This window comes from Anomalospiza imberbis, chromosome 1 (genome assembly GCF_031753505.1).
Source record: "Anomalospiza imberbis isolate Cuckoo-Finch-1a 21T00152 chromosome 1, ASM3175350v1, whole genome shotgun sequence".
NCBI classification, from domain to species: domain Eukaryota; kingdom Metazoa; phylum Chordata; class Aves; order Passeriformes; family Viduidae; genus Anomalospiza; species Anomalospiza imberbis.
In genome coordinates this window covers 110394135-110526475 of record NC_089681.1, presented here as the reverse complement: position 1 = coordinate 110526475, position 132341 = coordinate 110394135, and the positions used below count along the sequence as shown (strand labels likewise).

Here is a 132341-nt window from a genome sequence, read left to right as displayed (position 1 = left end):
CTTAACAAGGAAACTGGAGATCTGAGAAATTTTAAAACGTGGAACCGGCTTAGAGATTGGAAAGTCAAAAAAACAGGAAAAGGGATAAAAATGGGAAAATATAAAGATTAGGGAATGGAAGCATCGGTAAATAACCAAAATAAACTCAAAACTAATTACTGTTCAGTAATGATAATAAATTCTCAGAACCATCACATAACAGGAAAACTGGTTATTAAAATATATGTAGTTATGTTTCTCCTTTGTTTAGCCCTTAGATGTACAAACAACTAATGCTATTTAGGCCTTAGATGCACAAATAACACTAACTTAAATTGTCTACTTAAAAATGCCTTTTGTCTTCTGCTGGCAGATACTAAACACAGGTCAAGCCATGCCTGTGGAGATCTCAAAAAGCCCTTCAGAGAACTGAGAAACTCAGGAGTGCTAACACCCTTATGCAAGACCAAGCAATGGGAATTGTTGATGAAGTCCATGGGGCGAGACAGGTGCATTAAGTTGTAAACAAGCATGAATATTTTTTTATGCCCCTCGGTAGTATATTCTGCTAAGAACTTGCCGTATGTATCGCTAAAGGATTTGGCTCTGGGGCTGTGTTCTTTATATTACACAGCCATATGTTCACATTTGAGCATGCAGGTGAAATCCACCACAGCTTTGACTATCCAGAGGTTAAAAAATCATTGAGCCTTGCCTCAGCTCTGTTTATTTGTCCTGTGGTTGCTGCAGAGAGTTATGATCTTGCAGAGCTTGTCCTTTCCCCGATGAGTCAATTGTGAAGAGCAGGAATTCCCTGAACAACAAGCGCACAGTTGATCTGTTTGGGTTTCCCAGATAAGGCTTTGCACCAGTTCCCTCAATGAAAACTGTCATCTTTTGTGTTCAGAAATATTTTAATTGGGCAGAAATTCCCAGATGCGTGTCCCCAGGCATATCTGACACCCCTGCCTCCCTCAGTGACAGCTGTTTGCTTTCCAGCAAACCGGCTGAAGGGGGCAATTCTGCACATGGATGCTTCAAATGGTCCTTAACAGGCTCATGATGCACTGTGGAAGGTTCTTTTTGCTGACAGGATCCACTGTGTTTGTGCCAAGGCTCCTGAAGCTCGTTTACATCTTGCACCCTCCTTGAGCTTGTAAAAGGCTATAAGCAATTCACTGTCCCAGAACAGAGGATCCTTATTCTCCAGCTGTCACCCTCGTATTGGAGCACCTCTGTCTTGCTGAATCAGAGTCCTCCTTTTCTTCTCTCTCCACTTCCACCACTGAAGGAATGCAACATTTTGAGGCTTCCTCCAATTATGGATGGCTTTCTGTCTTCACTATGAAAAATGCTGAAATAAGGCTAAAGGGAACACACCGGTATTACAATCCTTCTGAAACACTGGCTGCTGGAGCACTCGTGCACTCAACTACACAGCAGATTGCACCGTGCATTTTTCTGCTTAATGCATTGACTCAATGGTTTTCAATTCATTTAAGTTGTTCTGCTATAAAAACACCCTCAGCTCTCCTCAGAGTGAGGCCTCAACATATTTCATTCGTTTTCTAAGCCGACAAACACCGTGAGTGAGTAACAGCGTGGGGGCGATAGGTGAAGTGCGGGAGGCTTCTTGTTCCTTGTTGGACAGCAGGATAAGAACTTATTTTTATGATTTTTCCCTGGGAAGCTAGTGCTTCGCATTTTCCCTTTTTGTTTTTTAAAAACAAAAGAACAATAGCTATCCTGGTTAACAGGGCTATTGTCCCTCTGTGCCAAATAAATGAAATCTCCCTGCTTACGTGAGCGTCTGAGACATTTCTCTGTATTCTGCTAGTTCTCCTTTGTGTCACTCTGCTGAGGTTTCTCACATTTTATCCCCCTTTTCCCAGTCTTCTTCAACCCATTTCTCTCATCTTTCTTTTGTCCATACACTGTTGCTGGTCTGAATTTGAAATGATGTGGTTTGTACTAAAGGCAAGCCCATATTTTAAACTGTGTTGAAATCATAACTGTGTCATGATCACATCAGAACTGTGTTAAAACATTAGCCATTAAAACATTCTAACAATGCTTAAATCTAGGCATGAATGGTCATATCTTCACAGACACTTAACAAAAATATAAATAGCTCTGAAGATCTGGGCCAGCTTCTACCTAGTTGAAAAAAAATCTCTATTTATTTGGCAACATTTGTCTGTTCTTGACTAACTGCCCAGCCACTGCAGCTAAAGGATGCATTAAAAATGCTTTTTTTTTTCATTTCCCCCTTATATTTTAGTGGAAAATAGGACATTAGGGCAGAAGACTGCACCTGAGTCATTCTCTGGCGTCTGCTTAGAATACCAGGATGTGCTTTCCACTTGGAAGCTCCGTTTTCTTGAAGGAAAGCATCTGCCTTCTGCCAGCAGCACTACAGGACAAACAGAATGGTGTTCCTGCCAAAAGCAATACAGCTGGAAAACCCAGGGGTCTGGAGGTTAAAAGCTTTGTTAAATAGAACCAGGTAGAGTAATCATGAGTTTGGGGATATTTTATTGTAATTTTAGAGGCGAACATTCACAGAAAGAGCTCTCCCCTATGCCACCTGTGTGAAGTGGTCCAGCAGCCTGATGTGGTTTGTCCTGAGCACCAAGGCAGTGTCGTGAGCACAGAGCTCAGCAGGTCTTGTGAGCAGGAGTAGCTGAGGAGCTGGTGCAAGTCCCCGAATGTGCACAGGTAATGGTAAACAGAGGGGTCTGAACTCCTGTTATCATTGTTGCAGTTTTGCACCTAAGGAGCCATAAAACATTTCCAACTCCAATATTGCTATACCACAGCCATAAAAAGCCAATACAGTGGTTCATAACTTCAAATTCTGTACAGCCTTTCCTAGGGATTACCAAGATCTAAAACTCTCCCTGTCCTGCTGCCCCTGAGAATCCCCTTCCTTGTTTATCTGTCAACAAAGAGACAAGAGACACAGCATTACAACCTGCTTGGATCTTTGCCTCTCCTGCTCAAGAATTAATCTAGTAAATCAATGTACAAAAACATCACTTACAACAGGTCTACTCACAAAGAAAGTCTTTAGCAAGATCTTTATGCTGGTGTAGCCTTTGGAGATTTCACATTTGTCAAATAGTGCCAGACAAATGAAAGAGGAAGGTTTTGTTCTTGATTTTTAGCTCACTGTTATTGATTTATTCATTACGCTCAGAGGAATATCCATCTTTTTTTAGGTTTTCACCACAACTGTGCTCCATGGACAACTGTGCCACTTAAGTTCAGCCACTTTAGCTCTGATTTGTGCTGGTTTTTTTTCTCCTTCCCTCATTTTTCCTCTTGCGAGCACAAACTTCTAAATTTGCCTCAGATTCCAAATTTGCCATGCCTGCTCCTGCACATTGACTCTTGCTCAACCATATATCTGTCATTGGATCCATTAGTAAGTACAGTAGTAGTAAGCTCAACTTTCTGCATGTGTTGCTGAGCTTCCTGAAGGGTATGCTGGATCTTGAGCAGGGTGGAAGGTTGGGGAGCAAAGAAGCAGTGTTGTCCCCATGGTATAAATCATTGGAAACTGGCTTGCTCAGCATATTAATTCAAGCTCTTGATACCCCCTCCTCCACTTATCCATCTCCCCTACAGCAGGGTTACCTTGAGTTTAAAGGTGTGCTTGTTAGGGTGTGATGGGATCCAGAAAGGAACAGAGCCTCCTCTGTGCACATGTGCAAGTGAAATCTATAGATCTTGTTGGTGTGCATCTTTGCATCTGTACAGTCTTCAAGGGCTGGCTTTGGGAAGCAGGGATCTTGCACTCAAGCAGCTATTATTTTTAACCCCAGAGACACTACCAGGTTTAGGCATCAATCCTCTGTTTCTAGAAAGAAGCCAGCACCTACTGCCTTGCTTTACAGCATTAAGCTCTGCAGGTAACTGATGGAAAGATGTTATTTTTCGATGTGCTATAGAAAGTTTTGGGTTTTTTCACTTCTATTATAATGTCTCCAAGCGCACCTTTATGCTTAGGCCTTGCTCCAGCTTTCCTACTGTACAGTATGCATATGAGACAAAACTAAATGATCTTTCTTTTCTTTTTTTTTTCCCTGTGCATTCTGATAAATTCTTTCATCTTTTCAGAAATTCTGGCTGAAAATAATCAATTTCTAACCATGTAGTGGGATTTAGCATCACAAGGACTTTTAGCACTTTTACCTCCCAATGACTGTATCTCTAAAGCCAGTTTCCACTTCCAGACTTCTCAAATCTCTCCCTATTCACCATCTGTTCAATCAGATTTCTTGTTAGGCTAAGTACCTGTGTTGGCTTTAATCTTTGATGATGACAGCTCAACTATTGCCCCCCAAGGATGGGCTCAAGGCCAGAAGATGCAAATGTCTGGTTCTTCTCACCCTGATTCTGTTCTAAAGAGCTTTCAAATGTGATGTGTACAATTAAGAATGGTATAAATCCATGTCTCAATCACAAGAGGTGACTTCACTGACTGGGAGTGAGAACTGATGCTGGAGTAGTCTTGAAGGTTCTCAAACTCACCTTCAACAAAAAGTCCCATCGGATCACTTTTCCCTTTCAGGAAAAGCTTGGCAAAATAGACATACCTTGTAAACAGGCTCTACAGGTCAAGAAATGCAAGCTCTGAGCAGCTGGAGGTAGAAAGCAGGTGCCAATATTATGGGCTAATAACTGCAAAAATTTTGTTATTAGCCTCCTGTTTCCTGACACTGCTTCTGCTCCCTCCACATTTATCCTCTCTGCACAGTTAACTCGGCTGTAACTCAGAAGTTCTCCTTACCTCTCTTGTTCACATGTGCAAGATCTTTTTACTCGGCTGGGGGAGTGCCCCTAGCAGCGAGAGGTGGTGCACGCTGATGCTTAAGGGAGAGTGGCTTGTCAGCTGCTAATGCTTCCCCACAGCTGTGTAAACTCTGGGCGCAGGCAGCTGTTCCCCTCCAGATCTGCCGGCGGGAGCTGGGAAGCCTGGCACCCTCAGCTATTCATGACCAGCCCCCAGACTGGGAGCTGTGAGTGTTCCCTAACAGGCTGCAGCACTGCTGTGGCTGACCTTGTGCTGGGAAGGGTGAAGTGCTTGTGCAGTGTGTTTGGAGGGACAGTAGTGTCTCCCACCTCTTTGAATGGTTGTGAAGGTCACCTACATTTTTCTATATCTTAAGACTGCCTGCATCCAAGTACTGCCTCTCCCCTTCTGCCTCCTCATCATTATTCCCTGGGGAGTGTGGACAGATCGCTTCTCCCTCAGGGCCATGCAGTGTAATTCCCTGAGCACTGGCAAACTGTGGCCCTCAGCCAGTGGCAGGATCCCTCAGATGATTTCGTGTAACATACAGCACTAATCCTCACCCACATTCAGGTGCTGATCTCTCCTGCAGCTGCTCTGATCAAGACAGATCTGTTCCAAAGGTATAAATTGAATGCTGAGAGGGAAAAGCAGTGCTATTTCTGCATTGTCCTTAGCAGGAAACATGCTTGGAACTGATTTGGACCTGAAATGTTTAGGGTTTTATACGTTAAAACCAACACTGGTCAGGGACAGTACATACAAAGGTAATGTGCTCCTTTACCAGAGTGAATGAACAAGCAAGCAGCCAGGCAGGGTGCTAATCAAACTTTCTGGTTCACGTGAGTATTTATTGTGGTTATAATTGTGTTTCCTGTAGGGAAAGCTGTAAGGTGGACTCAGAGGAAGCTTCTGCTACCTTTCAGCATGCTATTCCTCCAGGCTCAGGTTACAGGTTGAGGCTTTTGTGTACAGACATGCAAGAGGTTGGAGTCTCCTGTCTTGGCTGGAGTCTCCTATCTTCGCTTCTCTGCAAAGACTCTGGGAACAAGAAGTGACCTGTTAAGAGGCCTTTCCCCTCCTCACTGCTCCACCAGGGAGCCTAGAAGGAAGAAGTTCTTGGCCTGGCCAGCTCTCTCTGGCAGTGGGAGAAGGCAGCTGCCTCCTCTCCTACATGAGACCCCAATGGCATCCCTACAGTCCTTTGTAAAAGTGGACCTACAAAAAGAGCTGGTGAGTCATGTCGCAGCCCAAAGCCCCCTCACATGTCACTGGGAAAAAAGGCAGCTAAAACCCTTTGGGTGAGAGTCTCCTCCCAGAAAATGAGCCCCAGGGAGCCACAGGTTTCTTGGAGGCTTTTAAATGTCCCTTTGCACATGCCTCCTCGCTGAGCACGGAAAGGCCCTGTGCCTGCTGGTGTAAACCTTCCCAGCGTACCTCCACCGCAGCAGCTATAAATAGGCTGGGGGATAAGACAAAGGGAAGCTTTCTTAAAATGGAGGATACCACAGGTCATGTTTGCAGGAGCTTTATAGGGAAGTTTTAAAGCTGTTGATTTGGCTGACTCTGTAGGTCTTAGAGAGGGGAAATGCTGTCTCTCTGAGGATCTTTTCCCTTTTTTGCTGTACTAAAGCAGGGAGGGTGTTGTCACTCCTTTCAAATAAAACCCATGTGCATTTACAGTGATGGATGTCTGCTGGGAAGAGGAGTTTGTATATCTTCTGTTCTCTGCTAGCTGCAGAGCAGTGGAGCTGTGCTGAGCCTGAGAGCCCCTTTTGTGAACCACTGCCTGGCAGTACAGATGCTTCTTTATTTAAATAAAAGCAGCCAAGGGGCTTCTGTGGTCTCTGCATGCAGACCCTACCCTTCCAGGGTGTTTCACAACTACAGGCCTTTGGATGCTACTGCGAGCTGGAGAAGTAAAAATAAGGAAGGAGGGAGCGAGCCTCAGGAAGCCAAATCAAATGGCGGTAGCAGCATCTCAGGAAGCTCACCCAAGGTGGTGGGGTGCAGGGCAGGTGAAGAAGATCAGAAGAGTAGGAAATCAGGGAAACAGATGTGGCAATGCCAGGCTTTGGGGAGGGAGCTCCTGAGATGCAGGGCCGGCATTCCCATGCATTCCCATCTGGCGGTGAAGGAAATTATCTAAAGTGGAGGGGCCAGGGGCCCCCTTTCTTATTTTTTTTTTTTTTTTTCTTCCAATTCTTTTCTCCCTTTACTTCCCATGATGCAATTAAAGAGCCATTGCTGACATCATCATGTATGCATGCTGAATGCAGGCATTGTGTCTCGGCTGCAGTGCTGTACTATATATAGATTAGTTGCCAATCTCTGCTATGTATCAGCAGGGAAGACACCCAAGGAATTAAGAGAGCAGTTGCACTGTAGGACTCCTGGCTTTTGTCCCATGGCCTCAAGACATGGTGGACTATACAGTGGAACTAGAAATAATCAAACCTAAGTTATTTGGAGACCAAGCCAGGCAACTTTTGACTGATTGATTTGCAGCAGCAGTAGGGAACAGTCTTCTAGGTTGTGATGCACAAAGCAGAAAGACAATCTGACCCATGAATGTTGCTAGCTTCTTTTATGTAAAAATTAGTGGTTAGTCAGTAATCTCCTCTCATCAGACCCTATGCCAGGCAATATTAGATAGCCTGCTTCCTTGGCCTTGGGTAGATGAAGAAAAAGCATCCACCTGGAAACACACCCTGCAATCCCCAGTGCAGAGACCAAGCAGAGCAGCCAGTGCCTGTCCTGCCATTTCCAGTGGCACTCTGAGAGGACCACTGCATTATCTGCTGCCACTACATCCCAGGGAACCTCTTCAACAATGAACCTGTTCAAGTGACCTTGCCAGCACTAGGTTAGGGAAATTTGTTCTTGTGCATTTCCAGCGGTAGCATTTCCTTTTGAAGCTAGACAGCTCCATCAGCTCCTTCTTCCTCCCACCCAGCCCTTTGGCAGGAGGTGACAGGAGGTGGCTGAGCCAATCTAACAGCTCAACACATCAGAAAGGGGCAAGTCCTGCTCCTTCCCTCCAGCTCCTGCTCTTTGCTGCTCATCAGTGGACACCCCAGGCAGCTGACAGCAGGGTCTGATGAGTGCTCGAGCAGAGGAGGTGATGGGATGGGGAGCTGGAGCACGAGGAGGTCGGGGGTCCTTGGCAGTAAGTAAACCTTCCCTGCTCAGCAGTGAGCTGTTAGATTGACTCAGACAACAGACAATTTGAGGGTGTAAATTGACCCTGAAAGGAAAGCTTTGATGTTAGAGGCTTTTTTCTTTCTTGTTGACTTCACTCCAGGCCAAATTCCAATAAACTGTGGCCATAGCAGCTTTTTCAATCATTCCATGGAGTCCCATACCAAGGTGATGAGACCGAGTGTTGCTGCAGCCCCAGGCAGTCACCTTCCTGCCCTTACACTGCCCATGGGCCAGTCACAGCATCTCTGTTCCTAGAAGACATTCAAGTCTTCAACTGAGTAAATGGTACTTTTTGTCACTCTTCTGGTAGCAATTTGAAAATAAGTCAGGTAAAAATGTTTATTTCTTGTAGTCCCCATGAGAGTGACTGTTGCATTGGTAGCAGGCACAAAAAAATGCTACCAGGATGGTTTTGAAAATCTTTGGGGATGGAGGTTCCCCAGCCTCTCCTGCTCCTGTGTCTCACCTGCCCATCACAACAAGGGCTTTTCCTTTCATCCAGGTGGGATTTTCCTTGCTGCAATTCCTGACTGCTGCCTCTTGTCCTCCCAGCCTTCTCAAGATAAATTAACCCAGTTCTCTTAGCTTTTCTTTACAAATCACACCCCAGTCTTCCAACCATCTTAGTGCTCCTCTCCAGCACTTCCTTCATCATATTCATAACTCTCTTGCACTGGGAAGCCCAAACAGAACACAGTAGCACAGGTACAATTTCACTGCTGCTGAAAACAAGGAAAGGATCACTTTCCTTCACCTCCTGGTTATGCACTTGCTGAGCAAACCCAGTCTGGAATAAGCCTTCACTCTGCTGTCTCATGTTCAGGTCATTGCTCACAGGGACCCTCAGGCCCTTTTCTGCAGAGCTGCTGCCCAGGTCCCCAGTAGGTCCCCACTAATGCAGGGAGTTATTCTAGATGAGGTGCAGGACTTTCCATCTGCCTGTGCTGAACTTCATGAGGTCCACATTGCCCCATTTCTTCATCTTATCCAGGTCCTGAACTGCAGCCCTGCTCTGCAGAGTATTGATCTCCTCCTGTTTTGATATTGTCTCTCAGCTTGTTGGGGAGGTATTATCCTTCAGTGTGCAGGTTGTGTGTGACATTGGTGTAAACTAATTATAGCCTCAGTATTGACCCCAAAATTCACTTATGGATTGCCTGATGCACTCTGAATCTGTGACCACTCCCTCCAGAACCTAAGCATCCAGACAGTTTTTCACTTGCTTTCTAGTCCATCCATGCAGCCCATGTCACCTTAGTTTGGCTACAAGGATGCTATGGGAGACCATGGTGGAAACCTTGCTAAAGCCAAGGAAAGAGGCATCCACTGCCCTCCTCACCCCTGCAGATCAGGGCCCATATTCCATTAGCAGGGCAGGCAGGCTGGTCAGTCAGGCATACTTTCTCCCTATTCATAGTCACTCTCCTGTCCTTCATGAGGTGGACATAGAGTCCCTCAGGACTTGCTTCATAATTTTCCCAGGCAACTGAATTGTTGAGTCTGACCATCTGGTCCTTTTCCAGATTCTCCTTTCTGCCTTGGGGTGTTTTTTTTTTCCCTTGTTGTTTTTGGGGTTTTTTTTTTTTTTTTTTTTGAAGGAAGATCTCGCGTCGAGCATCGATCGCCAGATCAAACACAGACCTGGCTGAATCTGATGGATGTACAAAGCAGCCTTCAAGTATGATAAAAGCAGCAAGTGAAGATCTCTGTGCAGAGTGAGAGCTGCTGCAGAAGCCACCACGCTCAGCACCTCGGTGAGCATTGTGCAGCCTGGAAAATGCAGCCCAAATGCTCCTTTTGGGGGACAGCACAGTACAGTGAAAGTCAATAACTGCAATTAAAATTGCAGAACTTTTGCAGTATGACTAATAAATACTCCATGGTGTTACAGTCTATTTTCAAACAATTGAAGTTATAAGAAGAACTATATTGAGTTCCTCAGGTTGAAGAACTACTACTAGTTAGTCCTCTGAAGTGTTTCCATTTCTGCTGGTACTTGTTAATCCTTTCAATTGCATGTATGTTGCAGAGTTGAATGAGAGGCACAAATTTGGATATGAGAATCTGGTCCAGTTCAAGCCTTTCTGATGTGGCTATTTTAACAATGAAAACAAAGGCAGTATCAGAGCTGTTGGGGAATACTGTGTCTTTTCTGGAGGTATGAGGGAATTCTTTATATTTCCTGGATGCAAATTACCAAGTATTTCTACTTTGTAATGCTGGATCACTTTTAACTCATTTTCTTTTAAATCCCAGACATGAAAAAACTCTATTTTTTAAACTGATTTTATATTTTTCCGTGATGTAGCTATAGACAACACTCTAAAAGCTTTCAGCTAACTGGCTAATTATATTTTGTTTTCAAGAGAGAAATGTTTTAAACTTCCTGTAATATTAAACAGCTCCTAAAGATACTTTGAATATTGACCAAAGGCTTGACATGGAGATGATCGACTCCATCACTGGCAAAACAAAACTTCCAGAACACCAGTAAGAAACTGGGCATCTCAGGGTGCCTGACAGCAGGAGCTGAGGGCTGAGGCAGCATCTCCACTGCCTTGATTGCCCTTGGGCACCCCACCACGCTGGCCCTAGCAGGTAGCTGCTCTGAACTGAAAGAATAAATTTGTCTTTTAGGATGAAATTTTGAACTTTTATTCTCTGATTGTGCAGATCCCAAAATTACATGAAAAACTGCTAAAACTGTTGTTCCCCACTGGCAAAACAGCAAAGCTTTTACCTTTGTGCAAAGCCTGAAGTGCTGATTCTCTCAGACCTGAGGGTGTCTCCAAAAGCCAGTGAAGAGCTATCTGATCCTGCCAGCAGAGATCTGCAGATCTCTGCTATGAAGCCCTCTCTGCTTTTCAGGTTTCTGATGCAAGCGCCTTGTGTAACACCACGGGCTTCCAGGTACAGGGAGCGTGGCCAGCCCACAAAGTGAGTGCATATCTTAGCCACCTGGAGGCCAAAATAACCTGACCTCTAGATGATCTTAGGAGGATGATGAATAATGTATTGCATCTCCCAGAAGGCTGATTTCTGCCCGTTCAGTAACTGACAGTTTTCCTGACATCCACCAACTGTGTCAGCTTGTATATTTTTGAAAACAGTTCTGGGGTTATTGAGGGGGAAAACCTGTAAGGCAAAGGAAAGATTGCTTCAAAAAGAAGTCAAAAACTATTGCAGTCATCAAATGGGTGTGACTTTTGGGACACACGGTGGGTGCAATGTTGGGATTCCCCTGAGCACAATAAAATCTATCAAAGAAGAAATAGCAGGGCTGAAGAAAGTGGGAACTGAGGGCTAGGAGAGAACTTCCAAGGAGTTAATTAGTGCTGGGTTAGTGTTTGTGGGCAAGCAGACACAGTGAGTAAGGAGGTACATTTGTGAGGTCATTTAGAAATTCCCAAAGAAGCTCTCTTTGTTGGCAAATGCCAGTGCTGACACACATACTACCCTACCTGCTATGAGAGATCATTTACATGTCATTCATTATGGAAAAGGCATTAACAAGGTAAAGTCCAAGTCCTTTGGTTCAAAGAAATCACCAGGACTGCTTCAGATTAGCTGCCTGCCATCTACAGCTGTCTCCTGCTGGGCTGGGGCTGTTTCTAGGAGCCATTGGATCCCCAGGATCAGCTGGGTCAGGGCAGAATCATCTCCTGGTGAGGGAACTCCCTACAGTGGATAAGAACCCTCCCATGCAAGGAAAGGCTTGTCTCCCTCTGCTCTCCCTTATCCTGGAGTTGCCATTAAAAAAGTTCAGAAACTGCAGCCTCATGTCGTGAGTCACAAAAGTGACTTTTAATTCCCAGAGGGAATTTTTAAAGTGATTTAATGCTTATAAGTTTACACTTGTTTGGGGATGGGTAAAGCTCCTAAGCCCTGCTTTGCTGCTTTTAAAAATGTGCCATGCCAATTAGCTGCAGATGTGTTTTCAGGGTAAGAAGCGTGCTACTAGACATTCCCCTGCTTTTTTTCAGCTGGACCATTTCCTGTGAGCAAGCTCTGCAAAATGTCTGAGGTCTCACCCTCATGGATGGCAGGAATGGGCTGCACTTCCTTCTGGTATGGTTTTTGGGCAGTGCTGCCCTTTGATTCTCTGTCCTGCTCCTCTTGCCATTCTTCTCCCAGTGCTCCACTGGGTTGACTGCCTGTTTTGCTCTAGCTGGATGCTCACTGCAAAGCTGAGGTTGTCTTAAACACTTTTAATAGTGGGGTGGCCTGCTATTCTTAAATGCAAATATATACTTTGACACAGCAAATGCTTTAGCTTTTAGGGAACAGCTAATTTTCAGGGAACCACATTTTCTGTGAGCATAACTTCAATGGAGTTAATGCAACATCTTTTCCAATAAAGCCTGCATGCAGGGGATCACATCCATTATCAGGACTGGAACTGCTTGCAAATAAGAGCACAGACTTCTTTTGAAGCATAATAAAAAATAATTCTCCGTTATGATTTATTATATATTCACTATGCTGAGGCTGACACCACTTGTGTTCCTTATTGGCTTTTCTCAATTACATTCTTAAGCACTTTTATAATTTCAAGCACCTGGAGACCTTGGCTTGCTTTGCTGGATGCTACTTCTGTTTAGCCTGATGCCAGGGTTGTGCTGCAGTGGGTGCTACAGTCTAAACAGGTAAAACTACTGGCTTTGACTTAAGTGTGTTTTGTCTCTTATTTCTCTTGGGATTTTATCTTCTGAAGTGGTTCTCTGGACTAAGCACAGCCCCAAGGTCTTCTCCATGCTTTTGGAGGATAACATTCTCCTTGTTGGGACTTGCTGATTAAACTGTGTGGGAATGAAGGGCCATTTGACTCTCCAAGTGCCTCAGGCCTGCTGGGATCCTTTAACAGCCTGGGTGACACAGCAGGAGCTGCCACTTCCAGGGTCTGCTCTGTTGTGCAGAGAAGCTGGATCCTTAACTGGAAGAAAGCAGGGATACATGAGATGGGAACTGAGTGTCTCAGCACCAACGGCAGCGGGTAGGAAAACAGCTCCGCAAATACAACTCTGAGTATAGACAACCACTACAGGAGAGGATGTGTGACACCTCCTGTTCCTCTGACCAGCTGGTTGGTGCTCACCCCTCCCTGAGGTCAGGGTAGCCTCCCATTGCTCCCCTGCAGGCTGCACCCACCTGGCTGAGCTCAGGCAGGGGCAAAGCTCACTCCTGAGGAGGGCTGAGGTGGACACAAAACCTTGCTCAGCCTTTTTCCAGCCAGCATCTTCTATCACAAGGAAAGACGACAAATTTTTTGTTAAATTATTTAAGATATTACTGACTAGTCATGAATTATTAAAGTGTTTATTACTTACCATTTGGATGGCAACTCAGGGCAGAAAATCACAAGCCTTTCAGGAAACCTGAGGCCAGCCTTTGCGTGCCAGACATGCCGGGGACTCGGGGGTGAGCCGAGGTGGTGGGTGCAGCAGCATCTGGTGTGAGAAAAGGCTCGGCTGGAGCCTGGAGCGTGATGCAGCCTGGGCTGCTGCAGATGGCTTTGCCACTGGTGCTGCAGTCTCACAACCTCCTGCCACTCCTCCCATTGCTATTTTTATTTAATATTTGCATGATGGCTGTGCTAGAACCCCTTTATACCACGTGCCATAAAATCTACAACAGAGACAATTTTTATCCTGGTAGTTTGCTCCCCATTACTGCAATTTTCTTATAGATTAAACTATCTTGAGGTAGGAGAGGACACTATGAAGCAAGAGTGTGCTAATTCTCATCAGCAAATGTATGTTTATGGTCTTGCTCTGTTGAAGATATTTGAAATTTTTTATACTGGCCTTATTTCTACTTCCTTTTCAGCCTCCCTCATGTTTAGTGGGTTTGTTTGTTTGTTTGTTTGTTGTTTTTTTTTTTCCCATTCCTTGAAACTGTAACAATGTGCTGATCATTAGGACTTCTGTTCAATGCATACTTATCCTTTGTGGTCAACGTTCACCAGTTGGGGGTTAGTGATCAAAGAAAGAGCGTACCTTATCTTCCAGTGTTATTTTGAGGAAGACAAAGCAAGGAGATAAACATAGTTTGGACATGCAACTCTGCCTAACAATGTTAGACTGCCTCCACATCAGAGTCGAGACACTCTGGATTGGGCAGTGGTTAAAATACAACTACTTGGAGCAAAAATTCTGCTGGTGGGTTCTGACCAAATAACATAGTTAGCATGGCTAACCATGGCTGCTCAAAATTGAGAAGAAGCTCACAAATACCCTTTGGACTGCAAGATGAGTTTGGCTTGCAGGCATAGATATATCGCAGCATTCAGAATCCACATGGTGGCCAGTGATTGCTGGAAATCTCTGAAAGTATTTGTGAAAACAGTCAGCTGAATATGTTTGTCCTTGAAATGCACTGTTTCTTATTTAGTATCTTGTGCTCATTTTTCCTCCCTTGCAAACATTTCAGTCATTCAGCCCAGGAACTGATTAAACCACCCAGTAAACACAGTACAGATGTCAAAGTGAAAAATTCACAAGCTATTCATAACAAGCCATCTGCTGAAAATAATTTGTCTAAACTATTTGGGGAAAATTTACGAAGTAATGAAAATGCTCAGAGATATTTGGGAGGATTCTGACTACCAAAAATCATGAAAGGGCCTAATGATATGTTTTGGATACAATTGAAACCTTTACAGCTTGCTGCAGGATTTGGGATACTAAATTCTCTTTGGCCTGCCATGCTAAGTACTGGCTGCTCAGTTTTGAAGCATGTAAGTCTTTTTCACGTTCATGATTACCCTACAAGAACGTGCAGTTTGGGCATAGTCCATGGTCTGATTTATATTCCCAGGGTGATAAATGGCCAAACTACCACTCGGGCTGTATTTGGCCTATATTGGAAGCCCAGCATTTAGAAATTCAATCCATCCAAACAATACCACGTCATACTCAAGCTTTGCAGACCTTACTCAAGAAAAGACATACCTAACCTTCAACAATTTTTCATTCAGGTAAATCACTCTTTTTCCTTGACTGTTCAAATAGTTTCTGTCGTGCATTATTCTGGTTTTCAGAGCTCGTGCTGAGTTCTAAAGATGGGCTCTTTCGTGTGCCACGGCTCCAGGAGCATGTTTCTCCATTCTCTGCATCTTTTCTTTGCCTTGGTTTACACACTGGTGCTTTGACAGACACCTGAGCTAGCTAAAGTGGGTTTTGTGTGTGAAATGCAGATTCGGGCCCCTGGGAGATGTATTTGCTGGTACATCAGAGATCTCAATTTTAAACCACAAGCAATTTCCTGAAGAAGGCTTAAAGTGAAATAAGAAAGAAGGGGAAAAGATTAGTATCTCCAGGGGACATTTTCCAGCACATCACTTAAATCCTCCTCCCCAGCCTACAGGCTGAGTAAAGGTTAATCCTATAGCAACTAAAATCCCATACAATCCACACTCCCTCAATGTACACATTTCCAGGAGGAATTCCTCTGACTGAGCATAGCTGGCAGCCTCACAGAAAGGTATCTCAGCTTAATGGCCACAAGTCAGTGGATATCTAGATCCATCAATCTCCAATGGATATAAAAGTCACACAGGGACATTGCTGCTGTGCACGTGCAGGATAGGGGCTTCCTTTGTGAGGAAACCATGTGGACCAAGAAGAAAGACCTCTCTGAAAGCCCACACCCTCTTGGGTTGTCAGACCTTTCACTCTGGGATTAATGGGCCTGGGGTCAAGCAGATAGGTAGGTACTTAATGAATTTTTCAGTAGATGTTACATCTGAAGTCTGTGTTTACTGAGTTGTTCCCATGATCCGTTTCTTCTTTTCTTTGGAAACTGTCAGTATAAATATTCTAAATAGACTGAAAAGTCCATAAGTAAAGCTGGTTGCTGAACTTCACCAGTGATGAGCACAGGGGAATTTGTTTAATGTTTGTAGTCAGAATTTGCTTTCCATTTTTAAGTGACTTCTGATATTGAAGTCCTAATTAGGTACTTTTAAATAGAGATGAGCTAATGCATTGTCCAGCTGCTCTTGCCACTATCCTGTGCTTGTTGATAGTTGCCCATCTGCTCTTTGCCAGCTTAAAAATAAACATCCACTACTAAAATGAAAATATGTTAATTTGGAGTATTATCCTCATGTTACACAATCCAGTGTTTTCCATCTAAAAGTTCATTCTGTTCAATAAAAAACCACCACCAAAAAAAAAAATAAAAAAGAAAAAAGCAGTAGCTTGTGTTTCCAGAGGGACAAACTGAACTCACTTTATGAAAATATGCCATAAAATGTAGTTGCCAAACGAAAAGCTCCAAAACCCGCGTTAGCCTACTTCCCTTGATCTTTCGCATTCTAACACCCCGATCCACGAAGTTGTTTGAGTGTCAGACTCCCTTTGAGTACAGCGAGAGTGAAGCGCCTGGATGGTATCATAAAACTTTGGTCTGGGGTCTCCAGCCTTGCACAGCGCGCAACCCTGACACAGCTTCGGCACATACCGTAGCCTGCGCTTCCGATGGGAAACGATGGGAGAACGGGGATCCGCTGCGGCTCCTTGGGTAGAGCCCCCCGTCTGTTTCCCCGGCGGCAGATCGCGACCCCCGCCACGGAACAGGCGATTGCGGAGGTCTCGGGCTCGTTCCGGAGGCAGGAACCCGAGACGCCAACAGCGGGCACACGGCGTGTCCCGGCGATGCTCCCGGGCGGCGCCGCTCCCGCCGGGGCGCGTCCCCGCTCTGCCGGAGACCCTGGGCGCTCCGTGCCGAGGGGAGCGATGCCGAGGGGGAACGGGGCCGAGGGGCGCCAAGGCGGCGGGGCTGCCCGCGGAGGGGCGGCGGGGCGCGGGGTCCCGGCAGCGGCGGCGGCAGCGGCCACCCGGGCTCGGCGGGTTCGGCGGGGCGAGAGCGGCACCCAGCGGCACCCGGCGGCACCGGGACAGGAGACAGCGCCGCCGGCTGCGCGACACCGGGCATGCCGGGGGGACGGGGACACCGACTTAGCAGCGCCTGTCGCGATAACGCAGAGGGCGATGGGTGCAAACCGGAGAAGGGACGGCTCGGATCGGATGTAAGGAAGAAGTAAGGATTTTTACAGTGAGGCTGGTGAGATGCCGGCACAGGTGGCCCAGAGGGGCGATGGATGCGCCATCCCTGGAAACATTCATGGTCAGGGTTGCACAGGGCTCTGAAAAACCTGATCTAGTTGAAGATGTCCCTAATCATTTTAGGGGATTTGGAACTAGATGATGATAAAGGTCCCTTCCAACCCAGGCCATTCGATGAATTTATGATTCTATGTGAGTGAGACTGTGAGTCTGTGTTTCGGTGAGTCTGTTGTTCTATGACTCCTAGCCCTGGGAAGGCCTTGAAAGCTGGCATGGTTTTCTGCTTTTGTTTTTGTTTTAATAGAAATGACACAGACATGGAGGAGTGGCAGAAGCCTGAGGAAGCCAGAGGGAAGGTCTGGGCTTGCTGCTGCTGTGCTGGGGCAGAAAGGGAAAGGGAGCTACAGGCTTTGGGATCTTTCTCTTGCTGTTACAAATATCAGGGACCATGGTTTCTCTACCCAACAGCTTTATCCTGAGGGAATCCTACCAAGAGGGAGCCAGAGGTGCTTCAGGGTTGGATTGCATGAGATAAACATGACCTTTCTCTGTCAACAGGAGAAATGGAAGAGGAGATGAAATTCTGTCACTCTTAACTGTAATCCCAGCCAGTGACATTTCAGTGGAGCTGCTGTGGGCTGGGAATACTGCACTCAAGAACAGACTTTTTGTCAAAAAGAACTCAATCCGCTGCCTTAGAGTAACAAATACCACATTAATCATGTCTAGAATGGTCTGCATGCTTGTGTGAACCAGCCACAAAGCCCAAAGCCCACCCCTCACCTTCCTCCTCTGGGTCTGATCCAGAAACTGTGCAGGTTCTGCCACATTTTGCTCCAGCGGAACTCCTAAGGCAAGTGAATCTTAATCCTACCCCTGTTTAAGGTGTTGAACATTGTTGTCTTTGTAAGAAGTGACTGTTGGTAAGGATGATCCAGCTGTGGGTTTGGAAACATGATAGATAAATAAATAGTGCTCAAATGGCTGCATTTCAATAGAAGGGGTGTTTGGTGGAAAAAATATTTTAGGGAAAAGCCCTGTATTTATTATTGGTTTAAATCTTTTTAGCGTGATTACAGACTGGGCAGACAATCTATTTTTCATGTGGTGTAAAAGAATCCTCCTAAATGAATGAAATATGGGATATGTTAAGAGCTCAGCTTAAAACTGAGCAAAAAAGAGGAAAGAAAAAAAAAAGCAGAGAGAACACAGGCAAGTCCCTGTCTCAGCTCTCATTGCCATCTGAGAATTCGTGGTTGGGATCCTATGAAAGAACAACCCCTGGTGGGACAAGAATTAAAATTAGAAGATGAAGAAAAAAAACCCTAAAATAGAGAGTGACCCATGAAACCGAGCCTAGAGAGAAGGAGGGCCACCAGAGGAAATGAAGTTAAGGATATGTTTGGAAGGAGTTTGTTTTCTCAAAGCCTTCTGTTTCACTGAAACTGATTTAAAACCAGGGTTGTGTTTCAGCAGCAGCAGTTGTAGGAGTGCAAGAGGGGAGTCTGCCATCTCAGCCTCTGCCAGCATGCCTCTCACTGAGTTGTTTCTGGGTTTGGGCTCAGAAGCTGTTCATAGGACCAGACCTGGAGGAAAAGCTGCCCTTTCCTTCTGGTGGCCCAAGCGATGCTGCACAGGGGCACAAAAGGTGTCCCTTAGCCCAGCTGCAGACAAACCCAGGAGCTTGTTGCCCAGCAGTTTTCTTCACTTGCAGGAATGGTCAGCAGTGATGCAGGCCTGTGCCCACCAACACAGGGATTTGTGCAGTGCAGGAATTGAACCAGATTTTGCCGAGGAACCAGTGCGATGCTTTTGCTTCATAAATGCTTGTGGAGTCATCATTCCCCCATCCGCTCAGCTTCTTCCCTCTCACATCAATGGCTTCACAAGTATGCCTACTTACTCATTTTATTTACTTCTTGCCTTTGTTGTACAGACAGCAAATCACTAAATAATATATTTTTGTTTTTCTTTTTTTTTTTTTTAGGACAATTTGGCTATTCAGCTCACTTGCTGTCTTGAAAACTTCACTGGAGGAGACCTGAGCAAGCTGTCACAGAGCAGACCTGACCCTGAAATGCTGTGCCAGAAAGTTAGTCCCAAAACCATGTTCAGCACAGCAAATTCCCAAAAGGAGATTGGGAATGGATACAGTGAAGTGAAGGGGTTTATTCCAAAAGACATGGGCCCTCAGGGAAGAAAGCCAAGCATGTTGTGTGGTGCTGTTGAGACAGCCTTACTCCTGGTAGTGACTTCAGTGCAGTGAGATTTCCATGTTGTGGCTAGACATGGAAATTTCCTCATGGCCAAGTGCTGGTTAAAGCAATGCCTTGCTTGCCTGTTGCCTGCCTCTCCTAAACACAGTGGGCAGTGGGAGGGGCAGGATATCAAGCCAGGCTGAAAATTAATGTTTTAGCAACTTTGGTGAAAATGTCACTCCTCCTGCAACTGTACCTGGTTACACAACACACTTCATTCCCCCAGACCGGCTGTTTTCCAAAGGCTGGGCTGTCACAAACTGCTAACAGCAGCACTTTTCATCTCGGTGCTGCTCCAAGTGGGCTGTTCTCCACCTCTGGGCACAGACCTGTTCTCCTCAGTGCAATCTCACTACAGCCAGCATAGCCTTACTCCTCCACACACTCCCACTGTTACATTCTCCTTAACCACAGAATGCTTCTCTTCTCTCCCCACACTGGGAAACTCTGTGGGGACCATGGCAAAAACAGCTGACCCCTGGGGATTTTGTAGCTCCTTTCTGGGTCAGGATGGTCCTGCAGTGGCAGGTGGTGCCTGCTGTTGCATCTTTCCCAGTTGGTGGCAGGCACATTTCCCAGATGTGTTTTCCAGTGGCCCAGGTTCCAGCCCTCCTCAGGGGTGTGGTGGGTGTCTGTGATGTCCACTGATGTCACCTGGGGGTTGCTGACACCATTGAGCAAGCACATTTCAAGGGATAGTTCAAATATGAGATAAATTATGGGGAAGTTTCTGCTTAGCAAGGATCTTTACACCTGAAATCCTTGTACTGACCCTGTCTGAAAAGAGCGGTGTGGATGGGGAAATATAAATTACACAGTCAAAAGCTGAGCTGAGTAAACGCTGCAGCGGGGATCTTTCAAGTTCATTAGCTCTTTACAAAGCCATGCTTATACTGATTTGGATAGACAAGTATCTCCAGAGAAGGGGTGCAAATCTGCCATCATGGTCCAGGGACTGAAGAGCCTGATTGTCCCTTGCCACAGCACAGGTGGCTTGGTGCTGAGCCGCACTTGGGAACACAACATCTCACTGCATGTCATGGCTGAGGACACTTTATTGCTTTCTGTCAACACCCCAGCACTGAGCTAGGAAGTAATGTGCTTCTAGTGATGTGATCTCTCAGACAGCATTTTAAATCACGCTTCTGTCTGTGGGGAGGCATGAGAGATCCCGTGACACCATTTTTATTTCAGGAAGAATAAAGGCATTCATCTCTGCAACATTGGATAGATTCACTGCCTTATCCCAATAGGGCATCTTCACATAAACAGCTGAATTAAACTGCAGTCTGGAATAGCAGTCAGGGGTAGGAAACTCAGGCACTAATTTTACTTCTTCACTGAGACTATCTGTGTTTTATTGCTCTGAAGGAGGGTAGCCAGCAGTTTGTGCTGTGGCTTCCAAATAATGGCTCTATTTTTCCTCTGAGTCATTTTTGTTTGAATGCTGATAGCTGGTGTTTATATTTTCAAGCCCAGTTGTGGCCAGGTCTCTGAGAAGAAAATCAAAAGCAAGTTCCAACTTTTATTTTCAAGGAATCTGGCTGACCTGTGGAGGTCAAACTGCAGTTCAAATCTTTAAATGCAGTTTTAGTTCTAGGACAATTGCTCTAAGACAGCCAAAAGAGGAATGGTGATAACAATTTTAATACCAATGGGGACAGCTGATTTGAATTAAGCCTTTTCTCTCAAGTGAGAGACAGCAGCCCTTGTAAGGACCACAAGGCTGCCGTGGTGGAGCTTTTCATGACCATTCATAGTCACAGCCTTCCTGAATGCCATGTAAGCTTTGAAAACATTATCCCAATTTTACACATGTGAGACTGTGGCCCAAGACTTGGCCTGGGACCTCCCCTGAGAACACTCAGCAATCTTGCAGTTAAGCTGTAACTTTTGAGAATCACTCCCATGCCTTTCTCACTTTCCTTGCCCTACACCAGCATCCTCCACCCTGGATCTCACCGTCTGCCCCTTGGGCTGATGACAGCCCTGAGATGGATGTTCATGCACTGCCCAGCTGCTTTGAGGGAGGGCAGAAGAACCAGCAAGCTCCTCTGGTCCTTGGACTGATTTCCTTCTCCAAGCAGTGGAAAATAAAGATGAGGAGAAAAAAAAAAAATCAGTGTGCAGGGTAGAAGGTAAAGCTGATGAAGGATATAGATTTGTATGCTCAACATAGCCTATGGTGTACTTAAATAACATAGGAAGGATTTTAAAAATCCAATTCTTTTATTTTAAAAGTAAGCCCCACTTGTGAATGTGAGTTAATAATTTGGTGTGTGAGTTAATAATTTGGTGTTATTTTTAGATCTTTGATTAGTTTATGCATTTTGAAAGCTGCTTCAGCCTCAGTAGGTCTAACAACCCAAGAGGACATGATCTTGTATCTTGTCTTTGTATTTTTTCTCCTTTTTAGGTTTTGCATCAATCTGATTTTTTTCAGGTCAGTTTATATTACTGTTGGATCGGAGTGTGTCCATCACCACATTGTAAAGATGCAAAGCAGCAAAGACACAAATGCACAAAAGGTTGCTGTCTTATCTCACCTTCTCACAGACCCGGCAATTTTCTTTATCGTTGGCAGCAACTGGGGATAAAATCTGCATGTGAACTGCTTACAGCAGGACCTGCCCTATTCACCCCGTGGGACAGGACTTCCCTGCCTTCTCTCTGCCTGCCCTTTGCAGAATTTCCAACAGCGTCCAGGCTCCCAGCAGCTCAGACTACCGGGTAAGGGGAGAGCTCTGCTCCAGGCAGCCACTTCTCCCTCCTCCTATGCACTCCTACTGGAGACACAAAGAAGTTTAGCATCTCCCACCTGACACCTGGGTTCTTTATGCAACATATTCCCTCTCCTTTTGTCCAGAAAGCTGCATCCCTCTCTCCCCACGACTGGGGCGACTCCTGAGGAACAGAAATCCAAGCCCGGGGCTCCATCCTGCAGAAACTATACCTTGCTGGAGACAAGGACCGCAGATGGCTGCAGCTGCTGCAGCCAACTGGGACGGCAGCCGCCGGCCCCCACGCACCAGCCCCGCGGCTCAGGTGTCCTCAGGAAGGAGAGAATTAGTGAGGACTTTAATGCTGGATTAGGCTGCCCCAAGTTTTCCCTTTTTCTCCTACCACCAGCTCAGCACGTGGAAGCAGGCGATCTCCGGTGTGGGTTACAGCCTGGGACTGCCCCTCGGAGCGGCCGCATCCTCTCCTTGAGCCACAGCCCCTCTGCCTCTCAAACGCCTTGAGGTGGCCGATGCCTGGGGGTGTGCCCCAGGGCACCCCAAGGGCACAGGGATGGGAGATGCTTGAGGCTGCAGCTTACAACCCCACTCTGTCCTTTGCTGTGAGAAGTCTGCAGCTGAAATGGAGCATTTTGCAAAGAAAAAAGGCTTTTGCCTCTTCGCTCTGTCTTTTTCAAAACCCATCCTCCTGAACACGGGTAGAGCCCCCTGCACTGCACATTCAAAATGTTCTCCCCCGTGTTTTTAGGCATTCCCTTTTCCGATGAAATCCTTGGGATATCCCACCAATCTGCAGAGAAATCTGCAGCCATCCTGGCAGACTTTAATGGCCCTTAAGCCCAGGAGGACTGAGGAACCCAACGCTGTGGCCTCGCTCTTGCTGCACGGAGGGAGACACGCCATTCCCCCTGTGGTCAGACCTGCAACCGTGAATGTAACTGCTGGGAAACTGGAGCTGATGACTTCTGGAGTGGGAGCTGGTATAGGCTTCTTGGCTGGATTTAGACAGCCCAGCAGGCTGCCCTTCCACAGCAGTCACATGGAAAGCCACAGAAAAGATCAGGATTGTGCAATAATGCCATTTTTCAGAGTCTTTCTGAAAAGCCAGTTCAGTGGCTGAATGAACTCATGTGGATTCAGGACAAAAATCTCACAGTCATGCATCACAGAAATGAGAATTATAAAAGATTTAATGTATGATTTATCCCTGGGACTTAGAGATTTGCCAAAACCACAGTGTGCTGAAATCCAGGAGAACATACCAGGATATCACTTTTACCCCATTTCTCATCTTTCCTTGAACATCTGCTACTTGTTGTTGCTGGAGGGAGATTTGGGATGAGGAGACACACCAGATCTGACCTACTGCCATAATTCTTTTACTTTCTGCTTTGTGGTATTCACTTTTAAACCCCAGTTGACTTTGAACAACTCAGCAAGGCTTATCTGCCACCCTCCTTGGGAGCTGCTCCTCACCTTCTTAGAATTGCCCTTATGAGTTTCCTCCTGATAGTTCATCAGTATTTCTCAAAGAGTAATTAAAAAGCTTTTGTTAACATCTGTCAGGTCTGCCTGCCAAATTGAACACACCTTGGAGGGTGCTGTCCTCTCATAGAAGGATTAGCAGCCAGATTTACAAACCAGATGGAATCCAACTACTTTTTATGGAGACACAGCCCTGGAGAAACCTCTGACCCTGGGGATTTGATTTTCATTTTCTGCTCTACAAGTGCAAAGAGAGTAGAGAAGCTGCACACAGGCTGATGGTTCCTGAACCTCTTCTGTTCAAGATGTGAGGCAGCAGGAGCCTGAAAGTCATGGTTGTGACACATTAAGTAATTGAATTCCATCTGCCACAGCAAGAGCCATGCTATATGCAGCACCACTTGGCTGCTGGCATGTGAAGTTTCTCAAGGACAGCTGAAGCAAAATTTGCACTTTGGGAAGCTGGTGGAGCTTTAGAAGTTCATGCAAAAATGCTATGAGGAATCAGTGTTTTTCACAAGAAATGTTTTAAAGTAAGCCAAATTCTCCTTTAGTCATTGTGATTATCCCTCAGTATTTTCAAACTTGTCTAAACCAGGCTTCAGGAAGGTTTCACTTGCAACACATACTTTTCTTCATAGGATGAGTCAGGTACAGACCCCAAGCTGAGCTACAAAGTACAGAGACAATTCATAGCCCAGGCCACAGACCCTTCCTGCATGTAATTGTGCCAGTCAGAGCAGAACCCCAAAGGAGGTGATGCACAGGCATGTTTGGCTTCTGTTGAATGTGTCAGAGGCCTGATGTTTGCATCAGATTGTGCCGTGAGCATGTGCTTTGTATACCAGAGCCCAATTCATTGCACATTTCCCATGTTCTTGTTCTCCTGCCATGTGCTCTGCAGAGCTGCTGCTGAGGGTAAATGGCCAATGTCAACCAAAGCTTTGGGAAAAAACCCCAAAAAAACCATCCAGAATCCAGCTTACCAGCACAACTCTTGTCTGCTTGGAGAGGTCACACTGCACATCGCAAGGTTTGAGTCCAGCCTTCTCAGTTCAGCTTGGTTACCCTGTTCAAGATGCTGAAGGTGCTCAGTTTGGGTGGATATAGGAGCAAGTTTTCCTTGCACAAGCAAGTCAGTTTCTGGGAAAAGTTTTCATCAAATTTTAGGAGAAGTTGCTATCTGTGCTAATAAAAATTCACAGATATTTTTGACCTGACATGAGGTAATCCTGTGACTTTCAGCCCTAACACAGCCCTCTGCATTTAGCAGTCATGTGGCCGACAAGACACAATTTGGTGGACAACCCCTCACAACTCCAGTGGGAAGAGCGAGCCTTGAGAGCCCACACAGCTTGGTAACAGCAAGGTTTCAATCCCCAAAATAGCATTCCTTACTCACCAGCAGCGTGGGGCTGCTGTGCCGGGTTGTTCTAAGCCAGGACACGCAGTGCTCAAGTCCATAAAACCAGTTGTCAAAGCCTTTGGGGCACTGCTGTCTCTGGGGGGGTTCTGGGAGCCCCCAGGCGACTCGATGACAATGTCCCTGTCAGCTGAGGCACAGTCTGCGTCAGCCCCATGGAACAGCACCCCCTGAGCTCCCACATCCTTCCCTGGGGCTGCGTGTGGTCTGGCACTGAGTGCTTTTAGTTCTGATGCCCCAGAGATCCGGCAGAGTGAGGGGGAGGAGTGTTGGCATCTATAGTTGTAGCAAGAATTGGCCAGTATAAAGAATAAAAACAAAGATCAATGGATCCCATTTTACAAAATGCAAGTCAGAGGGGCACGAGTGCATTAAACCTGGGGCTCTCACAACACCGCCTCGCCTTTCCTCAAGTGGGTCACATAGGATGTTTTAGAGATGGTGGCCCACACACTTTTGGACTGTGAGCAGGGGTTCCTGCTGCCCGGGGACACCTTACAAGTGTGAAGATATCAATGGCCATGAACTTCCTTGTGCTCAACTGGGAGTGCCAAGGGCTTATTCAACACCTGATGTCTTCAGGTACCACTTGGCACCATAGGCCAGGCTGAGCCAGTCTCCTACAAAAACCTTTTCATCAGCTGGCATGAGTTCCCATCTGGGTCAAGATAACTTCCTACTGGAAGGGCTTGGTTTTAACTTTTTTTAAGCAGCTCTTTGATTTATATTCTGAGCTAAAGTTTTTAAGGATCTTGAAGCAAATCCCACCTCAGATGGCAGATCCTGGTATTGCAGATGAAGCAAACAGCCAGTAGTAAATAACATGGCATGCACCAGGTTTTCCACACATCATTATGGAGGAAGCCACGTGCCCAGAAAAGATCTACAACATACAGAAGCAGAAAACTGCAGAAGTAATGAACATTTTAAAGCAGAGAATATGTCTGTTTAATGGATAAATAGTAATAAAAGAAAATGGAGTATTGTTCTGAATATACCCTTTCAAAACGATTTTCTAGTATCAATATTTTGGATTTTAAAAAATATCTGCTATAGACCCCCTGCATCCATCCAGGATATTAGCTGATGGCAGGACAGCTTGTGCAAAGTGTGTGGACACAGATACTGGTGGCTCCTGGTAAACACTTGTTTTCTGTGTGACAGCCACTACCTCTCTGTGTGCCACAGTTATTTTGGGCAAGGTTGGGTGGACTGGTATAGAGAAAACCGGCTTTGAAATCCTCCGCTTTGTAAGGCAGGATCCCAGGGATGCAGGATGCGGGAGGAGGGCGGAGGCACAGGCAAGCCAGAAGGAAACACCAGGAACGCGGAGGTGGGAGATTTACAGGATAAAAGCAGGGGACAAGGACAAACTGAGGGGACAAATAAAATGCTAAAGACAGAGTGCTACATTGCTGAATATTTCAGGCAGTTATAATAACCATTCACACCTCAGAACTGCCATGGTTTATTTAACATGTAATTTTTTGACCTTTTCTCCCAGCCCTGAAGAGGAGGGAACATCTGCATGGCATCCCCAGAAAGCCAAATCCTGCCCCCTCTGCCTTCTGTAGAATAAATGTGTTATGGGAGCTTTTATTGCAGTATTTGTGCTTTGCCAGTTCCTGCATCTGCAGGTCAGGACCTGGTGCATATTTTGTCTGCCCCTAGGATGCCCTGAGCTGACAGTACCCAGGGATTGGTTTTGCTGCACTATTACATTTTCCTGCTGTAATAAAAATTAAACTATTGAGTAAAATACTCCCAGTACTCCCAGAACGAAAATCTGCAAATGGAAAGCACAAGAAAGGGCTTTGTTGCCATGCCAGCCCCATATGCACTGATGAACAATGAAATATAGTGACTTCTGCAACACTCATAGGTGCAGAGTGCCAGGGCAGACTTAGGGCTGGCAGAGGCAGAGAATACTCTCTGTGGCTGTTTGGTTGGATACAGAAGGTGGACTGTGTGCTCTTCACTGCACAAAAAGGAAAGAGAAGGCAGAATGTGAGTCCTGACTCAAACCTGCACTGAGCACACACGCACAAAAAAATTACCAAAGTTTTTCAGATGTTATTTGAGCAGGGAAAAAGCAAAGGACATTGGAGGGATTTCTCACCAGAAGATGTAATATCCTCTACCTTCCCTGCTCCAGGTCTAAGTTCCCAGCATGAAACGTGCTGCTTTATTCTGTTATGATGGGGACAAAATCAATGAGAGCAGTGCAGCCATGTGGGCCAGCCATGAAAAGCCAACACTTGTGGGTTCATGAAAGGAAAACTCTGGGTGCCTCCCTGCACCCACCTGGTACAGAGTGGGGCTCAAGCTCCCCAAAATCAATGTGGCTCTGGCAGGTGCCCCAGTGGAGGGGGTTGGCCCTGTGAGGGGACTGCAGCAAAGAGACGGGGATGGAGCCTTGGGGGCCCACTGGTGCTTTTTCCCAGGCAAGGAAGGAGCTGGTTGCAGGCGGCAGGAAGGCAGATGGGGAGGGATAAAAAGGAAGAACCCCCTGACCAGAGGCTACAGCTGATGGCCGTGCCCAGGGCGCGCGCCCGGCTGCTTCTGGTCCGGAAACGCCATCGGGGGGCCCAGCGAGGGCGAGCTACGGGAGGAAAAAAGCAGCCTCAGAGCATGTCTAAGGTCATGACATTTGACCTTTCCATTTCTTTTCCTTTTTGAAACCTGATTACATCTATTTTTAGGCCCGTGCTTGGGGAAGGAGGGGGAGCAGGGGTGGGCTGACCCTGCCCGATGGCGCAGCTCCGCTGTATTCCCTCCTTGTGCCTGCCCCTGTTTGCACATTGCAGTGATGGCCCCATGTGCCCATGCACACTCCAAGTCACTGAGTGAGCCAGGAATGGTACCAGGGTGCTCTCACCACCTCCAAAACCCCTGCAGACTGAGGTCTGCTGGGCATGTGTGAAGAGCAGGAGCACATGTTACAGCTGGTTTGGACAGGGAGTAAAGCTCCATAGTGAGCAGATTCCAAGGAGATTTGCTCTGGGTGCTGGGGAAGACACGGTTTGGTGCAAAGGAGTGAGGTCGCTGCAGATCTCTTCTGAATTGGGATAACCCCGTGGGTGCTTCTGGTGAGTGAGGGGCTGCTGGGAAGGTACTGGAGTGGAGGAGGGACTTGGGGATCTCAGAGTCAGAACACAGAAATCGCCAACTTTGAGACTGATTATTACAAACAAAGTTAGGCTCTGAGTTTTTAGCTTTGAGGCAGGCCAAATCACACTTGAAGCAACAAGGAAAAGGGTGTGAAATAATCATGGGTGGTGAGAGGAAAGCTGGCTCCCAAGACAACACTGTCTTAATCAAGTATAATGTCTATTTTATTTTACCATTTTATCTTGTCTGAGCAATAAGAAAATAACAAAAACTTGCCATAACCTTCTGGCAGACTGTTTTGCCAGTCAGACACAGTTGTTCTCCCACTTCAGCTGCCTACCAGGAGTACAAAGGGGGAAAGCCAGGAGCTGGAAAGCCTGCAGTGTAGTGGGTGTCCTCAGGTGAGGCTGGGCTTTCCCCCTTCTCTCCCCGGAACCTGGTGTTACTTCACCCAGTATGAGTTTTGCCTTTCCCACAGCTCTGACCCAAAGCAAGCTGGGAACAGCAGTGGTGAAAATAAGGGCTGGGACTCTCCAGTACTTTATTCTGTTTTATACATTGGCGTTTGGAAAAAAATAATGCTAAAGGCGACCTTGGTGATAATGGCTGGGAGAGGGTTGGACTTGGCTCACCAGGAATCAGTTCCTGTGATCATCAGCCTTCAGCTTTTCAGGGGGTTGTGAGATCATGCCCTAAAGGGACAGTTCCATGGGCAAGCACTAAGAAAGTGCTGCTTGGTCTTTCTGTATGGCAGAATCCATTTCTCTCTTTTTATTTTAACGCAAAGGTTATCCTGCCCACCCAAGGCCTGACTTGTTTTACATCACCTATGCAGCAGCATCTCACAAATATTCAACAACAAAAAACATTGTGTGTCTGTTTTCCAACATGATATTTACATGTTATTTCATATACCAAACACAGACACATACACACACACACACACACACACACAAAGCTTTCTGCTTTGTGTTTTTTCTTTAAATGGCCCAGGGTATGGTCAACCAATTCTCTTGGCTGCTTAGCAACAGGCAATTGAGCCTGCCTATCAATTCTCAGTTTATAATAACCTGAGGCAGACCTAGATTTTTGTTTTCCCTTGAGCTTTTGTCTTCCCTTCCCTCTATAATAAATACCAGAAATGTAGGGGCAGCATGTGTCAGAAATCCCGCAGTGGATTATCTTTCATCGCGCTGGCGCGGCTGCTCCTCTGGCAGGACAGAGCTCCAGGTCCCACACACCCTACTCTCCTTTGTTGAAACATTTGAGAGATTAATTCTGCATTAGACCACACCCCATCGTAGATTTATCATTTAAATAGCTAAGTTAAAATTAGAAATGTTCTTTTTTTTTGTGTGAAGAACAAGACCCAAAGAGTTCACCTGGACAGAGAGACTGAACGCAACCCTCAAGATACACAAATAACCTGGATATCCCTGTATTTGAAGGTGATATAAAGAAAAGACAGAATATAATTAATTTTACTGGCCAGTGGAGCCCTAAACAGCGTGTCCTTCACTGTGACTTAAGGGGCTGGAGCTGAGGGGCCTCACTGTGCCTCTGGGGGAAATGGCATTGGCAGAGCATGAATGGATTGGGAACAGTGTTGTGCCTTAGTGAGTGCTGAGGAACTGCTGCCTTGTGTTGGAGGAGGGCAGCACATGATGGTGGTGGAGACGTGGGTATTCAGCCCACCCTGAGAGGTGCCTGGTGGGCAGTGGGTGGGATGTGGCAGGGTCTCATGGCCAGCTTTGCTGTAACAGTGCACTTCCTCTAGAACACTCTTGTTCTCCACTGGCAGCATCTGAGGAGTGCTGCTTGCTGACTATCACTGCCGGTACTCAGGAAGGAAAAGCAACCTGTAAGGCCTGGAGATAAGGCAAACCTCTGGAGATAAAACGTGAGCAAATGGGAGAAGCCTGTTTGTCCACCTCTGTCCCATGAGCAGGCCCATTCATAGAGCTCGGGTGGGGATGGTGTGGTCTTTTTAGATGTGACCCCTCCATACCAGGATGACTACAGTTCTCACAGTTACCCTGTACCAAACCTAATTTCCATCATAATGAAGCATTTCCAGGAAGCTGACACATTTTTACAATCAGGTGAGCAGGAGTAGCCCAGACACCCCACATGTCCTGAATCACTCTGGAAAGAATCAACATCCCTGGTGCTGGTCCACAGTCCTGAGCCTCAGCACAGCTCTTGAGCTCACACAATGTGATGCAAAGCTGCAGCTTGCAGCACTCCTGCCCACAGCCATGCTCTCCCTGCCCATGGGATTCCTTGGTAGCCTCCAGCTCTCCTGGTTGGGCTCCCCACAGTGGATGAGCGTTTTCCCTCACATGGGGAGTCCTGGTTCTTGGTGAGAGGCTTTGCACCATCCAGCCCCCCACCTTACCAAGATATCGCTGCCCGGTGTGGGTCCCTGCACTCCCCAGGCATTGCTGGCCTGTGACCCACAGCAGCAGCAGATGCAAACTCAGATGTAGCACTGATTGCTGATGACCAGTGTGACAAGAACACAGCTCTGTCCCTCATGTCCCTTATGACATCCCAGCCTGTCTGAAGGGGAGCTGCAAACAACCTGTGACAGGGAGGACTGAAATGCTCTCCTTTCACTCAGGTCTTTGCAAGTCCTGCAGGCAGATTCTGATCCTTTCCTGGACTCCACCTTAGGCACATCAGAGGACCAAGTGCTGTTCCTCCCCAGAGGTCATGACCTGAAGGATGGTCAGAACGTGCTGGCAGTGCCTTTGCTTTCTTGATCTTTCCATGTAGACCAACAGGTTCTTAGAACTCTGGCTCATGCTGATTCCGGAGATAGCAAAGATGATGTGGATGGGGAATTCCAGGAATACCCATGGAACTCCTCTCACAAGCACCAGATGTCAGAATGTTCCTCTTGCAGCATGATGGGAGGTCATGCCAGGAAAGGAGAACTGGGGGTCCCCATGGTTCCAGCACAGCTCATGTGCTCACAGCCCTCTCCTCCAGGCTGGAGCCTGCTGAATTGCTCTGAGCTGCTGGATCACGTAATACCACCACTCAGCTTTTGTTTGCTGGAAATTTAGCAGAGGATCCAGCTTTTTATAAAACAGAATGTCTGGAAATGGATCACAGGCAGGCTGTAGAAGAGGACTGGCCTAGGTGTTCCCTTAAGTGTAACTTAATGGAAGCAGCACATCACTGGGAATGCACGTGGACAGGACCTTTCTCCAAGAGGCATTCAACAGGAAAGCCACATTCCTGCATGATGAAAATGCAGTCAAGTGAATCTGTCAGTGTGAAGCTTGTGGTATGGCTCTCTTCAGAACCTTCTTAAAGTGGGAGGGAAATGTCACATTGCTCTGTTGAAAGTTCAGTTATAACCGTGCTGAAGAATGTACCAATCTATCTTCTCCTTCATGATGTGCCCTCCTATTAGGACAGTAAAATTACAGGACAAAGCAAGCTCTTCCTTTCAAAATAGGATTTTAAGGGAAAAAAAAAAAAAAAACAACCCACTTTTCACAAAATCTGTGCATTAGACCTGTTCATAGCAGAAATTAAACATCTACAAAGGAGTCCAGGACACTTGGTGCAGTATTGTTTCAATGGTAATTTCTGGATGCAAAGCATCCAACAGGGATTACAGAAATGCTACGCAATTCTTCAGGAAAGGGGAAATACTAAAAAACACATTAGCTGGCTGTCATGTAAATGAGAAAGGATTTCACTGAAGCCACACAAGGACTTGTCATCACAAAATTGACAGCATTTAAAGCACACATTTAGCTTACAGTAACTCTGGTGCAATTCCCCACTGGAAACCCGCTTCTGCAACAGTTAATAAACTTTTACAAGTTTACTTACGGCTAAGAGTATATGCTTAAGAAAATAGAACAACCAAAAAGAAAACAAAATGTGGGAACAAATACTCAGACAATAGTATTTTAGCATCCTGTATTCAACTCTGGCTTTCAGAATGTTGACATTTTCCTGGATACACTCTCCCCAAAGATCCTTGTATATTTATGCACCTGTACATCCGGTGCACAAAGTAGAATGAGACCCTTTCCCACACTGAGGATGCAGTACTGGCAGTATTTAAAGAAAACATCTTTGCTTTACCAAAAAAGAATCAACAACTACAAAGTGCAAACCAGAATAACACTGAATAGAACAAATAGAATAAATAGAATAAATGCAACTGGGAGTGCAAACTGCTGAGAAGATGGCTCCAGTGTACAAGAAAATAATTCATACTGAAGCTTTGTGTGTCCTCAACTATTTATTATGCTCACACTCATGGTGATATATTAAAATTTTTGTTGGCAAAATGTCCATTCAAAATTAAATGATGCTTTAGCCTCACCATGAGGATTTTTGCTGTACCTAGTCACGTTTGTAATAAACTTTATTAAATGTGATAAAATATTGCACAGCTCAAACAGAGAAATCCAACAGGGAAACCTTGTCCATTTTTGTTAAACTAAGTAGTAGAGCTTTGTCATTGGCATTAGAACAGCTCGGAGCTTTGCTAGAGATACATTCTAGAAAATCTCCCCATAGCTCTTAATGAATAATTGAAGACAATATATAACCAAGATGCTTGTTTGCTACCTCCAGAGCTGGATCCTAGAGGACCATTAAATTAATTTTTAATAACATATGCTATGGTTAAAGTTATAGGACACAAATATTAATTCTAAATATACTCATCATATAAAGAGTAATCCCTGGCTAGCAGGAGGTGCACAATGACTAAAAAAGCAGAAAGGGAAACATTAGTACAGCATACAGATACCTCAAGTTATTTTTCAGATATTGTCTGTTTGTGCCTCTTACCTACATATTCCATGACTTTAACAGCGCACCATGGTGTGAATGCTCAAATTTTCCAGGGCAGTTTTTGTGGTCACCTTTTCCCTGTGGAAGCTGGGAACTGGTGACACCTTTTGAGTGTATGGGGTCTGCACAAGATCTTACCCATCTAAATTATTCATCAGTGAGGAGGCAGTTTCTGTTAGTGCCTCAGTGTGACGTTGCAAACGTTTCACAAATTTATTATCCAAGAAAAATTCAGTATAATAAGTTGTCTGCAAAATAAATTTGTAGAGAACAACATAATCACTTGGAAATCCAGCTTTTTAAAAGTAATTGCTAGCTGCACCTAGGCCTCCATTAATCACTGCATAATTGAGTTTCACCAAATATTAACTCTGTCCTCAAGAAAGGCTGGTTTATCTTTGGAGGAAATGAACATAATAAAAGAAGGAAACAATAAGGGAATTACAAAATCAGCACAAACTTTACACCAAGAAAGAACAGAGGAGTTACCAAGTACCCTGTGCCATGGATGACTCAGTATTTGTACAGAACTTCTACAGTTTACCACTGAGATGAGCAGCATACAAGAACACATTTGAAGGCAGGTAGACTACATTTTGTAGGGTTGTGATGGAGCATGAGGGTTTAGGACACTGTGCCTCTGCCCAGCAAAGCTTTTTTTTTGTCAGGAGCAGAAAGCAGTTTTGGAAACGCTGACTTGCAATTTCTTGTATGCAGATATACCATGCTCCCTATACAGACTTAGACAGCTTTACTTGGATGAGAGAATATATTTTCATTTTGGTATTTGAGAGAGTATCTTCAAGAGATTTTTTAAAATAAAGGCATGATTAAATGTCAAGGCTTCTAAGAGAGACCCATGAGCTGAGAAGGTCCTTTAGGACTCCTTGAAGACATCTGAAGATACCTGCAAATGCAGTAAGGTCTCTGTGGCTTTCCCCTGCCACCCAGTTAGGGATATGCTTCTAAATTATAATTAGAAATATCACCTGCATTAGGAAGGATGTGGGTAAAAAATTGTAAGTGCCAAGCTGAAGCAATCCTAAACTTGGTTGTTCCTTTTACTCATTTTTAGGCCAGAGCATAAACTGTAGATGAAATGTGGCTCCTGCCAGAGGATTACAGTTATGGTTTTTATACCCAGTAAAGAGGGAAAGAAAATACAGTATATGTAAATTTTTTTGACTTCCTGACTTTGGCCATGAGGGGTTTAGATCTGCAGGGTCTGTTGTCCCACTCACTTTTCCCCATCTCAAAATGAAGCACAGATTTCTGGCTAAAACCAGGATGCACATGTATCCCTCAACTTACAGCACAGCTTATTTTCCCTCCAAAGGCTGTCATGCCAGGGCAACAAAGACCTGAGCAGTGAAGAAAACTTTGCAGCCGTATGGGCTTTTAAATTCTTATTCATGAATTTGATTTTTTTTTCATTTGTGGTAATACAGAGTGCAAGAGACTGAGCTATTCCAGCCATCACATAAATACTGACCAAGACAAGCTTCCCTGTTACTAAAACCTTAGTGAACTGGTTAGTCACATCTAGATTAACACTTTGTGACCTTTTAGAGAAAGGTCTTGCAAGTTCAAAGATTAAACAGAGAGGAATGTGCATCTGATCATGCAATACACTAATGGCCCTGTGTTTAAATATCACCTGGCTGGAGGGATTGTGTATTCTGAAGACAGCAACATCATCCTCCAGGAATCTTCTCTTATTTGAATGATGCAAAATTGAATCAGAGAATTGACTCAAAACACCATAAACTGTTAATTCTATCAGCACTGCTACAATCTCAGGTAGTGATTTAAGAAAGGCCGTTCCTCACTTTTGTTTCTTTGGTTATTTTTATTTTACTTATTTGTCTTTTTTTTAGACAAGCAGGGCTCCTCAGGTCACTCCACCTGGAAGGTTGCTGTGATCAGATGTTCTCCCCTGGGGCTGTGCAGGCAGTCCTGATGAAGACAACATCAGCTCACCCATGGTAGCTCAGCTTCTCTGAATGTCACCTTCACTGTGCTCTGCTAGCAGGGTAAGCCCCAAATCACACAGGCTGTGCCCTAGCAGCCAGTTGGTGAGAGACATCAAATTAAAGTCACACCTAGTGCTCCTTGTTAAGTACTTCATAGTGCTTTGAATTGTGTGAAATTGAGGCGCAATAAGAATGTACCAATGAAGAATGTACCAATCTATCTTCTCTTTCATGTTATGACAATAAAATTACAGGACAACGCAAGCCCTTCCTTTCATAATAAGATATTAAGGGAAAAAAAACCACTTTTCATAAAATCTGTGCATTTACTCTTTTTTTTTTTTCAGTACTGCATAAAACTTGCAGCTCTGTCTCAGTGGTCTGTCTGAAATCAATGCAAGCCGAAAACAGAAGTTACCCGTGCCCTTGGATGATAACACAAGCAGGATTCAAAAACTTAGTCGACAGCTACAACCCACTGACTCAATGAAATTGAAACATCCCATTAAAAAAAAACAAACAGCTCCGAATGAGAAGTTCCCAGGAGCATGACAAACCAATGGGTAAAATAACATGTGGGCTGGACAAAACACTATCAAGGAAACGCCTTGATCTTGAACTGTGGCCGCCAGATCACAGAGCACTCTTGAGGGAGGACATCAGGTTCCCATCCGATTGCTGCTTTTATTAAATGGTCCCAGAATATCCCATTACAGAAAGAGGGTGCACACATCTACCGCAGGCATTAGCTGACTGCTCAACTATGTCCCTGTAACATAAAAAAATCAAATGAGAAAGGAGATGATGAAAGAGAAACAATCAAAAAGAAATTAAAACTGACTGGTATCTTAATCTACAGTATATTGCCTTGTGTTGTCCTGAATAGCTAGGTAGGGATGTTGTACTAAAAAGAAGAAAATGAACCCTGCTCTTTTTATTTAATCTCACTGTTAAGAACCATTCATGTTGTCATTGCAGCCGTTACATTTGGCATGAACTTGGGCCGCTCTCACTTTTCTGAAATCTTATTCCCTGTTAAAATTCAAAAGAACTTTACAAAGAGGATAAGCAGCCTGATTTCAGGCAGGTTGGGAGAGTCTGTAGTTAGCACAGTTCACAGCATAGACATTTAAACCTGTGTTCTTTTGGTAAATACATTAGGAAAAGCAAAAGGGTTAAAAATAATTTAAAGTCACTATAATATGGAGCCACACAATAGCCAAAAGCTATGGAAATAGGCAATCACAGAAAAGACACTTTCAGAATAAAAAGCTGGCAAGAAAAGATTAAATTTCAACTCTACTAAATAAAATACATTCTGAAGTTTTTTTGTCTTAAAGACATTGCTGAGCTCATAATCAATCTGTCTGGCTACTTAGACATAGCACCCCATAGGAGGATTTAGCAAAAATTAAGTACTAAATTATTCAGTATTTAAGTAATTGTGTAAGGAATATGTAGCTGAAAAGGACAAACTGCAAAACAAGATTATTTCCCCATTACATCAGTATATACTGTAGTTTTAACAGGGCTTTTTAGGGAGATATCCAGACATTTTCCCCATGCACAGAATTGAGATTCCAGCTTTTAATCTTGTATTTTAAAGTCAAATTACTCTAGTATTTATATGCATCTGAAAAGAATCACCGCTCTCTCAACTTTTAAAATTAACATTTTTACTGTATTTACAGCTATGTTTTCTCTTCCTCAGTAAGGCTACCTTTCTATAAAAAAATACCCAACAAAACTTCCTGCCCTTCTCTATTACAAATTTGCATAATGTTAAGCTTATAAATACTAGGAAAGTCTCATCTTTATATACGTGTACTACACACATACCGTACAGGAGTATGTCCAAGGAGTCACAGAGATAATACTTTTCAGACAAGTACTATGTATTTTCAGAAAGACAACTGGAAATTACTACATGTAAAAATTTCAGTTTCCTCAGAAAGGTTTTTCAAGTTGTCATGCACACAAACCAGATGAGATTTACATTTTCCATGAAAAGTTTTGATGAATTTTGGATATGCTTTGATACATCAGCTCTAATCTTCTGGAAGACTTTCCCTTTTTAAGTCTTTCTCCAGATTCATTTGAATGTCTTACAAAACATGAATACAAGCCTGCTAGTGCTGAAGACTATCCCAGCTGTTAATACCCATAAGAACAATGACAAAATGGGCACTATTGCATGCAATTTCATGCAATTTTCATACACAGCTGTTAAAACACAGGCAGGAGTTCTGTAACACTGGAATTCACAAAGAACTGATACTGCAAAATGTTACATCAACACCTGACAAAATGGAAAATGTTGTTTGCCAGTGCCTGCATCTCAAGGTCACAGTATTAAACAGCATCAAAATAACTTGTTAAGGTGATAAATTTTGTCTCGAGCCCCCATCTCTTTTATTTTAGCATCGAATTTCCTTCTGGCAGCTGCACTAAAATATTAAACCACTCTCAGAGGCTGAATGACACGATCTGGGCATCACGGTTTATTGACTCATGACGGATAACCAACACACATTTCAATTCTTTGATCAGTGGTAGGGTTTCTTACTCACCTTCCAAATGTATGCTGCAAATTTCTGAACAGTAGAAAAACTCAAATCTAAGCCAAACAATAATGACTAAAACAGCAAGACATCAACTCCACCTAATTTAATATTAGGATTTCTTTTTAAAGAGGATGCTTCTTGAAACTTCATACCAAACGTTTTCAGTTACTAGTCACAGAGCAAGCAGGAGTGTTGTACTGGGTAAAACTACAGTAGGTGTCAGTACTCATTCAAGTGTATTTCCACAGAGTTGTGACAGCACTGTCTGTTGAACAGAATTTGAGGTGTTCTGCACTATTTAAAACCACAAGAGCTTCAATTCATCATCTGTTTCCACACTGCCATAGTGACAAAAGATTTTGAGAGTTCTAACTCCTTTTTTTCCCCTGCCATATATAAAATGTTAGAAATCAAAATGTAATTCTGACAGATTTAACCCATATACATTTACCTAAATGGATAATTCTGTTACTTTGGTGACAGTCTTCAAAATAAATCAAACATGACCAAATAAACACCTACAACATGCACCTTTTTTCCTCACTGCTTTTCTAAATATGTTAAAGAATGTAAAGAGGCCCATATGTTTGTAAAGGCAACTTAATCATTCAGCAGCAAAGCTAACTTACAGAAAGTGGACTATGAAAAACTGGTTACACCCAGACCTTACACTGCTGAATTACTGACCTATACTCAACCTTCATTTTTATACTGCTAAACTTCTGAGCAGTTTTAGAGATTTCATTAATGCATCTCCTTCAGACCTCAGGAAAAAAAAAAAAACTAATAGAAGATGGAAGGCACAACCCCACGGCATGTGAGACAACCATCTTGCTGGTGGGAGGGTGCAGGACTGGAACTATGGTTTATTGCACAGATCCAAGACCCTAGCCTGGAGGAACCATCATGAAAATAAGCTACCATGCTACGCATTGAGGGCTGATGCATTCTGCCAGAGGATTTTGGCTATTTTCCCTTAGAGGGAATGACACTTAAGCTCAGTCCTATTCCCCCTCGTCAAGCTTTGCCTTCTCCAACCCCCATTCCATGTCAGGGTCCCCATTACTTGTGGAAACATCCCATCTCTATTTCATAAAGGCCCTTTGTGTCTTCTTCTCCAGCCAGTTGCAGTTGTCCGCTCTGTGCTGCAAAGAGAAGGTGCAGTCACTGCTTTCAGTGACATTAGTGTCAGTCCTCACAGGATGGCCTCAGGCTCTTGTTTGCATCCACTCACCTTCCCTTAGACCTTTTATCATCTCCTCTACAGTCAAACTGGACAGCTCCATCTTCCCGCAAGCTCTGTAAGGGGTCATTCAACTCAAGCAAGAAAAACCCCCACTAGTAGTCTTTTTATTCCCAAAGACACCCTACTTTCAAAGGAATATTGCTGGGCTACAGCTGATGGGACTGGCTCACTTGCTTAGCACAGGTGGGACACAGAGTAGCAGCAGTGTTAGATGGACTGAGGGAGGGCATGTGACATGGAAGTTAACTATTTGGAAGAAACTGTCAATTTATCTTCAAAATCTCTCCAGGCCTTGCCAATAAATCCCCTGGATTGAAGGCCTGAGGAAGTCATGGCTTCTGTCCTGACGTTTCAGAACAGACGTTTTTGAGATGACAGTGGAGGTTTTTGCTTTGACATCTTAATAAACAACTTAATACTGAGCCTTCTAACAGGAGAAAATAGAGAACTACATTAATTTCCTGGCTCAATACAAATAAAAATACAAGGCAAATAAGCATTCGACAATTCCTTTTCTTTTTGCCAGTTATGGTAAATTCAAATCCAGAAATGTTAAGCAGTTGGTCTTTCTCAAATGGTATTTTGCTAAGGAGTAATCCAAATACCAAAATGCATCTTGGCATGTATTACAATGAAAAAGTGTTGACATGCATTCACACTTTATTTCATTTTTTTTTCAAGGAATAAAGTAGCAGTAAGTATCCATGCGTTTGCCATACTGCAAACTCCTTGTTCTTACTGAGAAGTACTTACTTTTGCAGACAATCCCACACAAATCAGTGCTTCCTTCCCTTAGATGTCACATTAAACTACTCAGGGTTTAAGTGTTGTGTATGGGATTTGCAGTCTGTTTTAGTGTAAGTAAAGAGAGGATTGCAGGTATTTATGGAGCAAATGCCGCAAAACAAAGAGTACGACATCTGCTTTAAAGTAACCACAGACAGTGTAACTGGCATATTTTGGAATTCTAAGGCAACAACGTTGGACCAGCATGTGAAATTCTGCTGTAGACTCCAAGTTAATGTACTGCTGTCTTCTGCAAAGGAGAAATATTCCAATGTTTTTTCCTTTCTTCTTTTTTTTTTCTAATTTGGTGATAGGTGGCAATATGAAATGCCAGCATTGTCACCAGATTAACTTCTGTACTTAACTTCTGCACTTAGCTTCTGCATTCAATGAATCCCTTAAGACAGCGTGCAATGTCTGGCTGGAGCAGTACACTCTTTATTTAAGATGATTTATCTGGCGATATTCACGTATATTAAAAATACACATGCACATTTTTGCAGACTTGAAATTTAATGTATTTTCAGAATTCACTACAAAAATGCAGTTTCACAACTGTAACCATACACTGGGACGCCTACTGTAGTATGGATAACGTACAGATGTCTTTCCCAGGACTACCAATACTGCGCATTGTGCAAATTGTCTAGAACTGCATCCTTCCTCAGCAGCAGTTGGAAGAAAATTTGTGAGCTGAATACTGATATCAAAATACAGATTTAAATAATTTACTCTTAAAAACATTCATATTTATAACCTCTTACAGAAAATAAAACAATTCATCTGATTATCAGATACATCCCTCAGTTTTTCCAGTTCCAAGGTATACACAGGTCTCCATCCTGCAGCACAGAGTAAAAATGTGAAATGCAGAGGTGCATGCCTTGTAGGTAGGGTAAGGATTCCTCCAGCAGCCGCTTACAGCAATCTATCATCTGTGCACTGGAAACACTGGGTTCCTTATACAGCCGGTCCAAAGAAAATTTTTCCGTGGAGGTGTTGATTAGCTCCTTCTCTGTAATCATCATCCTAGCAAATGGAGACAACACACAGTGACAAACTTACAACTGCATCTCTTAAAACCCCTGCCTTAAAAAAAGCATTTCAATATATATTGAACATATATTAAAACATAAAATCACGCTCATAATTACTCTGTCTTAATTAAACCAGTACTCTGTATGTCATCAAAACCACCAACTGATTGGTATAGCAAACTGATGCATATTAATTGTGTTAGTAACTTTCCAACTGCAGAACTTTGTTTTGTTTGATGTGTTTGGACCCAATGATCTTAAAGGTCTTTTCCAACCTACATGATTCTATCAATTTTGAATCCAAAGCTTGCAGACGATTTTTTCCTTCACCCCAGAGAAATAAGACACCACGTGCAAACTCAAACTACTCAGAAAGGAAGTTAATGTGTAGATTTAATTAATGCACTGGAGCTGTGACTGACCAACTGATGAAGAGACAGTTCAGGTTCAGCTAGCCCCACTAGCTCAGGCACTGTGCCACACGAACACAGCTGCATTTCCAAACCAGCCTGGCTGCAGACAGAGCACCACTGCTGCCCTACAGCACAGGCTCTGTGCTAGACAGGGGAGGAGCACCAATGGGATGTGAACCAGCCCAAGCTAAGCACAGAAACCTAGTGAGACCTACATTTGCCTCACATGAAAATGCTACTGTAGGGCCTTACCACGACTCCCCAGAGCTCAGGATGGGACCTCTGTGTACTTGCATGGCACTGAGCTCTGCTGAGGCCCAAGAGCCCAGCCCACTCTGGCAGTCAGTGATGAGCTGAGCCAGCAAGTTTACCCAGAGCAAGCCTGTCCTCTCTATGGACCATTTCCATGCCACCTTCCTGAGTGCATTCCCAAATATCTAGGCACCAAGCTTTCCAGTTCTGTGAAATCTTAGGCTCCCTTGAAGGAATCCCAGTAAGCTGGGGCACTGCAGGTTTATTTTCTGTCACTTACACAGGGAGGCTTGCACCCTTATCACCACACAAACCTGATACTTTAAAGAAGCATGGGAAGGAGAATCCTGCATTACTAGAAGACTGACATTATCCAAACAGATAACAGAACTTTCTAGAGCAGCAGCGTTTGGATTTCCTTGTGCATTCAGGTCAGAATTACAGCCACTCTATGCTCTTTACTGCATGCAAAACATTCAAGTCCATGTGCAAAGTACAGCCAGTATATCTCAAAGTATTTTTCTTTATCTTAGGGCCTTTTTAACCACCACACGAGGCTAGGGAAAATCAGAAAGACATGAGTAAATCCAAGGAAGCATTAAGTGGAAAATGAGTTTTCAGCTTCAATAAAAGACAAAACAAAAGCAGAGGTGATACAGAATGACAGTTTTGTATTTCCTATCACACAAGAACAAAAGAAAAACAAATGAAATCATCAGGCTGTGGGTATATAAATCACAGAATACCTCCACCCTCTTTCATATACACATGCCATATGTGATTCAAATCTGCAATTTGCTGTCATTGGATGTTTGGAGCCACAAAATGCAAATTGGCTCAAAAAGTAGTAAGATAATTAAGAGGGGGGAAAATAAAAAGTCTATTGATTGCTATTAACATGAGATAATGTTTCCAACTTCAAGTATTTTCTCAAGTGCAGTCAGACACAAACTGGGAAGGAGTATGGAGTAAAAAACCCACCACAGTTTTTGCCCGATGCATAAAGCCTCTCCATAAGCTAATGGATGATGGGGGCACATATTGTGACCCAGTATAGTTTACTATTTCATACAAACCAGCAATCATCCAGCACACAAGATATGTGTCTTGGCTCTTACATTCTTACAACACAGCTGCTTTTATCCTGAGGGCACAATTATTCTGGATTGGTGTCTTTATGAAGTGTGGAAGTGAGAGGTTTTTTGAAGAGTGAGTTACCCAGATGCAAATGCATATATTTGCTACAACATCCCTCCCAAAATCTATACACAATACTTACCCAGCTGCCACATGTGGACAGTTACATAGAGAGCTATTCAGTAGCTCGAATTTATATGGCAAAAATTTAACTTCCAAGCTGGACTAGGGTTGTGGAAAAATTCCAATAAATCACGTTTACTGAAGTCCACTTGCAAAACATATTTTTACAAGTAATGAGGTTTAACAGAGCTAAAACCATAGAGCCCTCAGCAAGACTCATGCCTAAAATAACTTCACAGGAACATATATGGATCTTTACATCATGTATACTGATGACAGCATGATAGTTCAACAACTCATTAAAAGCTTTCCAAAGTAGAAAAAAAGACTTGCAGTAATGAGCTCTGAAAGGACAAGTACCACCCACTCCCTTGTAACAGTACTTTATTAAAAAACCCCAGTATTCCTACTTCATCCTCAAGGACACATACAGGGTACAAGGTCAAGAACCAAGTTCACAGTTCTGATGGATATTACAGATCATGGTCCTCATATTAAGTATGGTGCTGTGACTCCCTATCATAATCACTTTTGTCATCTATGAGGGAGTACCCACAAGGTGTTTCTCTTATCATTCTTCCCCAGTTTTTTTTTTTTTTCATTGCCTTGTTAGGTACTAATTAATACTTTTCTCAACTACCTGACCAACAACTAGAAATAAAGATTCTCTAATTGGTCTCAGTTATTTTGAGTTTAGATTTCACTGCTTTTTTAGTCACATTTTAATTAACATTAATAAAAATTGTTCCTTTTCTTATTCATTAAGAAGGTGTTTTCCACCTCTTCTTTGGGGATATAATTGTAAAAAGAATTATGCCATTTTATCTTGTAAGCAAAGATATTTTACTTCTGAATGATGTACAATTGTCTCTACAAGGTGAAAGAGGGTATTTTCTAATAACTGTTTGCATTCACTAATGCTGTAATTCTTTACTTAGTAAAGCTGATGGGTAAAGTTCTATTCTAGAAACAAAAGGGGTTTTTCAGCAAAGGAGTATGAATACATTTTTTAAAATTCTCCTCCTTCTCCAAATAAAAAAACAGGACATGCAAAGATTTAACAGAGCTAAGTGTATTGAGTCACATCAACACTTACTCCTCTTTTCTTTTCAAATTCTCTCTTGCTTCCTGTGCTTTGGCAAAAATAAACCATTGAAGAGCTGCTGGATCACAGACCGTTGGGATCATAAAGTGTCCAAGTTCATGTAAGCTTGGTGCATATCTGTCACTAATGAAACATGACGGAAGTAAAAAACAAGGTATAATTTTTAATGCAACTATTTATATAAATTACTTTCAGAAAAAATTCTAAAGATAAAAGAATATAAATTAATCACAATCAGAATAATTGGTAAAAAATTATCAAGTTTGGTTCATGAGAATAGAGAAATATAGTAGGTTATGCTTTTTAAAAATTACATTTCAAAAGGAACTGACAATAATACTCAAAAAATATAAACACCATCATGACAGCACAAAATTTTTGATTTAACCCAGCACAACACTCTAAACCAGACAGAACGGTGAGTCCCACTTGAATGAAATTAAGCACGATTTTCTTCAATCTGATTCCTTCTTAACCCATAAAAATGCACTTAAAACCTTCAGAAACAAGAAGACTTTGACATAATGAAAATCTGAAATTGTATCACTTTTCTTCTTAATGAGAGCAATAAGCAGTTTAACAAAAAAAAAAAAAAAGAGTAAAAGCTCTAAAAGAAATCAACCTTCCCTGCCAATACCTACCTTTCCAGAATCATTTGCAAGCCTCGCAGACTGCGAGGATGAAAAGGTAATCTGCTGTCATGTAGTTTATTATAGAAAGAGTTCAGAGTCTCAAAGTACTCTTCTAGAGTCAACAGAGGTTGCAATTCTTCAATATATATTACTTGGATGCCTCCCAGAAGTTGGCTTATCCGATCTTCCAAAAGCAGCAGCCTTTTTTGAAGCTTATAATAATTTGGCAGTCTCTCAAAAATCTGTGCATACACAAGAACAAACATTTTGTATGTTACAGAGCTTAAAAGTTAATTTTAGTAACTTAAAAAATAACAAGAAACAATAAAAGTGACACTTAACAACGCAAACATGGAACCCAAGGGGAAAAAATTAAAATCAAAGAATACCATAGGTGAGAAATATCAAGTATAAATGATTTGGGACAAGATATAATTGAACAAACTTTTAAGTATTTTCTGTATTTATAACATAAAGGTACCAAAAGGACATAAAAACATTGATAGATAGCCTCCATATATTCAGAAACTGATAGCCTCAGATAAAAAAAATTGTATTTAATTGGATGCCAATATAAAACACTTATTACAACAGTTATAGTGGTAGAGTTATTCCTCATACATTAGTCACTACCTACCATCTACCCTGTTGATAATACTTTAAAGTAGCTTTTCATACAAAAAAGAAAAAGCTGCTGCTGCAACAAGTCAAGTGATTGCAGAACTATCTCTTTAGAAATTCAGGAGAACAGTATAATAGATAGTAGATAGATCTGATGGTCGAGTCAGAACAGCTGCTGGCACAACAAAATTTGGTTCATCATTGGTATTTGTAACAGAGAAAACCAGCAAAAAACCTTTATATATTGTAGTTCTGACCAAACATTCTACTGCTTCCTTCTTCTAGAAATTAGTAACAAAAAATAGTAGCACTTAGGACTGCTTTCTAAAATGAGGTAGGAATTGGACAAATATGCTCTCTAGAAACCAACTCACCAACCTCATCAAGATTTTCACTGACTTTCTGTGTAACATTTCACATAATCTTAGCTGCATTACAAGATAAAAAGCCTCTGCTTTCAGGTTCAAAAACATACCACTCTTGTCTTCCCAAGCAAATACCATCTAAAAAATACTACAACTAACTACACACATTGTTCCATCTGCATGGCATTTTGTGTGGCTTTAGAATGCCTTTGGAAAAACCCGCAGCAAAGGTTAGAAAGATGAAGCACTTATTTTTTCAAGAAGTCAGTGTTTATTTTAGTATAATCAGAACACTTTCATTGCAATGACTATCAACACTCTCAAATCTCAGAAAGTTTTCTATTAAGTTCTGGTTTCTCAGTTTAAGTTCTTAGTAAATTATTCACACTAACAAGCCATGGTTCATTTTCCCTCCTCAGTGAAACATATAGGCAAAAATTCAAAGCATCACCAAAAAAAGAAGATCGAGTGTTAACTTCTCATATTATTCACTGACTGGAATACAGAAATAGAATATTCTGATACACTAGCAGGGTGAAATTCCCAACTATGAAATTCCACCAATAATCCCCTTTACGAATAAAAGTTTTTCGATGGAATTATCAGTAATGTTTCAGTAACCAAGATTAAAGAATTCCTCAAGTGACATGTTGATATTGCTACATATTTAGTTTTTGGTCCTTTGCATACAATGCTATCATTTAGGATGTCAGAAAGCTTATCAACTCTGAACTTTACACAAGCAGCAGCAGAATTGACATAGTCACTAAAGATAAAATTCTGCAACATCCACGTTAGCTGCCTAGAAGAACAAATGGAGTGACAGGGTTGGTTAGTAGTCATTGATTGAAATCATCAGTTCACTACTCCCTTTAAATCTCATAATTACAAAAGATAGGAATAAAATCCATTAGCTCTTCATGGGAATGAGCTCTTCAAGGATCACAAAGTATCCTGCCAGGACTCACTGTATGGACTGGAACAGTGCATAAGAAATTAGTTTTCTTTATCTTCAATTAGAAGTACTGACTTACTAATGAAAGTAAAGATCTAGCAAAGACTCTTGTTAGTAACAACACACACAGGATTAAATTTCAAATGCAGTGTACACCATTATGCTAAATGCATTACCTAAGTGTTTGCTTTAAATCACTCATCGGTTATCTGCACCTATTAATATTTCTGTTTATAGTTTAAAAAAGGATTTCACAATAGGGGGCATTTTCATCTGATTTGAAATCTTCTTACTTTGGTCCAGTGATGGTGAACATCCATGGTCCCCAGCATTATGTGACCTGCTGCACTCATACCCGAGCGGTCTGTAAATACCACTGTGCGTCCTAGAGATTGAACAAAGCTCTTTACTAATTTGAGTTACTGCAATCATTCCTAAAATTACTGAAGACTTAATCAGGCTAAGATGTCACAAGCAATATATTTCTGCAGCACAAATGCAAGAGTAGGTGCTTCTGTTATTCTCAAAATTTTGAAAGGTTCCTGAAAAGTCCATTTTAAGAATTTTTTTCACAAAAGCCTGACCCAGCATTTGTCTTCTCTCTGTTTGAACTTGATAGATTTTTATTTAATTGGACTTTTTTCTTATGACTGCTTTTAAAATATGAGAAAATCTCATCAGAGAAGGTAATCAAAGAATCTGTATAAATCATGTATAAAGTAGGAAATGCACGCTATATACTTGAAACATATACAAATTAAAAGTTGGTCAAAAAATTATGAATAAGACCATTCAACTCTATTTCTGAACTCTCAGCAACATGCAAGCTGTAAGAAACACTTGCATGTTATCGTTATGTTTTCATTATTTTTTAAAATAGAGACAACATAAAAGGCTAATTCTAGGTGGATTTTTAGGGGGATAAATCAGTTTTGAGTGTGAGTATGTTTTTTAAAGTTGAGTTACCCTCAAGAATTCTTTAGGGTAAAAGCACAGGCAATTATTTATCAAAATAAGCTTTCATGAAAGTCTTCAGTATGGTGTATTAATCTACAAGACAAGGCTTAAGTAGAAGCTCTTGCCCTCAGAAATCAGTTTTTCAAAATTCCAAAGAAAGAGCAACACTGACTTCAAGGCATCTAGTCCATCCTTGTACCCTAAGGCAACATGAACTGTACTTGTATAGTTACTGACAGTTATTTATCCAGGTAGTACTAAATTTCTTCAAAAATGGAGACTACAACATGTTCACAAGACAGACTTCTCTAACACTTTCTATCTTTAGCATGCTCAGGAAAAGAATCTAATTTGAAATTTGATACAATTTAAAACTACTACGCATTGTCCTTCCCACTCTGTTTTTGGCAAAGGATTAGGTGAACCCTCAAATGAAAACGACTCAAAACGGGGTATCTGCAGACAGACATAAAATGTGGAATTACAATTAGAGGAAACAGCTACTGCCACAGGTCAAACAGCTGTATGAGAAGAATGGTAGGTTTATAGGTTTACAGAATATTTTATTTTTTCCTAAGAAAATACTGACTTTAATATAGCTATTTTATGGAACACACATGAGAAAAGAAAGCAGTAGCATTTTAATGTATTCTAGTAAATCATCACGAGGGTTAGAGACCTACTCACATTTTTGTCTTGAATCTACCATGGGCAACAATCTATTGCTACCTCCACCCTCTGAGAGGTTCAGTTTAGATTTTTTACTTTCATTGCTAATATTAAGCCTAGTACTTTCAACAGACTCCACTTGCATTTATTAAGAAGTAAACTAGAAGCTGAGTGCAGTCAATCAATTCTAAAGAAAGGTCACTTAAAAAAAATATCTAGAAGCTTTAAATATAAGTTCTCATCAGCTTTTCAGTAAGACTGACAAGTTTGTTTTTGCAGTTATCAAAAGAATTTGTAAAAAGAACTACAGCTCTCTTGTCACAGAAGACCCATGCTCATTTCTGAATCAATACTATATTATGATATATGAAACAAGCAACAGAAATACCTTTAACATTCTCTAATATTTCAGGTCGCTGTTGGACCAAGCGGCCCAGACTGTGTAGCTGGCTACAGCGGTGAGCAATGCCCCAGCTTCTTTGCCACCTAAATAAAAATGCAATTGAAAGCATTTAATCCTCAATATTATTAAAAAAAAAAGTCACAGAAGTTGAGATGTAGCTCAAAGCCTTATAACACAAGCAAAACAGCACCCCAACAGTAATAAAAGCAAAGGCTACTCAAAAGCTGTCCATGTCATATGCTATTCAAACTGATAAAAAGCCTAAATAAAATTCCAGTGTTTCTTAAAGTGAGTCCCAACAAAGAAAGAAAAACACCACCAGGAAAAATAAATATAAAACCAAGTAGACAGAACTTGTAAATCTCTCCCCCAGAAAGAAGGGGGTTAGTAAGCACCAGACAACCCAGTATTTGGTTTGGTCGTGGAGCATGCAGTTTGTTTGGACACTGTGTAATGTTTGTCCAGAGGAGCAAATACAGTATGTAAGGACATTGTCCTTTTTTTTTTTTTTTTTTTTTGTTTTTTGTTCCTAGCCCAAAACATTACCATGATTCAAATGGAAAGTTGCTATGTATTATTCATATTTTATATTTTACAGTGGAGTTATTTTTGTTAAACTATACAAGAGCCAGGTGTTACCTTGCTGGCTTTAATACATATAGTTTTGACATTTTTTCCATCACAGATCAATTAGACTGATTGCTAAGCAAATTTCAAAAAGCATCTAAATTGTGAAGTCCCAGTGTTTTGGAAAAATACCTTTTTTCAGACTTTTAGTTTATATAAAGCTGTCTCAAAGGGAAAAAAATCCCATTCCTTTATTGTACTGTATCAGTCTGGAATTGAGTTAAATTTCTTCATAACATTAATATTTTATATTTTATTAACAGTGATCATAACACGTCAATATTTTGGCTATTGTGCAGTACTGGCACAAAGTCCAGGTCTTCACTTTTTCTTCCCACTCTGCCCCCCACCATCAGGAAGTAGGCAGGGGTGGACAAGATGCTGGGAGGGGACACAGCCAGGCTGGGTGACTCCTACTAACCAAAGGGATATTCCAGACCGTATGTCATGTTCAACAATAAATGATTAGGGAAAGAAGGAAGGGGGACCCTTATGGTTATGGTGTTTGTCTCCCCAAGCAAGCATTACACATGCTGAGGCCCAACTGCCCAGAAGTGGCTGAACACCTGCCCATCAACAGGGAACAGAGAATTAATTTCTCCTTTTGCTTTGCTTGAACTCACAGTTTTGCTTCACTTCAGCTATTAAACTTCTACCTTAATCCACAAATTTTCTTGCTTGTGCTCCTCCTATTCTCTGCCTCCCATTCAGCTAGGGGTGTATGAATTAGCAAGTGGTTGTGTGGGTACTCAGCTGCTGGCTGGGGTCACCCACATCATCTCATTTAGAGAAACCTAACTCTTGGCAAAACCTCACTCTTTGGGATGCAGAGAATGGCACTATGCCACAGCACTTGTGAGCAAATTTAACCAAATACAGGTAATTCAAATAATTATTTACTGTTACCTAGCAATATCACTTTGCTTTCAGCAGCACCAGACAGGAGCAGAAAAAGGTGGCCATTTCTTCATCTGTCCTAAACTTATACATGGAATAATGCCAGTGACCCAGCTATTTTTCAGATCTCTGTGAACACTAGCAAGAGACTACAGAATCACAGGCCATAGCGTGGTATTAAGAAACTGGCTTGTCAGATTTCCAATACTCACATTCTTTTCTGAATTATAACAATGTAACTCATGGAAGATAAATAACTCTTCATGGAACACAATTATTTTAATGTATTTTAGAAGCACAAACTATTTAAGAAAATTAATATAAGCCATGACTAGAATCAAACCTATGTGTTTAATACTGAAGATGATTTCAGAATGTTAAAAACTCTCACCCTAGCACAGTTACAGAGCATTAGGAATTGTGTTCAAAAAACCTGGCGCCAGCTTAAAGGAAACCAGGGTCTTTTGCAGGGTGAAAGTACAAAAGCATGATTCTAGAAGCTCCAATTCTCTCCTTTCTGGTTAAAAAAATAGACTAGCCCTTGAAATAATCCCCCAAAGTTTATTTTTCCATTTGTGAATACTTTCACAGCCCCTTTATCCACCTTGAATATCTCACTTCACAACATTCTCACTCAAAGGCACAAAAATTAAAAAAGGATCACAAATTATTTTCTGGAAAATATTCTGAATAATCAAGGTCTCCAACTGCACTCAGCTCTTTCAAACAAACAAATCTCCTCCTCCAGAGAGTGAGAAACTAAACACTAAAAAAAAGAACATTTTTATTAAGCATTCACAGAATGTCATTATGTACCATGTGCAAAATTGCACTTCACTGCTGCTTCAGTTACCTTTGTAGATACTAACTTGATTTCAGGAAATGCAATTTTAACCAGCAAAACACCTAAACTAACACATACACACCAGTTCTATTTCTGTGTTTGCCTCAACTGGAGCCTATGTTTTCAGTTACAAATAGGAGGTCTCAGAGCAGATTTTAACAGGAAACTTTGTCCCAGTAGAACGCTTCTAGAAATTTACTCAGTGCAGTAACACTTCTTCATATATTAAATATAGCTGTTTTGCTGAAATAAGCTTTTAATGTTCATAGCATAGTATTAGACAACACTTCCTTGCTTTGACTGTCTTAATCCAAGTTCAAGTGATCTAATTAATTACCTGATATCTGAGAGCTGGAGTTCATGAGAAAGTTCAATTTTTAAACGTTCTAATTCTTTTCTAAGTGGCAAACTCTTTTTCAGTTTTTTTACTGCACTTGCTTCATTATAATCTAGCCAGGACCTGAAAGAGGAGGAAAAATACTCAACAGTAGAAGCATGCTGCTGTATGATCTATCATGTAAGCAGTACAGGTAACTCAAATCTTACTGATAATTTAAGTGTTTCAAGTCAAATTATCAGGTAAAGGGATTTTTTTAAAAATAGAGGATAGAAGAGCAAATTGCTAAGTACTTCACTTTAAGATATCTACGAAGGAAACCTTGGCACCTAATGTCTTTGGAGGGGCCTAAGAAATCTAATAATCAAAAACACTGACAGTGTTAAAACTGTAAGACTTGGATGCATGTGTAAAAGGCATAAAACAACAGATCAGTGTGACTTCAGGGGAGATCTTCAGAACTCTGTGATTTAATTTAAGGAGTTTCCACATATATGCCTTTAAAAAACCCCAAACAAACCCAAACACACCAAAACCTAACAAAAAAGCCCCAAACAAAATGATCATAGTAGACTATCAAATATGGGAGGTGGTACTAAAGGGCTAAGTTAGGTAACTTTTACAGAGCTGACATGAACATAGATTAAACAGGTCAAAGTTTCATAGTTTTTTTGCCAATAATCACAACCAGACAAACATTACTCTTTTGAGTACATCTAAAATTTCAGTACTCAATTCTGTTTCTAAGAAAAGGTTACTACTTAAGAGATTTAGCCTTTGTTCGTAGTATAAACTAGTTTTCATACTCTAACTTTTGCAAATAAATAGCTGCATTCTCATTTGTATTTGAAGTAAAAAAATTCAAACTCAAGAAAAAAGGGAGGCCTGATGCCAGCTATGTATTAAACAAGACTGTTAATACGTAACTGCCTGTGGCATTCCTTGTAAATGTGTAAAAATAAGTAAAAATATTCTCTAGCATGTTAAATCACATTTAAGTGTTTTATAATTGTGTATATTAGAGTAGCTTTATTTGTGAGGTGGTATGCAGGACAAGGGGCATACTTTGCTCTGAAGATCCTTCCAGCACAGTTCTGCATTCATTTCAAATGGCACTTATATCTCATTGTTACAAAAAGTTCTTCAAGGCCCCAAAATGCGTATGTGTCCCAAAATGAGCACGTACAAATTTTTTAAACCACCAGCTTTACTACAAAACATGCTACATGCAATCCAAGTTCAGCATTTATAACTACATTGACTTAAATATTCAAGTTTTCCTGCTGAACAACAACTGAGAAGCACAACACTAAGATACAGTGTTAACATGCATATTAAAACCTTTTAACCTTAGTTTTCATGTATTATCTCCCATCCTAAGCAGAATGTGATAATGAAATAGGAACAATGAAGTTAACAACCATATAGATTTGTGTTACAGAAGTCCTGTAAGAGGTAAGAAGCTATGCCACTTGTGGAGCAAGTGGAGCCCCTGTCTCCTTTTGAATTGTCACCAATATTCCACAAATCTGAAAAACTAGATCAGCCAAAACTAGATTGACCAAACATGACTGCTGGGCAAAGAGACAAGAATGCTTCAGCTTTGCTGGCACTGTAGTTATTCCAGGAGCTCATCTGAACTCTAATTATAACAAGCATGGCAAAATTACATGTTGGACAATAAAGTTTTGTATTGTTCAGAATGTTTATTGCCTACCTTTAAAAAACTCAGCATTAGAATAAGACCAATTTAGGTTTCAAAACTTCAGTTCAATGAAAGCATTACATACAGTAAAGTTGTTTCCACTCTCTGGGCTTGCTCTAGTTCCTCCTCAGGATCCTTGAATCCAGTAAATGAGTAATAAGTCTTATCCCATTTGATAGGTCTGTTCACTGTGCTTTTTGCTTGCTTGTGGGACTGAGAATTCACATTCAAACTCTGAACATGCTCTGTAGATAAACTGCAGGAGTTGAGAATATCTAGTACTGTGCTCAGGAGATCCCTAGTATGTAATGTAAAACTGACTGCTCGAAACCCTGTAAAAAACAAGTATTATTTAATTAAAATTATTTTAAATGCATTCCCATTTGTTTCCTCTTACTGAAGAAGCTAAACAAGGCACAGGCAGTTGGAAATCATGATGATACTGTTATTTCAATACTCACTGCAAAATTCACATGCAGTTTAACTATGTCCCATCACTTAGCTACTGGGCCTAAATTTCCCTAATTACAAAGTAAGCTTTTGACTCAAGAGTAGAAGACAGCTTCCAGTTCAAATGCTGTGTTAAGGAGACCAGACATAACCCTACCATTCTCTTGAAAAACAGCCGGATTTTATTTTCTAGCATGAGAGTCCCTCACAATTTGCTCAAGTGTTTTGACTGTCAGGATACAGAATGTAAAACTCTTCTGTTAGGTAAGGCATACTGGTACTGGAGACAAGTATGTAAAGTTAATCAAAAGCAACATTCCAAATACAGCAATATTTTTTGTAGTCTCAAAGATAAGAGACAATGAAGTAAATTGAAACTTCAGATATCATACAGCTTCTGCTTAGAGAGCAAGATCCTACTGATTCTACAAGTGCCCTGACATTGTGTACTACACATGAACTGCAATGAGGACAAGGACTCAACTGTTGCTCCAGTTAAACATGGCAATGCAAAAGCAGAAATATTATCATTTACATCCACCTTTTTTACATCCTTATAACTGTAACTTGACCTCAGGGCTGTAATGTCTCATTCTTTCAAGGCTTTTTAAAGCTTAAGATGTTTAATTACTTGGGATGGCCCCACCTGCCTGATCTAATACAGATTTTCATGGTTTGACAGGATTTTATTCAATTGAGAAGTCGTTATGACTGCACAAGGCACAAGCAATGGTCTGAAGGAATTTAAATACAGGAAGATACATTCTACACGATATAAAAGCACCTGAAGCACTGAAGGGTTCCCGAACATTAGAAGAGTTTGGTTCTCTTTCTCTTACATAAAAAGTAAGCTGAGTTGGCTTAAAGGAACGAAATCCTGGTTTCTGTAGGTTCTCTAAGTAGCCATTCAGCCTCTTCAGAGAGTTTTCATTTACTTCCTGTTTTAAAACAAAAACAAACAAACATTACAGATGATGAATTTGACCATTTTTCATCTAAACATTTTAAATCTTACATGCAGAATTAGGTTTCACAAAATGTCGGTTGCTTTTAACAAGTAGTAATATGGTTCATATTCTCAGCATTTATAATTACCTTGCATGAATAAATTTGTATGGTGTACATACTTGTACATTTGTGTACATTCCAAAATCCACTGGCTTTCAAGCTTAAAGAAATTCATTGATTCAAATATAATGCACAGCATTTCAAAGGGATAAAGTAAAATGTATTATAAATTTGCCTGGAAGAATTCAGTATTTTCTTTATAAGAATTAAAAAACATGATTAACAAATAAGGGACTTTCAAGGGACATATCCCTGCTAAAAATTAAGGAAGTGAATCTTTTTGTTCTCTGGTACCAACCATTATTAATTCTAACATTACTTTTGTCTCTCTGACAGCAGGAAAACTAGAAAATTTCCATTCTTGATATATGAAATATTTACAAAGAAAGCATAATAAAGTATTTTTACCCTCTCTTTGGGATGTTGGCCAAAGAAATCTGGATGTACAGCAAAATAGAAAGGTCTGAGAGCATTGATGGCATCAGCACCTGACAAAGTTCTTGACTGAAGAACGCACTGCAGCAATATCTTGTCCAGACATAACCTGACAAAACAGTAAAATGTCTATGTATGATGCCACCAATCAAACAACAAACTGATATAATTACAATAAAACATGACAGAATGGAGCAAACATTTATAGTTGCAAGTATAATAATTTAAAAGTGGAGAATTTAAATTAGGAGTCTGAATTCTGGATCTTTCCCTTGGGATTAACAAAGTGGTGTTTTGACAGTGCCAATCCAATAGGTTTGAAGAATGGTGGATGCTAATGATTGAATAAGACATGTAAATAAGTACAGAAACTTCTCTCTATTTTTTCAAATATGCCTCAAATAAATTCCCAGTCAAGTAGTTCAAATTGCAAATACTGGCTTTAGTGATATTTTTTGTAGACATTGCTGAAGCTGCTCTTAAAAGCTAACCCTTATATACCTCTGAACCTCCAAGTTAAAAAGCCAAACCCAGTAGTTTTCAAGCAGTGCCACAAGAATATTAAATTTTACCCAGGAAAAATAATCAAAATTCAATGAAAAAAAAGTTCTGTATTAGTTTCTGAGCTCCATACTTGTGTGCATTAAAAAAACCCTACTTTCCTGAACATACTCTTTTATAGAAAACATCAAGTAAAACGACAATACTTTTTACCCTTTCATCTCCATTGAATTACAAGAAACCAGGGCTAGAAGAAATTTAATGGTAGAAGAAAAAGATTGTTTTACCTAAGATGAGAAGAAAAAGTTAAGTTGAAGAAGTTCTAGGAAGTTAAGAAAGTTCAGATTATCAAATGCCTGCAATTTTGTACAAATTAAACAACAGCTCTGTAACAAGCATACTTGTGTTACAGAAGACTGAAATGGAAAGAAAAACCAAGTCCTGCATTAAAAACTACTAAAATATCCTGCCATAGCTCAAAGGTAATATTCAGGTTTAGCAAACTAAGAAGCAACAGAGTATACATAAAAGCAGCAAGAAAATGTGAATTGGGAGATAAATAACAACAGGTTTCTCCTTCAGCCGATTTCACAAGCTAACAAATTCATCAGTCTAATTTTGGTGATTAACATTCATTTCAGTTTGCAAATCAGAAGGGCAGGGACTCTGCTCTGTCAATGCAGTTTCACTCCTTACAGTATCATTCAAACTGCAACCCCCAAATAAGAAAATATATGGCAGATTAGAGACAAAGCTGCTTCCAACTCACATAAAATTAATAACTTTTTAAATAATAGTTAGCAGGACTGTTTACAGAGAGCTATTTATCCAGCATCCTAAACCAAATAATCATCCTGGACACAGACTCATGAGACCTTCCTAACTGATACCATTAATTAGGAAAAAAAAAATTCCCAAATTTGTGCTCAGACAATAAGCAGAATGTTTTACTTTGGCAAATCATAAATGATAATATTTCAGTTGTCAAGCAGAAGCAGTGACCCTTACTTTACCTTTTTTCTCTCAACCTTCCCAGCTCTTCAATTAGAAACATGAAAGCAGTGAAGACTAATTTTTTTCTGCCTAAGAGGTGGGCAAATATTTAATTAGCAAATCTTAAAAGTCAGCTTGCTAAAAATAGAAGCTATTGTAGAACAGTGGGACAAAAACTTCATGATTTAACAAGGCCAATGGAATTCCAAATCTGCTATGACTTAAAAACAATTTTCATGCATGTAGATGAAATATAAGATTAAAAAAAAAGCTAAAATATGTCACGGGCAAACAGTTCTACCTCCTTGTTGGCTGCATCTCAGAGACTCTAAAACTAAGACTAGTAACCACTACAGCCCATGATCCTACACAAAATAGTAGGAGATGGTGAAATACCACAGCAATAGAATGTTATTAGAGAGACTGAAAGCTCTTAATGACAAGATCATGCCACAGTTGCCCACTGATGCAGGAAAAACACCTTTACTAGACTAGGCAAGACAGGAAGCAAAGCACTCTGGATAAAAGTCCACTTGGTCATATGCTTTACCAGTTTGGATCTGGAAGCACCAAAATAATTGTCTTCCTGAGAAAGAAAAATAGTGAATTTTTCTCTTTTTTTTTAGGTAGCACGTGGACACAAAACAGTAAAAGGAAAAAAAAAAAGTATTTCCAGCAAAGGAAAACAGTAAGCTACCCAGTTACCCTTCTGATTGCAGCTGACTGACATGCAAGAAATTCACATCCTCCTAGACCAAGCTGCTAGGAGGAAGAGTAGCTCAGTTCCCTGTTCACCTTATTTGTACACCATTTCCCACATCCACGCACAAGCTACACTGCATGTTTCCAGTAGTTCAGAAAAAAAGTTCAACATAGCTGGAAACCATTAATCATACTTCTGAGTTTATTAATCATAAAGTTCCATCTGTTGTTCTGGATGAAAAATGGCCAAGTACGGCTAACTTTAGTTCCCTTGTTTTGTATCTAAACAACACTGTCATGCTAGAAGGAGGGCTCAGGATTCCAGCCAAAAGTCTATTTTGAACTTGCTTAAAAGAGAAATGCTCAAATGCCAAAATTAGTCTGCGTGACAGAAGGAAGAATTCATTTACTGAAGGTGAAAGACAGAACTCTGAGGCATCTTTCAACTGGAGTGACAAAGTAAGTGAATTAAAAGGGATTTAGAGGGGAAAAAATGCAAGAAAGATGTTTATGTCTTCACTCACAAGGAGCAAAGATTGTTCCAAGAGCTTCATTTAGATCTGAAGAGCAGAGAAAGGATTAGTATTAAAATCAAGGTCACAACCACTTTGAGGGCAGCGTCTCTACTTCACGAAAGACATGAAACACAATCTCTACTAGAACACATTATGCAACCATACTCCAACACTGATTTAATTTATTGGTTAAATAACTCCCTTCAACTTCCTTTTCCTCCACATCTCTCCGAAGTTCAACTTTTTGGTGTATAGCTTTGGCACTGAAAAGCTCCGTTAAATTAAGTTCATAGTTACAGACATATTCACATATTTTGAAGCACTAAGCTTTAATAACTCAATAATGCAGTAATATGTTAGCTATCATATTCATATTTCTTATTATTAAGCCATTTTAAACCCCTTGTTTTGTTGAAAGCCTTTTTAATGTCTCACTTGAGGACAGGCATATGGCTTTGGAGAATTTTCAACTGTGGATGCTCTGCTGAAAGCTTCAAGCTGTAAAGATGAGAATGTCAAAGAAATAAGCATGAAACAAAAATACCAAACCAGTTTCACAAATATGCAAGTCAAACACTGAAACATATGCCAAAGGTAAATTAGGTCAGTAACATGCCATACCTTCTCACGGTTCTCAAGCAGCAAAACATTTCAGCAACTTAATGGTTGAGCCAAATTTCAGCCATCCACTAACTCACTTAAAAAAAAAAGAAAAAAATTCCCTTTTAGAAATGGACATGGATATTTTCCCCTATTACTTACCAGTGCACTTTCTAAATCTTGGGTGATAACTTTTAAAGTCACAATAGTAATATAAAATTGAGCAAGCACACATAAAACCTAAAGCTTTGTGTAAGAATGCTTTCAGTTCTCTCTACTAACAGTGAGCCTTGCCAATATTATGAGTTGTTACAGTACCTTGTTTGAGAATGAACATTTAAAGGTACTCCAGTTAGGGAAAAAGAACTACTAAGAATTTGAAAAGCACACAAATAGAAGCTTTCTTTAAGCACTAACACATGGAATTCCATGCAAACTTTTACTAAGTCCTACACTCAAACAGGTATTAATACTTTAAAATGCATGTGCCACTTTAAACTACTTTATGGGAGGGTAATGTAAAACCAGAGGGAAAATCACTGTCATACAGCAATGCCTGGGAATCTTAATCAAAGGTTTGCTGACATTTATAAAAATGAATTAGCAATTCTTACCAGTAACTTCTGCACTAGGCAACTGTAGGCTAGACTTTGCCAACAGGAGACAAACCACCTGGCATGTCAGAGTGCAAATATACACCTAATTATTAGGGGTTATGAGATAAGCTCCCTACTGGCAATGTTTTCAAGCATTGTTTTTAAAAATACACTTTGCACTTATCAAAAGAACATGCCTGCTACATATGCTGCTTTAAAGAACAGGAGATGAACAGCTATCAGAGAAACATCATCTGTGCTCCACTACAGAATGGCATTTCCTGTGCCTACTTTGCAAAACACTTGCAAGTTTCAGAAGTGCATATTACTAATTCCAATATACTTAACCAAGAACCTAAGTTTTCACTAGAAGCAAAGAGTGGGACGAAAAAAGTATTCTGAGCAAAAATATCCCCAAAACATTTGGTAATTTTTGTCTTCTGATTTTCAGGTAGGTGGGCAAAACAGTAACCATATCGTTTTTACTATCTATAACAACAGTCCCAATCATAAATTAAGTTAAATACATTAACAAGCTCTCTAGTCATAAGACAGTTTCCCCTCACTGTAATTTCAGTTTCAGGCCTTTGGGTAGAGGACGGAAAAAACTCAACAATCTCACTTAATCCGCGGTGACGCTTTATATAACCAGACAAAAGCATCATTGTTTCTTGCTTTAAATGCTCTATTAACTGCTTGGAAATCGGTACACGGCTTAGCCGAAAAACAAAACCTACTGGGTTTGACTAAGCTTCACCTCAAAGACAAACCCGCTGAAACGCAGAAATACGAATTACGTCGCAAAAGCCTTTGGCATCCCGACGTCTCACATCGCTGCCACCCCCCGCTCAGCCCGCTGTTGTCTGTTTCAGGTGTTTGCCTACACTTGAGGCAGCACGGAGAAAACAGCGTGAAAATCAACAAGGTGACAGCGCTCAGAAAATAAGCTCGGGTGTACGTGACGCGCTCACTGCTTGAAAGGGAATCAGCTGCAGTGGTCCGAGCACTGACAATTTTAACCACCGAAAACAGAGCCCTGTTAGAATTCGCCTTAAGATCCGCTAAAGGCAAGGTCTTCCCAGAGGGCGGCAAAGCTGACCGCCATCCGGCTCACGGGCCTTTCGCACCCTCCGCAACAAGACGCGGGATAAGGAGCCGCCGATGCCGGGCCGGGCCGAACCGACCCGAGCTCAGCCGAGACCCGGGGCCGCGCGTGCCCGCGCGCACGTACCGCCACGCGCGTGCCAGCGCACGGGCAGCTCCGGCCCCCACCCCACCGGCGGTCACCGAGCGACGCGGCCCGGCCCGGTTTCAAAGCGGACCCCCCTTCACACCGCCGGGGCTCGGCCTCGCACCGTCCTCCGGCCGCCGTTCGAGCGAACCCCCCGCACGGGTGGGCGGTGGGCTGCGTTGCCTTCGCTCATGCCCTCCCCTCGCGGAGAGGCGCGCCGAGGGCCCCCGCCCGGCCCCGCTTACCGCCGAGGCCGGACAGCGACCGCCGGAGCTCGGCCCCATCGCCCCCGCCGACGGCCCCGGAGGGGGCGGGCCCGGGGGATTCCCGCCGGGGGCGGGGCCGGCGCGCGCCTGCGCTCCCGCCCCCTGGCGGCTCCTCCGCTGAGCGGCCGCTCGAGGGCGGGGCTGCCTCGCTCCCCCCGCCCGGGCCCCGCCCCTCAGGCGCGCCTGAGGGAAGCGGCCCCTCCGCACCGCCGAGGCTGCTGCGCCCGTCAGTGCGGCTACGCCTGCAGCGGGACACAGAAGGGGAAAAGCCCGACAGAAGGAATGCTTGCCCTTCTGCTGAGGGGATGGGAGCAATTTCGCCAAATGCTTGCGTGTGCTTCACGTCGCCTTTTGTTCTGCAGAAAAAAACCACCAAGGCGAAGAACCAGGCGTGAGCTCTGCAGTCCCGAGGGGAATGCAGGAGCTGCTTTCCTGCAGTTACACAGAATCAGTTAGGTTGGAAAAGACCTCTGAGATCATCGAGTCCAACCTATGACCGAACACCACTCGGCCACTAGACCATGGCACTGAGAGCCACGTCCAGTCTTTCCTTGAACACCTCCAGGGACGGTGACTCCACCACCTCCTTAGACACATTCCAGTATCTAAGTGTCACCCTGTCAAGAAACTCCTCCTATTGTCCAACCTAAACGTCCCCTGGCACAACTTAAGACTACGTCTACGATAGCAACTCTCGATGTACACATACATTTACACACCTATTTTTCTTCCAAGGGTAGTTGGTGTCAAAGTGCACCTGATACAGGGACATGGAAATTCGGAGCAAAAATGTCTATTGCTGCCAGTGCTCGAGAATAAAGGGAGATTAACTGTTAGGGACAGGCGTTATTTGCATGCAATCTATTGCATTTCCAGCCAGGAAAGGTTAAAAAGAGAACTGTCAAGCTTTAGGAACTATCTGTAGTTCAGTGAAGCTTTAAATCAAGTTAACATTCTCACAGTCCTTGGGGAATTTTCATAATTTCCGTAACGTGCAGTGTGTTTTTCACTTCCCAATAGAAGCCAGTCAGTTATGTAAGCAAATTGGCTGGACAATTATGTAAATTTAAAAAAAAATTGGTTCAACAGAAAAGCGTGCTGTTTGTTTCACCTGGAATTTATTTCACCTTGTTGAGGAATAAAATAAATTGGGAGAGGACATCAGGAAGTGCCAGTGCCAGATACCAGCTCCACCTGCTTAGGGTACACATTTTCAAACAGAGCACCCCCATCCTGCCCCAGCTCAGGAATTAATTCCTGCTTTTTATCTAAGTCTCAACACTTATTGTGCTCATGGGAGTACTACTGTGGCTTTATCTGGTCACAATATTCCCTATCCATACCCAGAACACATCCCACTAGCTCAGCAAGAGCTACACAGATTTCTAAACTGAAAGCTTGTTCTATACCAGATGAAATTATCATCTGAAAAAGTTTGTATTTTGATGTCTTGAACCCTAACAGAAAATTTTAAACATTCCTGCTTCTTAATTCTAAGTTGCTACAAGTGGCAATTGGAACTGTTTACTCGTTTTTTTCTGTTTTGGTCCTTGGTCTGTGGAAGGACAGAAAATAGCATCAGTTTCTCCAATCCTATCACATGCAATGGTCCAGAACTCTGAGACAATCATGTCAGTATCATTCTGATACTACACATCATTCTAGTAAATAATAAAAAAAAAAGTTATGCAGGAATGTAGACTCAAAAATATAAAGCTGGATTTGCAAAAAAACAAAACCAAAAACCTTCTCCAATAAAACCACAAAGGTGCAAAATGCATCTGGAGAATGTGAAAGGACAAAAAATGTGAATAATTGCTTTTACTGTGGCTAAAGTTTACTAAGCTGAGGAGTATGACATTGAGACTTTAGTAATTAAACTTCTACTACTACAGCAGAGGTATTTAATTTTACTATTTCTCCTCAAGTGAAACTCTTACTAACATCCATTTGAATTCTTCAGCGAACTGAGCACAGCCTGTAACCCTGGCTGCAGCCTCCACTTCCAGTTAAAGCTGGAAGCTGGCCATCTCCACAGCTGGGAGTTTCAGCCCAATTTATTCATGAGCATTTGCCACATTATGTGCTCTGGTGTGATGAAGAACTGCATAGTCTGACTGATTTCACACTTTCTTAACCTCCTCATGTGGTGTATCATTCTCCAGGCTCTTGTAGTGGTTACAAGATATTAAACTCTCTACCTCTACTCTGCTGCTTGCCTATCTTGCTGCATATCTAAGAGGGTTCATTACAGGAATATGAATATAATTAAATAATTTAATGACAATACAGACTCAGATATTTTGAATGCTTTATAGGAATACTAAAAAACATTTATTAACAACTTAACAACTCCTCAAAAATGCTCCCCTTTGTCCCCCATTGCTCTTTATAAAACACCATAAAACTATCAAGGTCTTACTTCCAGCTTCTCACCTCTGTCCCGCTTTTTGAAACTTAGTTACAAGAAACTAAGCCTTCAGCTGTGAGCAATGTGTGGGCTCTCAGTTCTGTGAAGAAAGGTATCCTAAATCAGGCATGTCTCAAGTGATTTTGAACTTATTTTATTCTCAGTGCTTTTTATTGGGCTTTTGGAGCAAAGAAATTAAGATCTAAGGTGCAAATAGTTGGGACAGTGACCTCACAAATTACTGTGAGGCAGACAAAAGGAATTAGGTATTACTTCTACAGACTATGAATGAATGTGGAAAATGTCTCACTCAAGAACAGTAGATGCACTTACCTACACTTTTATCTATGCTTATACTACACTTATATGATTACCTGTTGGGAGAAACAAGCCACGTGCTAATTCTTTTTAAGAATGGAGAATGTAGGTTCTGAGGCTGCAGCTTCCTCATTATCTGGTGATGCCATTGCAAACATCTATATAAGTCAGTGTGATAGGGGAAAAATTGCTCTTTCTGTGCTACTATCTGCATTATCATCAATACAGTATTTAAAACCACAACTTGAGTTTGAAACCTTGCTGTAAATCAGTAAGGCACAGTCTGAACACAGTGGAAACTATTTAGTAACTACTGGAACAGCCAGACCTTCTCAGCCCATTTCATATTCTCCTGAAGCCATTTTAGAGAAGATGAATGCTCCAGGCTGTAAACTTCTTCCATATTAACATTCATTGTCAAACGCTTAAGGAAAAGCTTTGGATCAGATAAATGAGCCGTCTGGATCAGCCTCTCCACTGCCTCGTGATAGGCACTATTATTCTGAACTGTATCTCCAGATCTGTAAGGGAATTTAACAAATATAAAATTAGATACCATACAGGCCCATGTGTCACTTGTCTAACACTTTATACTGGCAGGAAAATTACAAAAACATTAAAATAATGTCTTTTATTTTTCACTGATAAATATTATGCTAATTTCAAAACAGATTATACTATTGTTCTGAAGAATTAAAAAGTTACAGAAAGTGTATTTTTAACATCTTTAATGGTAATGAAAAGTAGTAAGTGTTAATACCAGTGCAAAGTAGCTCTGCAATAGTCACAGCACTTTTAATGAAAAAAAGTCTCTGGGCTGGAAGATTCAGTAAAGGAATGCAAACCATTTAATGAACTGGATATAGCAAGAATTCATGTACATGCTTGAATCCATAAGGTTTACTCAGTTTTGGCATGCAATTACTTTTGGAACAAGGCTGTACCAAAGGGACATGTCTACATTTTTTGCAAGAGCAGAACTTACTATTTAAGAAAACAAACAGATATACAGTAGCATACACATGGGAACAAGAGATAAAAATCTTCTCACTTATTCAAGGAACAAAAGGAAGAGATGTATTCTTTGGGAAGGATCAGAAAAACAAGATCTATTACTTACATGACCACATGAATAAATACAACCAAAAAGGTACATATCTGACAACAAACCTTTTCAGTATTATTTGAAGAGTCTGACTAGTAGTCCTTGAACTCTGAATATCACTGGCATTTGAAACAAGAAATATTTCAATGGCCAACAGCATCTCAACTTCAGACAGGTAAGAGGGAATCTTCAGGAGTTTGTGATATACATTTCCCTGCAGCTCTGGGTAGCAACCCAGTGATAAAGCATCTGAGAGTAAATGCAGAAAATGAGGAATTAGGATTACCAATACTAAACATAGATCTATCTTCTTCAGTGTGACTAAATGTGGAAAAACGCCAACCCCAAAGCCTTAATGGATTTTACTATTTCACCTATGAAATGGCCTGACTGCAGAACACAGCACACTGCATTTGCACGTAATATTCACAGTTGTAAAATATTGGATTTTTTTTTTTTAATGAGTTTTACCAGTTATGATTAAAAATCTCTGTCAGAAGACTGGGGACAGCAAGTCTATGATAACACAAGTACAATTTAGGCAGGTCAGATAGAAGCTGTTAATCATGGTCAAAGTGAGAGAACATTTGAACAGCATCTCCTGCTTTGTTCCCTTCTCTTCTGTCAAGTGATCCCAGCAACCCAACATATACAGCATTTCAGGGGAAAAAAAAAAGTGATGAGGAAAAACACTAATTCGAATGTTGACAAAATGAAGTATCCATCCCAGAAAAGATTGTCTCTTAAATCAGTCTGTTAACCTCAACAATTCTAAGACAGAATCAAACAGTAAATAATGTGACCATATGGAGAGACCCTATGCAGAGTGGTGCACCCAGTATTATCTTAGCTCCGAAATGGGGAGTTGAAAACCATCACAGACTATTAGCTTTTAGTTGAAATGAATTTTCTTATAGTTAGGATAAAATAATTGGCTTCTCAAATCTTAAATATTAATAATTTTACCACCACAGAGATGCTGGTACGCTTCTAGAGAGAAGTATGAGGAAATCTAATTTGCCCAGATGAAAATGAGAAGATGCACTTTTCAACCATTTCAGAGCTCACATACTTGAAATTCTGAAACTGAATGTAAAAATCAATTTTATCACAATTACATTTATTTCATGCCAGGTAGTATGCACTGATTCTTATTTTCAACTCACCATTTCCTAATAAGTATTTTTAGTTACAAGTAAATTCCTGAAAGTGACACAGAAAGTACTTTTTTTTTTTTTTTTTTTTTTTTTACCCATACTGAAATGTTATGAGAACATTATCTAAAGAATGTAAGGGGAGGATATTGTTTAAGAAACAACTTACTTTTGTAATAGGTCCTAGCTTTGGACCATAAAGAACTTCTTCCCAAAGCTGTGATTAATCCTCTAAGTAAAACAAAATCAATAGCAATTTTTTTGGAAAGCATGAAGTCTACCACAGAAGATGAGACCCCAAGGTTCTTGTTCTCAAAACAGGCATTTATCAGCTTGTTAAAAAGGCAGCTGAATTGAGAAGCATCTATAGTAGCTGAAATGAAATTAAAAATATTAACTACTGAATTAATCAAAATGCAAATCTAGTTGAAGAATTGTTTCTCATTCAGTATCTAAATCAGAACTCTTGCCCCTATCAGCAAGATGGAACAAGGTTGGGATAACATGAATGCTTTGTTCATCAAAAGTCTTTTCATACAGTAGTTCATTGACATTGTGAAGGATAAGTGTTAAGGTTCAAGTAACAATTTGCTACCAAAACCAGTAGAATCACATAAAAATACATTCACATGCCCAAACCTATAAACACAATCTTCATCTGATCTCTCAAATTTAAGATTTCCACCAATAAAAATCCCCTTGGTTTTCTGCTTCTATTCTTACTCTGAACTGTCACCTTTTTTTGGCAGGACTGAGCAGCCTTGTTGTATTTACCTCATAACTCGAAGAACTACATCCTTTCAGTATTTTCTAAAGTAGATGGTCTTCCAAACAATCTCTCCTAACATACCTAAAAGTGGCAGCAGACTGAGACCTACACACAGGAATCAGCTGAAGTTTCCTCAGAGGAGCCTAAGTAACTACGTATCTTATTGTGAAGTACTCATATAAAATTTGTCAGATAAATTGAGCCTGAAAGAGAACTCGGTTCTTAACATGGTTTGTAAGAGATGCTTAGGTTATCTAGCTCAAATAAAGAAAATATCCCCACCTCATTAACCTGAAATTAAGGTAAAATAAAATTAAAATATTCCTATTTTATCTCACTGTACAGACTGTATAGATCCTTAAAAATTTAATGGGTTTTTCCTGTTGCCCTGTGTAATAACTGAGCAGAAGAGGACAGGTGTGTGTGCACATCCAAGTGTGTGTGCACAAGTGCAGCAATAGCTGCAGAGCTCAACACATATTTAACTGATACTATACTCTCTGGAAACCAGAAACAGGCGTGTATAAACCCATCTTACTTCTTCAACAAATTTTAGCTAGAAAACACTACAAGAACAGCACAGAACCATCTGTTAAATTTTTAGCTCTTTACACAGTATCTTTTTCTTTACTTACCAGAATGTTTCTGCAAACCTGGTAAATTCTGCAGAACTTCAAATGCCTGCCTGTACAAACTCTTCCTTAAGTATTTGTCCACTATTGCACATAACAGATTATGTCGATTAAGGATGTCCATTTTATCACAGGGCCACAATGGTGCATCAGTGATCCACTCTGACTCTGTGGCAGACAACAGTGCAGAGTTATTTCTAGGAACTGGAACTTGTGGATGTTGAGACTTTGGGCCACTAAGAATGTACTGTAAACTGTGCCATGACACAAACTTCAGAAATGCACAGGAAGAGCAGCTCAACTTATTAATAATTTGTTCCTCATGACCAATAGTCCTTAGACTGATTCTCTGAACCTTTATATTGTAAATCACCCCTTTTGTGAAATATCACTGCAGTAAAATGGACTGTCAGTGGCATATATAGATATGTATGTATCTATGCATAGTTGTAAAACTGAACAGCAAATTTACATCCTCAATATCACTTTACAGCATACATTCTACTCTTTTTACTTCTGAATTTCTCTTTTCAGCAGATCAGAGTTCCAAAAAGCCATATGTAATAATTGCAGAAATACAGTACTGTTCTAAAGCAATTATATTAAATGTGGATACTGTGAGACGCAAAGGAACACTGCATCGACCCAAGCCAGAAATTTGACAATTAATGTCCCCTTGTTCAAAGGAAAACTACACTCCTAGCATGGGATAGCATCGTTTTCCAAGCTGCACTCCTCCCTCATTATGGCAGATTTTTAGATAGAATGGTGTTGATAGTAGAATACTGTGAAAACATCTGAAAAAATTAGTTGTAATATTTCTTATACATATAAAGAAGACTATTAGCCAGTAAGATGATCACCTTTCCTTTGTTGCCTCAGTATAACTGACTGTATTTAGTAGCACAGACCAGCTTTTAACTTTTAACTGAAATCTGTCATAGAAGTGAACTGTTCAAATTTAATTCAAAATTTAAGGACAGGCTTACCTCTCAATACCCTTGTTGCTCCATCCAAATTTCCAGAATAAAGAAAGATTTCTGCAGCTTTATTAACAATCTGACATCTGGATGCTGACCTTCCTGCACCTACAAGTCCTTTCAAGAGTGTAAAATGTATCTGTAGCTCATGCAGTTTATCCAAAACCTTCCTTCCCTGGTGTAAAAGGGAGAGGGAAAGAAGGAAGGTCAGAGAAAGCAATGGTATCAGCAAACACAGAGTATATTTACATAAAATAAAACAGTTTTAATTTGATGACACAGATTTATAGGTATTGATGCAGTTTTCTGTTCCAAACTGAGTCGGGGTGAAGTACAGTAAAATTTCAAATGAAGAGTTTATGGTTTTTTTACTATTAGACAAAAAAACTCTACCAACCTATTGCTGAAGAGTTCACAACACACTATTACCCATAACATTATTTCTACTATGTAATGTTCAATACAGTATTTTTAATATACTTTGTAATTAATTTGTATGTGCTTACTTTGGTTTAATATTAATTTTTAATTTTGATTTCATTCAGTACTACACAATCTACAAATTCTAAAAGCTCACACAGAGAATTTTCATTTTGCAGCAGAGACCTAATTGTTCAACTGAAATTATTATTCCAGATTAAGTAAAAAAAAACACTGATGATTGTAAGCAGCAGGACAATAAACTGGAAGGAGTTGGGCCTATCTGGCCAACACTGTAACAACCAACAACTTTATCACTGGATTCTAGATTGATATTTAGACTGGTTTTCTACAGAAACTTCATCTTAACAACTTTGTGGCTGTTTGTTACATGTTTTTTTTTTTTTTTTAAGTACATCTGTTTTATTAACTTTCCTTAAATCTTACAAAGAAAATTCTCTTCAGGACCAAGCAGCATACATATTTTACCCCCAATAGCCACCAAAGCTCTGCAGTAAAGGGGTTTGATGTTCTTAAAGGAAAAATTATATGAAAAGCACATTTAGAGTTTCAGGCAGTCCAACATATTCATAAAACAGCACAGGGCAGGTCCAAAAGCCAAAATTAATTTGAGCAAAGCAGGAAGAGCAAATTCATTACTACCTTACTTTCTGGACTACCTTTCGGGCAAAAAAAACATGGGCCAAGCAGATACTAACCCATCACCCCAGGATCAGAGATTTATCTGCTATATATATATATATATATATATATATATATATATATATATAACGGAGTGAAACAGGTAGAGAGAGGTAAGAATGACAGCTTCCTGAAGCAGAGATAAATTTGGGATCTGCCAGCTCTGATAAAAATCATTCAGAGAAGAGCCTCATTCACACTCTAATATGGTCAACACAGGTTGTCTACAAAGCTGTTTGAGGATCTTGATCAAGTAATCTCTTGAGAAGTAGGTTTGATACCTAACACAACACTCTCAAAGAAAATCTTTTGCTCTAGACATGAAAGAAATAATAGTATTGCAAGAAGCATCTACTTTTAGTAACTCATGTTGTACAAGAATAACACTACATGTGCTTTTCACAGCTTGCACCTCTGAAATTAGGACATGAGGATGAATCTCCTTGAAATATCAGGGGTTGTGCAATCCAAGATAAGGCTCTCCCTTAAGATGGATTGGAAAACAGCTAAAATGTCTGAAGGCACACAAACATTATATGCTGAAGAAGACAGCCAAAACCCAAGCCAAACTAAACAATTCAGTGGGCATGTGAGCACTACCACTCCTCAACGCCAAGAATCCAGATTCTCTCTTCTGTGGTCAGGAATATCTTAACTGTTCTAACTGCTAAGTTTTGTGGAACAAAAATGCCTAGAGTTCTAGTGCAGTATTACTCAAGTGCTAATGCAAAGACACTCTCTACTTCCCTTTACTCTTAAACAGTACCACACTGTGCTGCAGCTTGAAAGGGACCTGCTGAAGACCATTTAACTCATGAAGCCAATGCTGCAAAATTCACGGTCCATCAGAACAGGTATCCTGTCTCTAGACTAAGCACCTCTACCAAGTATCTCCTGGGATGTGGCTTGACCCTGGAAACAGACTGAGCAGTGCACAGGTTTTTTACATAACAGAATTCCTGAAGGTCATCCCCTAGAGACAATCATACAAAAGACAATTTAATTCCTTGATGAGAACCAGAAATGGTTCCCTGATGGTAATTCGCAAAGAAAAGCCAACCCAAAACTTCAAGAGACAAAAAGGGATGAGAGCATTTGCTTCTGTTCATAAAAGTGCATGCTAGAAATCATCTTGTATGGGATGAGGAATATCATAATTATCAGCTGAAAGGATGAGGCTCAAGTTCAGAATGGGATCATTGACCAAAACACAATCTAAAATCACTGGGGGCTTCTATTACTTCTTATGCTATCACTTTTCATGTTGCTTTCTTATAAGAGATTGAGTTTGGTATGCACTGGCTCCTTCCAGGAAGAAAAAGACAAATTTAACATTGAAATGGATCTTGCTGCAGTGAAATTATGACCAATACTGCCTGAGGCCTAAGGAATGCAAAACATCCAGTCAAAAGTCTAGTCTCTTAGCCCTCGCCCTGTGTAATATTTGACAGCAAAGATATGATTGTAAAGGTATTTCTTTGTGATGTCTGAGTTTTGCAAGAATCATGGAACTTAGATTCAGTGGAAGAAAAGCACTTCAGCAGTTCTAGGGAACAGGCAGTTCACAAAGTGCAGACGTGCTATACTGCTTTTCTGTCTTCCTGGCCTTATCCATTCTATTTCAGGTCAGATCCAGAAGCACCAGTGCAGGAAATTGCCCAAACTTCTCTAAATATCACTTCAGTTGGGAGGTCTCAGAATGCAACATGATTGCCAGGCAGAAGAAAGTGATGTTTCTGGGAAATAATCCCATCAGCACCTCACCCCAGAATCTCAGGAAGACCTGTCTCTTAGTTCAGATTCAACCTCAGCTCAGAAAAATCACAAAATGAACATAAGCAATCAATTTCTAGGTTGTAAGACCAAGTTATGATAGCCTCCACAGAAGACTACTGCTCAGAAAGGCACAGTAAAATGCTTTGATCCAGCTGGACAGTTGGGAAGTACTAAGATGGCAGGGAGGCAGGTGGCACACCCAGTCATTCCACTAGAGAAACCAGAATTTAATATCCAGAAGAGAAATTACTAATTCTTTTTCTCTTTTTCTTCCAGTCAGGTTCCTGTAGTACTGCATACCTTTATCCACTGCAGTACTTTGTGATACGAATACATTACGCTTATCCCAGTCCTTCCAATGAAAAGTCTGTCTGCTTTATTATGCTGTGAATTTTTCATTACTGGAAAGAAAAAGAATAAGGCTTATTTTTTTATTTATTTAACATGCAAATGCAGTTTTAAAGAAATTACACATTTCAAAAACACAGTAATTGTGAAAATACTAAAGACATTTTCTGAAATATTTGCCATTGAAAGTAGCAACTTCCTAAGACTTAACATCAGAAGTAGGGTAAATAACTATAGTTTATTCATATAATATTTCATAGCAGTCTAAGTCATCCATAAAATGCTTGGATATGTAATGGCATAATTTTGTAACATCATTATTTGTAAAGTAAGCTTTACGTTTTCTGGCACCACGAAGAAATTCTGGTAATTTCAGAACTGAATAATTACAACCTCTTTGGAAGCACTGTTAGAATTTTTGAGCAGTGGTCTCAAAGTAGGGTGTGAGTACAACAATTCATTCAGCAGTGGGAAGGAAATATTTTTTTGACTATTAGAAAATAAAAGTAAGTAAAACCCTTTAAAATACAGCATTTGTTTAATATTTATCTCATATTTGTAATTCCTGTTTTTGTGCATGGTTTATAGAGAATTTAATATATTGGTGTAGTAGTACATGTATGTAATATATAATTAAATAAATTATGGGTCACTGCTCAAAAATTTTTTACTGATGGAGGTGCCTATCAGTTGGGAGATCACTGCTCTAGGAAAGATAGACTAAGTTCCAAGCTCCAGCAGAATCTTCTCCCTGTGTCACAAATGGAAGCTTTTTTATGATATGAAAGTCTGTGGTCAGAAAGGATATGTCACATATCTGGAATAAATATTCATTATGTTTTAGTAGATAATACAGGTTGAAAAATATCTAAGTAATCCTTTGCAAAATGATTAAATATTCCACTGACACTGCACCAAGCTTCAGTAATCTGCAAACTCGTTAGGAAGAATGATACAGATATGCAAGTGAAGTGGCATAGGGAGGAAAGAGGCAAGAAAACCCGCCAGAACTATTAAAACATTGGGTTCTTGAGCACCCAGCCCTTGCAGGAACCACTGACTCTTTGGGGAATAGAATAATTCTAAAAATCAAACTTACTAAAAAAAAAAAAAAGTACAAATTACATACATGATGTAACCTCTTCAATGTGTTTTAAAATACACAAGTATATATATACCTACAGCATTAAGCTTATTTATGCTATTAACATAATAATGTAACATCTTCATATGACACTTTACATGAAAATACATAAATATATTTGCCATTGTCCTGAGCACAGGCCATTTTTATTGAAAGATCATGAATTCTGGGTTCTCTTTTTGATTTCACAAAACTTTACTGTTCCTCCTTCAGAATTTTCCTTAAGTGTAAGCATTTTATTTCTACTGGAAAATTGCTTGTACTGAACATTACAGCTGACTGTATTTGCACCTCAAAAGATTCAGAATATTGTAACATAAAATTAACTAATAATCAGAAAACTATATGAATTAATTTTTATCTCTTTTAAAACCTCTACAAAAAGCACTTCTTGCATCTTAATTTTACCTATATCAGCAAAATCACAAAAAGGGACTCCTGGTCCGTCTGTCTCAGAATCTTTGGTTAGAATTTCAGCAATACATAAAAGCAATTTCTGAAGATCCTCAAAATGTTCACATCCAGTTCTTGCATTAAGATACAAAGCTCCCAGCTTGGTCCAATCCTTTTTTTCCTTGCAATGCTGTGAAGGAGGCAAAGGATAAATACAAGCAAAGCTGCTTCCAGAAAACCAAACAGAAAATATAGTGAAATTTGAGATATGTACCTGGTATAGACTTAAAGGAGAAAAAAATGCAGATGAAATGCTACTGCCAAGAACCTTCATGTTCATATGGCAGTTACATGCTGCCAAACTTGCACGGACTGCTAATTACTTCTATCCCTCAAGAAATTAAATTCCTTTTTTTGTGTCATGACCCCAGTTGAGAAAACTCATAACTTATTCATTCTATTTAGGAACTGGCATTTATTCAGTATTTTTTCCCATGATGCACACTGAATTTATGGTTATTTTCTATATGAACTAGTTGTTTGCTTGCCAGATCACTTGATGACTTTGGTGTTAAAGGAGTAAAAAAATCAGTACTTTTTTTTCCCTTTTTATATTTCAATCTCTGGATCTACACAGGATGTGTGATAATATGCAAACTATATTATAATTGTGCATAATGAGTTATCTGACCTTGAATATGAAAGGCACAAGTGTCCAAATAAAAAATGCTTTACAATATTTTCTTATTCTTTAAAATACTACTCAATGTTGTCAATTGCTTTTACAATTGTGTGTTTTTATACCAGATATGAATTCTATTTGCTAAATAATGTATTAAATAAATTTTTGGTGAGGAATGATGTACCAGTTACAAGCACAACAAATGTAAAGTAGAGGAAATAATTGCTTAAAGTTACAAAATCTTTGAATTTGATGCAAAACGAAGATACAAAACTACAAGTATGTAAATAAAAATACTGACATTACAGAAAGGCCAAAGACAGTTTTCTCCTGCATGTTAAGCCTTCCCAAACACAGCTTTGCATAAACTCACTATACTTGATAATAAAGCCCACTAATTAAAATATGTCTAGAAATTGCTATTTCATGTAGGTTTAAAGGAAGTAGTGAAGAATGCACATACTGTACCTGAATTTCAGCCACTGCCAAGTTGAAGTCAAAAATCCATGTCTTTTCAAAATATCTTTCCTTAAATCTTCCATATGAAAAAAAAGAATACATGAATTTTAACATATCCTATTGAACAACAAATTATCACATATGAACATTAAACTGATGTGATTTTTGATCCTATTTGCTTCACATTACACCAACTGCACACTGAAAACGCGCATTTAAAATCTTGCCAAATGAAGTTTTTGCTTGTATTAAACAAATAATTGAGTAGAGCTCTTTTCACTCTGCATATTTGGTTTCCACTAAGAATCAAAGGTATGTTTATGAATCACAAATTTAGTTTCTCAACTTGTGTGTGTATATGATGCAGACGATACAAAAATGAAAAAGGATCACAATGTTGTTCAAGAGATGGGGAAGTATTAGCAGATTTTGAACAGATTTGACATTTTGTCCAGCATATCCCAGCAGTACTCAAAAAATGATCCTCCTCCCTAGTAGTGCTGGCACAAATGTTTACATAGTCACACTGTAAAGGGAACTACAAAACTACTTCTGATTATAACTAATCCTAAAAGGGTTGTTTATTGCAGAAATACCATTTGCTTAAGTGGGTAAATGATATATTAATATTATAAACTATATATAAAACAACGATGTTTCTAATTTGGCTGGCTATACAAACTTCTATCACAGCTGACAGCAAGTTGTACAGTGATGATTGATATGGAAAAAACGAGTAAGTGTGGTCAGAATCTACATTTTGATTTAACAATGCTTGCTCTTTGAAACACAGGAGATTGACAGCACTTTAAAATGCAATTAGGCATGATATGATAGTTTTTTCATCCAACACATCTTTTAAAGATTCTACATAAATTTATAAAAATAAATGCTGAAGAAGGAGCTAGGCAGTTATAATTAGGAAATAGCTCCTTAAAGACATACCTGGATTTTATGTTCAAAACAGTACTCATTTCCCAACTGGAAACGTGCAATTGGCGAAGCAACTTAATAATGTAGTCAAAATGTTCTAACTCAAGGAACATCCCAGCATCAATGAGCTGTAATATCAAACAAGGTAAGAAAAGTAAGCATATTAAAAGGTGTGATGACTTAATGCATCTTCAGAGCTAAGTGACAAACAACACTGGGAAAAACGCAGTCAAAAACAAAGGAATAAATGAAAATTGATACTACAAATTCAGCAACTCACAATAAGACTTTTAATATTATTTCAGTGCTGGTTTTTAAATTGATATGTTTGAGTTTTCAAACAGGTGATGTATTTCAGAAATTCCAACAAGCAGCAGTAGTACAAATGAAACTCATACCTTACAGAAGGTACTGATTAATGTAGGCACAGCATTTCTTATATTCAAAGAAGCCATATGCTCAAAAACTTTCAGGAGAACATCTACAGCTGGCTAATATAGACAAAAAAAGCACAATCAGTTTTGCAACTCTATTCAATTAGAAAGCTTAGAGATTTTATAATAGGATATTCTGAATTTCTCCCCTCACCCAAGATTTGAGTACCAGAGAAAAACAAACCTATTTCTATAAATCACATAGTACTCAAAAAACTAAAATTATGAGACTAAGATTTAAAAAATATTACAAAGTCACCTACCAGTGTCTTGATTTGTACAATTACATTCAATATCTGAAATACTTCCTGCAACAAGCAGTTGTTGAGCAATGAAACAAGAAGATCATTCAGCACTTCAGAAGCAAAATCCACACCAGGAGTAACTTCTTTGTAATACTGCACAAATATCTGAACTGAAAAAGCAATTAAGTTGAAATTCACTTTGGGGTTAATTGATTATTTAAACAAGTTATTTCCTTACATTTTAGACACAGTGTCTTAATTGCCCAAGATACTATGGAACAGGGATAGGAGAAATATGGGTGAAAGGATCCAGTTTGAATACAGTGTTAACCTTACCAGAACCAGACTGACTATTCTGAAATATGTTATGAATATGTAAAAATATGAGCACTGTAGGCCCTGTAGGTTCCCAGAAAGTTTAGCTGATTTGGTGCAGCACAAGAATGCACAAACCCAGGTTAGATTTGGTACATGCATCCAGGTAGTAAGGCCTTTACAGACAGGAAACTCTAGGAAGTGCTGTGTTACAGTGGATGGTGTTATAATCTGTCCCAGTGCCACTCTTCCTTGACAAACACGTACTGTGGCCTGCTGGTATCCAGTGCTATCCACATTAAAACACTCGTGTGCTCAGCACAGGAACACTGCAGCACATGGTGCAACTGAACTCCCTGTTCTCATTCTGCTACACTCTAAGAAGCTTTCAAAAACTTAAAGACTGCTCAGGACCAGTAAAAAAGGAATCACTGTCCAGAGTAATAACAAAACAAAAGCCCTTTCTGACTGAACTCAAAAGCTCAGATGGATCTGAATGAACTGCAGTCCCTAAAATGTGTTAATAATAATCGTTTGCATATATGGTGAAAGGACTAAATGAAAGCTGTTGGGGGTGGGTGCAGTAGCAACACTTAATTTCAAGAGCTTCCATTCTCAGGTTTTTGATATTTGGCCAGGGTGTTCAAAAGCACCTTAATAAAATTCAGGTTCTGTTAAACCTTCTCCCTGCCCTATTTTACGTATTTCTAGTCCCAAGTCTAATTACAGTCAGTCATTTTATTTGGAAATAAGATTTTTATTTGGAAATAAGATTATTTGGAAATATTTGGAAATAAGATTTCTAAGAACCTCTTGAGGTAAGTGTGTATCTAAATTTCTAGCCTTACTGGGAAACTGAACCATTAAAATGCAGGGATTGAATGTATTCTTTCATTTGAAGAACTTTTTATTCACTGCTGAAGTGGCAACCATTTCTCTTTTGACAGCCTATTTACTTTGCTTTAAATAAGCTAAGTAACAAAGATACGTCAACAGCTACTACTATACCATACCTGCACGTTTCAGGAGGCCTGATTCTTTGATACTAATGTATGTCCTAAGAATTGCCATGCAAATCTGTAAAAAAAGAAAAAAAATAGAATGCATATAAATATATATAAATATAATATAAAATGTAACTTCAGTTTATGCCAAACAAAAGAACTACTCCAAGCATGAGTTCTATTATATAATGAGCTTTACATTGCTTCCATGCAAGCCATACATACTGATAAATGATATAAGAAGGTAATGGGGTATGTAGGCAAAGGTTCTGTCAAAAGGCCAGCAAATCAAACAGAAAAATAATGCAGATGCAATGCTCGGGAAAGAGGCTGCTGGAACCACAAATGTTTGCATGTTTATGTATATACTCATAGCAAACAAAAAAACAAAAACAAAAACAAAAACAAAAAACCCAAACAAACAAAAAACAAAACAAACAAAAAAAACCCCCACAAACCAAAAAAAAAAAAGAGAATTTGAAAATGCAGTTATTTCAGAATTAGTATAAATCTGGGAGACTGTAAATCAAGAAAGGGAAGCAAAAATGTGAAAATGAAACGTGCTAAGTAAAAATTCCATGAATGTACCCACTAAGAAATCAAAAAATCATCCAGAAATGAAGCTGGTAACACCAACTGTCCCAAAGAATCATTCATAGGACACAGAACAAAAAGCTCAGAACTAACTTGATTTAATGAGCCATTTCACTGCAGACTGAATTGACTAAAAAAAAAGAAATCCATACCTAGATATTCTAATGTTATTTAGTATTGGAACAATCTTAATATCTTAAGCTGTCAGCTTTGTGATACTTACGCATTTTGCTCCATCTCTGCAGATGATGAAATAAAAACTACTGACATTATATCTTAGCATTCCAAGTTAGGGAAAATCCCCATCCCCTTTTAGAAATTCTCTGTCACTTCTAAAACATTCACAGTCTTTCTACACAACAATGTAAATTGGTCATATTTAATACTATTTTGTGAAATAGTTAAACATCAAGAGACCGAAAATGCCCTAACTGAATCAGGTTTATTTTTACAGGCAACTTCAAAGTGACACAGGATTCATTCATGAAGTTCATTATGCAGCAAATGAATTATCATCAAAGCAGAAGATACTGGTTTATGGCCAAGACATTTTATTTTAAAGCCATTAACCTGTTCAGATCATCAAGCCAAAGAATACAAAAATTATACATCTACGTATAAATAAAGCTTATTGTTTTTATTTGGAAGCAGTATTGCAATGTTGAGCTATACTCCAAGATATACCTTTCAGAAAATCATGTCAAATTTTTAATCATTAATATACATGAAGTGTCACTTGGGAACAGGTTAACTCACTTAATCCAAATCTACACTCTCGGGAGGCTGAGGGCATTTCCAGAATAAACTTTAGCACATGCTTACAGTATGGAAATTACTTTGCTTCCTTTTGGAATTAGTTTTTCCCCTTCTTTGGACTGCCTCCCAAAAAAAGCCAAGATTGCATCTGGAGCTCTGACTGTTCCAAGTATTAGTGAAATTGCTTGGACAGCCAGTTGTAGTAGTATTCAATCATGGGACATGCTGTATTACATTAATAAAAGAAACTAAATGTGTTATTAATTTACACCTTCTAGAAGGCTTCAGTTGATTTAGTTGTTCCAATTTTGAAAGGTGTAACTGCACCCACAGACTATGTAAAAATGTGAGAATCTTTAAATTTTGAGTTATCTGTAATAGATTTTGAATGAAGATACATGAAAGAGATCATTCCTATTTTCAAAATCCAGTATAAACCACACTATTCTGTCATCTATCAGTTGATTCCATGGCTCATTTACCACAACAATTAAATAAAACCATAATAAAGTCCTCTGTATTTTATACACCCAACCAACTCTCCACTAATAACACAGAGGTGCTTATTCAGAAGAAGAAGCACAGGAATTCACTAAATACTTCAGCATCTCCCAGTCAGTGCCCACTCTATTGTCTAGTAAGGGAGAAACCCCCATACTGCAGCCTTTATCTCAGTGAGATCAAAACCAGGATCCTTCTTCCAGGAACGCTGTGGAAGCTTTGAGATGCACAATTCCTATTCAGTGTGGCTGAAACTGACCAAAAGATTCAAAGGTCATTTAGTGGTCTTTAGAGACAGTAATAAAAGGACAGTGTAGAATCACATTTCTTTAGGAAGCCACATTAAAAAACAAAACCAAAATCTACCACAACAGAAACATATATCCAAGGCCCTGAAGCTGTAAGAGAAGACTAATGAAGGAAGAAATCTTCCTATTTTATATCCTTTCTGTTTCCAGTTAGGAAGTTCATAGCATCAAGGAAAAGGAGAGTATGAAGTCACAGAAAGTAAAAACTTCTTCAATGGATAGGAGTAAAAAAAAAATGAGTAAGGTTCACAAAGCTAAAATAAAATCATAAAATCACAAAGAGAAATACAGCTTGCATAACAACATGTTTTGAAACCACTTACTTAACCATGAAATGATTGCCTGTGCGACAGTCTGAAGTGTCATTTGAGCAAAACAGTTTACTGTATTAAGCTCACTGTGTCTTGCCCTTTCACTGAGGACCACGGAGAAGAGTCCAGCATCACTTCCTTTACCCTCTTCTCCATCACTGATACATATTTTTGAGACCCACCCTTCCTTTAAATACTCTGGCAAGTATTTGAAACAGTCTTTTGCTTACTTTACCTAATAAAAAACAGATTTCACTGTTTGAAAACGAGAGACATCTTTTTTAAAAAAACCCAAAAAATTGGTAACTTGTATAACTTACTGAGCTCAAGAGTATGCTGATTTTCAAAACATACAATGTTTTTATGAATTCAAGCACTGCTGTGTTGTGTGATCAACTACAACAGTAAAGTGGTAAATAATAGGAAGTTATACCTTAAAGCATCAACCAGTTACTTAATGAAAAAGAAAAAAAATCATTACGGGGAAAGTTATTTCCCTTCAAACACTCTGGTGACTATTATCACTGAGAACACTGAGCTCTAAGCAAGTGGACTCTAAGTCTGCATAATAGTTCTCCTGAAGAGATTGATTCCTCCTGCATAAGATTAGATGCCTTTATAGCTTCTTTACCTGTTTTTCTTTTATGTACTTTGGTGCCACCATGAGGTGCTTGGCCTATTATAATTTTTAAATGGACAGGTCTAAAAACATAAATGTATACACAAACAAAAAAAACTCAGGTATACTTTTAGACTACCAGGAAAGTTTGGCTAGGTTTGGTGTGTAGAAGAGTTGAAGTCTGTTGGAGTGTTGCACCACAAATAAAATCCAGTAAAATGGATTTTTCATAGTTTTAGGCAAAGAATTCTTTAATGTGCCTGTAATATAATGAAGCACTACAAACCACAATAATTCAGATAAACTAGCTGAAAATTACAAATATTCACTACAGCCTGCCAAAGATATACCACACTTGAGAAAAAAGGAAAAATGTTTCATACAAAACTACTCTCAAATTATTTGGGGATTTTTAAGATGTCGTATCATAAACTCCCATTTCAAAGGGGTTAGAAAGCATTAGCACAAATATAAAGCAGCTTCTTTTGATATATATATATATAAAAAGGAAAAGAGAAAACATTAAGAAAAATAAAACCACTGACAATACACTGATGTATTTTAAAAATTCTGACAAAGTATATTTAAGGTATCAGGAAGATGGACAAGCTGCTTTAGGTGTTAATTTTTTAATTTTTTTAGGAATTATGTCTAACAGGTTAACTGCAAGTTTTTTTTTTACATTTTGATTCTGAAATTTTTTACTTACTGACATCAATGATAAAAACTGCACTCATACCAGTAAGATGGTAGGTAAGAAATAAATCTTTTAAGACCCGATGAGGACAAGTTAGGCATTTGTCAATGGTTACCTGCTTTGATATTTTTATTTGCTTCCAGGTAACTTAGAAAACTTTCATACAGCCAATTTAAAAATCTTATTACTTGTCAGTACCATTAGCCTGCCTTGCACATTTCTTGGAAGCATTAAACTCAAAATGCCTCTGTTAAATGATCTGAAAAGATATTTACTTTGCCCATCATTCGAAAACTATTCTTGCTTGCAAATATTATGAGAATTGTTGCTCTATTTAAGGAGATTACAGCATCTTAAAACAAACATGTCAATTGTTCCACAAAACATGCAGAAGGTAATATACCATAGATGGGTTTTGGCTTTAACAGTACATACCAAGTCTTTGCAAAGGTTTGCTTAAAGTCTCTGATGCGCAGGACAGAAATGTCTCAGAATCTGCCCATTCTACCACTCCGTATTTGTACGGCCTAATTGTTGATGTGTGTTAAAGCATCTACTAGTTCAAAATTGTGCCATGTTTAAAGAAAACTTTAGAAGACCTTGAGAGGAAGAATTCCTGAACAATTTTTTCATCCATCAGTCTCTGATTGATTATTTACTTCCCATATATAAATGAACAAAGGAGATGATGTTTTGGTTTTAAAAAGTGTTCACATTTAGAATCTTTGCCTTAATTCAATAAATTGTTTTACCTTTTCATCCCCTTGTCCTGGAACATGACAGAACCAACATTTTGTTCTTTCACACCCACGTGAAGTCATGAAGTAATATCTGCAGTATTTACGGGGCAAGTTAAGTGCATCAAGGATCTGCTGGACTGACTGACAAGCCTGGAATAAAATAAAATTACAACAAGCAGAAAAAGCCAAATAATATTTCTTGAAAGCAAACATGGTCTTTGTTTTTTTAAAATTTCAAAGTATCTACAAACTATAAACAAAAGTAGAAAATGTGATCTATAATTAAGCCTTTGAAACAACCCTCATCTCTATAGTGTACTTGCAGCATTTCAAAGGACATAAAGATCAATCCCTTGTCATGTCACGTTACTGTCCAATAGAACAGAAGCCTGTCTTGAAGACCACAAACAGGGATAATACAAGAACTGCTAAATGAGATGGACAATGAGTAGAGAGGATGGAGAAAGGTGACAAGTTCCTGCACAGCTCTGAGTCATCATATGAGAATTCTGGGGCATCAACTTCCTTAACCCTTTTTCAGTTCCCAGCATCATGGATAAAGCAGGCTGTCTTAAACATGTGAAACCTTGTCTGCTTTTCAGTTCTACAAACACCAATAAAGCAAAAATCGTTATTTGATTTTGCTTAAGCTGAAAACAGAAATCAAGAAAACTTCACTGTGAATTGCATCACTGATCTTGTTCTTGGAAATTATACTTACTCAGTTGTAACATCTGTAAAGGCGTAAAAACATATACAGATTCACAGTTTTTGACTTGATACATGGGGAACTGTCTGAATAGCCATCAGAAATTTAGTGCCAAAGGATGAGAAATCAAAGATTTAACAACTCACTCTTGCATTTTTCTCCATCTTCCATGGCTCAAAATCTCCACAATTCTTTGATGGCAGTGAAGTACTTCTTCTTGAAGATTTGTAACCTAAAAATGGGGATGAGGGCACAAATCACATAATAAAAATGAATCATAGGGAAACCACTCTCATTTATCTTATTTTCCTTTATATTTATAGTTCCTTCAAGTCACAGCAATGATTAATGACAATTTGATTAATGCAGTCTAAAGCCAGTAATTTAAATTACAGTTTTCTTAATTATCCTAAAAGTGAGACTTTACACAAACTTCAAGAGCAAGCACATTTAAATTAAAAACTTCACTACTTTATCCAAGATTCCTGCTCTAACTTACAGAGATAAGGAATAAAAATATCCAGAAGTTTTAATTTCAAAACCTACCCTCTTTATATGTAATCTTTGCATTCCAACATCACTAGCCCTAAATTTAAGCTATTTTTTCCAGACTGATAGAAAACCTTTCATATTCTATGTTTTAAGCAATGCAAGTAGAAAGTTTAAGCCCAGTCTAAGTTACTGGTTTCTTAACCATGAAACTTGGTTTTAGAACTTTAATTATTATTGAATGATAGTTTTCTTTCTTTGAAAAATGAATAATGTTAATGGAAGATAAAAGTTCAAATTTTCAACTCCATATCTAAAGACAAATGAGAGTTTTTGAATGCCCTGCCTTCTAGGATTCCCATCTGGCCTCTTCAAAGTGTTCAAAAGTTCAGAGTGTTCAAAAGACAGGGTGGTTAGCCTCTTCTGGCAAACTATAGTTACTAAAGAGCATCCAATAATTAATGTTCTACTAGAGACTGGCACTAGATACATGGTTCTTAATCTCCATGTCTTCCTAACAGATAGAGCTATCACAGGATAGGAAGGACAGAGCATAATGCAGAACAATGAGTATTAAATCTTATGTACTGTCACATTGCAAAAACTTGTGAAGTGATGGTAGGCCACTTGATAAATTCAGGATTGGATACATTTAGTGACAAGAAAAAGGCTGAGAAAAGAGCCAACCACTAGCAATAGAAAAATGCCACTGGGAATTTCATCTTCCCTCCAGATTCTTGCCATCCCCAAGCACGAAGTTTTTAACCAGGCCTTTTCGAGAGTCTGTACTCTCCCTTGCTGACTGTAGGTCAGACTTGTAGGGAAGCAGGCCCTAAAGCGAAATAGCCCATCCTGTCTGCACAGTTCTGGGAATAAAAGGCTGTTTTGCTCTGTCCTTACACAGAAACTCTTGCTTTGGCAACTTTCAAATAACTTTAAGAAGGAAGATTTTGAAGAACTCTTCAAAAGGTGCATATGCTTTGAAGGCCAAGGACATGAACAGCTTCAAACAACTGGAATCTGAAGACATATTCAAAAATTGCTTTTTATAGCATGTGTTTCTTGCACTACCTGAAAATACTGTTACATGACATGATGATAAAATTGTTCTACAAGCTCAGACTGACAGTATAATTTGAAACTAAACAAGAACCAGTCACTGATCTTAATTCAAGAAATCCATGTTTATAAATATCCATATTAATCAATAATTCTAAAACACTGATTTCCAAAGCACCTGTTACAAAGAAACAGACTGCAGTATCTATCCACAAGTAATTGATTCCTATTTTTCTCTATCTTGTATGCCAAATAAACCATGCATTTATGCAAGGCTAAATGTCAGATTTGTTATGTGCAGTGACTGCAGTTCCATTATGATTTCTCTGGTGACACAGACATCTGTCCCAAGTGTGAAATATACTGGGTCAACATGAAGTACTACTTATTAAATCTATTTGATCCACTCTAGTGAATGCCTCAAAAACATTTGAACTGGCATAAACAACAAAGTTCTGACCTTCAGCAAGGTGGGCAAACCACTTTACCAAGTCTTATTAAGAACAATCAACCAACCAAACCTGCAGTCACATTCTCTCACCACAAATAAAGGAAAACAAGTCACTTGCTAATAACACATGTCAAACACAAAGTGTCAGACTACAAAGAACACTGCTGTACCATTAAAGCATCTGAGATGCATAAATATCAGATAGAATTATTTCTAGAATAGAATTCTGCTAAAAACCCAACCCCAAACCTCTCACTAACCTACCATATGAGATCTTGCAGTTTTGCTTTTATATACGCAAAGTAAAATTCCAGCCAACATCTCAGGGAACTGAAGATAGTCCTTAAGATTTAATTGGCAAATAAAGCACCAAAAAAAAAAAAATTCTGAAGGGCTCAGCATACAATACCATTTGTCCAGGATTTCATCTCTGTAGTTCCACTGAAGAGATTTACTTTTTGGTCATTCAGTGGCAGTCCTGATAGCAATTCACAGTTCACTTTGTAGCCACAGTCACTGTTGAATATTGAAAACCAAAATTTTGTTCAAATTAGTTTGTTTCACCAAATTAAACAGGGGTTTCTTTTATGCCTAAAAAGAGAGATTAAGTGTATAAAAGATGAGAATTTCTTCAACACTTTATGTAACACTTCAAAATTTGCCATAAATTTAAATAGCCAGCAGTCCCAAAAATTTTACTTTCATTACTCTCATTTGCCTGGTCCAATCTGATTATGCTTTTAGCTGAGATTATTCTGCCCTAATGCATAACCATATGAAATTCAATAAATAAGAAGAAAAGGCACCTGTGAACCACTTCTTCCCTCCCCACCATGCTGACAAGAAGACTGAGATGATTTCTGTCACCTCTGAAGAAGCATCTACTTTACATTAGTCTGTTATTTAGTATCTGACAAAGGAGTAAACCTCAAGGCTTTTCAAATTACATTTGAAAAGTCAATTGTTTTCTTTCCTAAAAACTGAGTACTGGACAGAAGATTTAGGTGATTTCAAATGGAACTTCCATTAAAAACTGTTCTGCTTTTATTCCCAAATATGTACATTCCAGAGAATTAAACAATTAAAATGTGGTGTTTTCAAAAATAAGCTAAAAATATTGCTAGCAAAATAGTTGGTAATCTCTTTTGTATTTGTGAACAAAGCCACAGGAAAAATATCATCCCCTTTCATGAGATCTTGCTCCCCTTCCCCCTTTCAATTAAGAATCCTGGTTCAGTACAATCTTAGTTTTAACCTGCTTGCTCCTCTGCAGACAGAAACAGAGCTGCTACCTCCTATAAGGGATTCAAGATATTTAATACTTCTCATAGCCAAGATAATTCAAATAGTTCCTAAACTTTGGGAGGTTTTCAATACAATTTGAAATAAAAATGGTATTGTAGAGAGAAAGAAATTCCATCTAACAAACCCAAAGTTTTCAAGATGAATCTTTATTCTCATCAATGCATTTGGGTTGGTTTCCAGAGGAAACAAAAAAAATCTGCATTTTTAGTTACTCAGAAATTTCAAATTACCACATAAAATCTTCTTATGCTTCCTTATGATGCCAGCCTCAGTTCTGACACAATAGGATTTTCACAGACGTTTCCCTTCAGATTTCTTTAATCTAAACATGAAACTACACACAATTTTCCCAGGAACTGTAAACTATATAGATCTACAAGCATTTTTTTTTAATAACAGCATCACTAGAAGAGGAATTTGCTAAGTAAGAACAGCAACTACATTTTCTTCTAGATAAAACTTTGCAATGGTAACATTTTTCAGTAAAACTAGAGAAAATAGCTCAACTCCAAGGGAAGGTTTCTTCTCTAACCACACAGAGTACTGCATTGCACAAACATACTTTGTTCAGCACAATCTACTTATTCTATATTATAAAGAACTATTTATGCTACTAAGGCAAATTTAAATGGGTATTTTATAGCAGAAGGAGAAGCTTGGAGCTCTCTAGTGGATTAACAAAAAGATGCAGTATTCTCCACTAACAGACTTCTGGCACACTCAGGTCTGTTGCAGAAATGTGAGTACTGTTGAAAAAAAGCAGTACTCTTTCTATGTCAGCTAAGGTTTCTTGGTTATTTTTAAAATTACTATGTCCTTGTTCCAGCCAGGACAGGGTTAATTTCTGCAGTAGCTAATTGGTGAGTACTGCTCCTAAACCCTAACACTATGAAGTATGTTATTTCTCTTCTAATTTAAGAATTTAATCTTAAGTATACCTTTCCTACAAAACCTAATTCTCTGTCATTTCTGGACTGCTGATGAATGAAAATTTCTCTGACAGTACTTCAGGCCCAGACAATCACCATATGAAGCTCAACAAGAGAAAGTGACAGATTCTGTATCTGGGATGGGGCAACCCTGGAAGTACAGACAGACCGTAGATTGAGAGGCTGGAGAGCAGCACTATGGAAAGGGACCTGGGGGTCCTGGTCGATGGCAAGTTGAATGTGAGTCAGCAGTGCCCAGACAGCCAGGAGGGCCAACCAGGGCCCTGTGTCCTGGGGGGCATCAGGGACAGCATCTCCATCTGGCCAAGGGATGGGACTATCCCGCTCTGCTCTCCACTGGCATGGCCTCACCTTGAATATTTAGTGCAGTATGGGGTGCCACAACGTAAGAAACACATTAAACTATTAGAAAGTGTCCAGAGGAGGGCAATGAAAATGGTGAAGCGCCTTGAGGGGAAGCCCGGTGAGGAATCCCTGAGGTCACTTGGTCTGTTCAGCCTGGAGATGATGAGACTGAGGGGAGACCTCATTGCAGTCTGCAACTTCCTCGTGAGGGGAAGAGGATGGGCAGGCACTGATCTCTTTTTTCTAGTGACAGGACCTGAGGAAATGTCCTGAAGATGTGTCAGCGTAGGCTTAGGTTGGATATTAGAAAAAGGTTTTTCACCCAGAGGGTGATCAGGAACTGGTCTCAGGGAAGTGGTCACAGCACCAGCCTGACAGAGTTCAAGAAGCATTTGGACAATGCTCTCAGGCACATGGTGTGACTCTTGGGAATACTGCTGTGGTGGGCCAGGAGTAGGACTTGATGATCCTTATGGATCCCTTCCAACTCAGCTTACCCAGTGATTCTGTAAATGAGACTAAGAAATGTGTACAATAAACACCACAAACACAGCCTGAAGCTAGAAGAACCGTAAAGCATGTCCTTAACTGCATGTGACATGTTTTTAAGCACCTTTTCCTACTGCTGTACAAATATTTGTCAGCCTGAATTTGAATGAGATCTTTCAATTCTTTCATAAGCAGAGAAGAAAAAGGAAAGTTTCATGACTTATTTATTACTATTTTTTGGTTTTATTAAGTTCTTGTAAGTGCTATTGTGGCAAGAAATGCATCTTATGCTACGCTCACATTGAGATGCGAAAGTGAGACACTGTCATGAAGTTAGTATTTTGTTACCAGTCAAAAGTCAAAATAAGCCCTATTGTCCTGTCAGGCTATGACTACACTTGTTCTGTACTTTGTGGAGTGAAATTATATAATTTCACGTATTTATTTTCTTCATCACATAGTTACAGTAACATGGAAAATTGAATTAAATACTGGCGGTGTTCAGGTAACAACATCACGTTTTACTTGTACAGTGACTGGGCAATACCACAGGTTACATGAAGGATAGATACACTATATGTACCTTTTTCCAGCTTCAGTCTTGTTTTCTTCTTTAACATCAGGCACTCCATCTGCAAGCTTGAACTGTGAAGATATTTAAAAATTATTTTCAGGTACAGCAAGCACTACTAAGCCTGTTATGCTTTACTCTACAGACTTAAAACTGTTAATAATCATTGCAAGGTATGGTAAGACAGTCTTAACTGTAGAAACTGTTATTTGGTGTATAGGATTATTCTTACAACATCTTTGTTAATGGACATACTGCTTTTATACACCGTGTTCTTTGAAATAGTGATTCTTAATTGGAAAAAAAGGCAATGTGACTGTCTTCACTTCTCTTTGCTCCCATGATAATCTCAGCAATTTTTTATGCCCACTGCCCAACTTTAACTGTGCCTGACAGATGTGTGGAACACCAAAAAGTTATTCCATCAAGTTTAATGAAATTTAGAACTGCGTCAAGGAGGAATTTAAACCTTTTGCTCAGCTCTACACAATCGTGGATAGTTAAAAAATCCCCAACGGTATGGAGAAAAAAGCATGAAACATATTTGGAGGAGAGAATCTGAAAAGACTAATACAGAATGAAGTCATAGAATCCTGGCTTTGTTTTGTCCATTATTCATGAAGTAACTTAGGACTTCATATTCTATCACAAATTGATTATAGCCAAAAATTAGGGATGCATATGCTCTCACTGGATTTCCAAACTTTGTTTTACCACATTCTGAATAGTTTTAGCATTTTCTCCATGTGTAGTTCTTGCCCTTCTCACAGGATTATTAATTGGAAAAGCTATCAAAAAAGCATAATCTGAAAATCTCCCTGGATGGTAGAGTAACTGCAATAACTGTCCTGTCATCTCATTCCCCCTGCAAGTGTGCACTGCTATTTTCTATCCACATACAGAACAGGTTTAGGTAGGGCTTAGTATGCATTTTATGGTTTGAGTTTGGGTTGGGTGAGATTATTTGTACATATTTTCTACTGTCCAACACAGCACAGAAAAGCAAGCACTAGGACACTTTATTTCATAAAGCCACAAAGCTATGAAACAACACAAATGGGACTGACCTGGTAATACTGCAACAAGTACCCCACGTTCAGCAAACCTTACAATTTGACAGACCCTTTTTGTCTCTCCAAAAGATCAGCAAACAAAATGGCACTGTTCACTTTGTGACTTGCATGTTAGCAGCCCCAATTCCATTTGCTAAAGGAAATATTTCTCTTCTTTTAAACGATGTTGAAAGGGAAACTGATTCTCTGCTGTTTGATTCACTTCTCAATTACTTAACAATTTTAACCCTGTGAATTTTACAGTTTAACTTATTCAGTTAAAACCACTAGCCACTCCTAAGCAGTGGAAAACAATAAATGCTATCAGCAACTACATATTAGTGGCAGAGAGATGTGAATTCTAATTCATTATCAAAGAAGCAAATGGTATAAAACTTCAGCAAATCTTAAAAGATCTAGACTTATTATCTAGAGGAGGGAAGACAGAGAAAGGTCAGATAAAGTCAGTGTGTATGAAAATGATTCCCTCTGAACAGCTAGAAATCTGTATGTTAAAGGCCCTTCTGCCCAAGTAATGAAGCCCAGAATGATTCTTCTTTGATGCATGATGGCTGTGCAGCTCCCCAGCTTTCCAACACTGCCCCATCCTTCTGATACTGAGAGGCATTCAACAGCAACATTTAAAATTAGGTATGTTATGTAAAAATGCAAAGCAATACTCATAGGTGCACACTGGAACAGTAATTTTCATACCATTGGGAATACAGCATTACTGCAACAACTGATGTAACAATATCCTGTTTCACTTCCAATTTGAAGCTTAATTGTTGGTAACAATTAAAAAAAAATCAAGTTTTGTTAAGCAAAGATTACATTGCCAGTACACAGTCATCTAGGAAATGCTAATATTATTTTTATTTCAGGAAATTTAAGATTTTGTTGATAAAACAGCATTAGTAATTAAAATTATCTAATTATGTAGATTGTAATTTCTTAAACTATTTAAGGAGAGAAAGCATAATTTCTCAGTACCTTTTCATCCATGTCCCAACTTGTCAAAAGTTCATCTAGTTTGCTCTGTTGTCTATCTTTAAGAAAGTCCTCATTAACATCTCCTGAAAGACTGCTTCGTCTGGAGGAGTTGTGGGTCTTCACATCTTCAGCTGAAAATGTATAAATGCATTGCTTTATGTGTTTCCCATGCTACAAGACAACAAAGCTTTTATTTCCTAAATATTACAAAGGCTTAGAACTAATGACATTTAAGAACACCTAGGACCTCCTAAATGTGAAATTTATATGGAAAAATATTTCATGCTTAAGGCAGGAACCATTTCAAATAAATATTAGACTGAATCTGCAATTAAAATTCTATCCAAGCTGTATGTTCTTTAATGGTCCCTGTAGAACAGTACAACACATTTACTTATACAGTATTGAATTCAATACTTCAGAAATAAATTCAGTTAAGCTTTTTTATTAAAACACAGCCAAAGATATGTGTGGCAATTTGCTAAGCAAAAAGACTTAGTCTTTGTTAGAAAGGCACATAATTTAATCTGACATGATGCAACCCTGAACTAAATATAGAAAGCTCTGATTCCTGTAATATAGTAAACTCAGTAAGAATTCAGTGTCAGAAAATTTCAGCACCTTTTGCAGATGCCACAGGAAATGAATGACACACCTGGCTGCAACTTTCTGAAAGGGCTGTTTATGTACAACAGAAGAGTTCTGCATAGAAAAGAAATTCACTTCTGGATCACACAAATGACTTCCAACTGCACTGTGTTGTCCAGACACGGGAAGAAAGAATCAGATTAGTACTGGAAAGGCTTTTCTCTTATAGTCACTGGTCTCTATGATCATCAAGTACAAGAGACATCTGGCTGAAGACAACATACACAAGATTTCCACTTGAAAGGTAAAGAGGATTGATGTCATCCAGTATATTTTAACTGTAGTACTTTTTCCCCTTTTTAAATGGGGAAGCCACTAAGGCAAGGAGGCATGACTTCACTAACTTAACACAGGACACCAAAGCAGTAACACCTATTTCTAAACAAATACATAAATAGTCAGTAAAAACCAGGCACCCTTCTTTTGTTCTGTGCAGGTCTTTTAAAAAAGTCATGCATTAAACATAAGTTACTGTGGGCATAGTCATCTAAGATTATGATGTGATCCTGCTTCTCAGATCTGGGAAGAAGGACTTTAGGCACCACAAAAAGAACCAAAGATTTTCAGCCTCAAATTTTGGTAGAACATGAAGTAAAACAACAAAGAACATGCAGAAGTTACTGAATAGTACTAAACTTTTTGCCAGGTTTGGCTTCAATCACCTCAGCATTGCAGATTCCGTGGCACAGGCCCCCATCTCTTTACATGACCAGAGGCCTAACTGTGCACTTCCTCTCGACTCCTCCTCAGGGAGCTTGTGTCTATTTCTTGGTATCTGAGCTCTTAAAACCTCAATACCTTTTATTTTACCTTCTAATACCTGAAGCCTGAAATCTTCTCTTCCCCTAATAGTCTCTAGTCACTCTTTTCTAGAAGGCACTATCTGCCGAAATCATTCTTTCTACATGAACATAACACATTAATGTGAAAAACCAGAACAAGAGGTACTGTCACAGACACCTTTCAAGCCTGAAGCAAAATCAACATGTAATGTCAGAATGTCAGATTAACAACAAGTTGACAAACTGATACCAGAAGGGAAACACCATGAACCTTCAAACCCAGTCTCAGCACTCTGTATGTTCACCACTGTCAGTAATGGGCTTCTATTCCAAGTCAAAATCCTGTTCTTCCAACCTATCTAGTAGAAACTTATACATTAGGTATACCTTGGTATACCAGTAGGTCGGGTAGGCAAGCTGTAGAAAACAAACCAAGTAATATTCACATCCAGCTGCCTAGTTGGACTGTTCTGCTTTAAATAGGAAGAAAAACCTCACTAAATCAGAAGTAATCTTACTTCATTAAAAAAGGGCATCCTTTAAAAACAAAACAGTGTCTCGGCAGAATGGGCATAGCATCCACAAAAAAACCCAGAAACCTGGAAATAATCCTGACTATAAAATTCTGTGTGCTGATGAACACAAGAGAACAACCACCTCTAACTCTGTCCTAAACTCCAAAGCAGTATGACAGGACTCAGTGTCTTTTTATGATCTCAACAACTAACAGTATTCTTTGCCTAAAACTGTCAGAGAAATGTCAAAAAACCCCAGAACCAGAACCAAATAACAAAACCCCACTCCAACCCACTAGTACTACCAACAGACAAGTACTACAGGGAAGTAAATGCTCCTTGTATGACTCAGGCTTGTGTCTTTTGAAAGATGTTGACTCAATATGCATTAGGAAACGAATTGCTGTTACAATAAAAAGATAATACAAAACCAGACAAGTTCTTTTTTTTTTTTTTTTTTTTTTTTTTTGTGGAAAGCAGAAAGACTTGGACTTGGTTTTGTCACTACACATCTCTTTTGGTTTTTTTCTTCTTTTGATTTTATACCAAAAATTTCCAGAAACCCTTACCTTTTAACATCAAATTACAGGAATTTTCAGTATCACTTGACTTTCCAGATTCTTGCATGCATCTGTTTTGAACAAAAAGTGTATTTAAGATTTCCATCTTGCACAAAAGCAAAAATAATCTATCAGTTACATAAAATCAAAAGTTCTCAGTAATACCTTTAGCCATGGACAGAATACTTATATCCAACACACTCTTTTTAGTTTTCTCTTCTGGCTTTCTTATGTTCATCCCTTCAGGTGTATGCCTACACATGTTAAGTAAAACCAAGACATTTCAAAACCCCAAATTTTCAGCAAAAGCTCATGATCTAATTTAATCTTTGCCTAAAATGCTGGGAAGGGAAATTTTCTCTATATACCAGATCAAGAAAATACTGTGCTAATAGCCAATTCGTGAGTTTCTAAAAAATGTGATTTATAGTAATTTTATATTCAAGATCACTTGCTTAACAATGAATCTCAAAGAGAGTAACAAAAACAACTGTTCATAGGAAGATGCATACTCCACCTATTTCAAAGATAAGTTAGGAAAAATAAATACTTCTCCTTAGAAAAGCTCAGGAGGGACAAATATGTATCTTAAATATTACACACAGAATATATAAAACATGATTATGATCATCACACATTTTAGAAGCTTGTACCTGGTGAATGACATCAAGTGTAATGACAGCAAGCTGTTCAGTCAAGGCAACAGAAAATGGCAAACAAAAGCATATGTGAAAAATTAGTTTTACTGCCCCATTCAGGCTTCAGGCCAAAATGTTTTCCTGATGCCTGGAAGTGACCAGCACTTTTCTCTATGTAAAATGCAAACACCAGAGAAATAACCTGTTGAAGTCCCAGTTGTATTTGGTAAAACTCAAAAAAAAAAACCCTCAAAAAAAACCCACAAAAAAAGTATGAACTGGCCATGATCTGGTATTATCTGGTAATACCATAAGTTACCCAATAAAACTGTGGTAAGGTCTATTGCCTTATTTCAGTATTCTCATATTCAATTCATTAATATGTTCCTGACTGCTACCAACTATGTTTAATCACCATCTAATAATCTTTGCATCAAATTATGGAAGGTAAAAAGCAAAACAGGAAATGTTGCCTGTTTCTTTAGCAAATCAAGGGGAAATTCTAAGAAAGAAGAACCATACATTTTTATTGCCCTTGGCTAATGGCAAACAAATTCAACAGATATCAGAAAGAAATTAATATGCCTTCTAATAAATTTACTATGCTACAGCCTAGCTGCTTCTCAAGAAGTTGGATGCTCCTACTACAGACTTGTCCTGTTCTCTAGAGGCTTATTTTGGCAGAAATTTTATTCTGTTAACATCCAGAAGTTTTATATTCTCATGTTCAAAAAAGGGTTCAGCACCTCAAAGAAGATTCCCTTCCTCTTTTGCACATGGGTTTAATGAAAAGTAAAGGATAAGGAGAGCACTGAGTTAAAAAAAAAAAGAATGCAGTTATAAGGTGGTACAATCCTGAAAATAACTGAAGAGTTACTTAAAATAGAAGTAACATAAAGCCACCTAGGAAGACCACATAAAGAAAATTAAAACACCCATCCCAATAAAAAACCCTAATCTTCAGAGGAAAATCTTGCATTACTTCTATTAAAAAAAAATCCTATCTTAAAACTTTTTCACTGACCACAAGTATCAAAGCTTAAAAGAGAAAACAGACTAAACAGTAGATGAGTTCATTCTGTGAAGAACTACTATCTCATTTACAAAAGTTAGTTTCTACTTAAATTTCTTTTTCTCCTCCTGTGACTTTTATTATCATCTCAAAGCCCAGTAAAACATTTACACCTAAGGATTTACACCAGAAACTTGATAAGTAGAGATGCAGGATGATAAACATCTACAACATCTTAACCAAATCACACATCTGAAAAATATTCACATGTCTGGGGATAGGAGAAAAAGAGGGAAGAAGAATGGCAGAACAGAACACTACTGCAGAGGCAACATTTGCTCTTACAGATTCAAGGTAACAAGCTACACCTAAAAAGTGAAAACATTTCTAAGTGTTGTACCACTTTACAACTAAGAAAACTGCCTTCAAAGGGATATCTGCTATCTCAAAACAAGAATATTATTTTTAATTAACTTTGTTTCTATTTTCATATTTCACTTCATTTAAACAAGCCCTTTAGGACTACCTTGTCCTACAATTCAGAGTTTATCCCAGCTCTTATGAAGAACAAATTAATTTATCTGCATTCAGATTACTGTCATAGCTCAATCAAACTTAGACACTCAAAATCAAATAAAGAAATAATTTCAACAGAAATTAGTGGAATTCTCTAAGGAAGCCTGACCACTACAACCAAAGCATATGGATATGAGATAAAAGTACTTGGGAATATTGTTATAAAAAAAGAATTATATGCATACCTAAAACTATTCTCTACTGAGTATGTCTTTTCTGAGGAAACGGGAGACTCAGGCTTAATATACACCTTTGTGTCTTTAATGCAGTCTGCAGAGGACGCTTTCACTGGACAATTTTCACAGCGTGCAGGTGCAAGCTCCTCTTCATTACTGGCTCCAAAAAGGTCAGGATCATCCTGAATCACATCTATGACAAGAACATCTTGGTTGTAAGCTTCAATGATATCTGGTAAATTTTGACTTTTGTGTTGTGAAAAATTCCCTCTTGATTTTCTATCACCATTTATTTCTAATCCAATAAGGCGGTCGACTGCGTTCCAAGAATGATCAGGAAAACTAGATTTCAGCACACATTTAGTACCATAGAAATCAGGCACATATGGCTCTGGCTGTCCATCAAGAGGAGGATGTGGATACGCAGAAAAATTTTCAGGAAGCACAGACATCTCATCAGAGAGATTTACAGAGCCATTGTGCTGGAAGTCCTTACGATCAATCTCATATGCTTTTTTCTGTATGGAAGCTGGAGATGTAGCATCACTCATGACAGGAAGAGGACGCTGCTCCGATTTTACCAAGCAAGTCTCTTCACCTGTCTTCTGCCTTCCTGGACTAGTGCTTTCAAGAAACTCTAGTGGACTGTAAGTTTTGCTTTCAAATGAATGGACAGATTCCTGTTTCTTGGATTTAGGTTTGTTTCTGCATAAAGGAATTTTGAATTTTTTCAGGTTTCCAGAGGTTAATGGTTTAATTAGGTTTAAATCAGAAAATGTCTGGTTCGCTACTGATACTTTAAGGCTAAAGTTTATACTGTTTGTGTTACTTGAAGAAGTACCACTCTGGACTGTCACAGACAAGTTTCTATTTGTCACATCTCCTTCATTATCACACTTTGGTTTTGTTATACCATTCTGGACTGTTGCAGGAAGGTTTCTGTTTGTCACATCTCCATCATTTTTAGCCTTTCGTTTCATTGTGTCTTTCTGGACTGTCACAGACAGGTTTCTGTTTGTCACCTCTCCTTCATTTTTATCCATTTGTTTTGTTGTGCCATTCTGGACTGTCACAGACATGTCTCTATTTGTCACAACTCCTTTATCTTTATCTTCTTGTTTTACTGCACCATTCTGGACTGTCACAGACATGTTTCTTTCTGTTACATCTCCTTCAACTTTTTGTTTTGCTGTAAAATTCAAGGTTGCTTTAACTTCTTGCACATCATCATGGTTAAAAACCACGGTGCTTTTATCTGTATTAACTGGTGATTCCCCATTTTCATTGTTCACTGTCAAAGTCTCATAAATATCCACAGAAGAGGATTCCATCATTTCAAGTGAAGCCTGACAGTCAATATTTGGATCAATCTTTTTATGTGTAATTTCTTTTGTAATTTCTGCCAATGATGTATGCAAATCCAGCTGTCTCACATTCCCAGTCACTGCACTATGTTCCACAGCTTTAACATTGCTTTTATCAGAGGAATCCTCAAAAGCAGCCTTTACAAGTCTTTCTCCTTCTGACATGGACCTATGATTTTTAAGAAACCATTCAGAAGTCCTGGCACAAGATTCAACAGGCCAAACTTTTTTACCAGTCATGGGTATTGTTCTTTGACAGGTAAACTGCTGCAATTTCTTAGTAACTTTGTTCCAATTTCCTCCTGTCTTACTTTTGTGATGATCAGAAACATCATGGATCTGAGCTAACGCTCGAAGGCTATCTGAGGCAGCTGCATAATGTGCCACATCGCTTGAATTTTCTACTTTTACTACTGCAGAGAGCTCAGATGTCTTCTTAAAGCCAGTTTCAAATGCAAGTAATTTGTTACTATTCTTTCTCTGGGCTGATACAGTTTGTACTTCCTGAGGTTTTTTTTCTGTATCTGTATGATTTAGTCCAGAAACTGAACATGAGCTTGACATGGCAACTGCTGCTTCGGTTTTTAACTCACACTTCTTGCATTTACTAGCCATGTCTACAGATTTCTTTGTGATTTCCATCTTTTTTCTAGGCTTTCTACCAATATTGCACTTTTTTCTCCTTAAACACTTACTGCTTTCACTCATACAGCATGAAACACAGTCTTCTTCATTTTCATTCTTTTCTTTATTAGGTGATAAACCACCTTTTATGAGTGATCTCTCATTATGCATTCTACTCGTGATGCAAATTCTATCATTCAGGCCTCCAGTACCATGGGCTACATGGAAGAATCCATTTAATTTATAACTGTTGGTAGTTCCACTAGCTGAAGACTTCACTAATGTATTGATGTAACTACAGTCCTCTAATACCACAAATGGATTCTTTTCAGTTGCACAGAGCAAGCCACTACAATGGTTTAGGGCATTACTGCAACGTTCAGCATCACGTTTTGCAGATGTATTCATCATTTCTTCAGCTGCAGTCACACTTACACTTTGCATGTGCTTGATTTGACCAGATCTGTGTTGCCTTTTTCTACACTGCACACCGGGCTCTTTTGTTACAGCACGGCATAGAAAGCTCTTGCTTTCAGTGTCACCTGAAGTAGAAACTGTAGAAGATCTAGAATAGTGAGATTCCTTTTCCTTAGAATCTTCTACCCTGTTTTGCTTTGTCTTAACCTTCTTTACAGCCTGTGAAGTACCAGTGTCTTGCTCAATTGCTTTCAACGGTTCCTCTGCTGATCAAAATACCAAAGAAGTGTCATTACAGAAAACTCTTAAGAAAAAAAGATTACCCTGTTTTATAAAGAGAACCAAAAACTCCAAACATTAAAGGCTGCTAAAGTACATTACACTATATAAGGCGAAAATATTTCTGTGAAGTTTTATGATTTTTTAAAAATGGGAGTATTGGGACACAGTGAAAAGGATGTATTATCTTCAGGAACAAATGCAAAGAGGAACAGAATCATAGGGTGTCATCAAGAGACTGGAAGTTGCGTATTTGTTGTGTATTCCACATAGGTGGAAAACAAATAAGAGCAAATCCGGCAAGAAAATGCAGATGCTGCTTGCATGCTCAGCCTTAAAATCTTTTGTTTACACAGCAGGTTCTCTGTAGTAGGAACACTCACTCATAAGAGTATCTTTCAGAGACACAGTCCAACCAAATGCATCTCAATGATCAAGAAGATCCAGAAAAATTGAAGGACTTGCATTTTTAGACACTACTACTTTTTATTTAAAAGCAAATAGAGATTATGTAAAAAACTGTATCTCTGAAAATTTAGACTAGAGAATGAACTCAAGAGCATACTAGTATAATGCCGGTTTTTTTAGACCTTGGTTTTTAAAGTAAAACACTATGTTAATACTTCAGTTTTTCAGAATATGGCTTTTAGATAAAATATTAATAATCTACAGTAAGTATATGTCATTTGAAAGTATCCACTTCAAAAGTAAAAAGAACGGTTTTAGGCAATCATCCTGAAAAAAAAAGAGACCTTAAAAAGTCCTCTTTCAGAATTGTTCCAGTTTGACTCAACATTCTCTTAAAACATTAAAACACAACCATTGCTTCTACATCTTTTGGTATTTTTCATAAAATGGCAACTAAAACGTTCTGAGAGCAAACCCCAGCATATTATAAAAGCAGACACTGTAACAAGACAGCATCATACATAATCAAAAATAAACAGATAACAGAAGAATGACGAATTAACTGTCTTTTATTCTGGCATTGCTAAAACTACTGCCCCCTTTCTTGCTTGTAGCTGATCACCTCTGAAGAAATGGCGAATGCTTTTGAGAGAAACAAACTCCCAGCACTTCCTACCAACAGTCTGCCTGTTTCTGTCCAAATCCGTTCCTCTCTCCCTTCCTCCCTCCCTTTCTCTACCCCCTTAAAAGGTTAACTGGTCTCCTCTCCTTCGTGTTTTTCTCCCTCAGGAAAAGCCTTTCCTCTTTCTGAAAATGTGTCTTCTAAGAATGATGGTATTCACAGTACTGTGAAGCACACCCTAGCTTTTCTCAAACTAAGCCAGCAGCCAGTTTTTAAAGGGGTCTTACTGCAGGACCAATTTGGGAGCCCAAATTCTGTACCTGTACTTCTACAGTGGAGCTACCAGTGCTTACCACTTTCCCCTGGGGTGTCTGGTCGTTTCTGAGGGCTTGAGCTCTGCTGCTCTTCTTTCATGCAACGCTTCTGAGTCTTTCTTCTGGTTGCTGGTTTTTCTTGTCCACTCAGATCCTGCAGCTGCTGTGGCAGCACAGCATTTCTGTTCTTACTCAGAGCTCTTTTCCTGGACTCTGGACACTGTGTATGCTGCTTTAGCAAGGCAGAACTACCTCTCTCCTTGGGACCATGTACTTTTGGTTTCCCCACTGGTCTCCTGCCTTTCTTGCCCAAGCATTTCCTTTTTTTTTCCTGTGTCCCTAGTGTTCTTGATCCAGCTAATGGACAACCATTCAACTTCTCTAGTATATCAACCTCTTCCTGAGGTTTTGGTTCAGGGACAGCTTCCTGAGCACCCAAATTCTTCCTAAAATCTGGGATTTGCATATTCTGCGTCACTGTGTTGTCAGTGCATTTCACTTCATTAGTCCATATGACCTTTCTGGGTTGAAGAACTTCTGGCTCTGGAAAACAGGATATTCCATGTCTCTCTATGCTCTCAATTTCCCTCTTCAAGGATGGGACTTGTAATTTTATTTCCTTACAGGAATGTTTGCCTTCTGTTCCTAAGCTCCCTGAACCCTTGTGGAAACCAGAGAAGTTCGGGTCTTCTGAGCAATGTTCATTCCTTTCAATCTCTGCTGAGAATTTTTTCTGCAAAGGAGTTCCTGAGAAAAACATCTGTTGACTTTGATCTGTCCCTCTTAGAGTCTCTTCCCAGGACATTGGTGCAGCCGTGGCTGCTGCTTGCCAATCTTCACACTCAGTTGTGTCTGAAACTAGTGAAGCTACAGCCTTGCTTCTTCTGGGAGATTTCCTGTGCTGGATTCCCTTGATTTTTTTACCTGGGAATTTCTGTCTGTTCTCACCTTGTTCCTTCTGCATGGGCACAGGAAGAGCAAAACACTTAAAGGAAGCGTGAGATAGCCTGGCAGGTTGTGCAAAGGAAGGTAAGGGCTGCTCAGGCTTTCTCTTTGGTGCCAGGCGACGACTCCGCTTGACTACCAGCTTTCCCTCTGGCTCACACCCTGCCCGGGAAGAGCCGGGGCTGCTGAGCTCCAGGTCAACCGGCTTTACCTCGCTGGCTCTCACCACTTTCCCTGACCTCAACTGCGGCATCTCGGTGGCGCAGAGACAGCAACAGAGCCCACAAAACCCGCTCACCAGCGCACCTTTCGCTGCAACCTCGCTAGCCCGGCACCCACGATGGGTGCAGGCCCGACCTGGGAGCGGGAGACAACCTCTCCCAGGCTGCCGCCTTCGGGGACAGTCGGGGTAGCCCAGACCGACAGAAAGGAAGCCCAGGCCGCCCAGAGGAAAACCACGGCCACCGACAAGCCCTTCCTGACACCCTCACTGCCCCCACCCCCAAACACACACCCGGAGCAACCTCTCACAGACCAGGGCGCTGAAGGAAGCGGCCCCGCACCTCTCCAGACTCAAGAAGGCCACTGCCTGCAGCCTCCCGCGCCGCTTTCCCACCCTCTCTCTCTCCTTCACTATCTGCCCTCGTCTACCGATCCATTCCCTGACGCCTCGTCCAAGCGCCGCCTGCCCTCCCAAAGAGCCGAGCTGTCGCCGCGCCGGCGGGCAATGGTGGTGCGGCGGCGTGAGGGCGGCTCCGCGGCGCGGCGAGGCGGGCGGCCGGCCCGAACAGCCGCCTGGCTGCGCTCGCCCTCTCGCCGGATCAGCGGTGCGGCCTGCGCGGCTAAACCCCAGCGCTGGGGGCGGCGAGCGCGGCTGCTCCGGGCAGCCGTGCCCCGGGTGTCGGCAGCCCCCGGCCAGGCGGGCGTGCCTTGCTTTGCGCTGCGCAGCCGTCGTGCTGTGCCCATGGTGCCCTAAGCGGCGTGCGGGGCTGCGGGCCCGGCCACGGGCACAGCCGCAGCCGCGGGCTCATGGGGCGCCCAAGGTACCGGGCTTCGGTGTGGAACTGCCAGAGCCTGTGAGCAAACGCCCAACTCGCCCCGAGCTCGGAGTCGCGTGGGTAAACAGCCAGGCTCGCCCATTTCGTCGGATGTTCCATCCCCCTCGGTGATCCTTCCTTGGAGCACAGCGCTTCACAAGCTCGCCAACACTGAGGGGTCATGCGATTGTTTCACAGCATCACAGAATGGGTCAGGTTGGGAGGGACCACAGTGGGGTCACCTGGTCCAACCTCCCTGCTCAAGCAGGGCCATCCCACAGCACATGGCACAGGATTGTGTCCAGGCGGTTCTTGAATATCTCCAGTGAGGGAGGATCCACACCTTCTCTGGGCAACCTGTTCTAGTGCTTGGTTATCTGCACAGTAAAAATATTCTTCCTCATGTTCAGGTGGAACTTCCTGCGCATCCCTTTCTGGCTGTTGTCTCTTGTCCTATTGCTGGGCACCACCAAGAAGAGCCTGGCTCCATTGGCACCCCCCCTTTAGATACTGGCAGCCATTGATGAGGTCCCAGCTCAGCCATCTCTTCTGGAGGCTGAACAGGCCCAGCTCTCTCAGCTTTTCCTTGTAAGAGGGATGTTCCAGTTCTGTGATCAACTTTAAAGCTCTCCACTGGGTCTGCTCTAAGAGCTCCGTGTGTCTCTTGTTCTGAAGACATCAACTTTGTATTTCAAATAACACAGCTTCTTATAAATTGAGTTAGGGGAAGAAAATCACTCAAAAAGATGATATAGTCAGAAAACAAGAGAAGTTGGTGTTTGGGCTTTGAATGGGGTGATAGTTTCAACACAGGTGGAGACCACCAAAGCTTCAGAACCATCCACTGCATGATAATGTGAACATGTAGAAGTTAGCTTAAAAAAAAAAAAAAGTTGTACAAAGACTGAATCTAAGTGGCAGGTCGTTATGAATTCGTTATGAATTAGTTATGAAATTCATTATGAAAATCTCAAATTATTAAACTTAATGAGGTGGTACTCTAATGCCAATAATGCCGTCAGCAAAATTGCACATGGTTGGTAAATAACTGTGTCCTACAAGCAGTGTTTGCCTCAGCTGGTCTCTGACGGATGAAGTACCTTACTCAAATGCATTTCACCGTGGCTTAGTGCTTTCTGGTGTTCACATGTCGTACATCCTAGTTTGCGATCCATGCAAAGAAATAAGGTGCTTTATATCACAACTTGCTAGAAGTGCAGTACTGTGAAGTTAAGAGCAGTTGGAAAGCTGTATTTTACTAATTGGCATTGACTCACTATATGACTTCAGCCCACGTAACTCAATTTCTGTTTCTCCATCCAGAGGTAGAGATAATACACTTCAGTCCAAATGAAGACAGAGAACATTGCATTTTTGCTAAAATCTCTCCATAGATGAAGAAAGAACAACAGGGAAGCTGGGAAACTGTTAACTTTAATTTTCTTATGGTCATTTTAGATTGCACATACATGCTTAAGTACAAAAAGTCAGCAAATGGCTAACTAAAGCTAATCAAAGCAGAAAATACAGATTTCTTACACATTTTCTCCCGTGGCTCAGTATTGTGCTTCTGGACCTTGGGACAGAAAGGACCCAATAAAAGGGAGTTAAGTGCACAATATTTATCATTGTCAGTGTTCTGTAAGGCTGGTATTACATAAAACATTCAGCTCTGGTGAAATTTAACCATTTAACCTTTCAGTTTAAACCTTCTTTAGTGTGTGACAGAGTCTTTTAAGTTTTATAGCAAGATGAAGATATGCTGAAAAGCAGTAGTAAAGGAAATCTGGAAAATGGCATATGAATTATCTTACTGCTAGCTCTAATTTTTAGGACGTTAGTATTTAGTCAGTTATTTGCAATGATGACAACTCTCCTTAGACCAGATTTTTATGAAATGTATAAAAATCTACTTGAAATGAATACTAATTAAAGGCATTCTTCATTAAAGTACTTTGAAAAATGCACTAGAGCTTCAGAAAGGACATTTTGAAGCAGCTGTGGACTATGTTAAAAAACAGATTGCATTCAGTTTACAATACTGCTAAAAAGAGGTAGTATAAATGTTGTCTTGCAAAGTGGATCAATTTAAGCATCTTTTAAAAATACTTGAAAGATAAGAGAATTTTAATATATAGGCATATTTAAAGAAATCCTGTGTCAAGTGTTTATTAAAATTGTAGATTATTAAAGTGGAAAAAACATACAAAAATCATATAAACAGCTTAAGGATGAAAAATTAGTTATGACTACCACAAGTTATTTTCACATTCCAACAACATTTGAATTACTAATTACTGCAAGATGTTTAAACTTTATTTTAAAATTATATCTTGTTTAGAAATAAAGATAAGTACTTGTTCTTCTTGAGTTTTATAGTTATCCATCTCAATGCCATATCTAAATTTTAGAACTAATTCAACTTTTGCTGATCTGTTGCTTTGTTTCACTGATTTCTTGTTCATTCTAGAGACTTCAAGACAGTAATAGAAAGATGAGGTACCAGGTGTCTGAAAGTAAAAAGGCAATTGTGGTGCCCAAAATATTTTTTCCCCAGAATTACCAGTATACTTAGAGATGCCTGGTAATGTTCAAGCGGGAAAAAGGAACTTGTGTGACTACATTTATGTAAAACCCATAAATTTTTTTCTTTTTTTTTTTCCTCAGAGGATTGTGTGCACTTATCTCTCCAACTTATGTAATTTACATTGCTGCTCTGGAGAAATTGTGGCTGCAGATCTAACAATGATACATTTGAGCAATCTTCCAAAAGTTTTTGGAAGATTGAAATTTATAAACACATAATCCAGCTACATAGGTGAGACGATCATATAAATTTTTTATTGGGCTGTATTTTAGACTTTGCTAATATACTCACCTAGCAATAGGAATTAAGCTGTCTTTTTTTTTTTTTAGCTAGGGAACTGGAAAGAATTAACTTGAAAATGAACCTTTTTTTAGTGAAGCAATGTGAAAAATGTCCCCTTGGACCACTTCTTTTTACACTGCTTGCATCTTTATGCTTGGCTGAGGGATAGAGTTGTTATCTCTAGCGAGCCATGGTGATAAGAGTTTGGCTGTGCTGTAATAACTGAGACTGAGCTCCAAAGAGTGTGTCTAGTCTGTTACATTCTTAAAACACACCAAATTAGCCCTAAAGTGATACAACTAAAAAGAAAAAGAAAAAAGAGTTTCAGTTTAGTATGTCTAAGAAATGATCCTTTAATAACCCCAAGGATTTATTAAGAGTTCTGAGCTATTGGTTTTGCAAAGTTAGAACCCAAAGATAGTAAATATTGATACGATTTTTTAGTAACTTCTTTATCCCTTGTTTTCTGTTCAAATACATGGGTGCTTTGGAAATAGGTGTATTGCTAATCTGTTGAAGTAAGAAGTTGCTTTTTCTTTCAAGCCATTAATGTATATCCCTCTAAAATTGCTCTTGTTTTTCACTTCCAGGCTCTTGAGTCAGGAGCCACCTTTTACATGGCATCTAATGAGAATGCTGCTAACTGCCCATGTATTGGCTTTGAGGTACAATGTTCATGGTCAGCTCAAGTCCTTGGTATCTCTCCTGTGTAGATGTTGACCCAGTTCATGCTGACAGCTGTTTCCTTGTCTGCCCTGACACTGTGAACTCCATTAGACAAGGGCCAGTAGGGTGGTGAGAATAAAGATACCTTGGTGGAAATACATGATCTATTTTGTGAAACTGCTGAGGGATTACACTGCATGGCAGGCTAGGTGAATCCATGAGTAGCTGGATACCTCAACCTTTATTTTCATGTCTGTTTTTATTATATAGCTGTACAGGGCAGATTAAAGTAGCTTCATTTTCCACCAGTTTAAAATGAGTCATTGGAGGAAAAAGGACAGCTGCTATATTTTGTAATGAACCATCTGGCATTTCTTGGTAGATCCTCTGATTCCTAATTTGCTACTGAATTGTGACAGCGTGAAAATCAAAATTATTGATTGTATGGAATCAGTGTTTCCCTCTGGCAATTCTGTTTCTGTCAAAGGATAGTCATACGAGGGATAAGGACCTATCACGCTGGGTTTTGCAAGCCTTGAAAGTCATCTGTAAAATTTGCCTTTTTTTTTGTAATTATGCTGCTTGACATTTATTCTGGAAGACTGACTTTCCAGATGATAACATCTGATCTGAATCTTACAGAAGGTGGCAGTAATCGGTTTTAAGGTTCCACAAGGGAACTTCCGTGTAAAGTTCATATTCTGTTTTATTCCCTTTCATTCATGTATCTGTAGAAGTTTAAGAATAAACTAGCTAGCTATCTGGAATTAGAAATTTTAAAAATGCACAAACAATAGAAGATTAACTAGTCAAGTAGAGGACTACACATTCAGTCTCAATTTATTTTTTAAATTCTCTAAATAAAACATATCTTTGCTTTCACATAGATAATACATACCATGTACCTACCTCTAAGCCTGCCTTTAGAATCAACACCTACTAGTGGCTGGATGAAAAAGATGGAGTTAGGAGGAAAGCATCTGCACACCAGCAAGTACGTGACACCTCCATCTTGCTGCCAAAAAGATTATAAAATGTGATTTCTAGATGAGAAAGTTTAAAAAGAAAGGAAAAGAGGAAATTAAAGTTGAATAAATCAGAGCTAGAAAAGGCATAGGATTAGAAGTGGTAGTGGTGCAGTAAGGTATAGATAGAATGCAGTAAACCAGTAAATAATCAGAAAAGACAGTGCTAGACAGAACACAGACAAAAAACCCCAAATGGCTTCAGAAAACCACTCTTTAAAAGCAGAAGAGAGTGCTGAAGACTAAACACAGTAATAGAAAACTTTCCTGTGGTTTAGACTGACTGAAGAAACAGTGAGGGATTGTCTTTAGCGTGCTCCTAAGAAAAGTAAAGAGAGCCTGAACTTTGAATAGTGACAGTGATCAATCACAAACCAGGACCCTAATCTGAGACCTAATTCATCTTGCTGTTAGGTATTGAAAGTGACTGGCTCCTACATTCAATTTCTTGTGCCATGGTCATCTATTAAGGATAAGCTTACATCTTTGTCTGCTTAGCAGTGTCACGGTGGCTGACATACTGAGTGTGAAGCCTCAGAACAACCTGCTATGTCTTTTCTTCCTTGGGTGATTCATCCATAAGCATCAGGTCACTCCACATTCCCCAGTATGTTACATAGTTTGTATATATAGTTTTGAACCTGAGGAGTGTATTGGTGTATTTGCAGTTACTCTGTGTTTTTAGAGCTGCAGATCCAGGAAATGTCTACTACTTACATATTTATAATTTTTTTGAGGTAGTATTGTTCTATAGCAATGGAAGTACCTTCTACAGTTGATGAAACCATGCTGACTGTTGTGCAGTGCACTAATTACATAGCTTCCCCTAACCAAAGAAGCATGCAACCATTTTGGAATGTATACTGATTTTACCACTGAACATTTTCCCACTGACATATCCAGGGTAATCTATGGGAGGAGTTGCATGAAAGCTGACATTATTGGTTCACATATACAAGCTGTTGTGTAGGAAAGAGCAGAGTAGATCAGAGATTTACCTACATTTGCATTCATCTGCTTACTTCTTCACGTGTTATTAATTATGCTGTTAGAAAACAAAAGAAAATGATCTACAGATAATCCAGGCACATATTAGATGCTTTACTGAGGGGTGGAGGTAAAATTCGTTGGTGCTATGTCAAACCAAGGCACCCATTCAACATCGAGTTGCATCCAGCATAGATTATTTGTTTAATATTGACATCGCTCGCATATCTTCATACTTTGGTGGTCTGAGTGGCTGGGTCATAACCTCTGAGTGGTATCTCAGCTATTTGCATTCTGTGTATGAGAAGACAGTTTCATTTTAATTTCTTTTTTGTGTGTCCTACAGCATTTGGGGACAGACAATTTCTTTTTCACCTCTTCACCTAGATAAATATTTTTCTTATCAGCATGAGGGTTGTTGTTCTGTTTGTGATGACCCAAGTTCCATGCTGTGCTAACTGCTAGAGTGCCCACTCGTTGGCTTGGCTGTCATTTGGTGGATCAGACCGAGCACATCAGTAATTGTGGAAAGTATTATTTCTGGAGTCATTGCCCTGCAAGCAACTACTCTGTTACTGTGGAGAGCTGATCAGAATGTCACTGTGCTTGCTGGTGTAGACAAATATGTAATTACTGAAGAAATGAGATGTTTCACTGTGGTAGGAGAAATTATTTGCTGGACTGCCCTTCAGCCTTGCCACTTTCTAGAGCAATTTTTTGGACACAATATAGAGAAAACATTCTTTAATAATATAACACAACAGCTCTGAAACCCCATTATGAGTCACAGCTCCACTGTAGGTTTTCTGCATAATATTACTATTATGTGGATATTCTCAGTTCAGTCAGAGAGGAAAAGAGAAGGTTTTCTAACCAGGTGAGAGCCTGGGAGACAGTTGGGAAAGGAATGTAAATAATCCTCTAATCTATCTTGTTGTTCACATTGTTTATAGATATGCTCTGCCACTGTGCGTCATTCACTGCACACCAATGGTGTGAGATGTTTTTACTCTAAGACCAATGAAATTAGTCTGCACGATGTTCTCTATAAATAGAGCGGCACATTTGAAATAAATCAGAGTTCATTCTCTTTGCCTTTGATTTGGAGTCATTTTCGTTCCCGTCCTGCTCTACAGCGGCATCATTACTATTACGTTGGTAGAATTCTTAAGTGAGTAGTTATGTTCCTGGTCCCCGGGTCAGTCAGCTGAGGACAACTGAATGAGTCATCTCAAGTTCTTGTTTCATGAAGATATGAAGACTTTCTGAACAGAGACTGTACATGGATGGTTTAAAGACTTTAATTCATGATGGTAATTAAAACTGTAGTTTCATGTTCACAACATTTGGCATGTTGCTGGAGATGAAAACTGGGGTGTTTTGCATTAATCATGAGGAAATGAGATTATGTGTTCACACAGCACAGGGTACAGAAGAAGAGTAGGTCTTCCCTGGTGTTACAGTATCTACACAGAAGTACCTTCCTTGCACCTCAGGAGCCTTTCTTTCAAATGCTGTAATTTCTTTCACCTGTAAGAAGGCTGGCAATAAGCGATAATTCTCAATGAATAGGAATGTTGCTGTCACCATCCAACACAAGTCAGAACTGCGAGGCAGTCAATTTCCTTCTTGGCTGCAGCAATTGTGTTACGTTCACTATTTGTGTGCCTGCTTATGTCAGTTATTCCTTCCTGGTCTCTGAGTAAGTATTGGGGAATTTTGTCTAAATTTGACTGTCATGGGATAGAGACCAGGGCTGTTAAGTTCCTGCATATTTCAGGAAGATGGACATACATGCAGATGAGAAATCATCCATGGAAAGACAGGCCCACCCTTTATTAAACATGAGTGAATCCACAGAAAAGAGAGATGTCAAGCACCAGGTCTTGTCCCACTGCTTACAAAGCTACGGATTACAAAATCTTGAACAGGGTTTCAGGCAAAACTGGGTGGCAGGGGGCATCTTGCTTGTGAGGGGAGAGAGCTTCCATGGGAGTTAAAATTGCTGGCAGAGCTTTATGACCAGAAGGGCCTAAATGTTTTTTCTTGAGGGAATAGCTTCCTAAAGTTGGGGCACACAAGCTGTAAAGCAGTATTATCCCTCTGTGGAATAAAATGTTTCCTTACATGGCACATCTGAATGTTTTTCAGGACTGTTCTTTGGTCCCTGGGAATTTAAAGGAAAATAATCTATATATGTAGTTTATGTTGTGTAGTGAAATTTCAAATAAGTGTAAACAATATATTTATTTACATTAGAATTATATAAGTTGCTTTTGTAAACATGCAAATAGGTATTTATCTTTGCAGCTTATGTTTGAGTTTCCTACTCTGTTTTGAACCGTGAAAGAAGCCAGGTATTTGTATTCATTTCACATGCTCAACAGTCTGAAAAGAGACAACTGAAATCAGTCAGTTGCCTTATGTGGGCTAAGAATGATGCTGGCAGAGATTCAGGTGATCAGGGCTGGGTGAATGCTGAACTGAAATCTCTTCCTGTGCCGCAGAATACACTCAGTACCTTGTCTTTTCCCCACTCACCCATAGCATTTACACTTCATCTTCAGGTAGTGGTGGTTTGTCACATAAATCTGCATTGTGGTCTTTCTGGGGGCTGTTAGCTTGTTTTTCCTGTCTGCTGAAGAAATTAGTATGTATAGCTAAAGACAAAGAGTTATTTCCAATCAGGAATTTGTTTGGATGTTTTTAACTAACACTTTTTTCTTTGGAGTAGTTACAGTGTGTTTCCTTACTTTACAGGCTGTATTTATTAAAACAGAAAGGTGAATTAACAAATTGCTGCCTCATTAAAAAAGTGAGGCACTATATACAGCATTTGCTTTTTGAGAGACCTGTTTTCTGATACCCTCATCCTCCTCATTCTCTAAATAAATGTTTTCTATGGCGTGAGATGGGAAAGTTACTGTAAGCAGTTCAGGGGCTGCACCGAGTCCTTACATTCACTTTGGAATGTTGGTCCAGCTGAACCTAGAGACTACAAGAGACTACACATGGGGTTGCATAGCTCTGTGATGGCTTTTCTTGGTCCTGCCCTTTAATGTGTGAGTAAATGCTAAGGACACACCCCAATGTGAATGAGAACTGGTATTCAAACAACAAATCTGTCCATGCTATAACCTCACCTTTTTCATATTTGAACGCTCAGCTTGGGTTTTGTGTCACCATTTCAGGGTGACGGGTAAACCTGCTTGTCCAGCACGTGCTGGCCCCATGAGCTGGAGTGTGTTCTCTGACCCCACAGCCAGGCTTTGCACATGTGCAAACCTCTGCATTTTGGGAGAAGAAAATAAACAGGAGAAGCAGGAGACTATGGATAGGGAAATCCTGGAATGCTCTGTGAGGACACTATCATTTCTTTTCCCTTGTCTACTTGCTGCTTTACCATGCATGAAGGCTTCAAGCCATATAATATGAATTAGTACATAACCTATAAAAAAGCTATAGTATATAGCCTGGTTTTGCTATAAAACCCAAACTAAACCAGCACGCCTCATTAGTCAAATGGAGATGCAGAGGTACTGTTCTGAAAAGGAATTATATACACTGCAATAGTATTCTCTAGATCACGCAACCTATACATTTTTATTACTCCCTTCCAGATAACACTTCATGTCATCCTTTTGGAGAGGTGTGCCATTTAAACTAGGCTTTTGGGTCAGGGACAATTATTTTGGGTGTTGTTGATTCTCACAGAGTGAGGCATCAGCTGATGGAAAGTGCAAGTTGCTGCTGTGCCCTGTACATGTGAGATAACAGTGGTAACATTCACAGGGGCAACTGAACAAAGGATATTGTTGTATATGGCCTTTAAATATTGACTAATTGATTTAGCATTTGAGAAATATTTGGGGCTTGTGGATTTGTCTACTGAAACTGTACATAGCTGCTGTGAACAGTCACCAGCTGGATTCAGAGAACGCTGCTGGTCACAGTGACCTTCCCTCCTGTTCATTTTTTGTTACTAAAAATAGTTGGAAAAAGAAATTCATCAGGACTGTCAGGACTGTGAATTTGGATAATCCAAATTATTCATTTGAATAATTCAATAATCCAAACTCTGTTAATTCCTATGTTAATATTTACCTTTTGTGAAGTGAAACCATTTTTATAAGAAGGAAACTAAACTATGTTGAATTAAAATGCCAGAGGTTGTTACTAGTTAGGTATTTATATAGATTTATACACTCAATTTTCCCTGCTATTTTATGAAATCCTCATGATAGAAATTGTTTTCCAGAATCATAATATGTTTTAGGAGAAATATAAGCTATGGCTAGTAGATTGGATTTTTCAGGAATGAATGGCTCTGCTTGCAAATTCAATTGTGGAGCAAATGAGACGGAGGTGTAGTGAATTTGCAAATCTGAGGCCAGGTAGTGATGAAAACCTAGTAATATTTGGATTCATTGATAAGCAGGGAGCATTTATTTGAAAAACAAGATGGATGACCCTTTCTTGATTGTTAATCCATGACAACATTCCCAGTGAATAAAAGGTTAATTCTTACCAAAAGTCTGAACACACAAGCAGACTTGTCTGTGCTAACTCAGTCCACAAGGTTACCAAAAGAAATGGAAGAATTTTTCAAACAAACGAGATGAATTGCCTCTCCAAGTGCCTCTGGTCTTTAAATCTGATATATTTTGCCACTTTACAGAATGCATAACTAGTTAGCTGATACTGAATAATGCCTACCAAGAATTCCTGGCTGTCTTTCCTCTCTTTTACTCAATTTAAAGTTTATACCTTAAGATTATACCATTTAGTTCAGCTCACTCTAAGCTACATCATACTAAGGGATCCTTGGCTTTTGGAGTTTTGGGCTTCTTTTGAAGGAGATCCAAGAATTAAGGTTTCACCAAAAATGTCCCAACCCAAAACTATGGAACCTCCAGGAGGTATTTCCTCCTGGAAGCAAAAATTTTGGACATTTTTCATTAATGTCTTTCTGTCCATGCCTGTGCCACTCAACAGGATGGGTTGAGGAGATTCCTGAGGAAGGCTAATCCGAGGTATTTCTCACAACTGCAGCAGTATGGTTGTCTCAGTGTGTTGCCTATACCCTTAACAAGCCCTTCTGAGATTGCAGAAATTCTGTCCTGCAGTATCCTTTCAGGGTAAAAGTTTTCTTATTTCTGTCAAAGGTTCAGACTCCTCCAAAGGATGCTTTTCTGAGAGAAAAAATAAAAGCCTGCCAAAATTTTCCAGCTGGCTCTTGTTGTTAATGTAGGGAGGACGCATGGTGTTTTTCATAGCTAATAAAGATGTTGATGTCCTACTTTATAATGAAGCTTAGTTTTGACTGTGGAAATGTGACTGATTCTTCCACAGATTTAACACTGATGTAATAATTCAGCAAGTGCTATGCTCACTAGCTTAGATCTCTCACCTAGTAGCTCTTTTAGCTGAATTAATCCCTACCTTTTCTGTCTCAATTTTGAATGTCTGAAACCAGTCTCCTTGCAAGGGTTGGACACCAAAAAACATTGCTCAGCCCATGGGGCCCCACTTCATTTTGTCATGTTCCTGGCTTCATTTTGGCATCACTAACCTGTAACTGTATTGAAATGACTTCTTGAGTAGGACCTTAAAATGCCAGCTTTCTGTGTATGCTATTGCTTTCTGTAAAGTCCTCTGAGCTGCCAGTTGCTTAAGCAATAGTCTGATTAGCCTGTGGTGGTTAATCACTTCATATTTCCTGAAAAGAAGGGCAGAAAAGCAGGAAGGTGGACATTTTCTGTTTGTCGTGTTTAGGACAGGTGGGGACAAACGCTGGTGCTGGAAGGATTTGTCCAAAGTGTCTGTGTTCCCAGCAGATGGTGCTGCACTGGTGGCCACGAGCGGGGGATGTGTCCAGGACTGACAGCTCCTGGTTCCAGTACCATCCCTTCTCCAGCCCTTTGTGAGATGCAACTTGAGATGCAAAGTTTATTGGGGGAAAGGGATCCAGAGGATGCTGGAAGTCACCACCGTGCAGTGTGGAAGAAGCCTGTTTACACATGTGCCTAAGTGCTGCACAATCTGAATTTCCTCTTGTGGTGTTTTGTTATGTTTTTCTTAATCTTTAGCTCATTTGCACTTTTGGTTTTGTATTGTATTCCCTCAAGGTTTACATAATTTGTATAAATATACAACTTACTTCCGGGGCTAGAAGTTATATGCACCTTCATTTTGTCAGTCCTGTTAGATAGGTCAGGGCAGTGTTCCTCTTTCATTCTTGACTAAAGAATTATAGAACCTTTTGGTAAAGAAAGAAAAAAAAAAAACCTTTGTCTCACTTCCTTCTCTCTGTTTTGGAGTGATTTGTAAATGTGAAAAGCACTTAGCAGGTAGGTAAGTAAAACTGCAATTTTTATAGTTTGCATTATAAAAATCACATTTTTGCCACTGTAACCACAAACACTGTAGTCAGGAACTAAAAAAGATGAGTTTTCACTGGCTAGTGAAACTAGCACTGGCTAGTGCTTCTGGAACAGGAAGAGACTGGCAACAGTCAGAAATTATGTGGGAGATATCTTCCTGCCATGTGAAGGACCATTTGCCTGTGACCCATGTAGTGACTAATAGGGGGTCTAAGGTCCTGAGCAGTGGGGAAGGGACCTCATAAGTGATCTCATGGCTGATAAGACCACTTTTTTAATATTAGAGTTTTCTTACAGATTTTGTCTAATAGTGTGAACAGACAAACTTTTTAGGACAGCCTTCATATGACTGGCATCGTTTGTGCCTCATCTAAATATGTTTCATAGTGCTTAAATGCTGTGTTTGAAGTATGTGGGCAGAAGAAAAAGTATGTGCAAAAAAGCTGTGAATTGCCCTGTGCTTTGGAATACAACTTGATTTTTAAAGACCTTACTACAAAGGTCATAGTAACAATATATTAGAACCCCTAGTGCTATTTAGTAGTAATTTTTTATCAGTCCTGGAGTCAAAAAACCTGATTGTCAGTGTTGAATGTAATCAGGTAGAATGAGCATATAAGAAATCTTTACAAGCAACAAAACAAACCAGCTCAATGTTTTTTCCCTTGCAAGGCCATGGCCTTTTCCTCACATTGATCACATAGCTATAGCAGGGCTTTCAGTATTTCCTTCTTTGCCTTTGTGATTATCACTAAGCAACTGGCCCCTCACTGTTTCTGTCCTCAGATCTGGTTTAGAGAGATTTGCCTAATTTTGAACTTTTTCTCTTTTAGAAACTGCATCAGGAAATAATGGACTAAATGGAAAGTGTCTGGGATGAGTGACATTTCTTTGTTGAAGAATTAGAAATTACATTATCTTCTCCAGCCATCTATGGAGAGAACATGAACATGAAAAGTGTCTCTGCCACCCCCACAGTGTCCTACTCCTGTTGAAGTTTTACAGGTTTGGAGAATGTGAATTTTGGAGGTGCCTGCAAACAGTGTAGCAAATGTATGTGCTTGCACATAAATGTCCTAGTTCAGCAGTTGAGTAAATAATATGCTGTCAGTGCAGTTCAGATGGTTTGCTACACTGCAGCACAAGACACAAGATTCTTCTATGCAGAAATCCAGTTTTCCCCTGAGAATGAAATCTACTGAAACAAAAAAAAGATTATTTCTGTACTGCTTCTTTTAGGTAATTTCCTGGGAGCGGGGAGATCTCTATAATCACAGAATTTGAACTGCACTGGTGCATAGAATCATAGAATCTTAGAATATTAAGGTCTTGAAATGGCCTTAAGGCCATCTAGTCCCAGTGCCCCTGCCATAGCCAATAAACCTTTCTGTCCCACTCCAGCATGTGTGTTGGAGACAGTGGGACATCACATATTAGCTATGGGAGAAATAATTTTTACATGTATGTCTAGATTTTCTTTCTAAAGACTGGGCATAAAAATGAGTACAACAAGAAGTGTGTGTCCTACACTAGCTCTATTCCATGCTCACCGAATCAGCTTAAAAAGAGTGGCAGCTTTTCCCAGAGATGCTAAGCTCTTATATACTGCATCACAAATTTTTCAGGGTATCAGCTGAGTAAAGCCTTTTGTTAGCCTCTATTTAGTATCAACAAAGAGAGATAAAAGAAAAGGATGTCCTGGAGATTTTCCCAGGGCAGACTTCATCCCTTTTTATTCCACTACTAAATGAAGAGACATCCCTGAAGGTACCACACATTTATGATACAGGAAGCACAGAGATGCTTTGTAGTAAAGCAGCAAGATGCAAAAAATTATGTGCAACCCCATCATTAACAAATGGCATACATGTCATGTTTGTAAAATGGCTGTTGCTGACATGAGTTATGTGCTTAGTACCTGGTTGAAGCTGACCACCTTCAGTGTCAAATATCTTCAGGGAGTAAAGGAAAATCAAGTGATTCTCAGCTCCTCCTTTTTTTTTTTTGTGCTTTAATCCACTTCTAAATGTCATGGAAATATGGGTTGCTGTGTAGCAAAAATCTGTATTTTAAATTCAAATTTTAATTCCATAAATGATCATGTTCTTCAGTTCATCCTTATGCCAGACTTTCATTAATAAGTAGTAGGAAATTATCTAAGAAACTTCATTGTTTGATACAGATGATTGTGTCAAGTTAATTTCTAGTTCAAAATTCCCCCCTTATGATTAAAGTTTCAGAGAGCCTCATGACACAGTTATGGGACACCGCTTTTCTTTGAGATTAGTTGTCTTTCATTAAAGACTAGTTTTTCAGCTTCTGGTATCGGGTATTTCATTTGAAGAAACCTCATTTTTTTCCAAGCAGATAAGAGCCATTCTTCTCTCTCTAGTGAGACTGAATTGAAGGGGGGCTTGTGAAGATGGTATGAAAAATCCCATTTCTGGATGACAGGCATAATAGGAAATGCCATCCCGACATTCCACAGACACACGAGGGAAAGCATGCTTTGGCCCCAGACAATCAGACCTTTAATTGTAAAGGTAATGCTGATTTATTGCAGACTACAGTGTGATTTTTTTTTCCCTTGGCACTTACTCAGAATAGCCAGGTCTCTCCTTTTCCCTTGTGCCATTCCCCGTGAATGGCATACGCCGTGGTCTAAGGTAGCTGCGCTCATGCCTGGAGTCGCAAAACTTCCCCTTACAGCAGCACAGCAAGCTACCATTTATTTTTAATTGCTCCCCACCGCGTAGGCCAATTAAGAATGAAGCCAGCAGGGCAAGGATCACTGGCAAAGCCTTTGAAGGGAGCAGACCCAGCATTTGCTTCGCCGGAAGGCTGCCATTCACACATTTGTGCAAGAATGCAAACAATTGGGCTCACTCAGTGGGATCAAGGGCTATCTAGTTCAGTCTGAACCACTTTCTAGTGCAGATGGCAGTGAGAGTGGCAGCACCACTGAATATTATCCTCGGGGTTAGAAACTTTCCAAATGAGATTTCCATTCGTGACCCTCCCCATTTCAGCAGGAAACACCTGCTAAAGCAGCTTTAGGAAATGCCTCTCATTAGCAGCTTCTGTTTGAGCTCAGGTTTTCCTAGCCATCTGAGTTCAGACGGCTTAAGAACTTGATCTTTTGATAATATGAAAGGGAATATATTAGATGATAGTGGGTAGAGCCAACATTTTGGGCTCATGTTTTCTACCACCTCTGTTATTCCTTTAAAATCCTTGTTTGACTTATTTATTTTTCCTAGCTTTTGAAGCTCCTCGAAAAGAGGATTGCTGGGCATCCTAAACCACTTTGCCATTCCCAGGAAATCCTGGATGAAGGGTCTGTTGGTTAGATTGAATTAGCAACCCAGTATTTTTAGTGGTTTGGGGAAAGAATGAGTCTACAAATTTGGTCATGAGTGTTGTGAGCACTCTGTGCTTTCCCGCTTCTGCGAAAGAGACCCAGGATTTATGTCCAGTTTCACACAGAGCTGGGAAACACCAAGCAGCATCCACAAACCCAAAAATCACTGCAAAAAAAAAGCAGGAAACTCGGTTTTATCCTAGGAAAAGTTTTCAGGAGGGCTTGCTGTTCCTTGCAGTGGGCTTTTACAAGCTGTCAGTTGTGGCTCACACATCAGCAAAGTTGTGTCTACTCAGTGTTAGGGATACAAAAATGCTGGGCTAGGAAGTGGTTTGGCATCCCTTCATGTCTGAACGCACAACATGCAGGTAAATGTTAGTCAATATAAGCCCAAATCCTGTCTTTGTTCTTCTCCTGTTCATTGAATGAGGAACCTGCTGGTGTCTCTGTGAGCTGGTTTCCCAGGGAAGCTTTCCAGTTACCCACTGGTCAGTATGGTGAAAGCAGGGTTTGCAGCCAGTGCTTCTGGCTAATAACAATGACCTGCCCTGCTGATTGTCAGCACATCTCAGTGATGCCAAGGCCACAATTTTCAACCATTTAAAAAAGTATTTAATTTATAAATGCCTCCATGTTTTCCAGTGTAGTAGAAGACCCTGTATGAGAAATCTTAGATTATTAACAACCAGCTTTTTAAGAATCACTTAAAATTCTGACCAAAGCTTATATATATGCATAGGGGTCCTTTCTAGATGAAGATAGCCTTCAAAGTGCTCATTAAACCTTTTACCTGCGTGATTGTTTAGTCATCTGTCTGGGAAGGCCCTGTATGACTGAAAGGGCTGATGCCAGGTTTTACATGCTATTCTTTATAAAAAAGCAATGGAAAATGATGCAGCTGAACCGAGACTGCAGTTCCATCATGAATAAGTAGGTTTCATTTCACAGTATGCCATGCAGCCTGGTTTTGCATGTCATAGAAAACAGCCACTCCCTGGTTTGTCTGTATATTGGGTTTCCACACAGATCCTGCAGACATCTATGAGGCAGAAGGCCCATGTGGCTTGGGTAATTCCTAGCTGCTTCCCACCTCCCCAGGCCCCTGCAGCACATTGCCCTCCTCCCTTCCCTGAGCTTCTCCTACTGCCAGTGCAACCACTGCAGCCCAGCCAGCGGAAAAGAGGAGGAATTTCCTGACACGTGCCAAGCCCTGAGCCCGGGAGCATCGGCTGCCCAGGCTGCCGGGCTCTTACTGACATGGCATTGATGCTGAAGATGAGAGGACTGGCATGTCTCTAGGGCTGGAAAAGAAATGGAGCTTCTGTGATTATTTCTGTTCTGATCCTAGTTTCTCTCTCTCTCTGTGACTGCTTTTTAAGATTTCCCTGCATGTAGACTTCTGGGGATACTGCAGCTTTCAGTGCCACGTGAAGTCATTGTGAGGATCACTTACTGATGGCTGTTAAAGCAAGCCAGCTATTAACATTGCTGTCTTCCTTTTTGTTGTTACATTAAGTGTACTTCAGCAGTAATGTAAGATTTAAATTAAATTTCATCTTTCATGATACCAAGAAAGCACTATTGTTTTACAAATTTTTCACATATCTGATGGGTGTAACTTCATCCTAGATTAAAAAAAGCTAATAATTATATACAAAATACATATAAAACAAATTGTCACATTTATGTTTTTTTTTTTTTAGATACCTATAACATTACTATGTTGTAATGATGGAAATTCTCAAACATTCTTTTATGGAAATAAATTCATCTTCTTAAAAGCTGTATAAATAATAACTGAAAGAAGATGTTTTTGTGCTTTGCTGATAATGGAGTAATATGGTGCCTCTGTACACTTTAATCTGGCATTTGGTGATCGTACAGCACGGTGATCTAACAGTCTTCAGATTTCAGAGCCTGGATTCAGCAGCACATGCAGAATTGTTTTCAGCATGGTAGAGGATTGTAGTGACGGAAGAGACAAAGCTGTTCAGCGTTAGACACGGGTTTATCACAACTATTGTCAGTAGTGTATATTTTGTAAGTTAGGATATGACTGAATGTCTATTTATATGGCTGTTATAGAAATGTGTGTGTGTTTGGAATGTGATTTTTCAAAAGCAAGCTGGATGTGCGCTCCTGTAGTTAATAATTTTGCTATGATGCTTATATCATGAAAGCTCAATAATTGCGTTACAACTCCCCCAATATTACGATGGTTTGTCTTGTTTTCTCCACAGTTGATAAGTTCTTTGTTACATCAATACATCAAAAGCAAGTTTATATACTAAAATGGGAACCTGTCATTTCAGAGAAAAAAAGCCCCTGTTAGATAAAAGTAAACTGCTAACTTATATTCATGAGCACCTATCAGCTTTTAATAAAATAGCATCGAGTTCACACCAAATGCCATATCCTGCCTTATGTTGACAATACTATCTCAGCCTGGGGATTTGACTTGTTATATTTGCTTCCCATGTTTTTGTAGTCAGAAAGTCTTTGAAAGAAAACTTTGGTTCTGATTTCTTGCTGAGATGAGAATCACATTTCCGTTGACAGGGAGTGGCCAGGTCTGCAGGTGCTGCTGTAGTTTTGGCTATTTTTTTTTTGTGCCTGTGGTCTGGAAACTGCTGTGTTGCATCTCCAGAGCTTTAATATGTGTTAGGGCAGCTGAGATGAGAAGACAGAGAGTCAGCCTACCATGACTGTCCATGCTGCTAAAACGGAGTGTAGGAAACATAGCAGGTGTTGGAGGCTTTAGGTATCACACCCATTGCGACTGAGTCCTGGCATGCTGGGGAGGGAAGATGGCCATGGCAGTACAGGCGGGGATGGCCAGGGAGAGAGGATGGCCAAGCCACAGGAAAGCAAGTACAGATGGAAAGAACAATCACACTTTGGAAACAAGAGATGGGAAGAAAAGCTGGCTTTGGCTGTAATTGTGAGCGAGACCCCTAGGACCTGGGCTTACTATTTACTTTGACTTGGGCTCCCTGTGTCATAGTGGATAAAACAAGTGCAGTATTTCTGTCTTCCAGTCACCCATGTGCACCCAAGTTGTTTCTCAAGGCTTAAGATGATCATAGTGTAGAAAACCTTCCAGTCAGCAAGCTCCAAACACCTTAGTAGTGTCCTTTGTTTGAAGAAATTTCCTTGCCGGGGTTCTGTACAGTTCAAGCCTCTACCACTTTTCCCCAGAAGCTGTCTGTTGCTTTCAAAAGACAGGTTTGTCCTATCTGGGTACAAATATTTGCCTTTCAGTTTTCATCTGATTTCAGTAGATGGGCAACACCCACTATTCAAGAAATGTATGTTTTCTCTTGCTAGAAGGATTGCTTTTCTTTCCCCTGTTGACACCAATCACAGTATCAAATTTGTTCCTGAACCCTTGCTCAGGTCACAGAGCTGTAAAACTGTGCACTGCAAAGAAGCTAGCATGAGCCTAAGCCTGTGCTGGCTCAAAAAAACCCACCAGAGAACACTCTCCAACCTCCCTTTTACATGCACAGTAAGGGGAGAGAGCACAAAATTGGAATTACTGCATGTCAGCAAGTATCTGGAATAGAACAAATGAGGATGTGTGTTTCAAAGAGGAACTGAACATCTAAATCTTCATTTTGTTTAAGATTTATTGATCTTTTATGGTCATACTGAGAAGCAGTCAGACAGGGAATGGTCAGTGGCATGCCACAAGAGCAGTCCAATAAGACTTTTTTTATCTGTATATTTTAAATCCCCACTTTTATCACATAAACACTAAAATTAGAAATGTCTTCTCAAAAATCATTATGCCTAAAATGTTAGCAAAAATTATTTTTGCTAACAGTGGTGCATTTAATTCTCCTAGTGCAGCCCAGCATCTATCTTACTAGCCCAAATTTGCATTTGATGTAACTGCATGCCATGGATTTTGTCACCAATTATCATTCTTTTCAAGGGAGGATGTTTGTGATTTGGGCTGAAATATGCTAATTACTGAAAACCACCGACACGTGAAGAACTCAGTATTTCAGCCTGCTCCCGATACCAGCGAGAGCGATGAATGTGAAATACCACCTGTCAAGCACTTGCAGCAGATACAGCACACATTCTGCAGTGTCCTACGGAGTAAGAGATGTGGGAAATAAAACTGCTGGAGGGGGCGATGCTGTTGCTTGCCTCTACGATCTGTGCACGGAGCAGCCCGGCAGCGTGGCATGTCAGGAATTTCTCCGCTGAGTGGGAAAGGCAGCATCGAAGCAAGCTGCTGAGCTCGGCAATGCTTCCCGTTCCAAAGAGGGAAGAGTTTTCATGGGGATTTTTTTTTTTGTTTCTTTAAAAATCCATACTTGCAAACCAGCGACTTACACACAAGAATAACACCGAGGATTATTTTGAAAGTGCTTTAAAAAGATTGCAGGAGAAGGGGACTGCTGATTGTTCAGAGCCACGCAAAGCTGCTGCTGCCTATTCATTTCATTCATCCTAAATACCCAGTTGCAGTTTAATTCCTGGATGTACTGTATGCCCTTTCGTGTATAATCAGCCTAATTTGTCTTCAGCTGCAAGCAAGTGAACCAAGATTCATTTAGCTAAGCAAGCTAAGCAAAAACATTCTTTGCTCACAGATGGGTAAGCCGGCCGATATCTTAAGATAAATGAAGGGAATTTTGTTTTCTTTTCTTAGCTACTGTAAGGACTCCTATGGACGGAAGAATGACAAAACAAATTTTGTCCCTCCATGTTTTTAATTAGTTAAACAGGGAAAGACTAATAGATCTCATCCTGGAATCTGGAATCCTAATTTACAATATTGGATGTTGTTTTGACTTCAACTGGCACTTTTAACAAATAGACTTTTCACTAAAGGTTTTCAGAAAGACCACATGTAATATTAGATGAGAGGTACTTAATTAATGTAGGAAAGCGCCAACAAACTATCAGCCAGCACTGACTTGTCTTGGATTTGAAATAAAAGGTATTTGCTCTGTGCTGCCTGCCTAGCAATTACCATTAAATGTGTGTGGATTTAGGCCAATTCTTAATGAAAGAGGGGCCAGCTCACAATGAATGTCACCCATGTTGTCTTCTGTTACCCTGATAGCATGGTGAATGAGTCAAACAAAATGCAAACATTAATCTGGCTGACCCTAGGGCAACCAGTGGGAGGCAGAGATCAGCTATGACCCCCCTTATCCCTGTGCCCTGTCTGAGAACACAAGGCAAGAGCCAAATCTGCCCATCACACCTCCCACGAGAAGAGCAAAAAGATTTGCAGAACAGCTTCAATAGGACATCATGTTGTCAAAAGAGAGTTTATACAGAGCAAAGTGCTGGGAATTGAAACACTTTTAATCCCATGATCAATTTGCATATTAGCAGGACTCTCTCCTACGAAGAGAACTGGGCAACCATTTTTCAGCCATATCCTTCCTCCTGACTGCATGCAGGTGGGGAGTGGAGAAAAGCAGGTGAAAGCAGGTGGGGAGGGGAGAAAAGTGCACCTTTCCAGGTACAGGCATTTTTTTGGTAGAGGAGCAAAGTCCGGGACAATTTGAAAGTGTCTCAACCCTTCATCTCAGTGTCGCATCCTCACAGGGTCTGAGAATAAGTGAGCATGAACAACTCTTTCTGCTCATCCATGTCTTCCTGGGAGAAATTCTAGAAGGTGCAGGAGCAAGGGAGGACATATCCTATTCTGCCCCCTGGAACCAAGGAGCCCCTCTAACTAGGGATGCAGGAGAAAGAGGAATGGTTTCCTCTAGAGTCAATGGAGAAGGAGGCTTTGCAGTGAAGAGGTTAGTTTAGGAAAAAGGAGACAGTATCTCCCCAAGACTATAGAGGGAACCCAAAGATTGTGAAAACTGCAGAAATCCTGAGAGGTCTTGAAAAGATTTTTCTTGTTATAGAGCAGGGTTCTTCCCTTGGGACCAGGAAGAAACTAGGGAGCTGGATACCCTTTTCTGTCTTCCCCTCCCTGTCATCATGAACGGCCACCATGAAAGTCCACTCCTTGCTTTCTCACCCGTGTTCACCCAACGGGCAGCAGGGAGCAGGTTGGCAGCTCCCTTGAACTTCAACATATAACAGGGGTAAAAAAATCTGCTAACTCCGCAGCCTAAAGTCTCATGTCATCATCATCACCTTCTTTCTCTTCTTTTTGAACAGTTTGCAAATGGCAGCTTAAGGTAAAGATTTTCTTTGTCACTGTCCTCTCCCTGTCTTCACTGTCTCCTGGCCAATCTCTACAATAGGCACTACAAGAGACACTTCTTGCATGCGAATATTTTTCTAATTTCAGCACTGTGCAAAAGGGAGTTCAGCCCTGCCTGGGGGCAGGTCTCTGTATGCCCAGCTGTTGGATAGAACCTCTTCTCCGTTTCAAGCTCCTTCAGGTCTTTCAGCTCCTCCTGGAGCAAGCATGCCCTGTGTATTGCTCCCCCTAGCAAACATGGGCTCATCCTGAAGCAGGTCAAGGTAATTACTTGGAAATAAATTGTGTTTAGAGAACTTGTTATTTCTTCAGGTTAGTCAGGCATAGCAGTCAAATGGGGATTTTCTGCATAATCTTCAGGTCAGAAGTATGGGATATGCTGCAGTTATCTGGGAAGGTATGGTCATTTTGCACTGGCCACTCACCGGTGTAATCACACCTTCAGTCTCACAGCCTCAGCTTTTCTGTGGTAGTGGTGCTCAGCAAGCCTTTCTCTTCTGAGCCATCTTCAGGTGCACCAAAGGAGCAACCTTTGGTATCCACCTGCAGCCCCAGTTGCCTCTCATTAATTCACTTTGGCCCCCTGCCATTTGGATGAGTTCTTTCTGTTATTACCTTTTTTTTTAAATCTCAGAAAGCAATCAAATTCGTAATAAATTGAATTGCTTTTTCAGTTACCTGGTTGTTTGTGTAATTGAAGGAAGTGGTTAATTTTTGAGCACAGTGGGTTACTCGTAGGACTAAATTTAGTTCTTCTTTTGTTAGACCAGAGATACATGTGCCGCTAACACAGTTAAGGTACAAACCAGTATTTAGATGAGAGGTGAGAAATGAAAAATGCATTGATTGACCAAAACCTTCTGCGCCACTGAACACTGTGCAGTGATCTAACTAGTGGGAAACAAATAATGTATCACAGCATTGGAATTACATTCACGTATTGGGAAATTCTCTTTTTTTTTTTGTTCACAAAAGGACTTGATCACATGCCATTATTCAGAGACTAGCTGAAATCTCTGCAGGCCTTTGCTCTGTAATCTAAAAAGCCCTTTGCTTTTACTATGGTAGGCTTTGGCAGCTACAAGAAAATGTGAAATGATGGCTGTGCTTGTATCGATTATCATCCTAATTCTGCTCTTGGTGAAGTCCATCACAAACCTGCCACAGGCTCCCATGGGAGTGAGTGCAGGCTGTGTATAATTGCAGTTACTTTAATACAAATTTACTTACTTGACACTTGAAATTCTGCATTCTTGCTGCAGTAATGCTGTGAGCAGCATTAAATGAACTGTCTCCCGGAAACAGGCTGAGACTGCTCATACTCATCTATGGCCCTGTTTTCCTCACCTATAGTCCTATTTTCTGCTGGAGGAGTGACAACCCCTTGCCTGGAGCAGGTCCTGTAGCAGTGCAGGGCTTTCTTCTGCTTCCCCATGTCATCTGTGAGATCCCTGTGACATACTATGTCTTTGTGATGGATGCGCTGCCCACTGGCGATTGCTCATTTTGATGCTCTGTGTGATATCTCTGCTTCATGTCTGGTCCTTATCTCCTTATTTATTTTATGACCTCTCTACCCATTCTGATCTTCAGTCACTCCAAATTCTCTTTGTTGCCTACTTCTGTTTGGTTTGCTCAGTTAGTAGCCTGCATCTGGTTTTTGGGTCACAGGGAACGAACAGGCTCTTGTTGAATGCCTCCTTCTTCAGGTAGCATGTATCTATAGTTTTAAAGCTGTTCAGTGCCTTTTATGAGTTCTTTGCATTGTCCAAACACAGTATGTATAGACATTGAGCTTTGCCAATAGGGCACCTTCAATTATATCTTTAATTCAGTCTGCACAAGAGGGGGTCATGAGGCTGTGGCTTTTTGCAGAGTCTATTTTAGATTTGTGGGTTGGGAAGAGTAACAGAAATTGAGCCGTTTCTACCATCTCTTTACAAGGTACGGTGTAAACCTGAACAGCCCTGATGCTGTGTTGCACTGGGGAGGATTCAGCTGCTCACAGCTGCTCTCTAAGTGTGTCAGTGGAGCAAAGCCTCTTGACAATAACCCATTAATTACCTGCTTCTGCTGTGTGCCAGTGCAAGGTCAGGACCTGGTTTTAACCTCATATTAGATCTTAGGTGCCTCTGTGTACCCACTTTTTGCATACAAGAATCAGCAACTTAAAAGCTGGCTGTTCTTGCTGCCTGCAGTTCACCGGCTGCCTGTCAGTGCAATATCCAGGTTCTACAGAGCTACTGAGGGAGGAAAAAGAGCAGTGTATCACAGCCTACTTGGTTTGCCTTGCAGAGAAATCTCTCTGCCCTAAAAGATCTGAAATACCTCAAAGCATCATTTGCAAATGTTAATATGGAGAGTACTGGGTACCCAGGGGGTACAGGCATCCTGTTAAGCCTTTAGAAAATGTCTATCCTAAAGCTGGAAAAGTCTTACATTTGTGTTCCCTATTGAAATTATGACCTGTTGCAAAGAAATAAATACTTTTCAAGATCTCTAGCTTGTCCTGGTTTCAGCAGAGTTAATTTTCTTCTTAGTACCAGGTACCGTGCTGTGTTTTGAATTCAGTATGAGAATAAAGTCGATAACATGCTGATGTTTTGGTTGGTGCTGAGCAGTGCTTACACTAAGTCAAGGACTTTTCAGTTTTCTGTTCTCTGCCGGTGAGGAGGTGCACAGGAAGCTGGGAAGGAGCATAGCCTGGACTGTTGCTCAGAAGTGGCCAGAGGGATATTCCGTACCACAAAACATCATGCCCAGTATATAAACTGGGAGAAGCTAGCCAAGAGGTACCAATCTCTGCTCAATGAGGGGTTGGATATCAGTCAGTTGGTGGTGAACAACTGTAGTGTATCAAACATCACTTGCTTTACTTGGGATTTATTTTTCTTGAGGTTGTTTTTCTGCTTTCATTAAATAGTAACTATAATAATAAAAAACAACATCATCACCACCACCATTATTATTATTATCATTATTGTTATATTTTATTTTACTTTGTTTCAGTTCTTATTATTTTCAATTCAGTTCTTATTAATTTCTTACTAATTTCAATTACTATCTCAACCCATGACTTTTTACTTTTTTCCAATTCCCCTCCCTATCCCACTGGGATTGAGGACATGAGTCAGGAGTTGGTTCAGGTTCTTGGCTGCCATCTGGGGTTAAACCATGACACAACTAAGTATCAGCAAGTTCTGTCTATCCCTGCAAAATCTTAGGGACCCCATGGCTGGTTTGGGGGAGGACTTTGCAAGCACAGCATCCTTTCCATGGAGATCCTCTTTACTCTCACAGCAATAGGATGTGCCTGTACTCTGTGTAATTTTTTTTTTTTTCCTGAAGAAGTGAATTGGAGCCAAGGTGATCACATTGCCTCCTGGGAGCTTCTTGGGTGACTGGAGCAAAGAGAAAGGCTTAGGAAGAGTTTATAAATTATGCTTGCACAGAGAGTTTAGTTCACCACATCTCCTCCAGCCTGGGAGCAAAGACCACTGGTTAGGCTGGAGACAGCTACGTAGTAGGGGTTGTGATAAAATCCAGTTTAAACAGGGAGAATACAGTGCATAATTTACACCAAACCATTTTGATATCACAATGTCACAGATTGGGTAAGGTTTGAAGGAACCACTGCAGGTCATCAAGTCCAGCTTCCCTGCTCAGGCATGTCAGGCTCATCAGGCTCAACTTGTCCTATGATCTAGGCTCAATTATCTTGCAAAACAGAGCTTCCAGCTTTTCAGGTTTAGAGGCAGAGCCCCATGAAGACCCTTAACACAGCTGGTTTGCACCCTGGACTGGTGCTGCTGTGACTTACACCAGCACACACTGACGAGCATTCATTGTAGTCAATCAAAACTAACTTAGAGGTGTCTTTTTCTTCCTATCCCCATATTTTCCCCTTGAGGTGATCAAATACACAAATATTAATTTGACAAGACACTTAAATCTGGCAGGAGAGCAGAGAGTTTGAGAGTGGGTACCAGCCATACTGGTGCCAAACTGCAGGTATCTTCTGGCCCATAGCTGAGCTCTGGAGATGCAGGAAGGTAGTGGCAACGTGTAACAGGGCTCTGTCCCTGCAGGCAACCAGGAAAAGAAGAGGGATGTGCACATGTAGGTATGAGACTCAGTGCCTCCATAATTAGACTGGGGAGATTTTCATGTGTGGCTGAGAAGCTGTGCTGAATCCATCCATTCTCTGTTGCAAATGAGTGAGTTTACAAAGCCCTTGGTGAAATATAAGCTGTGATGTTTGTTTTTTTCCCACTCATCATGAAATAAGATTAAGGGAGTAGCAGAAGACATCATAGGAAATAGGGAAGAGATTCCATCAGGGATTACCCATCAGGGAAGGACCTATCCACTGGCTGCCTGCACTAAGGAAGGAGGTGAGGGCCCAGGGTCCCATGGGCTTGTGGGAGCCCTGGTCTCTGGCTCCTATTCAGCTGAGATGTCTACAAGCTCACTGAACACTGTAGAAACTATGGGTGCTTCTCTCGTGGTCCAAAAGGCAGCATGTTTTATTCCACTTCAAAATGGCCTACAGAACTCATTTTACCTGGCAGTTACACATAGACAAGAAATTTGAGAGAAAAAGCTTCCTGTTTCAGGTTTCCCACCCTTCCCAAAGCAGCATGCTTGAGGACCAGTGTCCCAGCCCTCTCTTTCCCGAAGTCAGTCAGGCACTGACTCACGTGCAGAGGCTGAGGCTGAAGGCACAGCTGATCATCTGTTGAGGCTGAAGAAACTTTTTATGGTTGAGACTTTTGGTTTTTGTTCAGCTGACAAACAGGAATTATTGGAAACTCATTTGCATTGCAAGTGTGCATTAAAATGCATGAGGCGTGTACGGCTGGGGCTGGTAGAAGAAAAATGTGTGCAATTTGTGGAAACTGTGGATTGTTATGACTCCTGAATTGGCATATTTATATGCTTCATTGTTCTTCGATTTGAGATTTTCGGTTTGTCAAATCTAGTGTGTGTGTGTGACATACATACCATGACAGACTTTTTGTTGTTTTTTCTTTCATGGAAGACCTTCCAGCACAACGAAGGCCACGGCATAGGCATCACTACTGAGCAGTGGGCTAGATGACCCAGGGGAGATTCTATCCAGCTTAAATCATTCTTTTTCAGAAATAACAGTTGCCAAGCTATGATATTTCTTGAGAATTCATCATACTACAAATCACAGTTGGGGAATGAATACAAATCCTGTGTGATGTCTCCAAGTGAGACAGTATTTTTAATCTTCCTTTCTCGGTTGTCTAAAGGCAGTAAAATTGAAGGCAAGATTAAGACCTGCTAAGCACGGGATCAAAAAATGGGTTTTGAGGCATAACATTAAGAGGTATTTTTTGATTTGGGGATCCGAAAAGCAGAGGTGCTTTGGAAAGGTAATATATGCAGAAATGTACTGACAAATGACAAGCTCATTTGTCTAAGTCCTCTTTTGCAGAACACTTGGAGGAGCTCTATAGATCCTAAAAAACTTCAGATTCTTGCAGGTAGAAAAATCACTGATACAAAGAGGACAGACTTTAAATTCTTAACCACTTTTCATATGCTGCTTTATGGGACTAAAAAGTCATATAATGCCATAGCATGTAAAACATTATGGCACTAATTATATAAATTGTATTTCTTCTGGTCTCCAAAATACACAAGTAATATTTATGAGACTGTATCACAAGTTGGTTATTGCCACATAAACATGATAGATACTGCTTTTTCATTAGATGCACTCAGTATTCCTCTCAGAGAACAGATTTATTGGGTAAGGTCTTTTTCATCCCCAGAATGATGCAGGGCAGCCTCACCATTACCTCCAGGAGCTCTGCAGACCTCCACTGTACCTGCTGCAAGCTCCTGGTCCCTGTCATGCCTCAAACCACGGGGCTGTAAGGTGGGTTACAGCACACATCTCTAGTGCCCAACCGAGAATGAGCTTATTGGCAGCATGAGCAAAGCATCAGGAGAAAAGGAAAAAGAAATTTAATATCTTGTAATTTTTGTCATACAGGCAGCAGGACAAGCTGCCAAAGAAAAGAATGATTGACCGCTGCTGGTGATGTCTAATGCTGGACTTGGATTTGAGGAGCCAGGACTATGGCAGATGTGTGGGAATTGTGAATGCGTGAGGAGAAGAAGGAGCCAGGGAAGTTCCTTTTGTTCAGAGCTGCTGTGAGGGAGGGGCCATAAAACTGGCATTCTCTTGTGTGACAGAGGTGATGACAGAAACACCCCAGTTCTTGTGAGGGATAATAAAAGGAAATTGTATAGCTTCAGGCAAGAACAAGTTATCCCTTAAAAACACAGGGAAAAGTACAGTATATTTTAATGTTTGTGTGGCACTTTTTAAGCTAGAAATTGTTATGAATGCTAAATATTATGTTCTCTAATGTGTATAACAGTGACTAATGCTATTACATTCTGTCATACAAGAGCCCTTGGGATGCAAATTCAAAGAGACACAGTAAATAACTGTAAAAGGAAAAAATAAGGAAAGAAGGAGAACAGAACCCCATTTCTCATTTCAGTGGGAATGTGCTGATTGACACCAGACTCATGGAGACATTTCTCCTCCCTGTTTGGGCTGCAAAGTCCACACCCTGATCAGGGAGAAGAGCAGATGTGGATGGGCACTGCCTGACTGCAGGTACCCCCTGTTTGTGTAGAACCTGTGGTTATGGACCAGACTCTTCCCCTCATCTATTTCAAACCAGTGAACTTAAGCAGTAATGCTGCCCAAGTCTTACACTTCCAAGCTGTTAAAGTAAAGCTCTTGGTGGGTTTTTGAGAGCCCAGCAGCAGCTTTTCCTACAATAGATCTGTTTGAAAACTGCTGCTTGTGGAAAGCAGCATCTCACTGCCACCCACTCTCCTGACTCCTGCTGGACACTGCCAGTGCTCTGGAGTGAGGCATACAGCCTTCCTTCCTCCTACACTGTGTCTCTATTAATTTTTTTTTTTGCAGAGTTTTTACATAATTTGAATGTGCTGTTGTCAAATGAAATTGCTACAGGCTGGGGGAAGAGTGGCTGGAAAGTAGCCCAGTGGAAAAGTACCTGGGTGTGCTGGTTGACATCCAGCTGAACATGAGCCAGCGCGTGCTCAGGTGGCCAAGAAGGCCAATGGCATCCTGGCTTACATTAAAAATAGCGTGGCCTGCAGGACCAGGGCAGTGATTGACCTTTTGTACTCAGCACTGATGAGGCCACACCTCAGACCCTGTGTCCAGTTCTGAGCCACTCATGACAAGAAAGACAGAGGTTCTGGAGTGAGTCCAGAGAAGGACAATGGAGCTGCTGAAGGGTCTGGAGCATGAGTCCTGTGAGGAGCAGCTGAGGGAGCTGGGGTTGTTTAGCCTGGACAAGAGGATGCTCAGGTGAGACCTTATTACTCCCTAGAACTACCTGAATGGAGGTTGTGGCAAGGTGGAGGTTGGCTTCTTACTCTCAGGTAACAAGCAACAGGACAAGATAAAATGTCTTCAAGCTGTGCTTGGGGAAGTTTAGGTTGGACAACAGAAAAAAATTCTGCATTGAAAAAGTGATTAAACATTGATGCGGACTGCCCAGGGAAGTGGTGGAGTCACCATCCCTGGAAGTGTTCAAAAAACAGCTGGGTGTGGCACTTAGCGCTGTGGTTTAGTGGACATGGTGGTGTTCCACCAAAGGTTGGACTCAGTCTTGGAATTCTTTTCCAACCTTAATGACTCTGTGATTCAATGACTGGTTTGTAATCAGTTTTGGGGGGAAGCAGGATTGTGCCTGACTAAATCACTTGCTGTGTTGAGATGACCACCTTGGTCTCTAGGCAGTGGGGAATGGTGGTGAATGCCATTTGTCCCTGCTGTAGCGTGTTTTTGCCACAATAGCCTACACTACCCTTGTAGCCAAACTGGTGAGGTATGGTTAGGGGGTAATTTCTGGGGCTGCTACAGTTTAATGTTCCTACTGGTGAGCTGGGTAAGGGGACAGAGCACACCCATGACAAGTTCCTGATGGCACTCTGGCAGGTGTCAATTCTTACAGGCAGGGGTGGTCCTGACTCAGTGCCCCAGGCCATTGGTGACAGCCTGGTCAAAGCCCCAAACAGGTCACAGCTGTGGATGTCCTGCAGGTCCTGCTGATTACTGCTGCTGGCTCTGCAGAAGGGCAGGGTGCTGGAGGCAATGTGCAGTGGGAAAACCCAACCCAGAAAGAGTAAAAAAGTAATGGGATTGTTTCCCTAAACCCAGATATAATAAGCAGAGCTTGATGAAATGTGCTGGGTGAGTGCGTTTTGCATGGGGCTGTTTCTACAGGAGTAATTTTTTTCATTTTGCTTTTAATTAGCCAGGCTTAAATTAGCAGCATCTACTGTTGATATCCCTCCTTGAACAGCCAGAATGCTTTCAATCAGGCGACTTATTAATATGCAAAAAAGTAATTTGTTTTGATTTGAGTCTGGAAGGGTTTCACCCCCCACCCAAGTTTCCATTTCAGTATCTTCTGTTCTAAATGAAGGTGAAATTGCTGTGCCCATGTAGGAGAACCTGGGTTATCTGGGGAAAGAGGAAAGTCTCGATGGAGAGTTTCAGAAACTCCCCTGTGAGGGTTGGTATTTGTTCTGCTGTACTTTACTATGCTGAAACAACACCCTGCCGTGGGACAGCAGGAGACTCACCCAGGCTACTGTGCTCCCTCACAGGGTAATTAAAATGAGCACTATACAAATATTTTTTGCTTCCCAAAGGTACTCAGCTATCTCCTCCTCTCCCAACCTACTGTTTTGGATGGGAGGGAGGTCTAAGTTTTTTCACTCTATAGATCCTGAATCACTTCACTGATATGTTTGCATCATTCTATTTACACTGCAGATGACTGATGCTGACCTGCACATAAAAAGACAACCCAGCAAGCCTCACACATGGTGGACGGCTTCATTGGGTCTTGCTAAGAATGTCAGATCCAAGCACTATTTCCTTCCAGTGAGTTTTTTTGGGCTGATGTGGCAGCAAACTTAAATTTGTTTATTTCTCTAATCTGGAAGTCTTTGGAGAGGTGTAGGCATCAAGAGTTAAACTGGGCCAAAACACTGAAGCAGATGCCTGAGAGACAGTTTTAGGCTGTAGAGCATCATAGGTCTCCTCCACAGCTTACAGTGGTGGGACTTGGTCAGTCTCTCTTAAATCCATTTCTGTGAGATGGGGATGGTCTGGGCTTTTTATTATTACTTGTGTGAGTGTTTAAAGAAACCCTGCTGTGGGTCATAACCCTGCTGTGTTGTGTGTGATGCATATACAGAGAAAGCTGGGGAAATGCTGAAAGAAAATCTGAATGGGGACAAATTTCTTTCTTCTTGGCCTTTTAAGCTCCCTTGGCAGCAGGAGTGGCAGAAGGAGAGACCCATGCCTGCCCACCCTGCTTCCTTGTGGAGGAGACTCAGGGCACCCAGACCCTTGCCACTGTACTGCAGAGCAAGGTCAGTGTGGGCAAAAATTTTACTCTCCCCCTTAATGCTTATTTTTGTTAGAAAAATGTCATTTAGAAATGGTTTGGATTTTTATTTTCCTCTAAGAAAATCCCAGAGTCTGTCACTGTTAATCTGGGTTATATTCAATAACAGAGTGTCTGACATTTTCTATCAAACTGTTTCCAAATATGGATTTTTCCTTCTATAAACATATGGGGAAAAGTACTTTTTTTTTTTCCTTGATCAAATGTAGCTATGAGACTTGGTGGACACCAGTCATGTGCTTAAATTCAGAAACTTGATTCTTCAGATGCAGATTCAGATTTGTCTTGGGTTTGAACCAAACAGATTGTGAAAAACAGTGATTTACACAGTGTGAATCATCTGGTCTGGTACTATTTCCCTTAGGCTGGTTGTGTAATGACAAGTGTTGAGTTACAGAATGTTACCTGATGTTGAGACCACCTCCCCAGCCAGGTACACCTCCCAGCTGGAGATGTGGGGACATGAACTCAAGAAGAGAAAAGAGGCTGCCCCATAACAGAGTCAGAAGAGGACCTCAGTGCAGGGTAAAGTCCCATACTCCCCTTCAGCTGGGGACCTGCCTGCAAGGCCACGAGCAGGCCAGACAAACAGCCACTGAAATGGGGCTTTGAGTAACCTGGCAACAGAATAGATGGGACAGACTGATGGACTGATGGACAGAAGGACAGAGGCTGTAGGTCCAGCGAGTAGAAAGTGTGCTAGGGTGCTACAGCCCTGGCCCCTGTGCCCAGGGACCATTTAATATTCAAAAAGCCTGTGAAGAAAGGGATATGGACTGCCAAACTGTTGCCTTCAAAAGAAGAGTTTGTGATTGAGAGGCGTAACAGCAATGCCTCTAGGTGACATTTGCTTTGGAGGATTGGAAGGACCGTTTTGTTTTCAGTGTGCCTTTCTTCAATTGCAATTCCTCCTGACTCCAGGGAATTGGAGCCCTCTGTGTCCCTGGAAATTAAAACAAAAACTGGCTTCTGTGATATTTCCTGAAATGCGTTTTCATCTCATTGAATCTGTCCTAAAAGCAGCCCCAAAGCATCCAAGATTTCATTTTCATCTAGTAGTGATCAAAAACAACATCAGCAAGGAATAAATAGACAAAGCCATGCTGCAGGGATATTAATTCATATGACAAGGCAGAGCAGTTGGCTTTATTAAAAAAGAAAGCTCATGTGAGGGTTTTCTTGGTCACTGAGTATTTCAGTCACTATAAACATCTGTATTTTGCAATCTGGTATTTTTCAGGGTCTTGTCTTGGAAAGAATAAATCTTCAGCTTCTTGTGAATGAAGCTGCAGCCCTGCTGAAGGTGCCTGAATTTGTGATGTGCCTGGGACACAGGCAGACAAGGACAGGCACTGAGGGGTAATTTCAGC

General features: G+C 40.4%; 2 protein-coding genes and 3 long non-coding RNA genes across 8 annotated transcripts; 3 read left to right on the top strand and 2 right to left on the bottom strand.

Annotated features, from left to right (window-relative positions):
- The first annotated feature begins 7485 nt into the window (after positions 1-7485).
- On the top strand, positions 7486-9749 carry LOC137483098 (uncharacterized). Its single transcript, XR_011004341.1, has 2 exons — positions 7486-7946; positions 9580-9749. It is a non-coding gene; the product is annotated as an uncharacterized lncRNA (long non-coding RNA).
- Positions 9750-12161: 2412 nt separating this feature from the next.
- On the top strand, positions 12162-24067 carry LOC137483094 (uncharacterized). Its single transcript, XR_011004340.1, has 2 exons — positions 12162-12627; positions 21751-24067. It is a non-coding gene; the product is annotated as an uncharacterized lncRNA (long non-coding RNA).
- A 15890-nt stretch (positions 24068-39957) lies between these two features.
- On the bottom strand, positions 39958-59956 carry TCAIM (T cell activation inhibitor, mitochondrial). Of its 3 annotated transcripts, XM_068205904.1 has the most exons (12): positions 59758-59904; positions 57828-57903; positions 57642-57704; positions 54469-54604; positions 53777-53930; positions 52628-52874; positions 50838-50960; positions 48118-48215; positions 46397-46488; positions 44172-44404; positions 43522-43653; positions 39958-40492 (listed from the first exon to the last, which is right to left on the bottom strand). In XM_068205904.1, the coding sequence occupies exons 2-12, from the start codon at positions 57854-57856 to the stop codon at positions 40267-40269; spliced, it is 1533 nt and encodes a 510-aa protein (XP_068062005.1). In that variant the 5' UTR covers positions 57857-57903; positions 59758-59904; the 3' UTR covers positions 39958-40266. The 3 variants fall into 3 exon arrangements, with proteins under 3 accessions (XP_068062005.1, XP_068062013.1, XP_068062022.1); XM_068205912.1 differs by lacking the exon at positions 57642-57704 and having other exon boundaries at positions 59879-59956; XM_068205921.1 differs by lacking the exon at positions 57642-57704 and having other exon boundaries at positions 59758-59896.
- Positions 59957-62834: 2878 nt separating this feature from the next.
- TOPAZ1 (testis and ovary specific TOPAZ 1) lies at positions 62835-99317 on the bottom strand. Of its 2 annotated transcripts, XM_068205882.1 has the most exons (20): positions 98036-99315; positions 93978-96639; positions 91576-91637; positions 89062-89192; positions 87029-87090; positions 83766-83872; positions 81504-81589; positions 80661-80798; positions 76132-76195; positions 74822-74973; positions 74523-74615; positions 74137-74252; positions 73201-73267; positions 72066-72240; positions 70466-70566; positions 67277-67442; positions 66291-66455; positions 65056-65259; positions 63798-63981; positions 62835-63148 (listed from the first exon to the last, which is right to left on the bottom strand). In XM_068205882.1, the coding sequence occupies exons 1-20, from the start codon at positions 99192-99194 to the stop codon at positions 62938-62940; spliced, it is 6105 nt and encodes a 2034-aa protein (XP_068061983.1). In that variant the 5' UTR covers positions 99195-99315; the 3' UTR covers positions 62835-62937. The 2 variants fall into 2 exon arrangements, with proteins under 2 accessions (XP_068061983.1, XP_068061992.1); XM_068205891.1 differs by lacking the exons at positions 62835-63148; positions 63798-63981; positions 65056-65259; positions 66291-66455 and adding an exon at positions 66462-67084 and having other exon boundaries at positions 98036-99317.
- Positions 99318-102241: 2924 nt separating this feature from the next.
- On the top strand, positions 102242-111685 carry LOC137483067 (uncharacterized). The gene is made up of 3 exons (XR_011004334.1): positions 102242-102796; positions 108717-108882; positions 111301-111685. It is a non-coding gene; the product is annotated as an uncharacterized lncRNA (long non-coding RNA).
- The last annotated feature ends 20656 nt before the right edge of the window (positions 111686-132341 follow it).

Excerpts from the sequence above, each read along its gene's own strand:
- TOPAZ1 (XM_068205882.1), bottom strand. The coding sequence starts at position 99,194 with ATGCCGCAGTTGAGGTCAGGGAAAGTGGTGAGAGCCAGCGAGGTAAAG. Across the intron at positions 73,268-74,136 it reads GTTTTGAACATAAAATCCAG|ATTTAAGGAAAGATATTTTG; the intron begins GTATGTCTTTAA and ends TTCATATGGAAG. Across the intron at positions 65,260-66,290 it reads AGGTTTGCAGAAACATTCTG|CTACTATAGATGCTTCTCAA; the intron begins GTAAGTAAAGAA and ends ATTTCATTTCAG.
- TCAIM (XM_068205904.1), bottom strand. The coding sequence starts at position 57,856 with ATGTTTTGCTGCTTGAGAACCGTGAGAAG. Across the intron at positions 52,875-53,776 it reads GGAACCCTTCAGTGCTTCAG|GGTTTCGAGCAGTCAGTTTT; the intron begins GTGCTTTTATAT and ends TGTTTTTTACAG. Across the intron at positions 48,216-50,837 it reads CTCCAGCTCTCAGATATCAG|GTGGCAAAGAAGCTGGGGCA; the intron begins GTAATTAATTAG and ends ATTTTTATTTAG.